Source organism: Budorcas taxicolor, chromosome 5, assembly GCF_023091745.1.
Source record: "Budorcas taxicolor isolate Tak-1 chromosome 5, Takin1.1, whole genome shotgun sequence".
NCBI classification, from domain to species: domain Eukaryota; kingdom Metazoa; phylum Chordata; class Mammalia; order Artiodactyla; family Bovidae; genus Budorcas; species Budorcas taxicolor.
This window is the reverse complement of record NC_068914.1, coordinates 109,403,658-109,547,360: the sequence shown is the minus strand read 5'-3', so window position 1 is coordinate 109,547,360 and position 143,703 is coordinate 109,403,658. Positions and strand designations below refer to the sequence as shown.

Here is a 143,703-nt window from a genome sequence, read left to right as displayed (position 1 = left end):
CTCAGTTGTGTCCGACTCTTTGTGACCCTGTGGACTAGCCCGCCATGCTCCTCTCTCCATGGGATTTTTCAGGCAAGAATACTGGAGTGGGCTGCCGTTTCCTACTCTGGGGGATCTTTCTGACCTAGGGATCAAACCTGCATCCGTTGCATCTCCTCCATTGGCAGGCAGATTCTTTATCACTGTGCCACCTCGGAAGCCCCTTTCTGTCTAAAGGCAGAATATAAGTTTCCTTTGTTGAAGAGAGTTCTAGATTCTTAGCCCAAAGATGACACCAGAGGAATCTGCAAACAAGCCTCACCCCACTCACTTCCCCTAATATGATACATTTCCACAGTTTCCTGCCCTTGGAAGCCTACAAACATGTTCCTTTGTCCTGTCATTTCTGTACAAACTTATTGTTTCTTTGTTAAGATGCTGTATACACCCAAGTCCTAGCTCTCCCTTCGTTACTCATACTTGAGTTTCTCCCACGCATTTATGAGATGTATATATCAATAAACTTCTTATTATCTACCTTTAAGATGTATAATAAATGTTTTGCTTCTCCCCTGGATTTGATTCTTTCTGTCAAAGGAAGTCATTCTGTCTCAAAGTAAGGATCTCAGTGGGCTGTCCTTTTGAGGATGAAGTCATTCTTCCGTGATGACCATCATTTACTGACAGGCAGTGTTGTTCTGATCTAAACAAACCTCATACCAAAGCTCAAGTATCATCCTCTTTGTGTGGATGAGGAAACTAAAATTTAAGGCCATTAAGTTATTGAATAGAAGTGCAGAATTTGAATTCAGGTTTATCTGACTCAAAACACTGTAACCCTAACCATTGTGAGGAACTGCCTCACCATTCTAATTCCCCAAACTCCAGAATTACAGAAGGAAACCCTTAAGATATACACAATTATCTTATTTTTAAACTTCTGTATGGATATACTTATGCATTTTGAAAAATTTACAAAACGTATAATAACAACATAAACAATTGAGAAGCATTCATAATTCCCTGGCAATAAGTCAACTTTCTCAATTTCCTAGCTTCTATTTTGTTCTTTTAAATAGGAATAGTTAAAATCAAACTGTAGTTACAAGTGTGTAGTTTGATTATTTTTATGTATGAAACATCTGTTCCATGTTGTTACATTCTTTGAGTTACCAGTTTTACTTGGTGTTTATCCACTGAATTAATGAGCTATAGTTTATTTCATGCCCCAAATTGTTAAATACTGGGGGCAGTGAAATAAACTATGCTCATCCAGATAGCATTTAAATGACATTCAAATGACATTCTACAAACATTTCAGGTTTCTGCTTTTCTATTCACTTTAGGTAAATTTCCATGCATGGGATTGCTCTGTCAAAGGACAATACAAACATTTTAAAAATCCATGTTAACATTCTAAATTACTTGAAACTATAGTAACAATTTCATTGCTTTAATAACCTATTGTAGTTTCATCATATACCACCTCCATCTCTGTATTTTTTTTTTAACATTTATTTATTTGGCTGCAGCAGGTCATAGTTGTGGCATGAGGGATCCAGTTCCCTGACCAGGGATCAAACCCAGGCCCCCTGTGTTAGGAACATAGAGTCTTAGCCACTGGACCACCTGGGACATCCTGGGGGCTGGTTATTTCTTGCTCACCCTTTCTTTGGTCCCACAACCCTGGTCTCTAATGCTTAAATTCCTTACTTAGAAGGTAGTTGAAAGCCTAAAATTTCAGTGGCACTTACTCAGGGTAGATGCCCCTGACCAAATACAGTCCCAGAGCTAGGCCCACACCTCTGGATTTCTATTCTTTTTGGAGGTCTTGTCCCAGTAACTCCTTATTCTTTGGTTAAATCTGATGCTTTTAAGGTGGTTTTATATTTCCTCAGATTTTTCAGTTGTCTGAATTTCCTAGTCCAGCGTTTTTATAAGCAGCAGTTGAGGCATTGCATTAGGTCCTTGTCTCTTTTTTTTTTTTTCTTTGCAAAAGCAGCTTTTTAGAATTCACAGTTCAATATCTTGGTCATTTGTCATTACGCAGCTCTTTAATTATCAGAAAAGAGAGTACAAAAATTAGCATTGCTAATTCCATCTCCCTCAACATTCTTTACTTAATCTCTATGTTTTTATTCACAGGCAAGCTGGAAGCAAGATTGCTAGGAGAAATGTCAATAACCTCAGATATGCAGATGACACCACCTTTATGGCAGAGAGCGAAGAACTAAAGAGCCTCTTGATGAAAGTGAAAGAAGAGAGTAAAAAAGTTGTCTTAAAACTCAACATTCAGAAAACTAAGATTATGGCATCTGGTCCCATCACTTCATGGCAAATAGATGGGGAGACAGTGGAAACAGTGGCAGACTTTATTTTGGGGGGCTCCAAAATCACTGCAGATGGTGACTGCAGCCTTGAAATTCAAAGATGCTTGCTCCTTGGAAGAAAAGCTATGACCAACCTAGAAGTGAAGTGAAGTGAAGTGAAGTCGCTCAGTCGTGTCCGACTCTTTTGCGACCCCATGGACTGTAGCCTACCAGTCTCCTCCATCCATGGGATTCTTCTGGCAAGAATACTGGAGTGGGTTACCATTTCCTTCTCCAGGGGATCTTCCCGACCCAGGGAATGAACCCAGGTCTTCCAAATTGGAGGCAGACATTTTAACCTCTGAGCCACCAGGGAAGCCAGCAGAGACATTACTTTTCCAACAAAGATCCATCTAGTCATAGCTATGGTTTTTCCAGTGGTCATGTATGAATGTGAGAGTTGGACTGTAAAGAAAGCTGAGTGCTGAAGAATTGATGCTTTTGAACCGTGGTGTTGGAGAAGACTCCTGAGAGTCCCTTGGACAGCAAGGAAATCCAACCAGTCCATCCTAAAGGAGATCAGTCCTGGGTGTTCATTGGAAGGACTGATGCTAAAGCTAAAACTCCAGTACTTTGGCCACCTGATGCGAAGAACTGACTCATTTGAAAAGACCCTGATGCTGGGAAAGATTGGAGGCAGGAGAAGGGGATGACAGAGGATGAGATGGTTGGATGGCATCACCAACTCGACAGACATGAGTTTGAGTAAACTCTGGGAGGGTGGCCTGGTGTGCTGCAGTCCATGGGGTTGCAAAGAGTTGGACACGACAGAGTGACTGAACTGAAGTGAACTGAACTGAACTGAAAAGCCTCAATTATTTCTCTCTTCTAAAAGCTGCAGTGTCCCCGCTCCATGAATACGGACTGAACTTACTGACTTCTGAAGATGACGGTATGGAAAGATTAATAAGGTATCTTTACAGAGAGAAATCTTAACATGACCTTGATTAGATTATCAAAGTTAACATCACCAGTAGTAAACTGATGTTCTATATTCTACAGATTAATACGTGTGTTCATGCTCAGTCACTTAGTTTCGTGTGATTCTTTGCAACCCTTTGGACTGCTGCCAGGCTCCTTTGTCCATGGGATTTGTTTTGGCAAGAATACTGGAGTGTGTTACCATTTCCTCCTCCAATGGATCTTCCTGACCCAGGGATCTGAACACAGGTCTCCTGCGTCTCTTGCATTGCAAGTGGATTCTTTATCTGCTGAGCCATCAGGGAAGCCCCACAGATTGATATAATAACAAAATATTCTATATATTGATATAATAAGATATCCTGATGTGATGAGAAAGTGTTTCACCTCTGTGGTATTTTCCCCAAAGCCTATTACCTCCTCCCAGCTTCATCGAATCATGAGAAAACAAGACAAACCCTAATTGAAGGCCACTCTATAAAATACCTGATTGCTACTTTGAAAAGTGTCAAAGTCATGAAAAACAAGGAAAGACTGAGAAACTGTCACAGACTAGAGGAAAAGGAAACATGATATCTAAACGTAATACGGTATCCCACATTGGATCCTGGAACAGAAAAAAGACAGTGAAAAAACTAGTGAAATCAGAATCAAGCCTATAGTTTAGTTGATGGTAATATGCCAATGTTAATTTCTTAGTTTTGATAAATGTACCATGGTGCATGTTAATATTAGGAAAAACTGGGTCAAGGGTATGTGGGAATTCTCTGTGCTATCTTTGCAACTTTTCTATAGAGCTGCAATTAGTCCAAAATATTTTTTGAAGTTGCAGACTTCCCTGGTGGTACAGTGGATAAGAATCCATCTGCCAAGGCAGGGAACATGGGTTCTATCCCTGGTCTTGGAAGATTTCACATGCCACAGGGCAACTAAGTCCATGTGCCACAACTACTGAACCCACACTCTAGAGCCTGTGATCCACAACTGCTGAGTCCATACGCCTTGAGCCTGTGCTCGGCAACAAAAGCCGCAAGAGTGAGAAGCCCTGGCAATTAGAGTAGTCCGCCCTCGCTGCAACGAGAGAAGGCCTGCACGCAACAAGGTGTGTGCCAGAGCAAAGACCAGAACAACTGAAAATAAATTTTTTTCAGAGTTGCAGTAAAATGTTTACCAAAATTCAAGAAGACTTTGTATTTAAAATATCACACTTCATTAGTCACCTTTGGGCAATCATGTTACTTTTCTCAATTGTATTGCAGAAGCAGAGAATATACAGTATGCCTTAGATGTTCACCTAGAGTGAAGGAGTCCTCTAAAAAGAACTGGTACAAATGAATTTATTGGCAAAACAGAAACAAACTCCCAGATTTAGAGAATGAATTTCTTGTTGCCAGGGGGGAAGAGTGCTGGGGAGGGATAGTTAGGGAGTTTGGGATGGACATGTACCCATTGCTACATTTAAAATGGATAACCAACAAGGTCCTGCTGCATAGCTCAGGGGATTCTGTGCAATGTCACGTGGCAGTCTGGATGGGAGGAGAGTTTGGGGAAGAATGGATACATACATGTGTATGGCTGAGTCTCTTGAAACTATCACAACATTGTTAATCAGTGATACTCCAATATAAAATTAAACGTTTAAAAAAAAAACAGAATGAAAGATTCCTGCTTCTTTTCTGTTGTCTGGTGTTTGTTGGGAAGAAGTTCCTTAGGCAGGAACTTTATTTCCTAGTTCTTGCAGATGGAGGTGGTGAGTCACTTCCTGGTGAAAGAATGGGTATGCCTCTTTCACTTTCTTTGCCTGTTCGCTGGCTGGATACCAGTGCCCATGGTGACCTTGGAAGTCACTTGTATGAACAGAGACTGCCAACCTGGATCCCTGAACAGCTCTGTGAGGCAAAGAACTCCATCCAAACGCCAGTGCCCAACCATTCAGAAACACTGGCTTGGGTCTACATAAATGAGAAACTAAAGCCTTTGAGATTTCTGGGTTTATCTGTTACAGCAGCTCACATCTCTCAATGTATGTGTGTGTGCATGCTCAGTCGTGTTTGATTCTGTGACTCCATGGACTGTAGCCCACCAGGCTCCTCTGTCCATGGGATTCTCCTGGCAAGAATGCTAGAGTGGGTTGCCATTTCCTTCTCCAGCAGATGTTCCCAACCCAGGTATCGAACCCACATCTCTTGCATTGACAAGCAGGATCATTAGCACTTGTGCCACCTGGGAAGCCCACTTTTCAATATATAGGTATAAGTTGACTCTCCCACCTTCTTTAACTCACCTGAACTATTCACATGGTATCTCTAGATTCCCAGAGAAAGTCAGGCAGAGGTTAACAAACATTGCTATGGACAACAAACATAGGAGAGCTAAAGTGAGTAAAAGATGATTATAATTCAATACATTCAAAATCAAATCAAAATAGTATATTTTTCAATGAATGGGAGGGCCTCAGGGATCATCCCACCCAAGAGAATGTCACCACCCTTCTCCTTCCAAGAGTCTCTGAAACAGTCAAGGAAATTTATCTGAACAAAAGGTGGTGGTTGTTCAGTCTCTAAGCGGTGTCCAGCTTATTGTGACCCCATGGACTGCAGCACACCAGGCTTCCCTGTCCTTCACTGTCTCCCAGAGTTTGCTCAAACTCATGTCCATCGAGTGGGTGATGTCGCCCAACCATCTCATCCTCTGCCACCCCCTTATCGTCCTGCCCTTAATCTTTCCCAGTATCAAGATCTTTGCCAATGAGTCAGTTCTTCACATCACGTGGCCAAATTATTAGAGCTTCAGCTTTAGCAACAGTTCTTCCAGTGAATATTCAGGGTTGATTTCCTATAGGATTGGCTGATTTGATCTTCTTGCTATTCAAGGGACTCTCAAAATTCTTCTCCAGCATCACAATTCAAAAGCATCAATTTTTCAGTGCTCAGCCTTCTTTATGGTTCAACTCATATTCATACTAATGTCTACCATCTCTTTAAGAAGCACTGTATATAACTTCCAATGTCCCTTTTATGATACAGAAGAACTCAAAATATGCTCTCAGAGGTAGGGGCTAAGTAGAATCTCTCTCTTATATTCCTGCTCTAGAAAAGAGACATTTTCATAATGGGGATGTTACCACTGGGGTTATCACCATTTGAGTGATCCACACTATGTGTGTGTGTGTGTGCGTGCATGTGTGTGTGTGTGTGTTTATTATGGCAGGGATCCCTGAACTGTGAATAGATTCTGAGCCCTGTTCCCAGGTTTGGAGAGAAGTCACCTCTGTACACAAAGGCAGGAAATGTTACACAGTGAGCCAGATTTTTCTGGTGCCTAAGCTTACTCACTTTTATCAATACACAATTAACCTTTGAAGATATATTGTTCGTTTTATTTAAATTGTTCTTCTGGAAAACATTCTTTTATATATTCTCCTAGAATAGCTAGAAAGGGTATTCTTTCTGCTTTGTTCACTGCTCTGCTCCCAGGTTTGGAACAGTGCTTTGACAGAGGTGCTTAATAAATACTTGCTGAATCCATTCATCTCACAATGATCTTCTTCAGGAAGTCTTCCCTCTGTGCTGTTCGTCTGCATCTGGAAGCAGCTGGGCTACTTCTATTATATACTTCATGATGTAACATCTCAGTCTACCCACTAGACTCAAAATTCTGTGGGCAGAAATGAAACCTCCCTATATTTGTATCTCCAGCACTAGGTTTGGGGCTGGTCTCAGCCTGTATCAATAACCAATGTGGCTGGACCATCCTGTGTGGTTATTTTGAGTACAAGATGCCCTTTAGCAATAGCCATCAGGAAATTTTGAAAAGATAAGGGGTTATTACTTATAAGACCTGGAAATCATAGAGCACACCTGTGAAGTCAGAGAGAGAAGTCAGAATACCTGTAAAGTCAGCACACCTGTGAAGTCAGAAGCACATCTGTGACAGAGAGAGAGAGGGCACAAATGAGCCTGGGTTCTGCTTTTATTGGGGTGGGACAGATTCCTGCAATTTTAATAAATATTTTGGAATAATTTTTGATTATGGAAAAGTTGCAAAGATAGCACGGAGTAGGAATTTAAATCAAGGGAAGAGAAAAAACACAAATAGTCCACATGGTCAGTTATTGAAGTCAATCAAGATTTCTAAAACAAAGAAACATGGCTCTTTATCTAGTGTGTGGCTGGTAATATGCTTATCTGAGATGGTGATCCTTGGATGATGCCTTGGTGACCAAATCTTAAGTAAGGGGACTTCCCTGGCAGTCCAGTAGTTAAGACTCTGCACTTCCACTGTAGGGGCATGGGTTCAACTCCTGATTGGGGAATGAAGATCCTGCATGCTGAGTGGCAATAGGCAAAAAAAAAAAAAAAAAAAAGAGTCAAGCTCTTGCATCACAAAAAGGAAAAAAAAATGATCAGGGCTTACAATACATATCAGTACAAAATAAATGATTAATAAATGTGTTTGAAAAAATGTGTACCAGTGAATGTTTGGTACTAGTTTAATACTGTTACCAAGAGAACCTGGTCTTTATACAGTTGTACATACCATCAGGACATTAACAACTCCTAAGAGACACTGCTTCTATAAGCCTCTTATCCTCATCCATCAGAAGGCAGACAGAATGAAAACCACAATCACAGAAAACTAGTCAAACTGATCACATGGACCACAGCCTTGTTGAACTCAATGAAACTATAAACCATGCCATGTAGGGCCACCCAAGATGGTTGGGTCATGGTGGAGGGTTCTAACAAAACGTGGTCCACTGGAGAAGGGAATGGTAAACCACTTCAGTATTCTTGCCCTGAGAACACCAGGAACAGTATGAAAAGGCAAAAAGATATGACACTGAAAGATGAACTCCCAAGGTTGGTAGGTGTCCAATATGCTCCTAGAAAAGAGTGGAGAAATAACTCCAGAAAGAATGAAGAGATGGAGCCAAAGTGAAAACAATGCCCAGTTGTGGATGTGATTGGTGATGGAAGAAAAGTTTGATGCTGTAAAGAACACTATTGCATAGGAACCTGGAATGTTAGGTCCACGAATCAAGGTAAATCAGAAGTGATCAAACAGGAGATGGTAAGAGTGAACATTACCATTTTAGGAATCAGTGAACTAAAATAGACTGGACTGGGTGAATTTAATTCAGATGACCATTTTATCTACTGCTGTGGGCAAAAATACCTTAGAAGAAACGGAGTAGTCCTCATAGCCAACAAAAGAGTCTGAAATGCAGTACTTGGGTGCAGTCTCAAAAATGACAGAACGATCTCTATTCGTTTCCACGGCAAGCCATTCAATATCACAGTAACCCAAATCTATGCCCCAACCAGTAATGCTGAAGAAGCTGAAGTTGAACAGCTCTATGAAGACCTACAAGACCTTCTAGAACTAACACCCCAAAAAAGATGTCCTTTTCATCATAGGGGACTAGAGTAGAAAAGTAGGAAGTCAAGAGATAGGAGTAACAGGCAAATTTGGCCTTGGAGTACAAAATAAAGCAGGGAAAAGGCTACAGAGTTTTGCCAAGAGAACACACGGTCATAGCAAACACCCTTTCAACAACACAAGAGAAGACAGACTCAGCAGACTCACACATGGACATCACCAGATGGTCAATTCCGAAATCAGATTGATTATATTCTTTGCAGCCAAAGATGGAGAAGCTCTATACAGCCAGCAAAAACAAGACAGGGAGCTGACTGTGGATCAGATCATGAGCTCCTTATTGCCAAATTCAGACTTAAATTGACGAAAGTAGGGAAAACCATGAGACCATTCAAGTATGACCTAATTCAAATCCCTTACAATTATACAGTGAAAGTGACAAACAGATTCAAGGGATTAGGTCTGATATACGGAGTACCTGAAGAGCTATGGACAGAGGTTTGTGAGGCTGTACAGGAGGCAGTGCTCCAGGCCATTCCCAAGAAAAAGAAATGCAAAAAGGCAAAATGGCTGTCTGAGGAGGCCTTACAAATAGCTGAAAACAGAAGAGAAGCGAAAGCAAAGGAGAAAGGGAAAGATACACCCATTTGAATGCAGAGTTCCAAAGAATAACAGGGAAAGATAAGAAAGCTTTCCTCAGTGATCAATGCAAATAAATAAAGGAAAACAATAGAATAGGAAAGACTAGAGATCTCTTCAAGAAAATTAGAGCTACCAAGGGAACATTTCATGCAAACATGGGCACAATAAAGGACAGAAATGGTATGGACCTAACAGAAGCAGACGATATTAAGATGAGGTGGCAAGAATACACAGAAGAACTATACAAAAAAGATCTTCATGACCCAGATAATCACAATGCTGTGACCACTCACCCAGAGCCAGACATCCTGGAATGTGAAGTCAAAGGGCCATGGGAAGCATGACTACGAACAAAGCTAGAGGAGATGATGGATTTCCAGTTGAGCTATTTCAAATACTAAAAGATAATGCTGTGAAAGTGCTGCACTCAGTATGCCAGCAAATTTGGAAAACTCAGCAGTGGCCACAGGACTGGTAAGGGTCAGTATTCATTCCAATCCCTAAGAAAGGCAATGCCAAAGAATGCTCAAACTACCGCACAATTGCACTCATCTCACACGCTAGTAAAGTAATGCTCAAAATTCTCCAAGCCAGGCTTCAACAGTACGTGAGCCATGAACTTCCAGATGTTCAAGCTGGTTTTAGAAAAGGCAGAGGAACCAGAGATCAAATTGCCAACATCCGCTGGATTATGGAAAAGGCAAGAGAGTTCCAGAAAAACATCTATTTCTGCTTTATTTATTATGCCAGCCTTTGACTGTGTGGATCACAACAAACTGTGGAAAATTCTTCAGGAGATGGGACTACCAGAGCACCTGACCTGCCTCTTGAGAAATCTGTATGCAGGTCAGGAAGCAACAGTTAGAACTGGACATGGAACAACAGACTGGTTCCAAATACGAAAAGGAGTACATCAAGGCTGTATATTGTCACCCTGCTTATTTAACCTATATACAGAGTACATCATGCGAAATGCCAGGTTGGATGAAGCACATTCTGGAATCAAGACTGCCGGGAGAAATATCAATAACCTCAGATATGCAGATAATACCACCCTTATTGCAGAAAGCGAAGAAGAATTTGAAAGCCTCTTGAGGAAAGTGAAAGAAGAGTGTGAAAAAGTAGGCTTAAAACTCAACATTCAAAAAAGGAAGATCATGGTATCCAGTCCCATCACTTCATGGCAAACAAATGGGGAATCAGTGCAAACAGTGACAGACTTTTATTTTCTTGGGCTCTAAAATCACTGCAGGTGATGACTGCAGCCTTGAAATTCAAAGACACTTGTTCCTTGAAAGACAGCATATGACTAACCTAGTCAGCATATTAAAAAGTAGAGACATTACTTTGCCAACAAAGGTCCGTCTAGTCAAAGCTATGGTTTTTCCAGTGGTCATGTATGAATGTGAGAGTTGGACTGTAAAGAAAGCTGAGTGCCGAAGAATTGATGCTTTTGAACTGTGGTGTTGGAGAAGACTCTTGAGAGTCCCTTGGACAGCAAGGAGATCCAACCAGTCCATCCTAAATGAGATCAGTCCTGGGTGTTCATTGGAAGGACTGATGTTGAAGCTAAAACTGCAATACTCTGGCCACCTGATGCGAAGAACTGACTCCTTGGAAAAGACCCTTATGCTGGGAAAGATTAAAGGCCGGAGGAGAATGGGATGACAGAGGATGAGATGGTTGGATAGCATCAGTGACTCAATGGACACGAGTCTGAGTAAGCGCCGGTAGTTGGTGATGGACAGGGAGGCCTGGTGTGCTGCAGTCCATGGGTCGCAAAGAGTTGGACACGACTGAGTGACTGAACTGAACTGAAGAGGTACTACTGTCCCCATATCACTAAATGCAGAGATGGGAAAGTCTCAGTAAAGGTTTAGAAATTCTGGTTACTCAAAGAGAGAGAAGCCAGAGCCCTTTGTGGGAGTGATATCTGCTCATTACAAGTTACGACAGGTTTGGGCAGTGGAACCAGAAACTTCTTCAGTTTCATCATACTTCCTAACAGGTATTTTTAGGCTCCCAGAGACACAGAAGAAAGAAAGCATTTGAGAAATTTGGGGATTTCCGTTACAACAAAGAGAGTGAGAATTTCTTAAAAATTTTAAGAGTCTGCTTTTTTTTTTTTTTCTCCTTCCCCTTATGAATAGTTTCTAAATTAACTTACAAATATAGGAACTCATATCATCTGACTTTCTCAAGTTAGCTAGTCTTAAATATATACTTCAATAGTCCTATATAGATTTTTTTAGGAGGTGTAGTTTATGCTTTAGTTGTCATAATCTATGAAAAACTAAGGTATATGCTCATGTTTACTATGATCTCATGAATTTATTCTTGTACATAGTAAAAATATTACAGGAAAGGGGGGGAAAGATTTTGTCAAAGCTGTTCTGCTTTTGATAGTCTCATATGAATTGGGCAAGATTTGAAAATGGCTAGGATAATAGAAGAATACTAGGACAGCAAACAGTTGTGTGCCTCCCACTCATCTGGAAAAAAATATATAATTTCTCTTTTTTTGGCTATACCATGTGGCTTTTGGGATCTTAGTTCCCTGACCTGGGATTGAACCTTGGCCCACAGCAGTGAAAAGTACCAAGTCCAAACAACTGGACTGCCAGGAAATTCCCCCAAAGTAGTTTTTTGAAGAAGACAGTCCTTTAACAATTATTTTACCTACTAAGCTGGTAAAGATTCCACCTGCAATATGGAAGACCTGAGTTTGATCCCTGGGTTGGGAAAATCCCATGGAGAAGGGAAAGGCTACCCACTCCAGTATTCTGGCCTGGAGAATTCCATGGACCATATAGTCCATGGGGTAGCAAATAGTCGGACACGTCTGAGCGACTTTCGTTCACTCACTCAATGTCTTATTAAAGAACCAGTCACTCAAGATTTGTGGTTAATTCATTCAATAAACATTGATTGAAGATGTGCAAGTTGTCAGACATGCTTTGAGATTAACGATACATATAGTGAACTCTCAGTGCCTGAAATTAATGATTTGGTGTTCAAATAAACTGGTTTTGCTTAAGGGGAAGAAAAGTGGTCCTGTGTGACTGGAACACATGAAGATAAGGCTGGGAGATCCTGGGATGACACTGTGAAGGGATTTGCATCAACATGGTAAAGTGATTAAATATGACATGGAAAAAAACTTTAAGAAAAAGGAGAAAGTTCATGAGTAGCACGGTTTATTCTTTGTGGTGAAACTCCTGCAGGCCTTAGGTGAATGGACTCCAGATAGTAGTGGGGATTAAAGACAGGTTGGTCCTTTTAAGAAATGCTAGCCAGAAGAACTATACTAGAAAGATCTTAATGACCCAGATAACCATCCTGGTGTGGTCTCTCATCTAGAGCCAGAAATCCTGGAATGTGATGTCAAGTGGGCCTTAGTAAGCATTACTTCAAACAAAGCTAGAAGAGGTGGCAAAATTCTACCTGAGCTATTTAAAAGCCTAAAAGATGGTGCTGTTAAAGTGCAGCACTCAATATGTCAGCAAATTTGGAAAACTCAGTAGTGGCCACAGGACTGGAAGGTCAGTTTTCATTCCAATCCCTAAGAAAGGCAATGCCAAAAAATGTTCGAACTACTACACAATTGCACTCATTTCACATACTAGCCAAGTGAAAGTGAAGTCGCGTCCAACCCTTTGTGACCGCATGGACTGTAGCCTACCAGGCTCCTCCCTCCATGGGATTCTCCAGGCAAGAGTACTGGAGTGGGTTGCCATTTCCTTCTCCAGGGGATCTTCCTGACCCAGGGACCGAACCTGGGTCTCCCGAATTCCAGGCAGACGCTTTAACCTCTGAGCCACCAGGGAAGCCCACATACTAGCAAGGTTATGCTCAAAATCCTTCAAGCTAGGCTTCAGCAGCATGTGAACTGAGAACTTCCAGATATACAAGCTAGGTTTCAAAATGACAGAGAAACTAGAGATCAAATTGCCAACATTCATTGGATCAGGGATAAAGTAAGAAAGCTCCAGAAAAACAGTTACTTCTGCTTCACTGACTACGCTAAAGCCATTGACTGTGTGGATCACAACAAACTTGTGGAAAATTCTTAGAGATGGGAGTACCAGATCACCTTACCTATCTTCTGAGAAACCCGTATACAGGTCAAGAAGCAATTGCTAGAAACAGACATGGAATAATGGGCTAGTTCCAAATTGGGAAAGGGTATGTCAAGGCTTATCTGATAGCTCAGTTAGTAAAGAATCTGCCTGCAATGCAGGAGACCCCGGTTCAATTCCTGGGTCAGGAAGATCCACTGGAGAAGGGATAGGCAACCCACTCCAGTGTTCTTGGGCTTCCTTTGTGGCTCAGCTGGTAAGGAATCTGCCTGCAATGTGGGAGACCTGGGTTTGATCCCTGGGTTGGGAAGACCCCCTGGAGAAGGGAAAGGCTACCACTCCAGTATTCTGGCCTAGAGAATTCCATGGACTGTATAGTCCAAGGGGTTGCAAATAGTCAGACAGGACTGAGCAACCTTCACTGTATAATAAATCCTGCTTATTTAACCTCTATGGAGAATGGTGCACTATAATGCCAGCAAATTTGGAAAACTTAGAAGTGGCCACAGGACTGGAAAAGGTCAGTTTTCATTCCAATCCCTAAGAAAGGCAATGAAAAAGAATGCTCAAACTCTGCACAGTTGCACTCAGCTCACACATTAGTAAAGTAATGCTCAGAATTCTCCAAGCCAGGCTTCAACGGTACGTGAGCCATGAACTTCCAGATGTTTAAGCTGGTTTTAGAAAAGGCAGAGGAACCAGAGATCAAATTGCCAACGTCTGTTAGATCATCAGAACAGAGAATCAGAAAAACTTCTACTCTGCCTTATTGACTATGCCAAAGCCTTTGACTGTGTGGATCACAACAAACTGTGGAAAATTCTTCAGGAAATGGGACTACCAGGCCACCTAACCTGCCTCAGGAAGCAACAGTTAGAACTGGACATGGAACAACAGACTGGTTCCAAATTGGGAAAGGAGTACATCAAGGCTGTATATTGTCACCCTGCTTATTTAACTTATATACAGAGTAGATCATGCGAAATGCCAGGTTGGATGAAGCACATTCTGGAATCAAGACTGCCGGGAGAAATATCAATAACCTCAGATATGCAGATGATACCACCCTTCTGGCAGAAAGCGAAGAAGAATTTAAAAGCCTCTTGAGGAAAGTGAAAGAAGAGTGTGAAAAAGTTGGCTTAAAGCTCAACATTCAAAAAAGGAAGATCATGGTATCCAGTCCCATCACTTCATGGCAAACAAATGGGGAATCAGTGCAAACAGTGACAGACTTTATTTTCTTGGGCTCTAAAATCACTGCAGGTGATGACTGCAGCCTTGAAATTCAAAGATGCTTCCTCCTTGAAAGAAAAGCTATGACCAACCTAGACAGCATATTAAAAAGTAGAGACATTACTTTGCCAACAAAGGTCCATTTAGTCAAAGCTATGGTATTTCCAGTAGTCATGTATGGATGTGAGAGTTGGACTGTAAAGAAAGCTGAGCATTGAAGAATTGATGCTTTTGAACTGCGGTGTTGGAGAAGACTCTTGAGAGTCCCTTGGACAGCAAGGAGATCCAACCAGCCCATCCTAAAGGAAATCGGTCTTGAATATTCATTGGAAGAACTGATGCTGAAGCTGAAACTCCAATACTTTGGCCACCTGATGTGAACAGCTGACTCACTGGAAAAGACCCTGATGCTGGGAATGATTGAAGGCGGGAGGAGAATGGGATGACAGAGGATGAAATGGTTGGATAGCATCAGTGACTCAATGGACATGAGTCTGAGTAAGCGCCGGTAGTTGGTGATGGACAGGGAGGCCTGGTGTGCTGCAGTCCATGGGGTCACAAAGAGTCAGGCACGACTGGGCGACTGAACTAAACTGAACTGGTGCAGAGTACAGCATGCAAAATGCCAGGCTGGATGAAGCACAAGCTGAAATCCAGGTTGCTAGGAGAAATATCAACAATTTCAGACTAGCTGATACCACTTTAATGGCAAAAAGTGAAGAGGAACTAAAGAGCCTCTTGATGAAGGTGGAAGAGGAGAGTGAAAAAGCTGGCTTGAAACTTAAAATTTGAAAAACTAAGATCATGGCATCCAATCCCATCACTTCATGGCAAATAGATGGGGAAAAAGCAGAAGCAGTGATAGATGTCATTTTCTTGGGCTCCAAAATCACTGCAGATGGTAACTGCAGCCATGAAATTAAAAGAAGCTTGCTCATTGAAAGGAAAACTATGACAAACCTAGACAGCATATTGAAAAACAGAGACATTACTTTGCCAACAAAGGTCCATATAGTCAAAGCTATAGTTTTCTAGTAGTCATGTATGGATGTGAGAGTTGGACCATAAAGAAGGCTGAGCACTGAAGAATTGATGCTTTTGAACTGTGGTGCTGAAGTAGACTCTTGAAAGTCTTTTGGACTACAAGGAGATCAAACCAGTCACTCCTAAAAGAAATCAACCCTTAAAATTCATTGGAAGGACTCTTGCTGAAGCTGAAGCTCCAAGACTTTAGTCAGCTGATGTGAAGAGCTGATTCATTGGAAAATACCCTGATGCTGGGAAAGATTGAAGGCAAAAGGAGAAGAGGGCAGTAGAAGATAAGATGGTTAGATAGCATCATTGACAAAGGACATGAATTTGAGCAAACTCCAGGAGATAGTGCAGGACAGAGGGGCCTGGTATGCTACAGTCCATGGGGTGACAGAATTGGACACGACCTAGTGACTGAAAAACAACCTAAGGTAGTGGATTTTAGATGGAGAAAAAGATTTGGTGGCCAATTGAATGAATGAAATAAGAAGAAAGAACTGAAGATGAAAAGGAGTTCATTTCCTGCTTAAGAGGCTCAGGGCCTATGAATCATGAATTGAGCCAGGAAACAGCAGTATAATTTTGAGTTTGGTTTTAGATACAACAGTTTAATGATTAGTTTAATATGCTCTAGGAGGATTTCCCTGGTGGTTCCGTGGTTAAGAATCCACCTGCCAATGCAAGAAACATGGGTTCCATCCCTGGTTCAGGAACTAAGATCCCACATACCTTGGGGCAACTAAGCCCAAGTGCTACAACTACTGAAGCCCTCCTGCCCTAGAGCCTGTGCCCCACATCAAGAGAAGCCATCGCAATCAGAAGCCCATGCGTTGCAATGAAGAGCAGCTGTAGCTAGAGAAAGCCTACGTGCAGCGATGAGGACGCTGCACAGCCAAAATAAAATTAAAAAAAACCTTTTTTTAAGATGCTTCTGGGAAACCTAGGCCTTCTAGGTAGGTAGTTGGAAACTGACTTAGGTGACATCAGTGCACTGAGGGGGGCGGGGGGGGGGGGGGGGGGGGTGGTGCAGGAGCTCACTATTGAAATAGATGAGGTCACCAAGGGAGTAAATGACCCTGTGACACCAAGCACAAGAAGAAAAAAGATTGATTTGGGCAGATAAACTGTCAATGAACATTCATCTCTATGAGAGAAATTTCAGAAGTGTGGTACAAACGGAAGTTTGAACTGAAAGTAGTAGGTTTATATTTCAGATTCCCAGATGACAGAGAGAGAGAAGGACATGAATACAGAATGGAAAGATGTTCACATTGATGGGTTAGGACAGAATTCAGTCTTAGGGAGAATTTGAAGACTAATTAGCAGAGGAAGTAAGTGATGAAACAAGGTGTTGGTGGAGGAGGAGGAAATGAATAGGAGCAAAAATGTATTTCATTTCCAGAAATTTTTTGAGTTTCTCGGTTTCAGTCATGTAATTTCTGAGCCTGTGCTTAGATTGGGCCTACTGAAACCACACACCTCATCTCAGATGGGACTGGATCTCAGCCAAACCTCAGACTGGGACTTGAACCCAAGACTGGGAGTCCTCACCACTGGACTGCCAGGGAATTCCCATGAACCCATCGTCTTTTAATTAAAATCTCACATATAGTCTCAGGAGCTAATGAAGCTTAGGTTCTTCATGTCTCAAAGAGCAGAGTGATAAGTAAGAAGTAGATTTATTGAGAGCGATACACATTCCATAGACAATGTGGGTCATTTCAGAAGCTGAGAGGCCCTCAAGTATGGGTGGTTAGGTTTTATGGGCTGAGTAATTTAATAGGCTAGCGAATGGGAGGATTATTCCAACTATTTGGGGGAATAGGTGGGGATTTCCAGGAAATTAGAAATTCACTGCTCATTTTTTGGCCTTTTATGGTTAAGAATTGGACACAACTGAGCAAGTGAACTAAACTAAACTGATGTTTGGACTGTCTTGGGATCTGTGGGCACGGCATTTAGTATACACTAATGCATTACCCACTCCAATGTTCTTGCCTGGAGAATCCCAGGGACGGGGGAGCCTGGTGGGCTGCTGTCTATGGGGTCGCACAGAGTCGGACACAACTGAAGTGACTTCGCAGCAGCAGCAATGCATTACAGTGAGCATATAATGGGGTTCCTAGGTGAGAAGACTCTTGAGAGTCCCTTGGACTGCAAGGAGATCCAACCAGTCCATTCTGAAGGAGATCAGCCCTGGTGTTCTTTGGAAGGAATGATGCTGAAGCTGAAATTCCAGTACTTTGGCCACCTCATGTGAAGAATTGACTCATTGGAAAAGACTCTGATGCTGGGAGGGATGGGGGGAAGGAGGAAGAGGGGATGACAGAGGATGAGATGGCTGGATGGCATCACCGACTCGATGGGCGTGAGTTTGAGTGAACTCAGGAGATGGTGATGGACAGGGAGGCCTGGCGTGCTGCCATTCATGGGGTCGCAAAGAGTTGGACATCACTGAGTGACTGAAATGAACTGAACTGAGGTGGCGCTGGTGGTAAAGAAAGAAAGAGAGAAAGTGAAGTCGCTCAGTCATGTCCGACTCTTTGCAACCCCATGGACTGTAGCCTACCAGGTTCCTCCATCCATGGGATTTTCCAGGCAAGAGTACTGGAGTGGGTTGCCATTAGAATCTGCCTGCCAATTCAGGAGATGGAAAAGATACGCAGGTTCGATCCCTGGCTCAGGAAGGTTGGAGAGAGCATGGCAGCCCACTCCAGTATTGTTGCCTGGAGAATATCATGGACAGAAGAGCCTGTTGGGCTACAGTCCATCGGGTTGCAAAGAGTTGGACAGTGACTGAAGTGACTTAGCATGCACAGGCATATAAGGAGGCTCAAAGTCTGCTGGAATTAGAATCTGCCACCATCTTGGGCTATAGTGGTTCTAACCAGTTTTCGTGTGTCCCTTGAAGGAGGAAACAGACAGCTCGACTCCATCTTAGGCCAGGCTGCGAACATTAGGCTGCACACATGGTCACCCTCCCCAATGGACTCTGAACTTTGTGCCCGGTGTCTATAGCAATGGCATACCAATGGAAAACCAGACCCCCCTGGATAAAAGAGCCTCAGGACTTGTACTTGGACTCTCTGTTGCCTAAAAGAATATGCTAATTATCTCTGTAACAGAACAAAGTGGTAAATTCCATTATGTTTATCTGGATATGACCATAGGCCTATTGATAAATATCCACTGTTTATCTAGGCTTATGACACATGAATCATGGGTTAATTTTGATTGTATCTCTCTTTTACCTTGTCCAGACTAGTTTCAAGGAATTTATTGAGGTGGGTTTGAGCAAGTACACTTAGGGTATATAAGGTTTTCACAAAATCTGGTCAGGGTCCTTGGCTAAGAGGAGACTCTGCCTTGGGCCTGCCGGTGTAATAAACTGCACTCCACGATCTTCATTGTCCTGAGTGAGTTTGTTTTCCCGGAATGCATGGCTACAACATTTGGTGCATTGGCTGGGAAACTCCTCACTTTGAGGAAACAAGTCCCACTTGGGACTACTCTGAGGCCTTGTGGCTTGAATCTTCCAGACAGGGGGCGGTGCCTCACCCTTCTGGAAGAATTCTGCTTCTCAATGCCCAGACCTTTCACGTTAGCAGGTAGTGGAGAGCAACAGGGGAACTGAGCACTCAGGTGAGAAGGAACCCACCCGGCAGGGTGGAAGAGGGGGCCTGATCAACCCCCTGGGAAGGACTAGAAGGGGCACGGCCCCACAGGACCCTGGAATAGGCAGGCAGCAGCGATTGCTTGGTACACAGGTTGACGAATATATTAGGGTTTAGGAAGGAAATTTGTGAAGGTCATTTAGGAGGTGTGTCCACGCCATTTTGGGAAAATTATTACCAAGCAATTGCCAGGGGATTTTTAGGATTAGAAACTTGGTCCTTGTGTGCTTGTATTCCACCCTCCCCCAGGAGGTGCCCTATCTGCTGTGAAACCCCCAATCCCTCAAACTAATTAGGGTAGAAAGAAAAAACAAAAAAGTATATCAGTGAGTACAAATTGGCCTTTCCAGGAGAAGCCTGGGATGTGGGGTATCTAATTCATCTGTGTTTTTATCCTCATCCAATTAAGCCTGCCAGGACAAGAAAGACATCTAAAACATCAACAAGAAGGAAATCTTACAGGATCCAAAGGGGGAAGAACTTCCCCCGCCACCGTACTGAATGGTGATCCCACCAACCAATGCTCCTGTGGTGCTAAGAGCTTCCCCACAGGGAACTGACCAGAGGCCAGTAAGCCTCCCAGAGCCTCCACTTTCACCAGTCCTCCCAACAGCCCCACAGGTTGTAGAGCTGCCATTCTGGCAAGCTCTGACCTTAGTTGAAGGGGCAACAGGCTACAACCCACCGGATTCAACCACTGCTGACGTCATGTGCCCCAAGCTCTCACCTCCATTCTCAGTAAGTACTACCATACAAGGGGAGGGAGACATTGGAATCAAGCAGAGACTGCACTCTGCCAGAGAGTTGGAGGGAAAGGCACCACTATAGATGCCTCTTAGAGAAGTCCAACAACCTCCGATGCAAGGGGAGGACGGTGATTACCATCAAGCTCCTATAGCTTATTATTACCAGCCTTTCTCATCAACTGACATACCAAATTGGCAAAAGCATATCCCCGTTCCTCAGAAGAGCCACGAGGTATGACTAGACTGATGGAAACCATCTCTCGCACCCATCGGCCAACATGGGATGATGTCATGCAATTATTGACATCTCTCTTTAGTACTGAGGAGAGGCCCACCTTCTGGGAGGGCACTACGATTTATTTACTCTCTCTCAATACCTGACATCCCCTCTCCCCACCCCACCCCCACCCCCCCTCCCTCCACAAGATGAGTGGAGGTTGCTTGAGCCTCTGAAGGAAAAACCAGGTGGGCAGAAAGAACTTGAAAGGGAGCTAACTCAATTATTCCCCAAGATCTGGGCAGAAAACAACCTCCCCCCCCCGCCCCCGCTGCCCCCACCCCGGGCTGGCTAAACATCAAGCCCCAGTGATAATAGAACTCAAGCCAGGCACCATTCTGATAAGAAAATGCCAATAACCGCTACCGATAGAGGCCTGGGTTGGCATACTACCCCACATCAATAGATTGAAACAACCGGGCATTCTAGTAGAGTGCCAGTCAGCTTGGAATATGCTGATCCTGCCAGTCAAAAAGGAAGAAGAACAGGACTGTAGACCTGTTCAAGATCTCAGGCTAGTCAACCAGGCTACTGTGACTTTACACCCCACTGTTCCAAATCCCTACACCTTACTTAGTCTCCTCCTGCCGAGAACTAAAGTTTATACTCGCCTAGATCTCAAGGACGCCTTCTTCTGTGTACACCTCACCCCAGTGTCACAAACAATTTTTGCCATTGAATGGGAAGACCCAGTTGAGGGCACCAAACAACAGCTCACCTGGACTCGTCTCCCACAAGGGTTTAAGAATTCCCCAGCCATCTTTGCAGAAGCCTTGGCTTCTGCCCTGGACTCATTCCATTCAGAAAAGTATGGATGTTGGCTCCTACAATCCATAGATGACCTGCTGCTGGCTGCCGAGACCAAGGACAAATGCTGGAAGGGATGAAAGCACTGCTCCAGCTGCTGATGGAAGCAGGTTACCGGGTGTCAAAGAAGAAGGCACAGATCTGCAAGGAGGAGGTAAGTTATCTGGGGTTTCTTTTGAAGAAGGGCACAAGGTTATTAAGTCAGTCCAGAAAAGAGGTGATCCTGACAATCCCAACACCTAAGGCTTGTCAGCAGGTCCAGGAGTTTTGGGGAGTTACTGCGTTTGGCAGAATTTGGATTCCAGGATATTCCCAATGTCCCAGCCTTTATATGAACGCCTGACAGGGCCTGAGGAAAATCCACTAAATTGGACTGAAAAACAACGAAAAGCTTTTGATGAACTAAGGTTGGCAATTATATCAGCCCCCATTTTAGGGCTGCCAGACCTTGCCAAGCCATGTACTCTATATGTAATTGAAAAGGACAAAAGAGCAATGGGAGTGTTAATTCAGACTGTGGGTACGCGGGACAGACCTGTAGCCTATCTCTAAAGGTGGCTTGGCAATTTCGCCACCAGGCGGCCCGGATGCCTGCAAGCAATTGCTGCAGTTGCCCTACTAGTACGAGAAGCAACCAAATTGACTTTAGGCCAAGATCTGGTCGTAAGAGTCTCACATGAGGTCAACACATTCTTATGAGGAAATCCCCACAAATGGCTATCAAACTCCCAGATTATTCACTATCAAGGGCTGTTACGTGAAAACCCTAACCTCCAGTATTGAGCCTTGCCAGACTTTAAACCAGCCACACTCCTTCGCCACATCCAAGGAATGGTGGCTGTGTGGGCGCAGGAGGGCCGAGAGGAGCTACTCCACGTTCAAGGTCAGGAGGGACGGCTTTGAGGAGATACCCCTTGTCCAAGGTAAGGAGCATCTGCTGCGCTTTGCTGGAGCAGCCGTGAAGAGATATCCCATGCCCAAGGTAACAGAAACCCAGGTAAGATGGTAGGTGTTGCGAGAGGCATGAGAGCACAGACACACAAACCATAATCACAGAAAACTAGTCAATCTAATCACACTAGGACCACAGCCTTGTCTAACTCAGTGAAACTAAGGCATGCTCGTGGGGCCACCCAAGATGGGTGGGTCATGGTGGAGAGGTCAACAGAGTGTGGTTCACTGGAGATGGGAATGGCAAACCACTTCACTATTCTTGCCTTGAGAACCCCATGAACAGTATGAAAAGCCAAAATGATAGGATACCAAAAGAGGAACTCCCAGGTCGGTAGGTGCCCAATATGCTACTGGAGATCAGTGGAGAAATAACTCCAGAAAGAATGAAGGGATGGAGCCAAGGCAAGAACAATACCCAGTTGTGGATGTGACTGGTGATAGAAGCAAGATCCGATGCTGTAAGAGCAATATTGCATAGGAACCTGGAATGTCAGGTCCATGAATCAAGGCAAATTGGCAGTGGTCAAACAAGAGATGGCAGAAGTGAATGTCAACATTCTAGGAATCAGCGAACTAAAATGGACTGGAATGGGTGAATTTAACTCAGATGACCATTATACCTACTACTGTGGGCAGGATCCATTAGAAGAAATGAAGTAGCCATCAAGGTCAACAAAAGAGTCCGAAATGCAGTACTTGAATGCAATCTCAAAAACGACAGAATGATCTCTGTTCGTTTCCAAGGCAAACCATTCAATATCACAGTTATCCAAGTCTATGCCCCAACCAGTAAAACTGAAGAGGCTGAAGTTGAACAGTTCTATGAAGACCTAAAAGACCTTTTAAAACTAACACCCCCAAAAGATGTCCTTTTCATTATAGGGGACTGAAATGCAAAAGTAGGAAGTCAAGAAACACCTAGTTCAGTTCAGTTCAGTCACTCAGTCGTGTCCGACTCTTTGCGACCCCATGAATCGCAGCACGCCAGGCCTCCCTGTCCATAACCAACTCCTGGAGTTCACTCAGAGTCACGTCCATTGAGTCCGTCATGCCATCCAGCCATCTCGTCCTCGGTCGTCCCCTACTCCTCCTGCCCCCAATCCCTCCCAGCATCAGAGTCTTTTCCAATGAGTCAACTCTTCACATGAGGTGGCCTAAGTACTGGAGTTTCAGCTTGGCATCATTCCTTCCAAAGAAATCCCAGGGCTGATCTCCTTCGGAATGGACTGGTTGGATCTCCTTGCAGTCCAAGGGACTCTCAAGAGTCTTCTCCAACACCACAGTTCAAAAGCATCAATTCTTCGGCGCTCAGCCTTCTTCACAGTCCAACTCTCACATCCATACATGAGTACTGGAAAAACCATAGCCTTGACTAGACGGACCTTAGTCGGCAAAGTAATGTCTCTGCTTTTGAATATGCTGTCTAGGTTGCTCATAACTTTCCTTCCAAGGAGTAAGCGTCTTTTAATTTCATGGCTGCAGTCACCATTCACAGTGATTTTGGAGCCGAAAAAAAAAAATTCTGACACTGTTTCCACTGTTAACCCATCTATTTCTCACGAAGTGATGGGACCAGATGCCATGATCTTCGTTTTCTGAATGTTGAGCTTTAAGCCAACTTTTTCGCTCTCCTCTTTCACTTTCATCAAGAGGCTCTTTAGCTCCTCTTCACTTTCTGCCATAAGGGTGGTGTCATCTGCATATCTGAGGTTATTGATATTTCTCCCGGCAATCTTGATTCCAGCTTGTGTTTCTTCCAGTCCAGAGTTTCTCATGATGTACTCTGCATATAAGTTAAATAAGCAGGGTGACAATATACAGCCTTGACGTACTCCTGTTCCAATTTGGAACCAGTCTGTTGTTCCATGTCCAGTTCTAACTGTTGCTTCCTGGCCTGCATACAGATTTCTCAAGAGGCAGGTTAGGTGGTCTGGTATTCCCATCTCTTTCAGAATTTTCCACAGTTTATTGTGATCCACACAGTCAAAAGCTTTGGTATAGTCAATAAAGCAGAAATAGATGTTTTTCTGGAACTCTCTTGCTTTTTCCATGATCCAGCAGATGTTGGCAATTTGATCTCTGGTTCCTCCGCCTTTTCTAAAACCAGCTTGAACATCAGGGAGTTCACGGTTTGTGTATTGCTGAAGCCTGGCTTGGAGAATTTTGAGCATTACTTTACTAGCATGTGAGATGAGTGCAATTGTGCAGTAGTTTGAGCATTCTTTGGCATTGCCTTTCTTAGGGATTCGAATGAATACTGACCCTTTCCAGTCCTGTGGCCACTGCTGAGTTTTCCAAATTTGCTGGCATATTGAGTGCAGCACTTTCACAGCATCATCTTTCAGGATTTGAAACAGCTCAACTGGAATTCCATTACCTCCACTAGCTTTGTTCATAGTGATGCTTTCTGAGGCCCACTTGACTTCACATTCCAAGATTTCTGGCTCTAGATTAGTGATCACATCATCATGATTATCTTGGTTGTGAAGATCTTTTTTGTACAGTTCTTCTGTGTATTCTTGCCACCTCTTCTTGATATCTTCTGCTTCTGTTAGGTCCATACCATTTCTGTCCTTTATCGAGCCCATCTTTGCATGAAATGTTCCCTTGGTATCTCTAATTTTCTTGAAGAGATGTCTAGTCTTTCCCATTCTGTTCTTTTCCTCTATTTCTTTGCATTGATTACTGAGGAAGGCTTTCTTTTCTCTTCTTGCTATTGTCTGAAATTCTGCATTCAGATGCTTATATCTTGCCTTTCCTCCTTTCCTTTTCACCTCTCTTCTTTTCACAGCTATTTGTAAGGCCTCCCCAGACAGCCATTTTGCTTCTTTGCATTTCTTTTCCATGGGGATGGTCTTGATCCCTGTCTCCTGTACAATGTCACAAACCTCATTCCATAGTTCATCAGGCACTCTATCTATCAGATCTAGGCCCTTAAATCTATTTCTCACGTCCACTGCATAATCATAAGGGATTTGATTTAGGTAATACTTAAATGGTCTAGTGGTTTTCCCTACTTTCTTCAATCTGAGTCTGAATTTGGTAATAAGTTCAGGATCTGAGCCACAGTCAGCTCCTGGTCTTGTTTTTGTTGACTATATAGAGCTTCTCCATCTTTGGCTGCAAAGAATATAATCAATCAGATTTCGGTGTTGACCATCTGGTGATGTCCATGCGTAGAGTCTTCTCTTGTGTTGTTGGAAGAGGGTGTTTGCTATGACCAGTGCATTTTCTTGGCAAAACTCTATTAGTCTTTGCCCTGCTTCATTCCGCATTCCAAGGCCAAATTTGCCTGTTACTCCAGGTGTTTCTTGACTTTCTACTTTTGCATTCCAGTCCCCTATAATGAAAAGGACATCTTTTGGGGGTGTTAGTTCCAAAAGGTCTTGTAGGTTTTCATAAAACCGTTCAACTTCAGTTTCTTCAGTGTTACTGGTTGGGACATCAAGTTGCATAACTGTGATATTGAATGGTTTGCCTTGAAGACGAACAGAGATCATTCTGTGGTTTTTGAGATTGCATCCAAGTACTGCATTTTGGACTCTTTTGTTGACCTTGATGGCTACTCCGTTTCTTCTGAGGGATTCCTGCCCACAAGAGTAGATATAATGGTCATCTGAGTTAAATTCACCCATTCCAGTCCATTTTAGTTCACTGATTCCTAGAATGTCGACGTTCACCCTTGCCATCTCTTGTTTGACCACTGCCAATTTGCCTTGATTCATGGACCTGACATTCCAGGTTCCTATGCAATATTGCTCTTTATAGCATCAGATCTTGCTTCTATCACCAGGCACATCCACAACTGGGTATTGTTTTTGCTTTGGCTCCATCCCTTCATTCTTTCTGGAGTTATTTCTCCACTGATCTTCAGTAGCATTTTTGGCACCTAATGACCTGGGGAGTTCCTGTTTCAGTATCCTATCATTTTGGCTTTTCATACTGTTCATGGGGTTCTCAAGGCAAGAATACTGAAGTGTCTTGCCATTCCCATCTCCAGTGGACCACATTCTGTCAGACCTCTCCACCATGACCTGCCCATCTTGGGTTGCCCCGCAGGCATGGCTTGGTTTCATTGAGTTAGACAAGGCTGTGGTTCTAGTGTGATTAGATTGCCTAGTTTTCTGTGAGTATGGTTTCAGTGTGTCTGCCCTCTGATGCCCTCTGGCAACACCTACCATCTTACTTGGGTTTCTCTTACCTTGGGCATGGGATATCTCTTCAAGGCTGCTCCAGCAAAGCACAGCCGCTGCTCATTACGTTGGACCAGGGGTATCTCCTTACCGCCACTGTTCCTGACTTTCAACGTGGGATAGCTCCTCTAGGCCCTTCTGTGCCTGCGCAGCCACCGCTCCTCGGGTTGCTTCTCCCCGCCGTTGGCCCTGGGCTCGAGCGTGGGTGGTTCCTCCCAGCCGCCGCCCCTGACCTCTGCCGCAGGGTAGCTCCTCTCGTCTGCCACTCCTGACCTCAGACGCAAGGTAGCTCCTCTCGGCTGTTCCTGCATCATCGCAGCCTGGCACTCCAGGCCTCTGCCCCTGATCTCGGACTTGGGGTAGCTCCTCTCAGCCGCGCTTAGTGTGCCGGCTCGCATGCGCCTGCGCTTAGTGCGCAACAGGCAAATTTGGCCTTGGAATACGGAATGAAGCAGGGCAGAGGCTAATAGAGTTTTGCCAGAAAATGCACTGGTCATAGCAAACACCCACTTCCAGCAACACAAGAGAAGACTCTACTCATGGACATCACCAGATCGTCAACACCAAAATCAGACTGATTATATTCTTTGCAGCCAAAGATGGAGAAGCTCTATACAGTCAGCAAAAAAAACAATGGGTGTTGACTGTGGCTCAGATCCTGAACTCCTTATTACCAAATTCAGACTCAGATTGAAGAAAGTAGGGAAAACCACTAGACCATTCAAGTATGACCTAAATCAAATCCCTTATGATTATACAGTGGACGTGAGAAATAGATTTAAGGGACTAGATCTGATCAATAGAGTGCCTGATGAACTATGGAATGAGGTTTGTGACACTGTACAGGAGACAGGGATCAAGACCATCCCCATGGAAAAGAAATGCAAAGAAGCAAAATGGCTGTCTGGGGAGGCCTTACAAATAGCTGTGAAAAGAAGAGAGGTGAAAAGGAAAGGAGGAAAGGCAAGATATAAGCATCTGAATGCAGAATTTCAGACAATAGCAAGAAGAGAAAAGAAAGCCTTCCTCAGTAATCAATGCAAAGAAATAGAGGAAAAGAACAGAATGGGAAAGACTAGACATCTCTTCAAGAAAATTAGAGATACCAAGGGAACATTTCATGCAAAGATGGGCTCGATAAAGGACAGAAATGGTATGGACCTAACAGAAGCAGAAGATATCAAGAAGAGGTGGAAAGAATACACAGAAGAACTGTACAGAAAAGAGTTCACGACCAAGATAATCACGATGGTGTGATCACACACCTAGAGCCAGACATCCTGGAATGTGAAGTCAAGTGGGCCTTAGAAAGCATCACTATGAACAAAACTAGTGGAGGGGATGGATTTCCCATTGAGCTGTTTCAAATCCTGGAAGATGATGCTGTGAAAGTGCTGCACTCAATATGCCAGCAAGTTTGGAAAACTCAGCAGTGGCCACAGGACTGGATAAGGTCAGTTTTCATTCCAATCCCTAAGAAAGGCAACGCCAAAGAATGCTCAAACTACTGCACAATTGCACTCATCTCACATGCTAGTAAAGTAATGCTCAAAATTCTCCAAGCCAGGCTTCAGCAATATGTGAACTGAACTTCCAGATGTTCAAGCTGGTTTTAGAAAGAGCATAGGAACCAGAGATCAAATTGCCAACATCCACTGGATCATCAAAAAAGCAAGAGAGTTCCACAAAACATCTATTTCTGCTTTATTGACTATGCCAAAGCCTTTGACTGTGTGGATCACAATAAACTGTGAAAAATTCTGAAAGAGATGGGAATACCAGACCATCTGACCTGCCTCTTGAGAGGCCAGTATGCACGTCAGGAAGCAACAGTTAGAACTGGACATGGAACAACAGACTGGTTCCAAATCGGAAAAGGAGTACATCAAGGCTGTATATTGTCACCCTGCTATTTAACTTATATGCAGAGTACATCATGAGAAACGCTTGGCTTGAAGAACCACAACCTGGAATCAAGATTACCAGGAGAAATATCAATAACCTCAGATATGCAGATGACACCACCCTTATGGTAGAAAGTGAAGAGGAGCTAAAAAGCCTCTTGATGAAAGTGAAAGAGGAGAGTGAAAAAGTTGGCTTTAAAACTCAACATTCAGAAAATGAAGATCATGGCATCTGGTCTCATCATTTCTTGAGAAATAGATGGGTTAACAGTGGAAACAGTGTCAGACTTTATTTTTTTGGCCTTCAAAATCACTGCAGATGGTGACTGCAGCCATGAAATTAAAAGACACTTACTCCTTGGAAGGAAATTTATGACCAACCTAGATAGCATATTCAAAAGCAGAGATATTACTTTGCCAACAAAGGTCCGTCTAGTCAAGGCTATGGTTTTTCCAGTGGTCATGATGGATGTGAGAGTTGGACTGTGATGAAGGCTGAGCACCGAAGACCTGATGCTTTTGAACTGTGGTGTTGGAGAAGACTCTTGAGAGTCCCTTGGACTGTAAGGGATCCAACCAGTCCATTCTGAAGGAGATCAGCCCTGGGTGTTCTTTGGAAGGACTGATGCTAAAGCTTAAACTCCAATATTTTGGCCACCTCATGCGAAGAGTTGACTCATTGGAAAAGACTCTGATGCTGGGAGGGATTGGGGGCAGGAGGAGAAGGGGACGACAGAGGATCAGATTGGTGGATGGCATCACTGACTCGATGGACGTGAGTCTGAGTGAACTCCAGGAGTTGGTTATGGACAGGGAGGCCTGGCGTGCTGCGATTCATGGGGTCGCAAAGAGTCAGACGCGACTGAGCGACTGAACTGAACTGAACTGACACTCTTTCCTGTTGGCGAGGGTGGACTTTCTCATGACTGTGGGGAAGTCTTGGAAGACATCCACACTAGCAGACCCAGCCTCCGAGAGCAACTGATTCCAGACCCTGATTCGGTCCTATATACTGATGGCGCTAGCCTGATAAAACAAGGACAGTGGCTGTCGGGTTATGATATAGTCACAGAAAAGACTGTCATCGAAGCTGGCTCCTTGCCACAACACTGGTCTGCTCAACCAGCTACGTTATGGGCCTTGATTCGAACACTCCAGCTGTCAAAAGACAAGAGAGTAAACATCTTCACCGACTCCAGGTATGCTTTTGCCACACTACATGTACACGGGCTCTGTATAAGGAAAGAGGCCTCTTGACAGCTGGTGGAAAAGATATCAAAAATAAGGAAGAAATTCTGACCCTATTAGATGCTGTCTGGGAACCAGAAAAGGTTGTAGTCATACACTGCCGAGGACATCAAAAAGAGGATACCCCCCAGGTTCGGGGAAACAGACTGGCAGAAAAGACTGCTAAACAAGAAGCTGAGGGCATGGGGATAACATGTGAGGCCCCTATTAAAGCGCTCGTATTGGCGGAACTGCCTGAGCTAGCATTGGACTCTCCAAAATACACTGAAGCCCCAAACCAACTAGCCAAAGAGGAAGGGGCTATTAAGACTGAAAAGGGATGGTGGGAATTGCCAAGTGACAAATTATTGGTACCAGAGGAGCTGGCACCCACTCTGGTAACCAAGCAACCCATTTACGCTATGATAAACTGGAAGAGCTAATTTGAAAATATTTTTTGGTTCCCTGCCTCTCTTCGCTATGCAGTACAGAATCTCAGAACTGCACTGCCTGCTTACAGGTCAATGCTGCCTCTTGGCACAGACAGAAACCTCCAAGGATTCAACTAAAAGGCACGCTGCCCTTTGAACACCTGGAAGCGGACTTCACTGAAATGAAACCTTACCAACACTACTGTTACCTGCTGGTCATGGTATGTACGTTCTTGGGATGGGTAGAAACATTTCCTACCTGGACTGAAAGGGCATCAGAAGTAGCCTGGTGCTTGCTTAGGGAGATAGTCCCCAGGTTTGGATTTCCTACCAGCATTGGATCGGACAATGGCCCGGCTTTCAGAGCTGATTTAGTACAACAAGTAAGTAAAACTTTAAACATCAAATGGAAACTACACACTGCATAGAGACCCCAGAGTTCTGGGATGGTGGAATGGACCAACCGGACACTTAAAGAGACACTCTCCAAGTGGATCATAGAGACTGACTGCTCCTGGGTGGACTTGCTTCTGATGGCTCTACTCAGACTCAGGATGACCCCATGGTCCCATGACTACTCTCCATATGAAATTGTATATGGGAGACCCCCTCCCATAATAAAACAGATGTCAACAAATTTGCCTCAGGTAAGCGGGAATGGGATTTCACGGCAGATGGAGCAGTTAGGTAATTAGTCAGGTAACTAAGTTTGTACAAGAAAGAGTGCCATTCCCCTTGGGGGAACAGATTCATGAGTTTACACCTGGTGACCAAGTATGGGTCAAAGATTGGAAACATGATTCACTAGCCCCTTGGTGGAAGGGTCCTTATACAGTTATTCTAACTGCCCCTACTGCAGTTAAAGTTGCAAGTATTGCCTCTTGGATCCATCATATGAGGGTGAAGAGAGCATACCATGCAGAACCAGAAAACGCTGAGTGGACTATGCAGAGGGACCCCACTGACCCTTGAGAGACTAAGACCATCCTTAAGAAGAAGAAAGAAAAGAAGATCCCAGACGAGCCCCTTCAGGATGAAGTCGCACAATCAACTCCTGCTGCTTGGCCTCATCAACATGAGTTTGAATTTAATTTCCGTTTCAACTCAGGACAATGTTTTCATCTCATGGGCACATTCCTACGCAGACTTCCACAACACTTCCAACTGCTGGGTATGTAGGGCTGCGCCTCTGTCGGTGATGGATGAACTTCCTTGGTGGGTGTCACCGCTCTGCCAAGGAGATTTTACACCACTTTGCTCTTTTCTGGGACGACAAAAAGAGACTTTCCTCTCTCTTGTCAATCATAACCTCTCCTTGCTCTCTTGGTGTAAGCTACAGCTACAGTCAATAGACTCGGGTCATAGGGTTACATTTGGTATAAATGCCAGTGTAACAAAAGCCTAGCCTACAACAAGCCCCAGTAAATCTACCTTATTTACATGCTAGGTGGACAAGATCCGTGTTTCAATGGTATGAGTATATTGCTGCCTTATTCGTACCCTCTATAGGGACAACAGATATCATGATTAAAGTAGAGGCCTTGACTAATTTCACAAAACAGGCCCTCCTAGGTAGAACAAAAGCCATCCAAGCCTTAAATGAAGAGCAAATCCAAATGAGAAAAGTGATAATTCAGAATAGAATGGCTTTGGACATACTCACACCTGGCTGCTCAAGGAGGGACCTGTGCTATAATTAAGGTTGAATGTTGTGCATACATTCCTGCCTTATCTGGCAATGTATCGACTGCTTTAGATGACATGAAAAACCAGGTAAAAGCAATGTCAAATGAAAACATTCCTTTCTGGACTTCAGTCCTATCGTGGGTGAAAGGCGATTGGGGGAACACTATATTTACCATTGTTACAGTTGCCTTGATAGTTCTGCTTTGTGGACCCTGAATTTTACAATGTATTATGAACTTTGTAACCCGAAGGTTGATGTCATTCTCCCAAACTGGTGGTCAGAGAGCCAGGGTGCAATATATCCCTATGAATGATGCTCATAATATGAGTTAAGAGCATCAAGAGGGGGAATGAAGGAGGAAACAGACAGCACTGGACTCCATCTTAGGCCAGGCTGCGAACATTAGGCTGCCACATGCATCATCACCCTCCCAATGGACTCTGAACTTTGTGCCCAGTGTCTATAGAAATGCCGTACCAATGGAAAACCAGACCCCCCGGATAAAAGAGCCTCAGGACTTTTACTTGGACTCTCTGTTGCCTAAAAGAATAGGCTAATTATTTCTGTAACAGAACAAAGTCGTAAATTCCATTATGTTTATCTGGATGTTATATGACCATGCTGCTGCTAAGTCGCTTCAGTGGTGTCTGACTCTGTGCGACCCCATAGACGGCAGCCCACCAGGCTCCCCCATCCCTGGGATTCTCCAGGCAAGAACACTGGAGTGGGTTGCCATTTCCTTCTCCAATGCATGAAAGTGAAAAGTGATAGTGAAGTCGCTCGGTCACGTCCAACTCTTAGCGACCCCATGGACTGCAGCCTACCAGGCTCCTCCATCCATGGGATTTTCCAGACTAGTTTCAAGGAATTTGGGGAGGTGGGTTTGAGCAAGTACACTTAGGGTATATGAGGTTTTCACAAAAACTGGCCGGGGTCCTTGGCTAAGAGGAGACTCTGCTTTGGGCCCACTGGTGTAGTAAACTGCACTCCACTATTGGAAACAGTGTCAAACTTTATTTTGAGGGGCTCCAAAATCACTGCAGATGGTGACTGCAGCCATGAAATTAAAAGACGCTTACTCCTTGAAAGGAAAGTTATGACCAACTTAGACAGCATATTCAAAAGCAGAGATACTACTTTGCCAACAAAGGTCTGTCTAGTCAAGGTTATGGTTTTTCCAGTGGTCATATATGGATGCGAGAGTTGGACTGTGAAGAAAGCTGAGTGCCAAAGAATTGATGCTTTTGAACTGTGGTGCTGGAGAAGACTCTTGAGAGTCCCTTGGACTGCAAGGAGATCCAACCAGTCCATTCTAAAGGAGATCAGCCCTGGGTGTTCTTTAGAAGGACTGATGCTAAAGCTGAAACTCCAATACTCTGGCCACCTCATGCGAAGAGTTGACTCATTGGAAAAGACTCTGATGCTGGGAGGGATTGGGGGCAGGAGGAGAAGGGACGACAGAGGATGAGATGGCTGGATGGCATCACTGACTTGATGGACGTGAGTTTGAGTGAACTCTGGGAGTTGGTGATGGACAGGGAGGCCTGGCGTGCTGTGATTCATGGGGTCACAAAGAGTTGGACACGACTGAGCGACTGAACTGAACTGAACTGATCTGCATTGATTGTCCTTCTGAGTGAGTTTGTCTCCTGGAATGTGTGGCTACAACATCCTCAACAGCTATGTCATTCTTTTAAAGATTGTATCTTCGCATACACACACACACACACACACACACACACACACCTCATTTCAATATTATCCTGGGGTTCTTTCTGTTGCCCAAGGCAAGCCCCATGCCCAGTGAGGCCAAAGGAACTGAAACATTGGGAGTTTGGAGTAAAGAAAGGTTTGCTGCAGGGTCATGCAACAAAAACCTCAAACTCTTGGTTTTGGGGGAGAAGTGTTCATAGGTACAGTTTGAGGTTAGGGCTCCTGGGTGATTTATTTCTGATTGGATGGTGGTAACAGAGCTGTGGCTCCAGGGATCTTGTGCTCAGCCTAAAGTTACCATCCTCCACCTGAGTGGAGATTTTAGTTCTTCAGAAGAGCTCAAAGATATTATTATATATATCCCTTCAGGGGGAAACCAGACCTGCCCCAAGTCTTCACCATTCTTTCTGGACTGCTCCTCCTTTGCTCCTGCATTCCCTCACTTTGCTGATTAGTAACTGCTGTTTGAATCTGCCCTTTAGTAGTCAGAGAAGGTCTGCTGCTGCTACTGCTGCTGCTGCTGCTGCTAAGTCACCTCAGTCGTGTCGGACTCTGTGTGACCCCATAGACAGCAGCCCACCAGGGTCCCCCGTCCCTGGGATTCTCCAGGCAAGAACACTGGAGAGGGTTGCCATTTCCTTCTCCAATTCATGAAAGTGAAAAGTGAGAGTGAAGTCGCTCAGTCGTGTCTGACTCTTCGTGACCCCATGGACTGCAGCCCACCAGGCTCCTCCGTCCATGGGATTTTCCAGGCAAGAGTACTGGAGTGGGTGCCATTGCCTTCTCCCAGAGAAGGTCTAGGCGGCCTAAACCTTTTTTCCTAAGAACTACAACAAAGAAAAGAAACAAGGGACATAGAAAGGATTTGTATCCTGCTTGGTTTCATCATCATTTCCAAATTGAAGGTTTCAATTGTTCTTAGTCTATAAGGTTAAACTGGTTAATATTTTTAAAGTACTTGAAACAGTGTCAGGGTTATAGTCAGATGCATAAGAAATACTACTTTATTGTTATAATAATAATTATCAGTATTTTGTTATAATTTTATTATACTGGGGCTTCCCTGGTAACTCATTGGTAAAGAATCTGCCTCCCAATGCAGGAGACATGGGTTTAATCCCTGGATTGGGAAGATCCCTTGGAAAAGGAAATGGCAGCCACTCCAGTATTCTTGCCTGGGAAATCTCATGGACAGAGGAGCCTGGTAGGCTACATAGTCCATGGAGTTGCAAAAGAGTCGGACACAACTTAACAGCTAAACAACAATAAGTTATTATTACTAGCTTTGTTATTATCAGTACTGATAGCAGATAGGTTAGGGAGTCCCCAGAGAAAGAGAACCAAGTGTTGACTAAAAAAGATGCACAACATGAGAGTTACAAGTTAAAGCTTTTGGGGGTGCAAAATGAGGACTACAGCCCAGGAGACAGCACCTCAGACAGCTCAGAGAAACTGTTCCAAAGAGCTAGTGGGGGAAGGTCAATATGTATGATTTTGGTGAAAAGGGAGTTCAAGGTAATCAAGCCCTTATTTTATAAAAGGTTTTCTGCAATCACAAGGAGCGGATGTCACCATGAAAGGATTTAGTGCTTTTCTAGATAAGGGGAGATGAAAGACTTGGATATGAAATCAGCTCCTGAAAATATCTAACTATGGATCACAGAAAAAGCAAGAGAATTCTAGAAAAACATCTATTTCTGCTTTATTGACTATGCCAAAGCCTTTGACTGTGTGGATCACAATAAACTGTGGAAAATTCTGAAAGAGATGGGAATACCAGACCACCTGACCTGCCTCTTGAGAAATCTATATGCAGGCCAGGAAGCAACAGTTAGAACTGGACATGGAACAACAGACTGGTTCCAAATAGGAAAAGGAGTACATCAAGGCTGTAGATTGTCACCCTGCTTATTTAACTTATATGCAGAGTACATCGTGAGAAACTCTGGACTGGAAGAAACACAAGCTGGAATCAAGATTGCTGGGAGAAATATCAATAATCTCAGATATGCAGATGACACCACCCTCATGGCAGAAAGTGAAGAGGAGCTAAAAAGCCTCATGATGAAAGTGAAAGAGGAGAGTGAAAAAGTTGGCTTAAAGCTCAACATTCAGAAAACGAAGATCATGGCATCCAGTCCCATCACTTCTTGAGAAATAGATGGGTTAACAGTGGAAACAGTGTCAGACTTTATTTTGGGGGGCTCCAAAATCACTGCAGATGGTGACTGCAGCCATGAAATTAAAAGACGCTTCCTCCTTGGAAGAAAAGTTATGACCAACCTAGACAGCATATTCAAAAGCAGAGACATTACTTTGCCGACTAAGGTCCGTCTAGTCAAGGCTATGGTTTTTCCTGTGGTCATGTATGGATGTGAGAGTTGGACTGTGAAGAAGGCTGAGCACCGAAGAATTGATGCTTTTGAACTGTGGTGCTGGAGAAGACTCTTGAGAGTCCCTTGGACTGCAAGGAGATCCAACCAGTCCATTCTAAAGGAGATCAGCCCTGGGTGTTCTTTGGAAGGACTGATGCTAAAGCTGAAACTCCAGTACTTAGGCCACCTCATGCGAAGAGTTGACTCATTGGAAAAGACTCTGATGCTGGGAGGGATTGGGGGCAGGAGGAGAAGGGATGACAGAGGATGCGATGGCTGGATGGCATCACGGACTCGATGGATGTGAGTCTGAGTGAACTCCAGGAGATGGTGATGGACAGGGAGGCCTGGCATGCTGCAATTCATGGGGTTGCAAAGAGTTGGACACGACTGAGCGACTGAACTGATTACTGATCACTGATATAAAAACCTATTCCACCAGTTTGCCTGGAGGACAGAATGCCTCACTCTCCACTCTGAACTTCCTTCAGAGCATGTCAAAGGTCAAGAGCTGCAACAGCACAGGATTCAGTCTCTGCAGAGGCAGACAGCAAATGCTATTAGAAAGTGCTGATTTGCAACTGAGACAGGAATGGCTTTCTTGACATAAGAGAAGCCATTTCAGCCTAAGCCATATTTTTAAAAATTTAGTTTAGGCTCTGCTGAGGCTTCATCAGGACTTCCTAGGTGGTGGATCTTCATTGCTGAATGCAGGTTTTCTCTGGTTGCAGTGCATGGGCTTCTAATGGCAGTGGTTTCTCTTGTGGAGTATTGGCTCTAGGGTTCAGGCTTCAGTAGTTGTGGTGCCTGGGCTTAGTTGTCCTGGGGTGTATGGAATCTTCCCAGACCAGGGATGGATCCTATGTCCCCTGAATTGGCAGGCGGAGTCTTAACCACTGGACCACCAGGGAAGTCCTAAATGTAATTTAATGGTGAAGTGTTTAGGGATGATGTACACTGATCTCTGCAACTTATTTTAAAATCCAAAAAAATGGGTTAATGAATGGAAATTGGCGTAACTGTTTGAATAGATATGTGAAAAAAGCAAGTAAGGCAATATGTTAATAGTATTGTAGAATTTTAGGAACTAGATGAGAAGGTGGAGGATATATATTGTACTTTCAACAAGAAAAGCTTCAACTTAAAAAAAAAATAATTAAAATCTGAAAAAACAATCGTCTGGAAAAATATGCATCCTGTTGTTAACAACAGTTACCCCTTGAAATTGGAAACAGGGCTTTGGAGGGAAGGAAGTCTTTAACTTCTTACCTTATTCAGTTATTGTTTTTATTTTTATGAGCATGAATTGTTTTGGAACAATAAATTTAAAGGTCAATTTGTGGGAATTTCCTGATAGAATAATAAACATCTAAAAAATAGATAAGTCAAAAATGAAGGTCAATATGCAAAACATAAAAACAAAAAAGTAAGATGAAACATTCACAGAGAAAAGAAACTGTACCAGAGCTATAGGAGATTTTGTCTTCTTTGACCTACTAAAAACATAATACTTTTATAATAAGAAAACCAAATTGAGATTTACCTAAAAACAAAAAGATATTAAAATTCATAGAAATAGGGACTTCCCCGGTGGTCTGGTCTAGTGGTTCAGAATCTTTAGAATTCATCTTTCAAGATGGTAACGATGACCATATATGCAAAGACAGCAAAAGAGACACAGACGTAAACAAGAGACTGTCGGACTCTGTGGGAGAAGGCGAGGGTGGGATGATTTGAGAGAATAGCATTGAAACACGCATATTACCGTATGTGAAATAGATCGCCAGTCCGGGTTCAATGCATGAGACAGGGCCAGTGCACTGGGATGACTCTGAGGGATGGCATAGGGAGGGAGGTGGGAGAGGGGTTCAGGATGGGGGACACATGTACACCCATGGCTGAGTCATGTGAACGTATGGCAAAAAACACTACAATACTGTAAAGTAAGTAGCCTCCAATTAAAATAAATTAATTCATTTAAAAGAAAAAGAGTTCATCTTTCAGTGAAGGGGATATGGGTTCAATCCCTGCTCGGAAGCCAAGATCCTGCATGCTACTGTCAACTACAAATCGGCACTTACCAAGAGCATTGCCAATGACTGAACAATGGTGTTTGCCATCTGCCTCTATGGAGATAGAACCCCACGCAGCTATAACTGTTGACCTTCAACAACCCCTGTGGGAGCTCAGGGAGGAGTGAGGCACTCTGTGCTCCAGGGAATCTTGTGAGACAGGTCTTTAGGTAGTTGGATGTTTTTAGGAACAGATTTTATGATCTCAATCCTTGCATCTCCTCATATCTAGTTCAGTTCAGTTCATTCGCTCAGTCCGAATCTTTGCAACCCCATGGACTGCAGCACACACCCCTGCAGCACACCAGTCTTCCCTGTCCATCACCAACTCCCGGAACTTGCCCAAACTCTTGTCCCTCAAGTTCATGATGCCATCCAACCATCTCATCCTCTATATCCCCTTTTCTTCCTGCCTTTAACCTTTACCGGCATCAGAGTCTTTTCTAATGAGTCAGTTCTTTGCATCAGGTAGACAGATTTTGGAGCTTCAGCTTCAGCATCAGTCTTTCCAGTGAATACCCAGGATTGAGTTCCTTAGGATTGATTGGTTGGATCTCCTTGCAGTCCAAGGGACTCTCAAGAGTCTTCTCCAACACCGCAGTTCAAAAGCATCAATTCTTCAGTGCTCAGCCTTCTTTATGGTCCAACTCTCACATACACACATGACTACTAGAAAAACTATACCTTTGACTATATGCACCTTTGTTGGCAAGGTAATGTCTCTGCTTTTTAATATGCTATCTAGGTTTGTCATAACTTTTCTTCCAAGAAGCAAGCATCTTTTAATTTCATGGCTGCAGTCACCATCTGCAGTGATTTTATAATCAGATTGATTATATTCTTTGCAGCCAAAGATGGAGAAGCTCTATACAGTCAGCAAAAACAAGACCAGGAGCTGACTATGGCTCATATCATGAACTCCTTATTGCCAAATTCAGGCTTAAATTGAAGAAAGTAGGGAAAACCATGAGACCATTCAGGTATGACCTAAATCAAATCCCTTACGATTACACAGTGGAAGTGACAAGTAGATTCAAAGGATTAGGTCTGATAGACAGAGTGCCTGAAGAACTATGAAGGGAGGTTCGTGACATTGTACAGGAGGTGGTGATCAAACCAACCCCCTTAAAAAAAGTAATGCAAAAAGGCAAAATGGATTGTATGAGAAGGCCATACAAATAGCTGAGAAAAGAAGTGAAGTGAAAGGCAAAGGAGAAAAGGAAAGATATATCCATCTAAATGCAGAATTCCAAAGAACTGACTTGATTAATGATTAAGAAAATGCAGAAACAAAGGAAAAGCAGTTGAGCAAGAAAAGCAAGAATACTGGAGTGCAGACTTCCCTGGTGGTCAAGTGGCTATGACTCTTCACTCCCAATGCAGGAGGCCTGGGTTCGATCCCTGGTCAGGGAACTAAATCCCATAAGCCACAAGATCCCACATTTCGAGACAAAGACCTGGTGCATCCAAACAGAAAAAAAAAGGGAATACTAGAGTGGGTTGCCATTTCCTCCTCCAGGGCATCTTCCCAACCCAGGAATTGAACCCACATCTCCTGTGGGCCATTCGGGAAGCCTGAGCCTCAGTATACTCTCACTGTAAGACATCAGCAAGCTAAAGTGACACACCCACCAGGGCCCTGACAGTTCTGAGGCCGAGTGAAAAGGAAAGCATTAGTCGCTCAGTTGTGTCTGACTTTGTTGTTGTTGTTGTGTTAGTCACTCAGTCTTGTCCAACCCTTGGCAACCCCATGAGCTGTAGCCCTTCAGGCTCCTTTGTCCATGGAATTCTCCAGGCAACAAAGAAACCATTTACCACAGATTGAGACTTGATCCCACGTGCTGGGACTCAAACCCACCCAAGACCCTGCTTGGAACTTGAACCCACATGGCCGGTACTCAGACCCAGCCTGAACTCACAGTACCTGGTTTCAGGACCTAATGAAGCTCAGGTTCTTAATGTCTCATCGCAGAAAGAATTCTGTGAGAGACAAAGTGATAGGTAAGAAGTGGATTTATTCAGATACAGAGAGAAGTACACTCCACAGAGAAAGTGTGGGCTATCACAGAAGATGAATGTGGCCCTGAAGTTTGGCATGGTTGGTTTTTATAGGCTGGGTAATTTCATATGCTAAGAAGTGGGAGGATTATTCCAACTATTTTGGGGACTTGAACCCATGTGGCTGGGACAGAGGATGAGATGGTTGGATGGCATTATCAACTCAATGGACATGAGTTTGGGCAAGCTTTGGGAACTGGTGATGGACAGGGAAGCCTGGCATGCTGCAGTCTATGGGGTCGCAAAGAGTTGGACATGACTGAGCAACTGAACTGAACTGATTTTTGGGAAGGGGTAGATATTTCCAGAATTTATAGCATCACTTACTCTATGGACGTGAGTCTGAGTGAACTCTGGGAGTTGGTGATGGACAGGGAGGGCTGCTGTGATTCATGGGGTCGCAAAGAGTTGGACACGACTGAGCAACTGAAATGAACCCACTCCCTGTTCTTAACAATCCCTTGGAAGTCTCCTGGCACCTCTGGGTGTGTCATTCCACTTGCTGATCAAGGATCAAGGTGTACTCTCCCATCTTGGTCCCATTCTTGGTTTATGTTGTGTCCTTGGGCTATGTCATTCTTTCAAAAGTTGTGCCCTACCCCTTTCCCTCCTGTTATAAGAATATTGGAGTGGGTAGCCATTTCCTTCTCCAGGGGATCATCCTGAACCAGGGATAGAACCCAGGTCTCTTGCATTGTAGGCTGATTCTTTCTTGTCTGAGCCACAAGGCTTTCCCTGAGGGCAACTATCACAGATCAAAAAGTGGGTGGTGGCCCAATTCCTGGAAATCTCTGCCTCTTCCCTGAAATAGTTGGAATAATCCTCCATTTATTAGGCTTCCGTAGTGGCTCAGACAGTAAAGCGTCTGCCTACAATGTGGGAGACCCGGGTTCGATCCCTGGATTGGGAAGATCCTCTGGAGAAGGAAATGGCAACCCACTCCAGTACTCTTGCCTGGAAAATCCCATGGACGGAGGAGCCTGGTAGGCTATAATCTATGGGGTCACAAAGAGTCAGACGCAACTGAGTAACTTCACCTCACCTCCATTTATTAGCCTATGAAATTATCCAGCCCATAAAAACTAACCATGGGACTTCCCTGGTGGTCCAGTGGTTAAGACTCTGAGCTCCCAATGGAGGGGGCATGGGTTTGATCCTTGGTTAGGGAACTAAGATCCCACATGATGCATGTCCAATAAATAAATAAAACATTAAAAAAAACCCTAACCATACCAGGGCTTCCCTAAAGGCTCTGTGTCAGTGCAGGAGACACGGGTTCAAACCCTCACCTGGGAAGCTCCCACATGCCAAGAGGTCACTAAGCCCGCACATTACAGCTGAAGCCCACACTACAGAGCCTGTTCTCTACAGAGAAGCCACTGCAGTGAGAAGCCCGAGCACTGCAACGAGGGAGAAACCCCATTCGCCACCACTAGAGAAAGCCTGCGTGCAGCAAGGATGACCCAGTGCAGCCAAAAATAAAATAAAATAATAAAATTATTGGAAAAAAAAAACTAACCACACCATATTTGGCACCACTCTCGATGTCTAAGATGGCTCACACTCTATGAGTGTGTTTCTCTAAATAAATACACTTCTTACTTGTCACTTTGTGATGAAATGTCAAGACCCTGAGCTTGGACTTCCCTAGTGGTTCAGTGGATAAGAATCTGCCCGCCAGCGAGGGGACTCAGGTTCAATCCCTGGTCTGGCAAGATTCCACAAGCCTTGGAACAACTAAGCCCATGTGCCACAACTACTGAGCCCACTTGCTGCAACTACTGAAGCCCTGGAAATTAGAGCCTGTGTTCCACAAGGGAGGCCACCACGATGAAAAGCCACAACCAACAGTCCCAACTTTCCGCAGCTATAGAAAAGTCAGCACAGCCAATACATAAATAAATATTTTAAAAAGGAAAAAAAAGAGAGAGAGAACCCAAACTTCAGTAAGTACTGAAGCCTGGTGTGTGATCTCAGTTAAAAGACCATGGGTTTTGCCTGGGTTTGTGTCCCAATCTGAGATGCATGGTTTCGGTTCCTCCTGAAAGGCTATAGATAAATAGATATACAGATATACAGAACAAGCTGACGCATATCCTGGAGTTGTTTTATCAACACCAGGACCCTCCTTGAATAGGAACTGCTAACCAGACTTGCTGGAACCAGAAAGTTGAGGATTGAGGTTCCAGGAATATTCTCTTGTTACCTCACTATCACAGCTTCCCAGGTGGCGCTGGTGGTAAAGAATCCACCTGCCAGTGCAGGACATGGAAGAGATGCAAGTTTGATCCCTGGGTTGGGAAGATCCCCGGGAATAGGAAATGGCAACCCACTCCAGTATTCTTGCCTGGAAAATTCTATGGACAGAGGAGCCTGGCAAGCTACAGCCTATGGGGTTGCAAAGTGTCAGACATGACTGAGTACATGGAATAAGTACGTAACATGTGGTCTCCACCTCCTTGCCACCAACAATTCGAAGAATGTCCACAAGCTGATCACACACCCTGCAACCTTCATCCTAGTGTTGCCTTTAAAAACCATTGCCAACAGGGAGTACCTGGTCTCCTTGCCTGATGTCCTGCAAAGTAATAGTCTATAGTTTCCTTCACTACAACCCAGAGTCAGTAGATTGGCTTTGGGCATATTGGGTGAGTGAAACTGAGTTCTGTTCAGTAACAAAATGGGTGAAGTGTTTGTTCTCAAAATCTGTAATTTGGACAAAGGATTTAGGCAAGTTTTAGGCCCATGTCTGAATCATTCATCTATGTTTTTTATGCTGCTGCTTCTGCTAAGTCACTTCAGTTGTGTCCGACTCTGTGCGACCCCATAGACGGCAGCCCACCAGGCTCCCCCGTCCCTAGGATTCTCCAGGCAAGAACACTGGAGTGGGTTGCCATTTCCTTCTCCAATGCATGAAAGTGAAAAGTGAGAGTGAAGTTGCTCAGTCGTGTCTGACTCTTAGCGACCCCATGGACTGCAGCCCACCAGGCTCCTCCATCCATGGGATTTTCCAGGCAAGAGTACTGGAGTGGGGTGCCATTGCCTTCTCTTTTTATAAACATTTTCTGAACGCCTACTCTAACAGAAACCTGATGGGCATGAAGAAGGTTTGAAGGCATATAGAGAGTAGAAGTGAAATTGAAAGTGTTAGTCACTCAGTTGTGTTTGACTCTTTGAGACCCCATGGACTGCAGCCTGCCAGGCTCCTTTGTCCATGGAATTTTCCAAGCAAGAATACTTGAGTGGGTAGCCATGCCCTTGTTGAGGGGATCTTCCAGACCCATGGATAGAACCCGGGACTCCTGTGTTGCAGGCAGTAGACCCTGCCCCTCTCAACCCCCCAAAAAGGTACTGTCTTGTTCAAAAGACAAACACACATGTGAGAATTACAATAAAATCATGATACACTATTGAGTAACATAAAACCATGGAATCTCACATTTATGCAAGATCTTAACCATTGTTTGATTCAACCTCATGAGGTGGCTAATGTCAAATCAGGAACAGAGAATTTGCAAGCAGAAGAGATCGCTGACTGAGGGTCAGAGTGATTTCTGAGGTTCCAGCCCTGGAGATGATGAGAACAGCGGTACCATTGATAGAGGCACAGAAGGTAAAACAGGGAGGTGATGCGGGCGCTACGATGACACCTCTTCTAGACATTGCATGTGAAGGAACAACAGGATGTTATGTTGACTATTCTCCGTTTGCTCCCAGATTCATTTCCATATCTTTTGCTGACCCCATAAATGTCTTTCTTCCCCCAGACTCTTGTAGCTTCTGCCTGACTAGCTGCGTCTGTTCTGATAGTATCTGCATCTCTAGCCCATGACTGCAGCTCTTTTGGGCAGGTCCCCCTTCGCAGCTTCACTTCTCACCAGATTCTGAGAACACCATTTCCTTGAAGATGTTGTTAAACACCTCCTTTCTTCTTAGATATTTCCTTAGAGATATTATAATATTATAATATGCTATGGAAAAAAACGGAAAAGGAGAAGAGCAGAGGGCAGAGATCTAGTCTATGTGATCTGGACCACATAGAGAGGACAGGAGAATACCACCCAAAAAAGGAAGTTATCAAAGACATTTGAAGGGAATTCCTTGGTGGTCCAGCGTTTAGGACTCTGGTTCAATCCCTGGTTGGGGAACTAGGATCTCACAAATCTGTAGCACTTGGCAAAGGAAAAAAAAATACTTCAGAAGTATCAAGGAAGTATTCTGTTACGAACATCAAAGTAAGACAACATTTCAAGAAGGAGGTTATTTGGGAATTCCCTGGTGGTTCAGGCATTAGGACTCGTTGCTTACACTGTCATGGGCCCATGTTAGATCCCTGGCTAGGAAACTAAGATCTCACATGGTACAGCCGAAGAAGGGGGTTATTGAAGATATTACCAAATGGTGCAGAAAGGTTAAGGTGAAGACGAATAAGAAAACACTTCTGAATGTGTCAAGATTCATTATTTCAGTGATGTTTTATTGTTTCAGAGGGCAGTTTTAATAGCAGCAAGGATAGAAATCAGGTTGTCAAAGGTTAAAAAGAGAATCCACTTTAAGAATTGGTAAGGGGGACTTCCCTGGTGGTCCAGTGGTTAGGAATCTGCCTGCCTATGCAGGGGACATAGGTTTGATCCCCGCTCCAGAAAGATCCCACATGCCTCAGGGCATTTAGGCCCATGTGGCACAAGCACTGAGCCCACACTTTCGGGACTGACAAGGGAAGCCACTGCAATGAGAAGTCTGCACACCACAACTAGAGAGTAGCTCCCACTCGCCACAGCTAAAGAGAGTCCAAGCATAGCAATGAAGACGCAGCACAGCCAAATATAAATGAATAAATGAAAGTGAAATTTTAAAAAGAATTGGCAAGGGATTTGAATTGACATTTCATCAAAGAAGATGTACAAATAACTAACAAAGATCTGAGACGATGCTAACATCGTTAGTCATTAGGGAAATGCAAAGTACCAATCAAAAGTGTACCAAGTGACCATAATTAAAACAAGAGACCATGCGGAGTGTTGGAGAGAGTGAAAGAAAACTGGAACCCTCTTGCATAGCTCCCAGGAAAGGAAAACTCGTATGCCCATTTTGGAAAATGGTTTGGGACTCTTTTCAAATGTCAACGTAAACTTACCACGTAAGTCAGCAAGCCCATGCCTTTATATTTACCCAAGAGAAGTGAAAACATAAGTCCACCTGAAGACATGTATGTGCGTTGTTCATAGCAGCGTTGCAAATAATTAGATGCAATCCTAAAAACAAAGCAAAACAAATAATTAGACCCAATCCAGAAATGATTCGAATGTCCATGCATGCACGTGTGCTGTCATTTCAGTCGTGTCTGACTCTTTGGAACCCTGGGGACTCTAACCCACCAGGCTCCTCTGTCTATGGGATTCTCCAGGCAAGACTACTGGAGTCAGTTGCCATTGCCTCCAGCAGGTGATCTTTCCGACCCAAGGATCAAACCTGAATCTCTTTTGTCTCCTGCATTTTCAGGGGGTTTCTTTACCACTAGCACCACCTGGGAAGCCCTTCAAATGTTCAGTGAATGGATGAACAAAACATGGTCCTGGAATACAATTGAATACTATTCAGAATTGCAAACAAGTCCAAGATAACTTTTTTTTTTTTTTTGCTGCTCTGCGTGGCTTGCAGAATCTTAGTTCCCCGATCAGGCAGTTTCCTGCACCCTCTCATTGAAAGTTCAGGAGTCCTAACTGCTGGATCACCAGGGAATCCCCAAGAGAATTTTAGAGTAATGAAACTATTACAAATGTTAATTCTGGATTACCATAATGGTTGAACAACTCATAAATTTACTTAAATAATTGTTGGCCTAAAATGGCTCAATTTTATGGTATGTAAATTATCCTTCTATAAAGCTCCTGTGGTCATGTATGGATGTGAGAGTTGGACTGTGAAGAAGGCTGAGCACCGAAAAATTCATGCTTTTGAACTGTGGTGTTGGAGAAGACTCTTGAGAGTCCCTTGGACTGTAAGGAGATCCAACCAATCCATTCTGAAGGAGATTAGCCCTGGGATTTCTTTGGAAGGAATGATGCTAAAGCTGAAACTCCAGTACTTTGGCCCCCTCATGCGAAGAGTTGACTCATTGGAAAAGACTCTGATGCTGGGAGGGGTTGGGGGCAGGAGGAGAAGGGGACGACCGAGGATGAGATGGGTGGATGGCATCACTGACTCGATGGACGTGAGTCTGAATGAACTCCGGGAGCTGGTGATGGACAGGGAGGCCTTGCCTGCTGCGATTCATGGGGTCGCAAAGAGTCGGACACGACTGAGTGACTAAACTGAACTAAAAGCTGTTTTTTTGAAAAATAATGTTAACTAGATAATATTCTAGGAAATCGAGGCAAAAGAATTAGGGCAATAAATGGATACAGAAACCAAAACATTGTTCCATGATTGCTCAACAGACACTGGCTTTGACTCATAACTTTTTTAAAAAATGTGACCATTCTTATCTTTTTAAATTAAACATTTTATTTATTTATTTATTTGGGGGGCACACCGCATGGCTTGTGGGGTCTTAATTCCCCCATCAGGGATTGAACCCAAACCTCAGCAATGAAAGAGTGGGGTCTTAACCACTGGGCCCCCAAGGAATTCCCAAGACCTATAACTGTTTATTTAATATTATTAGAGAGAAATTTGTCTTAATATAAAATACTGTTTCATTTTTTAAAAAAGGAATATTCATAGCTTATCCAGAAGAACTCAGAATTAATTAGCAGCAAATCTGCACATAGTGAAGTGAAAATAAAGCCAAGAAGAATAACTTAACTATCCAATTTAGATCAGTATGAGGTGGGATGGGAGACATGAACAAAACTAGCCCTATCTCATCTCAATTGATTACCCAAAGAGGATATCAGCTTAGGGAGGAATAGAACTGTCTACATCGCAAGGGAGGGAACTCAGAATGTAGCTTTTAGATTTTTTTTTTTTTGGTCACAGGAGGCATGTGGAATTTTAGTTCCCCAACCAGGGATCAAACCAATGCCCTTTGTATTGGAAGAACATAGTTTTAACCACTGGACCACCAAGGAAGTCCTAGAAATTTGTTTTGTTTTGTTATACATACAGTTTACAGTGAAGCGATAGAGCAAAACCTGCAGCTAGTTTGTACTTGATGATAGAAAAGAAAGACAAAAGAAAATGGATTTTCTTTTTCATGAGTTTCCCTCTATTCACACATAATGCTAATCATTATTAACTCGTTTCCTTTGTACCCTCTTGGGAGTCTTACCATAGTTATCTCCTAACCCTCTTGGCCTGAAATGTCAGAGGCAACAGTCATATTGCCTTCTACTGTGACATTTACATTTTTTACTTATTTTTTATTTTTTAAATATTTATTTAATTGGCTATTTTTTTATTTTTTAAATATTTATTTATTTATCAGGTCATAGTTGTGGCGTGTAGGCTTAGTTGCCCTGCGGCATGTGGGATCTTAACTCCCTGATCAGGGATCAAAACTTCATCCCCTGCATTGGAAGGTGGATTCTTTTTTTTTTTTTGGTGGATAATTACTTTTTAGTAATAAGTGGATTTATTTAGAGAGGAACACACTCCACAGAGGGCTTCGATGGTAGCTCAGCTGGTTAAGAATCTTCCTGCAATGCAGGAGACCCTGATTTGCTTCCTGGGTCAGGAAGATTCCCTGGAGGAGGACATGGCAACCCATCCCAGTATTCTTGCCTGGAGAATCTCCATGGAAAGAGGAGCCTGGCCGGCTACAGTCCATGGCGTTGCAAAGAGTTGGGCATGACTGAGTAACTAAGCACACACACACACACTCCACAGGAAGAGTATGGCCATCGCAGGCGAGAGTGGCTGGAAGGTGAATTCTTAACCACTGGACCACCAGGGAAGTCCAACATTTGCACTTTAGATAAACTGTCAGTAACTCTGAAATTTGGTGCCCATAATTTGGCATCACTTGGATTTATACTGTTCCTTAACATTGGTTATAGTGACTATAATGAATTTAGAACCTTGCCAAAGCTTTGTAGCAAACTCTCAGAGTACTCCTGACAGTATTCTTAAAGACAGGCTGTGCATGATAGAAAATTCTTCCTATTTAATTATGCATGTAACATGCAATAAGTTAGATAATCAGGGTTTACAGATTATCAAATACATACATTGAGTGCCCATTACTTTGGCTGTGTGGAGGAAAAAACCAGAAAACAATCCAAAAAAAAAAAAAAATTGTGGAGATCAGGAAGTTCCAAAGACGTGGGAATCAGGAAATGGACACAACTTTCAAACAGAAGGGTAGGATTAAATTTTGTAAATAGATTCTGCAAAGTATATCATGGTGGGCTTGATAATGATCTTGTGAAATTGTTGGAACCTCTAGTTAAATGGATGGCTCATGAGAACTTAAATGGGGGAGTGTAGGAGCCAGGATACAGAGAGAAAGAGAAAGAAGAAGGGTAATACATACTATTTTGGAACAAATCTGAAACTCACAAAAATTGACCATGTACTAGGCAACAAAGGAAGTGCCTATGAATTCCAGGATGTCAACATCATATAGAATACATTCTTTTGCTTTGGTCAAATTATTATTTGTAGACTAAAGAATCTATTCATTGATTTAAACAGAAAAGGATTCAGCTGGTTCATCCATGAACAATCAGGAGGACTGAACAAAAAGAGACTTTAAGCTAAATTTGCAAGGAAATGCTCCCCAACTCTGAGCTGAACTGAGCTCCAAGGGAGTTGTGGATTCTGATTCTGCCACGGTGGGCCAGGGAAGAGCAGATCAGGACGTCTCCTACAGAGTCAAGAAGCCACTTCCAGCAATGCTGGCTTCAGAACCACATCACATCTCCACATGTCTCATTAGAAAAAAAGCGGGGTGCCCTTTCCCCAGCTTCTTATTCCATGTCACTGCCAGATTAAAATGTTCTGTGAATTCACCTGACTAAGAGAATCTAAACTACACCCAGAACCCTAGTTTCAGGGATGTGCTGGTTGTCAGTTGGTGCCTCTCAGCTCCAAATTCATCCGCTCAGAACCATCTCTGCGTTAATGGACTTGAACTAAGCATTTCTCTTTCGTAGTGAGTGTGATCCTAAACCTTGCCAGTAGAGGGCGGTGGAGGTCTATTGCAGGGAGGAAGGAGGCGCTTCCTGAGTCCTGCGTGTGATTTTCGCTGTTTTCGTCCACGTCCTGCGTGGTGGGTTAGTGTACCAGTGTGTGGAGATACAGTGCTGCTCTGCCCCAGCCATGCACGCCCAGAGAACCCAGGTTACCACCTTAGCCTCAGTCTGGAACCGAGCCCCAAGTCTCAGTGAACGTGGGATGCAGTAAAATTAGTACTTGAAGCTTATAGTTTTGGGATAGTAATGAAAAACAATAAACACTAAAAATAAAAATTGATCTAAGTATTACATTTGAGAAACTAGCTGAAGAAGCAACGATGAAGGGAATTCCTTGGTGGTCCAGGAGTTAGCACTCTGTGCTTCCACTGCTGAGGTCCCTGGGCAGAGAACTAAAATGCCCCACTGGTGTATCCTGAAGGAAAAAAAAAAGAGCAAGGTAGTAAATTAAGAGAATAAGAGGAAAGGAAATTGCAAAGATAAAGGCACAAATCAATGAAATATAAGACCACACAAAAATAGAGAGAATGAGCCAAAGCATAAGGGAAAAAAATATTTAGCAAAAAGTTGAGACAGTACAAAGTAACATACAAAATGACACAAACAAAGAGTAAATAACAATAAACATGACAGCGATTTAGAGACCTAGCTGCTGCTGCTGCTAAGTCGCTTCAGTCGTGTCCGGCTCTGTGCAACCCCATAGACGGCAGCCCACCAGGCTCCCCTGTCCCTGGGATTCTCCAGGCAAGAACGCTGGAGTGGGTTGCCATTTCCTTCTCCAATGCATGAAAGTGAAAAGTGAAAGTGAAGTCGCTCAGTCGTGTCCAACTCTTTGTGACCCTTCTGCATTGCAGACAGATTCTTTACCGTCTGAGCCACATAGGGAATGCTAAGGGTAGGGATATAGTTATGAATAAGATAGGCCAGTCTCTTGCCTTTATGATGTCTATATTGCAGAGATGTGTCTGTGTGTGTGTGTGTGTGTGTGTGTGTGCTAGTCACTGTCATGTCCGACCCTTTGCGACCCTGTAGCCCACCAGGCTCCTTTGTCCATGGGATTTTCTAGGCAAGAATACTAGAGTGGGTTGCCATTCTTTTCTCCAGGGGATCTTCCCAATGCAGGGATTGAATCCACGTCTCCTGCATTGCAGGCAGATTCTTTACCACCCGAGCCACCAGGGAAGCTCCACTTATGTGACAACTATGTGTATTTGTTTATATATACATTATATATTTGCATTCACAAAAAAATAAGCAGTGGGCCATGTTATGTTTTGGCTCTTGGAATTCTATCAGAAGCAATGAAATTTCTTAATAATTTGCTTTAGTTATTATTTTGCAAAAATAAATAAAAGCTGTCTTGGCTTTCTTTTTTAGAAAAAAAATGGAAGGCATGAGGTCACTTACAATAGACTTGTGTTTTATGAGCGCACAATGTTTATCTTGAAAGGAAGAAGCAGGGGACAAAATTAAAGTATGTTTTCTGACAACAAGCAAGCTTTTCAAGCCTAAAGCTGAAAAGTACAAGTATTTCATAATGTTAACATTTTTATCTTTTTACCTTGAGTAAAGCAAGGACTAAGCTAAATATAGACATATCAGGAGTTATTTCAACTTTGCTTAAATCAGCTAGTTAAAGCTCTCTGTTTAGGGTCATTTTCTTATCAAGCTCAAAGTATGCCTTCCAAGTACACCATATCCATATTCGAGGTTTATATTTTGCAAGCCCAGGGCAAGAGCCTCTTCATTGTGTAGGATTGTTTACTTTGGTTGTTCATTTTTCATCAAGACTGAGCAAAAGGTGACTCAGAGATAGATGGTGTTTAGGTGCCCAACACTTAAAGCATTCTTGTCTCCTAAGTTTCAAACTCATTGAGAATATGGTGTAAGATACAGACAGATAGAGATGGATCATTGGCTTTAGCGCTGATACAGTTAATTGAAGAATGTTGTTCACCTCTTCGAACCAGAGAGCAGCTAATATTTTCTCTCTGAATGAAACACACTTTCTAGGCCCAGGCCCAGGCTGGGCCCTAGGTGCTCCTATGGTTGGCAGATAGTGGATGAGAATTGTCTCGGCAGACAAGCTCAATTTCTTGCAACCTCACCAGTCAGGTATCTCCCTCCTCTCCTGAGATGAGGGGTGGAAAGAGACACCAGGGGTGTTAATAAAATGTTGAAAGAGAAAACTGTGTGTCCTGATAGGAAATATTGTTGTTGCAAACCCCTTGAGACTTAAGTCCTCTGGTTTTATCCAGTCAACCCTAAAGGAAATCAACCCTGAATATTTATTGGAAGGACTGATGCTGAAGTTGAAGCTCCAATACTTTGGCCACCTGATGCAAAGAGCTGACTCATTGGAAGAGACCCGGATGCTGGGAAAGATTGAAGGCAGGAGGAGAAGGGGACAACAGAGGATGAGATGGTTGCACAGCATCAGTGGACATGAGTTTGAGCAAACTGCGTAAGGTGGTGAAGGACAGGGAAACCTGGCGTGCTGCATTCCATGGGGGTGAAAAGAACTGGACACGACTGAGCGACTGAACAGCAGTAACACTGTCCACAGGCTTCCCAGGTGGCTCAGTGGTGAAGAATCAGCCTGGCAATGCATGAGCCACAGGAGACTCGGGTTCAACTTCTGGGTCGGGAAGATCCCCTGGAGTAGGAAATGGCAACCTACTCCAGTATTCTTGCCTGGGAAATACCAGGGACAGAGGAGCGTGGTGGGTTACAGTCTGTGGGGTTGCAAGGAGTCAGACACGACTGAGCATGCACGCACGGATAATCTCCACACCCCCTCTTCTACCTGAAGGCCCTCTTAAAAATCATCTGGGGCCAAAGTAGAAATAACTGACCTCGTTTGTATGGGTTCCCATCCAATGTATGGCACAACATCTGCTGTAACAACGTTTTTTTTTTTCCTTAAATAGTATTTAGTGGTTTCTGTGTATATCTTCCCAACTAGACTCTCTCTGGGAACAGTGGCCAGATCTAGTTCATTTCCGACTGTTTTTTTGGCCCTGCCTGAACAACAACAACACGGGGGCCTGGGAGATCTTAGTTTTCCGACCAGGGACGTAGACCTAGGCCACTGCAGTGGAAGGGAGGAGTCCTAATCACTGGACAGCCAGGGAATTCCCTCTAGTTCATTTTTGAATACCTGACACCAAGCACCCTGCCAGACACTGGACACTAAATACATATTTAATAAATAGGTGAATGAATGGATTTCATTTTTAGCACATTTAGTGGTGTTGGAGAAGGCTCTTGAGAGTCCCTTGGACTGCAAGGAGATCCAACCAGTCCATCCTAAAGGAGATCTGTCCTAGGTGTTCATTGGAAAGACTGATGTTGAAGCTGACACTCCAATACTTTGGCCACCTCATGTGAAGAGGTGACTCATTGGAAAAGACCCTGATGCTGGGAAAGATTGAGGGCAGGAGGAGAAGGGGACGACAGAGAATGAGATGGTTGGATGGCATCACCAACTCGATGGACATGGGTTTGGGTGGACTCCGGGAGTTGGTGATGGACAGGGAGGCCTGGCGTGCTGTGGTTCATGGGGTCACAGAGTCGGACACAACTGAGCGACTGAACTGAACTAAGTCCTCCAAATTCCTCTTTCAACAATATGGTTAGATAGCGGGAGGGGAAAAGAGATCTATAACAGCGTCTCCTCCTAGCGTTGTGAAAAACCATGATTTGCCAATCATTGTAAATGCAGGAAGGGTTTTGTGCATAAAAACACTGGTGCCAGTGCAGCACTGTCTGGGGCACGGCCTCCTTACAGAGGCCTGTCCTGTCCAGTCACCGGCACAACTCAGTTTCAAGGATCCCTGCCAGGCCAGAAGAGCGCACCGCGCACGCGCAGTCACGGGCGCTCGCGCTTGTCCTCCGCCCCTCCGCCCTCCAGGTGGCGCTGCCGGCCCGTTCGCCGCCGCCGCCGTCGCCGTCTCTAGCCCTGCTAGACTGGGGCGGCGCCGGCTGCCTTGGGGGCCGCGCGACCGCCTTCGCCGCTAGGAGGGCGTGGGTTCCTGGCTCCCGGAAGCGGCGGCCGCGGCGTGGAGCCGAGCGGGCGTCGGTCCCCGGAGCGGCAATGCGCGGCGGCCGGAGGCTGTGACCTGAGCGCGGCGGCCCTCCGGGGGCCGCGGAATGGCGGCTCTTTGAGGCGGCAGCGGCGGCGTCTCCGACTCCCCGGGCGCGGCGCGGCGTGGCGGCGGCCGGGGTGATGCTGCTCAAGCTCTTGCAGAGACAGACCTATACCTGCCTGTCCCACAGGTATGGGCTCTACGTCTGTTTCGTGGGCGTCGTTGTCACCATCGTCTCCGCCTTCCAGTTCGGAGAGGTGAGTAGCGGTGCGGGAGCCCTTGCCAGGGCTCCCTGGACTGGCAAGACCGCGCGGTGTCCCGGCCCCGGCGCGCTGCACTCTTGCCTCCCCATCCTCCTTACAGACAGAGATGAGCCCAGCGCCTGCCCTTCCCTCGGGGGCGCCGCCAACTCAGACAGCTCCTCTCCGGGCTGCGGCTTCAGCATTTGGGGTCCAGATCTCGCCTCCCGACGGCTTGGGAGATCCGCGCTCCTTCTGCGGAATCCTTTTCCCTCCAGGTGCCTTCAGCAGGGTCCCCGAGTCATTTGACTTTCTCCCTAAGGCCTTGTTCTGCACGCAGCCCCCCTCCCGGGACCCAGAGTTCCTAAATTTCACCGAATTCTCAGTCCTTGCCCCTCCTGCGGCTTCCTCCTCTAGTGTCTCCCTGATAACCTTTTCCCTTTACAGAGGCGCTTTATATTCTTAATCCCGTTTCTTCCCGGATGTCAAGACTTTGTCCAAGAGGGGTGTTTTCTTGGCCCGTGAGTTTGCTATGGGCAGAGTGTACTGGCCCCATATTTAAAGGACTTACATGTGAAAGGTTTTTTTTTTTTTTTTCCTTACATTTTTGCTCTCTTATTAGAGGCTGTACTGGTAGGTGTACATACAGTGGTGTGGGAGCGCCCCTGACAGCTCCTGCTCTTCTGTATAATGAGATAGCTGAGGCTAGGGCCCCTTCATGTGACCGTGACGCCCTTAACCATCTTGGACTCCAGCACCCGATCTCTTGGGAACCAGCACAAGCCTTCAGGTCATGGGATATGCTAATAACTTAGATTCCGGATCACACTAGCCCAGCCTTTCCTAATCTGCTCATAGTTGATAATGCTTAGAGTAACTCAGGATGACTGTAAACCCCAGAGGGTCCAAGCAACAGGTTTGGCAGATGGAAACACCCAGGTTTAATAGCTTTTGTGCCCCTCTGGATATGGACTTTAAACATTTTCTTGAGTGAAACAGCCCTTTGGTTGAGGTTGCATAGTTATTTCACAAGTGACCATCCAATATGGTATTTTTCGTTGTAAACAAATGTGTAGGAGACTAGGAGTAGGTGAGAACTGAAAGTGTACCTGGATGTGATTTTAGAGAACACCTCATTTTAAAATGTGGCCGTAGCAACTGGAAGAAAGTTGTGTTTTCAGGTTGTTATAAATCCATCTCTTTGTTTTAATATGTATATGTATTTTTGGGGGTGAGTGGGTGGGTAAGAGGTTGCAAAACGTTATAAAATGAACAGAGTGCTGTTCAGAAATCCCACATTATACGTTTGCTGTGTACACAGAATATATATACATTTCCAGCATGAAGTCTGGACTCATGATGGATTCTGGGCTCCATAAGAGAGGGTGCTGTCTTTAACCACTGTGACCAGGCGCTGTGTCAGGTGATGCCAGAGTATACAGTCTAAATATTTGTCTGATGAATGAATAAATTGTATGGGACAGTTTGCAGGTTTCCAGTTTTAGTAGTTCTTGGTCTAGGGGCTGATGAAAATAAGTCTTATTAAGTAAGGGTTGAGAAAGCGACGCAGACCTCTAAGTGTGAAATATGTACTTAATATTATACCACCTGCTGTTCCTGTTTTGTTTCATGTATTACACTTTAATACAGTGATGATATGTGTACCTGGTTATGTCCTATTGCTGATAGAAGACTTGTAAGGCGAGTGCAGAGAAAAAGAGAGTGAGTCGGGCAGTCAGGCAAGAAAAGGACATTTATTAGCAGGAAAAGAGAGGGTGACTGGCTCTTAAGGAGAACCAGCATTCTCCCTTTCTGACAGAGTCCTTATACCCCACCAATGAAAAAGTCTCTGAGGGATGGTCACGTAGCCGGAGGTCTGGAATCTGGTGGTCTTGCAGCTTTGAGAAGATAAGCGCCAGTGAGATAACGGGATGCCATTTGGGCAGTTTGGTTAGTCCCACAGATCACTGTGATTTTATCCTTTGTTTGCAAGGTCGACATAAAGAGCCATCTTATCAATGAGACCCCATGTAGGCCCTATCATTCCAGCCTTTTGATTTAGGATAAGGGCTGAAGGTCAGTCATCTGTAACTGCTTCCTGCGGGACAGGGGCTTCCTGGGGGTAAGGTAAGAAAAGGCTGGAATGCGGGTCAAGGGGATTTCTGTGGGGTCGTAGTTCGTGGATAGTTGGTGAAGGGTTGTAAGTGGTCCTGAAGAAATTTTGAAAAAAGACGCATTAAACATGGGCTGAAAGTTAGAATAAGGGTAAGTAGGAGAGGGCCTAGAAAAGGTAGGACCCAGGGCATCCAATTCCGATTGCTTACCCAGTTTTCCCATGAATTACTGAAGTGTTGGCGTATTCTCGAGGCCCTGTTTGTCAGATTTCTTGCTGCTTCCTTTACAATGCCTGATTTATTGGTGGAGAAACAGCAGGCTTCCTCCAAAAATAGGCATAGTGAGTGAAGTCACTCAGTTGTGTCTGACTCTTTGTGACCCCATGGACTATAGCCTACTAGGCTCCTCTGTCCATGGGATTTTCCAGGCATTAGTACTGGAGTGGATTGCCATTTTCTTCTCCAGAGGATCTTCCCGATTCAGGGATCGAACCCAGGTCTCCCACATTGTAGACAGACGCTTTACCGTCTGAGCCTCCAGGGAAGTCCAAAAATAGGCACAGGCCTCGTTTTTCTGCTGTGAGGAGGTCTAATCCTCTTCTGTTTTGGAGGACCATGGCTACCAGGGAATCTAGCTGGTTCTGGATAGTGATAAGGCTGTTAGCTATTTCTTCTAGGCTGTCAGTGAGGTCTTTAGAAAGGTTTTGATAGTAATTAAAAGAGGTTGTGTGTCCTGTGGTCCCTGTCCCAATCCCAGTGGCTATTCCTAAACCAGTTAATAGAGGAATGAGTTGAATTGCCCGTCTGGGTCAGTTATGAGTTAGTGGGATAGGAAGGGTCTGATTGTTAGGAGCAATAGAAATATCTGGGGCCAGATATACCAGGGTGCATGTTCCTATCCAGTTAGTGGGAAGACATAAGTAGTGGTTCGACATAAGAAAAATATCCCAGGAGTAAGAAGACAACAGCTGAAATCAATAGCAAAAAGGAGTCTTTCTGGGAAATTGTTAGTAGTCTCCGAAACTGACAGTGAACTCACCAGTGTAGCCCCTACAAGAGGAGTATTTACACCAGATGCAGAAGGGAGTCTCCCTGAGAAAGTAAGCAAATGTCTGCAGTTCCTGAGACTTGATAGACAGATCAGCCTGAAGGGAAGGAGAGATGTGAAGTATGATTATAGAGGTGTGGCAGTATAGTTCCTAGTTGGGGGTAAGAATTGTTCATAGAGTTTTGTCTGGAAAAACAGAAAGGAGCCTGTTATAGACGAATGTCAGAAGTGGTGGGTGTTAAGGAGCAGTAACCAGGCTAGATCAGAGGGTGGACTTGAATTTTGAGAGAAGGTCTCTCCCAAGAATAGGAGTAGGGCATTTTTGGAGTATGAGAAAAGAATGGGAAAATGGGTTATCTTGAAGTGTGCAAGGTAGAGGCTCGGTTATTTGTGGTGTAGATATTAAACCATCAACCCCCGTAAAAGAGACCTGAGAGACCTTGGTTTTTCCGGAATAGGCAGGCATAGGAGACTAAGTGGACCCCGTGTCAATGAGAAAGGAGATCGGCTTACCTGCCACTGTTTACAAGTTACCCTGGGCTCCGTAGAGGTGATGAGAGTCGGGGCCTGGGGCCCTTCAGTCTAAAGTGGAGAGTCCGAGAAGGCTGGGCAGAGCTGGGTCAGAGGACTCCTGCTCAGAACCAGGAGGGGATGTCTGGATCCCTGGAGGGGGATTTGGGCAGTCGACCTTCCAATGTCCCTTTATGCCACAGCTGGGACATGGACCTGGAGGGGGCCTTGGCTTTAGGAATGAGCGGGCCCAGTGGCCTTCTTTGCCACATTTGAAGCAGGGCCCAGGTGGCTTCCTTTCTTTGTTGGTTGATGGAGGCTTGGAGCCATATAGGGCAGTGGCTAAAAGGTGATATTTGGCCTGATCTCGTTGGGGCTTCTCTAGCTTTGCCTGTTCTTCCCGATTATTGAACATCTTAAAGGCTAAATTTAAAAGGTCTTGTTGAGGGGTTTGAGGGCCTTCTGCCTTTTTTAGTTTCTTTCAGATATCTGGGGATGACTGGGAGATAAAATGGGTGTTAAGGACAGTGGTGCCCCTTGCTGAAGTGGGGTCTAATTTTGTATATTTTTGTAGCACGTCCATTAACCTGGCTAGAAATTGTGCTGGGTTTTCATCTAGCCCTTGAGTTACTTCCTGGAGCTGATCAAAGGTGATGGCTTTATGCCCTGCCTTTTGAAGGCACACAATGAGGCAAGCAACTGTGTGATTACGGGCTGCTTGTCCAGGTCTCCCTGCCTGACAGTCCCGGTTGGGATCTTCTGGGGGGACAGATGTCACCCCTACAGGCCTAGTGTCACCTGTCCTGTGTATCTCATCAGCATGCCTCTGAGAGGCTTGCCATACTCTTCTGGGAGAGGAGTGGAGGGAAGTATGATGCAAATATCATGCCAGGTTAAGTCATAAGACTGGGTAGGATGCTTGAATTCTTTTAGATAATTATCTGGGCCTAAGGAGAAGGAGCCAAGACACTTTTCAATCTGAGATAGGTTGGTGATCTGAGATAGGTTGGTGAGGGAGAATGGGACGTGAACCCGAACAAAGCTTTCTGCTCCAGCTACTTCCCGTTAAGGGAAGGGGGGGGGGGGGGGTGCGCGGCAAGGGAAGGAGCGGGGTCCTGCGGTGAAGTTTCCTATTTTAAAGTTGTTCAGACTGGGTAGTGGGAGGGGATCTAGGGAGGTCGGGGTAAAGTCTTGGGACCCTCAGGGTAGAGGGTGAGGCTGAGGTCTCCTCAGGCCCAGGCTGGGTAGTGAGGTTGGCAGCTGTGGCTTCAGAAAGAGGGAAGGAGGAGGGGAAGTAAGGTGGAGGTTGTGGAACTGGATCTGGAGCGGCTGCAAGGGGATTGGGAGTGATAGGGGCTGGGCTGTGGTCGGAAGGGTTGAAGGAAGAAAAAGAAAAGTCTGAACAGGGATCGGGAGACATTGTATTAGGACACCAGAGTGGTCTAGGTGTATTTGAGAAGCAGGACAGAATTCACAGAGAGAGGGTCGAGAACGAAGAGCAAAGCAAGACTGAACATAAGGGATTTCTAACCACTTGCCATTGCAGCAGCAGAAGTTACCGAGGTCCCATAGAGTATTACAATCAAGAGTTCCGTTTCTGGCCATTGGGACCTGTTATCAAATCTGTATTCCGGCCAAACAGTGTTAGAATAGTAAATAAGTCTTTTTGGTCTTGTCTCCCCTTGGAAGCCCGAAGCTTTTAGGTTTCGGAGTAGGCATCCTAGAGGAGTAGATTTTGAGGGCTGGGATTGAGAATTTCCCATTGCGGCCGAATAGGGAGGTTAGACAAGGGCAAGAGAAAGCAAGGAGAAAGGTCGGAGAGAAAAGGCGTCCGCCTTCTCAGGACTTTTCTCAGAGAGTAATAATAGTCTGCTTTGAAATGGGCGTCCCCTATTTCAAAGTCAGATGGGGTGCAAGGCCGAGGGCACGAGGGCTGTGGGGATCCTCCAGCCTAGCGCTGGGGCTTGGAAAAGAGGCGAGAGAGAGGATCCAAGGGAATGGGATTTCACTCACCCTTGTAACCAATGGATGAAATGTGGGCCGGTGTGTGTATGTCAGTCCAGCAAGGCAAGTGGAGAGTCTCAGTTTCTCGGCAAGGTCCAAGGGAGGGGACCACCCAGTTGCAGTGGATCTTCCCTCCTGGGTTCCGGCACCAGAATGTAAGGTGAGTGCAGAGAATCAGAGAGCAAGCCGAGCAGTCAGGTAAGAAAAGGAAATTTATTAGCAGGAAAAGAGAGGGTGACTGGCTCTTAAGGACAACCAGTGTTCTCCCTTTCTGACAGAGTCCTTCTTATACCCCACCAATGAAAAAGTCTCTGAAGGGATGGTCACATATCCAGAGGTCTGGAATCTGGTGGTCTTGCAGCTTTGAGAAGATAAGCGCCAGTGAGATAACAGGATGCCATTTGGGCAATTTGGTCAGTCTCACAGATCATCTTTTTTTGACTGTTAGTTCTAAAACGTCTTGTAAGTCTTCATAGAACCGATCAACTTCAGCTTCTTCAGCGTTACTGGTCGGGGCATAGACTTGGATTACCATGATATTGAATGGTTTGCCTTGGAAATGAACAGAGATCATTCTGTCGTTTTTGAGATTGCATCCAAGTACTGCATTTTGGACTCTTGTTGACTATGATGGCTACACCTGAACTGAACTGAACACAGATCATTGTGACTTTATTCTTTGTTTGCAAGGTCGACATAGCTAGCCATCTTATCAATGAGACCCCATATGGGCCCTATCAAGATTATTTTGGCCTGAGTACTTTTAAGTTTTAAATTTTGTGTGTTCCACACCTGGTTATTTATTTACCAAAAGAAAGTCTAGAAATGGCCACAGATCTTAAAGTTTGGAACTCTTAAGCTTGTGTCTATAGTTTCTCAAATAGCCTGTGCTATCCCTTGCATGATCTTCAAAAGGATACTTAACCTTTCCAATCTTCAGCTTCCTCATCTTTAAAAAGTAGGCAGAATTACTTTCTTCATAGAGTTCATGCATGCGTGCTAGGTTGCTTCAGCCGTGTCTGACTGTTTGTGACCCCATGAACTGTAGCCTGCCAGGCTCCTCTGTCCACGGGATTCTCCAGGCATGAAAACTGCCTGGAGTGGGTTCCCATGCCCTCTTCCAGGGATCTTCCTGACCCGAGGATCAAACCCCTGTCTCTTCCTTCTCCTGCATTGGCAGGCAGGTCAGGTTCTTTACCACTAGCGCCACCTGGGAATAGTGAGGATCAAATAAGTCATGTCTGCAAAAGACCTTTCAGTTCCTGGCACATGACAGGCTCTCATTAAGTGGTAGAACTACAGCTGCTGTTTTTATTGTCACCAACTATCTTAGGCCCTTAGTACTTAATTTGAAACAGATCTTTGAAGTAGAATACACTCATAATACAGTTAATGGTGGTGGTGGTTTAGTCTCTCAGTCGTGACTCTGTGACCCCTTGGACTGTAGCCCACCAGGCTCCTCTGTCCATAGGATTTCCCAAGCAAGGGGAGTGGTGTTGGTTACCATTTCCTTCTGCAGGAGATAGTCCCAACCTAGGGATCAAAACCACCTCTCCTGCTTGGCAGATTCTTTACCACTGAGCCACCTAGAAAGCCAGTACAGTTAATATTACCAACTTAATAATGAAACTCCAGTACTCTGGCCACCTCATGCGAAGAGCTGACTCATTGGAAAAGACTCTGATGCTGGGAGGGATTGGGGGCAGGAGGAGAAGGGGACGACAGAGGATGAGATGGCTGGATGGCATCACCGACTCGATGGACATGAGTCCAGTGTTCTTGCCTGGAGAATCCTAGGGACGGGGGACCCTGGTGGGCTGCCGTCTCTGGGGTCGCACAGAGACGGGCACGACTGAAGCGACTCAGCAGCAGCAGGGGGCATGTGGGATCTTAGTTCCCCGGCCAGGGATCAAACCTGTGCCTCCTGCAGCGAAAGTGCAGAGTCTTAACCACTGGACCACCGGGGAAGTCCCTGTGTAGACTTTAACACTTGCTTTTGAAGTAAAAGATGTTATTTCAGGGTCATCATTATTATTTAGTACATTTTATATGCAAATCCACAATCCCATACCTGAAAATTCTGCTGAATTACCTCAGTATCTTTTAGAATGAAACGTGTGAGTATTCACAGTCAGTGAGGAAAATAAAGACTATAAATAACTTCAAGTCAGTTTAGGTCAGGTTTTGCCACCAAATGAGGTCAGGTCAGGTTTTGCTGCCAAATAAAGATCTACAGTGTTGAGAGCTTTTTGGATTTTCAGATTGTGAATCAAGGGTTGTAGATCACCTCTGGGTATGTGAGTATCAGTGTGCATGCATGTGTATGTAATATATCACTTCCTTTACGTGTCTGAGGAAGTGATATACTCCTGAGTATGGAAACAAAGAAGCATCTGAAAATGAACTTCAATGAGCAAGTCAGACAAGTTCAGATAGAATCTGCCCGTGTGGGGCAATAACTTTTCCCTGGCCTCTCTCCTTCTCTTTTGCTCACCTGCCTTCTTATCATTTTGAATTAGTTTGATACTGTTGAGTGAAAAAGAAGACTGAAAACGGGGTCCAACTCCAGTTTCTTATACTGGCTTAGTTTCAAGAAAGAAATTAGTTATGTTTGTATTTGATTAGCTCCCTCATTAAACAGATGCATTTTGATTGTGTTCTTTGCCAAAGGCAAGAAGTAGGTGAAGTTATAGGAACCTGGCCTGAGAACTGGGAGGCAGCCTCTGGCCTGCTTCTAAGCTCCGCCATAAACCGACCCTCAGTGATACTGCTTTGTGTAGATTCCTTTTGGGGGTGGAGAAGACTTTCGTTATTAAAAACGGTTTAAAATTTCTAGACTGGATTTCTGACACCCGCATTTTTTCTTGAATGTTCTGTGAATTTACATTTATTGGATGTTTCACATGGGGAAGCATGAATTATAATGTAATGGAGTTTGTGCTACAGAAAAAATTCCAGTGGCTGCATTGAGCCTTTTTTTTGGCCATGCCACAAGGGTTGCAGGATCTTAGTTCCCTGACCAGGGATTGAATCTGTGCTTGGCAGCGAAACAGAATCCTAACACTGGATGGCCAAGGAATTCCCATACTGAGCCTCTTTAAATGGTATCTTTTGGAGGGGGGGTGTGGTTTGGAAGAGATACATACTCTTGCTGTCAGAGCAGAGACCTTGTCATTTTTCCCTGCTGTATTCTTAGCACCTCAAATGTGCTCGGTTCCCAGTAGGTGCCAAATAAATGCTTGATGGGTGAATGAATGAATTGAGGTGACCTTAACCAACATCTCTTGAAGCTCATTTCCAGTAAAGGTAAGTTTTCTATTCTGATGCAGCTAGTCTGTACTTGCCTGATTCTCAGACATGATTGATCAAGTTGTACCCTACATGGTGGAAGATACTGTCAGATATGAAGAATTTTGTACAGCTCATCCTTGGCCATCTTTGTCAGGTTGAGATGAGGCCATGATACACCTATGAGTAACAATACAAGAGAGCAGGTAATTGAAGGCCTGAGTAGGTACACAACAATGGCTTAGAAAATCAGAGAAGGGGAAGAGAATTAGGGGTCGAAACATTCTAGGGGAAGTTGAGACTGTTACAAGGAGGTGGGAGCCTTTTCTTCTTGAATTATTAGGGGTTTAAAATTGTCACTGGTATTAGGCAGCAGCACTTGGTTGCAAGTGAGAGAATCCCACCTCAGACCTGGGTTAGGAAAAAATTATAAAAAAAAAATTTTTATGATTGAAAAATATAGGGTGAAACTTCTGGCAGGATCAGATCGAGGTGCTCGAATGTTATCATCAGCACTCTTTGTTCCTGCTCTGCAGGGTTTAGTGAGTCTAGTTCTGACAGGCCTTCCCCGTATGGGAGCCAAGGTTGCTGGCAGCAACTCCAGCAGCTAGTCTTCCAATTTAGTAACCTTCCTCATCAGTGCCAGCTAGACCCAGGACGGCCTGCCTAGCCGGGGAATGTGTCCGTTTGTGCCCTTGTTAACCACCTGGATCGTCTCTGGAGCTCCGGTTATAGGTGGGACTGTCAGCTTCAACTAAACCAGGTGAAGTGAGAGGGGCTCCCCAGAGGGAAATTAGAAGGCTGCTGTCAAAAAAGGGCCAGAGCAGCTGATGTCCTAGACTGGCTGAGACAAAGCCCATGCCCTTTCCCTGGCCTTAACATGGACACATTGACCCTGTGAATGTGAGGGCCTTTAGCCCTTGACCTTGTTCTGGAAGATGTGAAAGTGGGTTGTTTCCGTTTTTCATTTTTAATGTCATGTTGTTAAATTACCATGTTTTTCGTTTTTAATATCATGTTGTTATTATCTGTGAAACTTGTATTCTTGGGTGGGCATATTAATGGAGTTTTGTTAAACACAGTGCAAGTGTGCCCTCATAATCTTGTAGTAACGATTCAATATATATTTTTAATGGGCAATAGTTGTATTCAACTTGATTTACTCTTGAGGTCTAAATAGTGTTGACCTTATTAATGAAATTAAGTAGGAAATTAAGAGAGAAAAACTTAACCCAACCTTTTTGCAGCATCTGTCACCCCCTGCATATAGAAATGCTTACTCCCTCTTTCTTCAAGAAGACCACCCCCCTCCACCCCGCCTCACGCCCCGCCTCCCGTTCTCCTCCACTCTCTTTCTCAGGCTTTAATGCTGGGTCCCCCCAGGCTTTGCTCCTTGGCTGCCTTCTCTTGGGCGGGGTTGTCATGTTTCAGACCCCCACCTGATGCTTGAGACTCTGTTACCAAGTTCAGGCTTGCTCTGCTCACCACACGATAGGCCAGTGAATCTGAGAGACAAGCTGTTGAGGCAAGGAATACGACTTAATTTGGAAAGCCGGCCGACTGAGAAGATGGCAGACGCAAAATAACTATCTTGTTGCGGTCTGGTTGCGGGTTCTCTCACGCAGCCGGAGAGAGAGAAGCAATGGGGAACTGAAGTCAAAAGGCAGAATAGAGAGGGAGAGGCAGCGAGGAAGTGAAGTGGAAAGGGTCTTCAGTCTTGCAAAACATCTCAAGGAAGGGCCAGGCTATGGAAAGGGATGTGTTAATCTCTTCTTTTTTTGTGGCCATTCACAGGTGGGTGGGGTCAGATTTATCTCTTTATGAGTTGAACAAAGGCACTTTAACAGCCAGGCCTAGGGGCAGGGTCCTTTGAGACAGGCCTTTATGATTATAATAACAGCAGCAACTAAAAGCAAGTCAAAGAAACACTTTCCAACATGGAGTCAGAGTTGGCTTTTTCTGCAGCAGCTCCATCTCAAGTGCCTTTGCTACCAGGCCTGGCTGCATGCTTCCAGGAAGAACTTGCTCCAAGACCTCAACAAACCTTTCCAGGAATTGACCTCAGTTGGATCATAGAGCCACCCCTAACAGATACCTTGGAAGAAGGAAGAGATTGCTTTTTGACCCATCTGATTCCTCCTGTGAAGTGGGGGCCCATCTCCTGAAGATCTGTGATGAGAAGGTGGAATTCCACTGGGAAAGAATAGTTCTGTGTCGCTGGGGGCTCCTGACTGTGACTGTCGTGTTGGTGAGCACAGCCAGTGGGTATCTTTACCGCCCACTTGCCCTTTGCTGTAGGGTTAGCTCTGCCCCTGCCCCTGGATGAGACCTCTGGTGGGCCTAACTCAGCCTGCTGTTCTCTCACTCTTAAGTAAGAAAAAGTCCTGTGGTTGCTTCAGGTGACAAAACATAGTGTTAGGTCAGCATTAAAAGCCTGCAGTCACATGTCCAGACAGACCTTTGAGCCTGTTGAAGCTTCTTGCCTCCCTGGCCCAGGCCTGCTCCAGGTAGAAAGCCAATGACTGAAGAAGGCAGTTTGGCCATGGTGGGTTGTTTCTCTCTTTCTGTCCAGGAACCTGTTTCTGGGTTAGAGGACTGGGATGAAGGACAGGAAATGAGGGCTGGAAAGCCCTTCCTAAACAGGTGGTGTTGCTTTGGGATTTGCTGGTGTCAAAGCTCATTCTCTTCCAAGTGCTTTCAAAGGTGTACTTTAGAGACCCCACCCTGAGCACGGTCACTTGCTTTTATTCTGCTGAGAGCTAATGTCCTTTTCTTTGGGCTCGTTGCTTGCTCCTTCCTCAGCCCCAGGAGTCTGGCAACACTGTGGCCTTATCTCAGAGTCTGCTGCTTTAGTGGACCGCAGATCTGGTCTAAAGTGACCCTCCGCAGTACTCTCTTGTACACGGCTCATGTCTCTTGCACAAGAGACCTTCATCCTTTGTAAGAGAGGAAAGATACCTTTTTCCTCTCCTTTCCTCAGTTCTCAGTCCTGTAACAAAAGGCAGATCAGCAAGAGAAAGCATACACATTTATTTTAGGTAAGGTTTACATGACACTGCAGCCTTCATAAGGAAATGAAGACTGAAGAAGCAGTTAAACCCGACTGATGTAATGCTAGGTTTGATGAAGAGTAGAGAGTAGCGGCAGTGAAGGCAATGGCACCCCACTCCAGTACTCTCGCCTGGAAAATCCCATGGATGGAGGAGCCTGCTAGGCTGCAGTCTGTGGGGTCACTAAGAGTCGGATACGACCGAGTGACCTCACTTTCACTTTTCAGTTTCATGCATTGGAGAAGGAAATGGCAACCCACTCCAGTGTTCTTGCCTTGAGAATCCCAGGGATGGGGGAGCCTGGTGGGCTGCCGTCTATGGGGTCGCACAGAGTCGGACGTGACTGACGTGACTTAGCAGCAGCAGCAGCAGCAGAGAGTAGTGGGAAGATGCAATTGGACAAAAAAGGGTATGAGCTCTGAGACATGTGGACTGTTACTCAGATTCCTTGCAGCATCCGTCTGTCTTTGGAGATAAGAGTTTCTCCTTCCTGTGTAGAGAGGGTCTCTCTCAAGGAAAGTTTTATGATCTGCTTCAGGGGAAGGTCATAAAATCCTTTTTATCTGCTGTTTCTCAGCTTCCTTCAGCTTGAAGTACTCAGTTAGCCAAGGTGCCATACTTTGAGGTAGCCCTTTCTGATCTCTGAAGGGGTTTCCCTGATAGCTCAGTTGGTAAAGAATCTGCCTGCAATGCGGGAAACCTGGGTTCGATCCCTGGGTTGGGAAGATGCCCTGGAGAAGGGAAAGGCTACCCACTCCAGTATTGTGGCCTGGAGAATTCCATGGACTGTATGGTCTGTGGGGTCGCACTGAGTCGGACACGACTGAGCAGCTTTCACTTTCTGATCTCAGATGTGAGGCAAATGTTGCAGCCACACAGCTGCATGAACTGGAGGTGGCCACCTTTGGTGATCCTAATTGAGCCTATGGGAAAGAGGTTTCTATGCCTGTTCGTTAGATGAGGTGGAGCAGGATTAACAGAATGCCAGCAGCTTCTGAAAGCTGTCCTCTGAACCTTGCTGCCGTGATTTGGATGACTTTTCAACCACCTCCTTAGGAAACTTTAAATCTTGGTCCTGCACATCACTTGGGAATATGGTATCTGGTATTCTGGTGCCTTAGAAGAAACATGTTTAGATGTACAACTTCTTAGTGTGAGTACCAATTGACTGAACTTGCCCAGGAGATGAAACTTATTTGCCGTCTCTGCACTCAGCATTCTGGACTCAAAGATGTTATCTTTTCTTATTTTGGAATCCCTGTGCCCCAGCAAAGCACTTAAATCATTTAGTTAGGAAGATTTCTGTTGTAGCACAGTGCCAGGCCCCTGGGCATAGAGCAATGAACAAAGCCCCCAGGTTCCTGCAGACAAGGAGTTTATATCCTGGTTGTGCAGTAAGACATTAAATGCGATTTATTTACAATTGTGAAAAATGCTAGAAGGGGAGAGTGTTGTGAGAGAGACCCTCAGGAGAACCTACCCTGTAGTGGCTGGGTCAGGAGAGGCTTTCTTGATGTCACTGGAGCTCAGAAGGGTCAGAATTACAGAGGCAGGGGACCGAGGCGAGCAAGTCTGCTCTAGGCCATTGGTTCTCAGCTGGGAGTGATGTTGCTGCCTCACCCTGACCCTCTGAGGCATTTGGCAAAGTCTGGAGGTATTTTGGGTTGTCCTGACCAGGACATTTAGCAAGTAGGGGCTAGAGATGTTGCTAACGCTCTACAATGCACAGGGCAGCCTCCCCCAACCCTCCCCCCACCCCAAGAAGAGATGGTCCAGCCCCAAACATTGGTTGTGCCCCGCCTTGGAAACAGCACAAAGGTCTTGAAGGTAGCGAAGGCCCATGAAGCTGGAGAGCAAGAGGAAGTGTGATCTAGGTTGGTGCAGTGGATGGTGCCCTATTGCCAGCCCGTGGTAGATACCATTCAAGGTTACTTACTGTGCACTGGCATCTAAGGAGTGGAGGCCAGGGATGCTGCCTGGGATCCTGCCCAGCATCCTGTAATGGACAGGACAACCCCCACAGCAAAGAGTTGTCAGGCCCTAAATGTCATAGTGTCGAAGCTGGGAGAGCCTGAGTTAGAGGGAACAAGAATGGCTGCAGGGCAGTCAGTCAGGGGCCTTGGACTAGGCTGGTGGAGGGCAGACAGAGAGGAATGGACAGATTTGAGAGATTTGGGAGGCAGAATCATCTGGCCTTTATGTTTCATTATGTGCCAGACACTCCACTGGTATCTTGGGATACAACTAAGCAAGACAGACAAGTTCATTTGTCCTCCCACACCCTAACTATAGGTACTCGGTGAATATTGGTTGGATGAATATTTACAAGTATTTATTTTTGCTCGCTGATTGTGATGGAGCCTGTGAGGAAAGGTGGTTTAAAAGTGATGCCTCAAGTATACGAGGCATCTTGCATAGGGCCTGGTGCAGGGTGCTCAGTCAATGCTAATTAAATGCCAAGTGCCACATCCTAGCGCGGTTGTTCCCTTGACTACAGTGCTCTCGGTAAGACGGCAGGGGACCTACCTTCTGAGCTGACGTCCAAGGTCACACTGAAGAGTATATTAATCTCTTCTTAGAGACAGAGTAGAGAAGTTCAAGTGATCTCTTTACCCGAGTATGCTTTATAGTGGGTGATATGGAACCAAAGGGGGCAAGTGCCGTATTAGTCTAATACAGCCTGCACTTTACAGTAACAGATGGTATTCTAGTTCCTTATGAAATGTAACAAACAAGTGTAGCTGTGATCGGTTAGGTATGTTCATAATATATCTTTTTAAGTCCTTGCCATCTTTAGATGACTTCAGTCTCGCGATCCACATGCAGTATCTTTAGCAGGTGATTAGTCAGCCTGTGTGTGATTCATACATACACTAAATGAAGCAAGGGAAAAAAATGATCTTTCAGAAATGTTACATCTAAGTCACCCCTGGGCTGGGGGAGGGTGTGATTCTGTGATCAGACAAAACGAATTCTGTGATCGGACTAAAAACTGTGTTGCGCCCTTTAAAATTGCTTCCTAAAATTGTTTCTTCTTTTAGGTTTTAGTTTATCCCCCCTTCATTACCTCTTTCCATTAACTTCATTTCTGTTTCTTGACTAATTCTAAATTGGATAAAGTTTCGTTACCAAATTTTCCTGAGTCCATTCACTCAGCAGAGATCAGTGGAGGTACTCACCCTGGGCTCGGTACTGTACTGCCTAAAGGCACAAAGATGGTTACTTTTATTTTTTGCTGTTGAGGAACTAACTGTCCAGTCAGGCCAAACAAACAAACTTAAGATGCATTGTGATAAATTTAAGTCGAAGAGCTAGGTCTGGGTGTCAGGGGAAGTTTTTCATCTGAGCTTGATTGTGAAGGAGATGGCTGAGGGAAGAAAGGGGAGCCCCCTTGCTACTCCCCAGTCCCCTTGTAAGTGAAGGAAGCCCTGGGTGTAAAGGTGTGGGGTGAGATGTAACTCTCACCTTCTAGAACAGAAGTGGTTCTTGTGGTGACCCAAGGACGAAAGAGCAGATAAAACCAAGGAGGGTCTTGGAATGCAGGAATGGAAAAACCAGACCCTTATCATCCTTCCCTCCCCCATGTGGTAATTACTAATGGATTTCAGGTTCTCCTGAGCAGTGTAACCTGTCTTCCCTCCTACCCCATAGGGAGAAGATATTTGCCTTACTCTTCCACCCCCCACCTAGTATATGTGCCTCATCCAATCAGCAAATGACCCGCAAGACCCCTATCCTGCTCCTTGTACCTGGGTATAAAAGTGGACTAAGGACCCCTGTTCAACGTCAGTTCTTGCTTGAGCTGGCCCACTGTTCTAACAGCATCTCCCACTCTAATAAACTTTATTTCCCTCCTCTTCTGTCTCATGTCTGGAAATTCTTTTCCAACCTGCTCCTGGACCATGACAGTTCTGAAGGGCCGTGGAGTGTACCCAGGAGTGATGCTGGAGGGGCAGGCGGTGGCTGGTTTAGGACTTGCCTATAGAGTGACTCCAAAGAATTTGGATTCCTCCTGAAGAAAATGGAGACCATTCAAACGGTTTTAAGCAAGAGAGCCATGAGTCAGATCTGTGTTTAGAACGGTTGTTCTGGGGTAACACGGATGGTGAATTGCAGGCAGGCCGAGAGCTGGGAGCTGGAAACTGTGGGGTGTAATAGGGATCCCGGAGATCCTGCCACACTGGGTGTGCTGGGTGTGGTGCGCAGAGTCAGCGGGCTTTGCATGTTGACTTTGAAAATTATTTATTTATTTCTGGCCGCACTGGGTCTTTGTTGCTGCACACAAACTCTTCTCTAGTTGAGGTGAGCGGGGGCTACTCCATTGCGGTGCACGGGCTTCTTGTTGCGGTGGCTTCTCTTATTGAGGAGCACAGGCTCTAGGGCCAGCAGGCTCTGGTGTTTGTGGCACACAGGCTCAGTTGCCCCAAGGCATGTGGGATTGAACCTCTGTCCCCTGTGTTGGCAGGTGGATTATCAACCACCGGACCAAGAGGGAGATCCCAGTCCCTGGCTTAAAATGAAAATTATTCCTTCTCTGGGATGTGCAGATCGGAGGGGAGTTGGCTCCTCTGGGTTGGGTTTGGTTGGCTCTGCTGCACGTATCTTTCATCCTCCTGGGACCAGCGGGCCAGCCTGGGCACGTTCTTCTCAGGGCAGTGGGAAAGCACAAAAACAAGGCAGATACTCCCAAACCTACCTGGGGTTGAGATGCAGAATGGGGCATTCCCCGTCTTTTGTTCCTTGAACACATCAGATTTGTGTCCCTCTTAGAGCTTGGCACTGTTGTCAGCCTGTGGAGCTCTGTCCACAGACCGCCCGTTCCGCATGTCTCAGCTCAGGAACTCTTCCTGGATGGGCCTTCCCCACCACCCAGCCTAGAGCAGCCTCTTTTCCTAGGTCACTGCTGTTTATAGTCCCATGTTCTTCTTTTTTAAAATAGTACTTAGTTCCAGCCTGAAAATGTTTATGTGTGTATTTAATATCTCATCTCCCTCTCACCCCTCTTTAGTATGTAAGCTCTGTGGGAGTGGGGTTTCTGTCTTATTCACCACTGTATCCTCACTCCCTGGAATAGAGCCTGGCACTAAGAGGTGGAATGCAGAGAGATTCTTTTTTCCTAGTATCTAAACATGGAAAGGTCCCCTGAGTGATCAGTGTCAAAAGTGAACCTTAATGGAAAATATATACGTTTAGTTGATATTAGTTGATATGTAATATATTAGGGTTCCTCAGAGAAATGAACCCAGTAGGATGTATGTATATATGTATGTGCATGCTCGTGGGCATGTGTGTGTGTGTATGGAAATAGACTTATTATATGGAATTGACTCACAGGATTGTGGAGGCTGACAGCTCTGCAGGATCTGCATTAGCAAAACTGGAGACCCAGGAGAGCCAGGGATGTAGCTCCAGCCCAAGTCCAAAAGACCCAAGAACCAGAGAAGCCAGTGGTGTAGTTCCTACCTGAAAGCTGGCTGCACAGAGACCCAGGGAGAGCTGATGTTTCACTTCAAGTTCGAAGGCAGGAAGACTGTGTTATGGCTCAGTGCTCTCAGATCAGAGGATATTCTCTCATACTCAGCTTTTTCGTTCTATTTAGGCCATCAACTGATTAGATGAGGTTCATCTACATTAGGAAGGAGGGCAAGCTGCTTTACTAGTCTAATTTCACCTGGAAATACCCTAGTTGAAGAAGTTTCCTTCTATTCCTAATTTGCTGAGGTTTTTATTTATTTTAAATAAAAAATGGGTTTTGAATTTTGTCAAATACTCTTCCTATATCTATTGATAGGATCATAAGATTTTTCTTCTTTTGCCTATGAATATGATGGATTACGTTAATTGGTTTTCAGATGTTGAACCAGCATTCAAAAACATGTATCCAGAATAAATCCCACTTGGTTATATTATATGATTCTTTTTCTGCATTGTTAGATTTTATTTCATAACAGATTTTCACATCTATATTCTTGAAAGTTATCAGTTTGTAGTTTTCCTTATAGAATGAGTTAGAAGGTATTCACTCTGGTTCTGTTTTTCTGGAAGAAATTGTAGAGAATTGGTGTCATTTTTTCCTTGAATGTTTGGTAGAATTCACCAGTGAACCCATCTGGGCCTGTTGCTTTCTGATTTGGAATGTTATTACTTATTGATTCAAATTATTTAATAAATAGAGGCTATTCAGATTATATATTTCTCCTTGTTTGAGCTTTGGTAGATTGTATCTTTTAAGTATTTGGTCCATTTCATCTAAGTTATCAAATCTGTGATCATAGAATTGTTCATAATGTTGCTTTATTACTCCTTTGGGAGGAGTATTGTAGTGATTTCCAAAATCGTGCGGTAAAATACGAACAACAAAATTTGTGTTTTAATGACTTTTAAAATTATTTATTTGGCTGCACGGGGTCTTAGTTGTAGTAGATCTAGTTCCCTGAGCAGGGATCACACAAGCTACCTGTATTGGGAGTCTGGAGTCTTAGCCGCTGAACCACGAGGGAAGTCCTATTTTAATAATTTTTAAGTGTATCAACAGCTCCATGGCATTAATTACATTTACTTTGTGAGTAATTGTTACCACTGTCTGTTTGCAAAAGGTATCCCTCACCCCAAACAGAAACTTGGTAGTAAGTAGTAACTCTGTATTCTCCCCTTGGGCCCTGGTAACTGTTAGTCACCTCCTGTCTTTATGGATTTGCCTATTCTGGACATTTCATATAATGGATATTTCATGCAGTATCTGTCTTTTTTTGTTTTGGAGTTTTTGCTTGTTTTTCAGTGTTTCTGAGGGGATGAGAGATTGGAGTTGCCACTCTGCTATTTTGCTGAGGTTCTGTTCCAGGATGATAGTTTTGGTTGTTTTTTTTCGCATAATATTTTATCAAACATTTTACCATTTAACTGGTCTGTATGTTTCATAATGGAAGACCTTTTGTTTTGGTTGTTGCTGTGTGTCAGAATTTGGAATGATGCCACATAATATCCGCTCATTGACTGAATTAAGTTACTAATTTTTAGCAGTTTAAAACCTGCATAATTTTTAATAGCTTTGTAATATTTGTGTGACTGTACCTTAATTTACTTACCCAATTACCTATTTAATTTAATTTTTAAAACTATTTTCAGGTTTTATTTATACAAGTAATAGTGATTATCATTTTTATACAGCAGTCTTTGGGTACACCTATGTTTTTTTCCCTGGCATGTATTTCTAGAAGTGGAATTAGCCAGAACAAAAGATACAAGCATTTCTTGGTCCTTTGAATCATATTGCTAATTGCCCCTCAGGAAAGGGTTTTTTAAAATGACTTTACAGCTATTTAAATTCTTGACTAATTTATGACTTCTCTGCAAAGCAAACTCATAAAAAGAGAACTCTGCTTGTAGTACTTTGTAGTTATTAGAATAGATGAATTTATATCAGCTCACTTGATTTTTTTATAACAACACCTTTTGGGATAAGGGATTATTGTTTTAATTTTACATTCGAAACTTACAGGGCTATAAGTGTCTTGTCTAAAATCACAAAACTGGGGGCTGAGGTCCAGGCCTCCTTTTGTGACCAGAACTTAATCTTTAAGGAATGAATAGCTGCAATGCTGTCCAAGAGAACTTTGTGCCCTGTGGAAATAGTCAGTAATTGTGAGCTGTCCAGTACAGTAGCCACTGACTACCTGTGGCTGGTGGGCACTTGAAGTATGTCTAGTGTGACTAATGTGCTGAGTTTTAAATTCAACTTAGTCTTAACTTAAATATCTGTGCGTGGCCAGTGGGGATACCATTTTTTGGACAGTGCAGGTCTAAACTCCTAGGTAGAGTAACTGTTTGCCAGGACATGCTAGCAGGGCACTGGGTTTAAAGTCCCCCCTGTACAATTCTGTGATCCTGTAACCTCTGAACTATAAGACAAGTGGGCCTGCATATACGTCCCCAGGAAGTTGGTTTGAATACTCCTGAAACCATCTTTGGTATGGTTCCCCCCCCCCCCCCCTTTTACTTTTATTCAAGTGCGGTTGAAGAGATTATTTTTTGCCGTTTAGATAAAACTTTTTATGATAAAGTGTACTGTCAAAGGTTTAACGTTCTTAATTCTGTGTTTTATTTACTTTTTAAATAGTGGATCTTCTTATTTAATTTATTTGACTGTGTCCGGGCTTTGTTGTGGCATGCAGGATCTTCCTGCAGCACCTGGACTCTATTTGAGGTGCACGGGCTAAGTTCCATGGTATATGGGATCTTAGTTCTCCAACCAGGGATCAAACCCACGTCCCCTGCATTCCAGGAAGGATTCTTAACCATTGGACCACCTAGGACACACAAAGACTTAATTCTGTGTTTTAATACAAGTTCCTTTATTATTTTGTCTCCTTTCCCCTCAGTGGCAGCCCTTTCTCTTTGCTTCTTTTTTTTTTTTTTTTTTTGTTCTTAGTTCCCTGACCAGGGAGTTGAACCCAGCCCCTTGGCAGTGAAAGCTAAGTCCTGACCACTGGACCACCAGGGAGTTCCCTCTCTTTGCTCCTTTAGTCCCTTAAAAATCTCAGCCTTCTCTCCCAGGAAAAGGAGAGAGATTTTGTTAAGCTATTATGTTGAACCCTGTCCTTGATTATTCCTTTTCTCCAACAGTAATCTATTTTCACCTGTGTTCATTTAAAAGCTGAACAGTAAATATTCATAAATCATTTCATGCAAGTCAATGATTAATCCTTAACAGGATGTCTGCTCCCTGAGAACAGAGCCCTGGTTCCCATTTTGTGCCTTTTAAAATAATCAACAAATGTGTGTTGTGTGTCTAATTATGTGAAGAATTCACAAAAGGGAGAAGTGGTCTAGGAAAGTATCTTTGAATTTAATTAATGTTTGAGTAAATAGTGGTCATGCATCTTGGGTTTGGATCATTTCCAGTATGTGAAAAAGGGAAACTACTCCAGTTATTAAAACCACTCCAGTTATTTTAATAACCATTCAGTGCCTATTATGAAATGGGTTAATCTCTTGTTTTAGCCATTTTGTGTTGAGAAATGAGATGAATTGACTGTGTCCTCCCAAAATCTACAAGCTGAAACTTTATTCCCAGTGTGATGGTATTAGGAGGTGAGGACTTTGGTGATTAAGTCATGAGGGTGGAGCCCCTATGTGTGGGATTAGTGCCCTTTTAAAACAAACCCCAGAGAGCTCCCTTGCCCCTTCCAACATGTGAGGTGACAGAGCATGAAGACGGCCATCTGTGGACCAGGAAGCAGGCCCTCACCAAACAACAATCTGCCAGCACCTTAACCTTGGTCTTCCCAGTCTCCAGAACCGTGAGAAATTGTTGTTGCTTATGAGCCACCCAGTCTGTAGTATTCTGTCAGAGAAGCTCTAATGGACTGAGGCAGGAAAATGAGCATGTTTCATCAAATGTGATTAGAAAACGCTGCTGGGTGATGAGCAGATTTGACTTTCTGATTGGTATCAAAGGAGAAGGTGGATTAGTGAAAAAAAAAAAAAGAATATCTCTTAGGTTATCTTGGCCTCTCATTTAGCGCCTCTTAATGCAAAGTATATTTGGTTCTCAGAAACTGTGAAGAGCTTGTAATTTAGGAATATTATAAACTTCTGATGTGATTATCAGTGTATGAAAATCTCTGTCAGTTACTTAGAGTTCTTGCTGCTTGAGATTGGAGAGTCTCAGCATCTTGAGTTTTATAAGATCGGATGTCACATTTCTACACTTCAAATGCTGAGGAGGGGACACGTGTTTTAATGGAGAGAGTTTTGCACCCTTGTGTGCTGTCCTCTCTGTACTTCCAGCCTTTAGCTTTTACCTTGACTCTTTGGGACTGGATCTGAAAGCAGGAAGTTCCGATGGGAAACCATGGAGCGGTAAGCTGTTCTAAGGTGTTTTGCCTTATAAAACTAGTAGCCATAATCACTCATTCTAGAAAGGTTTATTGATTTTGTGCCAGGCACTGTGCAGGGTTGTGGGACTAAAAACAAGAGAGAGATCCAGTTCCAGCATTTGAGTTGCTCGCAGAGGTGTAGACAGACATTTAAACAAGTGAACAGCTTATACTGTATGTGGCATGTAAACGCTGTCTCTAAGAGACCTGCAAGCAGTTGGCAGGGGTATTGTACAGCTCTGTTGGATTTGCATGTTTCATCAAAACAGTCTTGTGGACTAGGTGCTGTTGATATCCTCATTCTACAGAAGAAACAGTTGAAAATGGAGAAGTGCCCTGGATTTTATTATTAAATGCCAGATTTAAACTCATGTCTTCTGATTGTAAATCTTAGGATCCTTGCACTGTATACCAGTTCCCTTCTTAATAATTACTTTCCTCCTCCCCTTTAAAAAAAAAAAAAGTTTATTTTTATGTATTTATTTGGGTGCACTGAGCCTTAGTTGCTGCATTTGGGATCTTTAATCATGGCATGTGGGATCTAGTTCCCTTGACCAGGGATCGAACCAGTTCCTCTGTATTGGGAGCTCAGAGTCTCAGCCACTGGACCACCGGGGAAGTCCCCCTTCTTCCTTTCCTTAACTGGGAACCCCCCAAAGGATAACAGAGCTTGCACTTCATTCTCTGTGATCCTACCGCACACGTGCATTCAGTCCTCTTCCGGGGCCATCAAAGTCATCAGCCAAAGTGTGCACCAGTTTTAAAACTGAAGGAAATTTTACCAACTGAAAGTTTTAGCATTTGTGGGCAAAAACCAGCTAAAGGACTATTAGACATTCTACAAATGTTAAGGAGAAACACAACTTTTATTATGTGACTTGTGGTTGTTTATAAACATGCTAGGGAAACAGTTTTAGGCCATTGGGTTAGGGATGGTAAACATACCAGTTTCAACTGGTTAAATGACCACATTCATGAATGTGTATTTGACAAAGCTGGCTCTGTGTAAATAAGCATCGGTGGGGCAGCCAGGTGACAGCTCGCAACGCTGAGAGAGCCTGGGCCAAGCTAAATGGGAACATGGGCTACAGACTTGGGTTGATTAAATCTCAGCACCACCGCACACACTGCTGCTTGGCCTGGAGCGTCTCTTTGGGTCATCATAGTCCCTGCCTCACAGTTGGTACCTTGTTCCAGGGATTCGAGAGGGAGGGCGTGCTGGCACGACAGAGCTTGTGAGTGTGTGTGTGTGTGTGTGTGCCCTTTCTCCTCTGCGGTCAGCACACAGACTCACCTTGGCTGCCATTTTGTAAAACTAACCAGCAATTGATCTTGAATACCTTGGATGCCTTGATTATTAAAATGGAGTCTTAAAAGTGAAAAACATTTTGAATTAGTAGAATAAACTACCTTTAGATGATTTTTAGATAAATTATTAATAATACATTGTTTATGTGTTATCTCAGAGCTCATGTAGTATTTCAGAGCTCATGCAGTATTTTAATAAATAGCATTTTAGTTTATTGTGTCTTAAATTTTTACCAATGAACTACCGTTAGTAACAGAGAAACATACTCTGAGAAGAATAATGTAGGGGTGTGTGTGTGTCTGTGTGGAATAGCTCAAAATGGCAAGTAGAACATTTTTTGAAGGTCAGTGTTGTATCTTATATTTTTATCACATGAGTTTCCCATAAAATTTTTGCATTACTACCAATATAATGCTTCAAATGTCTTGCCATTATAAAAATGTTGTTCAGGAAGTTATGCTTGCTTACCCTTGTTTTCTAGCAAAATAGATGGCCTTTCATATCTATGTGCCTGTCATTGGTTTGGTGCTGTTTGATATCAAAGGTGGAACCCATATCTCCTCCTTAGGGAATTGCAAGTCCAGGTGGACAGGCCAGTTGTCCACTGGGCATAGCACGCTCCCTATACCTTTTATTGGCCCACATCATGGGAGAATCCCCATCCTGCTCTAGCAGCACAGTGGATTGATGAAATAGATTGAGTACTTAGTTCCCAGTTAAGGAAGTTGAGGCCCACACATTTGTAGTTTACCCAGCATTTCACAGCTCCCAAGCCAGAGAGCAGGGAGGTTCTCTTAGGAGTCTCCCAAGTTCTCAGATCCAGCCTTCTCTTACGTCACTTCTGCAGTAGCTAGGTAATATTTACTAAGAAGAAAATGGTATATAATGTACTGGAAATGAGTTTATAGTTAACAGAATTGTAAGTCATTTTCTACCCTCAAGCAGTTTGGCCTGTCAAGATGCTAACATGGGATGAAAGGCAAATAGCAATAAAAAAGCTAAATGACGCAAGGCCAGAGGTTTTACAAGGCAGTGGGCAACCGATTTCCAAATAAGTGATAGAGCTAGAAGTTATTCAGAGTTCTGAGAAGGAAGCATTCAGATTGGGCTAAGAATATGGAAAGGCTTTGTGCCACAACAGAGGATTGATTTTACAGTAGTCAGTGCTTCTCTTACCTATTTGTCTTTTGTTTACTGCTAATAATTGCTGAAAACTATCTAATTCCACGTGTAAGCCTTTTTTTTGTTTGTTTTTGGCTTCCTTGTTGTTTGGAAGGTGTTCATATTTTTACAGTTTACCCTAGAGCAAACAATTTTATAATTGCACAAATTTCTACTCTTGATAGTATTAAGAAAATAATTTGACACTAACCCTTAGATGAATTTTATTTGATTTACAAGTTTCCTTTTTCCATTCCTCATAGAGCATAATACTCATTGATCTAAAAAAGTTTGGAAAAATTTTCATAATAACGTTTAGCTGACAGGAATAGCAGAAAGGGAAATGGTTATGATGGAAGAGAATCAAGTTCAAATGTTGATGGACTTAGGACCAAGGACAGAAGACCCAGAGAGGAGGTGAGGACAGGAAGAGCCAGTGTCCTTAAGAAGCTGACATGTGGGCATAGGAGGACACTGTGATAGCCACACAGTTGGGTCCCTCCTTAAGTCTAGACTTTTAGGAACGGCAGGGATTTCGAAGACAGTTTGATCAGGTCCCCTTCATTATATAGATGAAGGAATAGCCAAAAAGGCTAAATAACTTGCTCAGAGTCACTCATGTGCTTCCCAGGGCATGCTAGTGGTAAAAAAACCCTGCCTGCCAATGCAGGAGATGAAAGAGTCACAGGCTTGATCCCTGGGTTGGGAAGATCCCCTGGAGGAGGGCATGGCAGCCCATTCCAGTCTTCTTTGCCTAGAGAGCCCCATGGACAGAGGAGCCTGGGGTGCTATGGTTCCTAGGGTTGCAAAGAGTTGGACGCGACTGAAGCAACTTAGCACACATGCATGCAAAGGTCACTCAAAGTGACAGAGCTGGGATGAAAACCCGCATCCCAAAAAATAAGCCAGCATTCCTTCCATCTCCCCCAAGGTCTAAGAGTGGAGAACTCTGCACTAGAAGAGTGTTCCTAAATGTGTTAGAGAAGGACCCTTCGCTGTTGCTGTTCTTTCCAACACACTAGAGTGGTTTGGAGATGGTGAGATTAGTTTATCTGATGAAGGAAGGCACGTTGTGTTCACATCAGCACATTGGCATTGCCCAGGCATTGGTGAAGCTCGTGCTCTCCGCTGTTTTCTCCCCACCTTCGGTAGCCCTACTAACTGAGGACAATTATATTGAGCTTTATTTTTTCGTGGCTTATTTTACAAGAAAAATAGATAATACTGGTTGTCCTTTTGCAAGCTACATAGGAATATTGATGGAGAATCGCTTCCTTTTGAGCTCATAAGCTGATACAGATACATACAATTGTATTACTGAGTATAGATACGTAGTCTGTTATATATTTAGCAAAGCAGATGGCATTTCTTAGCTATGTGCCCATCATTGGTTCGGTGCTGTTCAGTATCAAAGGTAGAGCCCATTTCTCCTCCTCTGGGAATCAGCAAGTCCATGTGGACAGGCCGGTTGTATGCACTTCCAACCTCAAGTATACCATGCCTAAAGTGGGACTCCCGAATCCCACCAGCTCTCATGCCCTCTGTACTTCATACCTCTATACTTGCTCCTCCCATGTCATAAGTGGCCCTAGTCTGTGTTCAATTACTCATTCTAGAAACGCTGAAAACCTAGCGATCGCCTTGATTCTCTTCTCCTTCACTCCCCTCTCCCTCTACCGTTCCTTGTTTCCCAGATGAACAGTGACAGACTTCCGTTTATCCTTTAAGACTCTGCTAACGTTGCTTCTTCAGGGCCGTCTTTCCCAGTGTCTTCCTGGAAAGAGTCAGGTGCTCCTTCAGTGCAGCTGTAGCCTGCAATAGAATTCTTTATTAAAAATAATCAACTGTAGTTCCTTGAACTCAGGTAGCTTAGCTTAATTCTCTTTATAAATATGGTACCAGGCACATTAGACCGAACACCCTTTAAAATTAGTTGTTTTATTTATTTTTTGATTTTTTATTCTTCTAAAAAATTTTTTTTGGCTGTGCTGTGCAGCATTCAGAATGCTAGTTCCCACATCTGGGGTTGAACCTATGCTCCCTGCGGTGGCAATGCGGAGCCTTGACTGCTAGACTGCCAGGGAAGTCTCTAAAATCAGTTGCTTTTTAAATCAGTGCTTTGAGTGGGAGAGTTATTAATTTGTGGTGTTTATGAAACATCCCAGTGAAGTGAGGTTGTAAAGGTAGGCAGAGGCCAGGTCTTGAAAAGTCTGAATGCCACGAAAAGAAGCTAGTAGCAGTTGCAGCTCATTTAGGTCCACAGGGTCTTCAGTGTAGCCAGCTGTTGTCATGTGACTGCATTCTGGCCAATTAAAATGGAAGGGGTAGGGGCAGCTTCTGAAAGTCTCCTTAAAAGAGGGGCTTGTCTTCCCTCGCTCTCCTCTTCTGTTGGCTGCAGTGAAGTCTAAGTGACTGGGGCTTCCACAGTCATCTTAGTGTATCAGGGCCACATCCTAGGGTTGGTAGAGCAGGACCCCAGAAGAAGCCTTGGCAAGAACGAAGGCCTTCCCGGAAGAGAAGCAGAATGAAAGGGCACGTTAAAAGGTCAGATAGATGGGATTGAGCTGGCACAGGAGACTGAGAAGGAGCCACCAGAATGATGAGTGGAAAACCAAGAAAGTGGTTCAAGAAGGAGGCACGGGGTGATGCTGCCAGCGGAGTAAAATCGCAAGCAGGAGATTGTCACTGGGTTTGAGAGTGTGGAAGCCTTGGTAGGGCCAGTGAAGTGGCGAGAGCGGAAGTGGGGTTGGGGTGGCTAGAGGGTGGGTAGGATATCTTTCTGAAGATCAGTTCAGTTCAGTCGCTCAGTTGTGTCCGACTCTTTGCGACCCCATGAATTGCAGCACGCCAAGCCTCCCTGTCCATCACCAACTCCTGCAGTTCACTCAGACTCGCGTCCATTGAGTCCGTAATGCCATCCAGCCATCTCTTCCTCTGTCGTCCTCTGCTCCTCCTGCCCCCAATCCCTCCCAGCATCAGAGTCTTTTCCAATGAGTCAACTCTTCGCATGAGGTGGCCAAAGTATTGGAGTTTCAGCTTTAGCATCATTCCTTCCAAAGAAATCCCAGGGCTGATCTCCTTTAGAATGGACTGGTTGGATCTCCTTGCAGTCCAAGGGACTCTCAAGAGTCTTCTCCAACACCACAGTTCAAAAGCATCAATTCTTCAGCGCTCAGCCTTCTTCACAGTCCAACTCTCACATCCATACATGAGTACTGGAGAAACCACAGCCTTGAGTAGACGGACCTTAGTCGGCAAAGTAATGTCTCTGCTTTTGAATATGCTATCTAGGTTGCTCATAACTTTTCTTTCAAGGAGTAAGCATCTTTTAATTTCATGGCTGCAGTCACCATCTGGAGTGATTTTGGGGAGCCAAAAAAATAAAGTCTGACAGTGTTTCCACTGTTTCTCCATCTATTTCCCATGAAGTGATGGGACCAGATGCCATGATCTTCGTTTTCTGAATGTTGAGCTTTAAGCCAACTTTTTCACTCTCCTCTTTTACTTTCATCAAGAGGCTTTGTAGTTCCTCTTCACTTTCTGCCATAAGGGTGGTGTCATCTGCATATCTGAAGTTATTGATATTTCTCCTGGCAATCTTGATTCCAGCCTGTGCCTCTTCCAGTCCAGCATTTCTCATGATGCACTCTGCATATAAGTTAAATAAGCAGAGTGACAATATACAGCCTTGATGTACTCCTTTTCATATTTGGAACCAGTCTGTTGCTCCATGTCCAGTTCTAACTGTTGCTTCCTGGCCTGCATACAGATTTCTCAAGAGGCAGGTCAGGTGGTCTGGTATTCCCATCTCTTTCAGAATTTTTCACAGTTTATTGTGATTCACACAGTCAAAGGCTTTGGCATAGTCAATAAAGCAGAAATAGATGTTTTTCTGGAACTCTCTTGCTTTATCCATGATCCAGCGGATGTTGGCAGTTTGATCTCTGGTTCCTCTGCCTTTTCTAAAACCAGCTTGAACATCAGGGAGTTCATGGTTTACTTACTGCTGAAACCTGGCTTGGAGAATTTTGAGCATTACTTTGCTAGCATGTGAGATGAGTGCAATTGTGCGGTAGTTTGAGCATTCTTTGGCATTGCCTTTCTTTGGGATTGGAATGAAAACTGCCCTTTTCCAGTCCTGTGGCCACTGCTGAGTTTTCCAAACTTGCTGGCATATTGAGTGCAGCACTTTCACAGCATCATCTTCCAAGATTTGAAATAGTTCAACTGGAATTCCATCACCTCCACTAGCTTTGTTCATAGTGATGCTTTCTAAGGCCCACTTGACTTCACATTCCAGGATGTCTGGCTCTAGATGAGTGATCACACCATCATGATTATCCGGGTTGTAAAGATCTTTTTTGTACAGTTCTTTTGTGTATTCTTGCCATCTCTTCTTAATATCTTCTGCTTCTGTTAGGTCCATACCATTTCTGTCCTTTATCGAGCCCATCTTTGCATGAAATGTTCCCTTGGTATCTCTATTTTTCTTGAAGAGATCTGAAGATAGCTGCCCTTAAAGAGACAGAAAGTTCAGAGTAGCATGACTAAGATGGAGGGGGTGGGAGGGGAGGGAACATTTCCCTGAGATGCTGGAATATGCTGATATGCTAATAGGAATAGTCCTATTGAAAGGGAAAGAGAAAGGAGGCAAGGTCTTGAGCAGATGAGTTGATGAGATCCAGACAGAGATTGGGTGTTTGCAAGGAAGGGGGACACTTTCTCTGTGGTAAAGGGAGTGAAGAAGAAACTGGGGCATGTGTGTAGGTAGGTTTATAGATTTGGGGTGCACACATGAGGGAGCTCTTATCTAAAGCTTTCCATCTTCTCCTGAAATGTTGAGCAAGGTCAGCCGAATCCTCCACAGGTTGTGAGGGCACCACCCCCCGTATCTTGTCCATCTCTTCTGTTGTAACTCGTGTTCTGTGCTGTGAAAAGTTCCCTGTGTTTTGGATGGATCATGTAGCTGCCTTGAAGTCCTCCAGTGCCCCCGTTTCCCATGGCAGTTCCCCTTCAGGGCCCGGCTCCCTTCCCAGCCCCATCTCTCTTTAGGTACTGCCTGTGCTCCAGCCAAAGCCACCAGAACAGTTGCCCTCAGACAACCCCCATTGCTGCCTCTCAACCTTTGAACATGCCCTCCTGGCACTGACCTTTTCTCCCTACCTGGTGAACTTGTTCTCCAAGACCCAGTCCTCATATCACAATGCACTAAATCCGTTTGACTCTCCTCCCCCTTCCACAGGCCAGAAGCTGTAGCTTTTATTTACATAATTATATAACTATCCTTTTGAATATTTTTTTTAGTTTTATTTTTTGGCCTTTCCACACGGTATGTGGGCTCTTAGTCCCCCAGCCAGGAATCGAACCCATGGACCCCCTGCATTGGAAGCACAGTCTTAGCCACTGGACCACCAGGGCAGTCCCTAACTATCCTTGTATCATTCATTTGGATGGAGCACAGTATAGGGCAGGCACTGAGTGAATGGATGAATTTTGATTGCTTTACCTGTTTCTTTCACAATTCTTTATTTAAAAAATTTTATTGAAATATAGTTGATTTACAATGTTAATTTCTTTTGTACAGCAAAGTAATTCAGTTATACATATGTATACATATACATTCTTCTTCTAAAAATTCTTTTCCGTTTTGGTTTATCATAGATATTGACTATAGTTCCCTGTACTATACAGTAAAACTTTGTTGTTTACCTGTTCTATTTATATCCTCTAACCCTAATTCCCACTCCATCTCTCTCCCACCCTCTCCCTGGTATATATATAAAACTGTATTTTTCTTAATCCATGCATCTGTTAATGGATATTAGGTTGTTTCCAGTCTTGGCTATCGTAAATAGTGCTGTTGTGAACATAACTGTGCATGTATATTTTTGAATTATATTTTTGTCTGGATATGTGCCCAGGAGTGGGATTGCTGGATCATATGGCAGTTCTATTTTTAGTTTTTTGAGGAACCTCCTTGTTTTTTGAGGAATCTACTCTTTTCCATAGTGGCTGCACCAACTTACATTCCCACCAGCAGTGTAGGAGGGTTCACCTTTCTCCACACTCTCCCAAGCATTTATTTGTAGACTTCTTAATGATGGCCATTCTGACTGTGTGAGCTGGTATCTCATTGTAGTTTTAATTTGCATTTTTCTAATAATTAGCAGCGTTGAACATCTTTTCATTTGCCTGTCGGCCATCTGTATGTCTTCTTTGGAGGAATGTCTATTTAGTTCTGCCTATTTTTCAACTGGATTGTTTGTTTTTTGTTGTTGAGTTGCATGAACTGTTTATATATTTTGGCAATTAAACCCTTGTTGGTCACATCATTGTAGATACTTTCTCCCTGTCCATAGGTTATCTTTTTATTTTGTTTATGGTTTTCTTTGCTATGCAGAAACTTGTAAGTTTGATTAGGTCCCAATTGTTTATTTTTACTTTTATTTCTATTGCCTTGGGAGTCCTTTAGCAATCCTTAATGAAATTAAGATGAAATGAAAGTTATATACTCTCAATATTTGATGCAGAGTAAACATTGTTTCTTTTTCTTTCTTTCCCTAGGTGGTTCTGGAATGGAGCCGGGATCAATACCATGTTTTGTTTGATTCCTACAGAGACAACATTGCTGGGAAGTCCTTTCAGAATCGGTGAGAAGAGACCACTTTTGGAGAGTAGCTTATTTGGGCTCAAATGATAAGTTGTGAAATCACCCATGCTTTATATGGAACAGTTGAAGGGGTCTTTCCAAGTTGTAGATAGGATTTAGCTTGTCACACGTGAAGGAACTTTGTAATCCATCCTTACATTTCTAGGGATGACAAATTTGATTCTCAAAGAGCAATCCTGCCTTGCTGAGTATTGGGTACTTTAAGTTACATGAGCTCACTCTGTCCTTGACCCAGTTCTGTGAGATAAAGATAATTCCATCCCTCTAGGATGAGAAAGCCAGATGGCTACTCTGTAGCCAGTTCCAAGCCCCAGCCAGTGTTTTGCTGGTCACTGTGTTAATAACCAGGGCCTCTGTTGTGGCATCCACCAGGACCTTCACACGCCCCTGTGGTCACCACACCTTGCTGCCTCGCTATGGGGAGGAGCAAAGAACCTCACACGTGGGGTCTTTTTCTCATTAAGGCCAAGCTTGGTGCAGCCACTCCTGAATGCTGCCTTCACCCTTCCTCTTCCTTGGAGATTTTTTCCTGCCTGAGGAGGCAGACCTCAGGGTGCAAGCAATCTTTTCCAACATCCTCCTTCCCTTCTTGCAGCTAAAATGAATCACACAGGCTCTTTTCCTGTTTTGCCTGTAAAACTGTTACATTGTTTTATATCATAAAAGCAATATATGTCTGTGGTTGAAAACAGTTCAAGCAGTACAGAAAAGTTAAAAAGTAAAGCCTGTTTCTGTCTCATTCTGACCCAGAGCAACCATGGCAAATGAATTTTTGTTTTGGATTCTTCTAGTGTCTGTCCTTTTAACCTAAAAAAACAGAACAGAAAACAGATTGTGTCCTTTTTGACTTACTTTATGCAGTATCTGTTGACTCCTTTCCATTGTAATGGTACAAGGATAGTCACTGTAGGGCAGTGGTGGAGCAGGCGGTGACCAAAAACAAACATGGGGTAGCCAATAAAGCTAGTTAACCTCTTAGAAAACAATTATCTAACTATCAAAGACTGTAATCAGAAATTTCCCTGGATCCTGACTGTTTATTTTCCTTGGAGAATAGACTCCATGAGTCCTCCTCTTTACCTTCACTGAACCAGAAAACCTAGTAAAAGTATAACTAGTAATTGCTGTTGATTGGTGCACCTCGAACATTTTCTGGGAGTGCCTCTAGACTACATCAGCAATTTACATGAAGCTCTTGTTTCTGTTTAGAATTACTGCTTGGCGCCTCCATCCACTTGTTATGAGCACCTATGTGGTTCCTGTCAAATAAGTAGTTTTTTTAAAAAGCTATGCCAATTAATCTTAGATGTATGCACTGTTATAGTCCTGAACATCCAGCGAGGAAGGGCTGTGGGATTCCTTGAGTTCACTTAAAGCTTTACTCTTTAGTCCTTAAAGCATCCCGTGTATGAATGGCATCCCTGAATTTGCTTCTTCAATTAAGGTTGAATCTTTGAGCCCTACTCTGTTTTAGATGCTGAGATCTGACTCTCTACTGTAAAGCATTTTGCAGTTACATAGGGGAGATAGCTTATAAACAAGTACCTGAGGAAGTAGGGAAACTCTAGATCTTTCTCTTAGGAGCTCTTAAAACAGCAGTTTCCAAAGACCCAGGGGGTGGGGGGCAGTGGGGGAGGAGGACAGTGGAGCCAAAGCTACTTTTATGACAACACTGAGGTGTTATTTGCCTTTTTTATTGCGTTGACATTTGCACTCATCCTGTGAAAGCCATGGTGGGTAAAATTGCAACACCATTACAACATATCTGCAGGAGTCAGAAAAATGCTGAGTTTGCTTAAGAGTGTTCCTGAAATGTCAATCTGATCATATCTTGACCCTGTGAGTACACATTTTCTTAATGTTGTGTGTGATGCAACGGAAAGCACACTTCAAGCACCACATGGTTACTGTCTTGAGGAAAAGCCCTCATGCAGTTGTTTTGAGTTGCAACCTGAACTTGGTTTATTTCATGGATCACCATTGTTATTACTTGAAAGGACAGATGACACTGTCAGTACTCCGGCTTGGTTATATTTGGCAGGTATTTTCTTTGCCGTGAACAAAGCAATCCTGTGTTTGAAGGGAAAGAAACAAAGTCATTATTGCCAATGATAAAATTTGAGCTTTCAAGTGAAAATCAGAATTTAAGAAAACTTGTTTCCACCCCTGTGAGCCTAACATTTCACAATATTATATAAAGACTTCTTTGATTAGATTTGCAGCATTATCCAAGAAAATCACATTTGTTAATATAATGTAAGAAAATATGTCCCCATCTGGCTGAGTTGCGTAACTCAGTAAGCTTTTGTTTTCCAGATATCAATGTATTGATGTTGTAGAATTTTACACAGATAAAAAAGCCATTCAGTGTGCAAGAAAGACCAATGGATTTTAATGTAAAAGCACTAAAAGTTCATTAATATGGTTTCAGATTATACATTGCAGCTGATTTTTAAGAAACTACCACATACTTTGGTGTGGTATCAAATAATATCCACCACTATTTGAAAAGGCTATTAAAATACCCCTTCCCTTTCTAACTGCGTATCTGTAAGCCTGAGTTTTCTTCAACCCAAACAACATCTGGGAACAGATTGAATACTAAAGATGGAGAAACTTCCTTGCTTCTCCTAAGTCATTAAAGAGATGTGGAGAAATGTAAAGCAATGCCTCTCAATGAATTTTTGCCTTGTTTTTTGAAAAATACTACTGTTTTCATTTAAAACAGCATGTGAAGGGATTTACTGTTGTTTTAAAATGAATTAATATATTTTGAATGTCTGACTAACTTTTGAAAGTGGCAAGTGTGGGTATTTGCAACCTATAAACAACCTTTGGGGCTCCTTAAGAATTTTTAGGAGTGTAAAGTGTCTGGACCCTAAAAAGTTTGAAAATCACTCGTTAACATAGCAGTTCTCAAGCTTCAGTGTGCAGCAGAATTCTACAGAGGGCTTGACAAAATGGACTTTCTCCCCACCTCCAGAATTTATGCATCTGTGTGTCTCAGGGGTATAGAGAATTTTCACGTCTTAAAAAGTTCACTGGTGATACTGAAACTGCTGGTTTGGTGACCACACTATGAGAGCTGTTGCAGTAACGGATTCGTAATGAGACATCATTTTCCTGCTTCTCCAGTTTTTATTTTAAGACAACGCTGATTGTCCTAAGCAAAGCTCAAAATGGCTCATTTTTTACCCCGGCATTTGTGAGTACTCAGCCTACTCTGTCTGATGCTGCGCTGCATGGTGGTTGTGCCTCTCAGCCTTGACAGAGTCTCAAAACTTTTAGAAGGAAAATTAGCTCATGCAATCTAGGCACTGAGGTCAGCTCTCTTAATCATGTTTTCTTTCTAAAGAGTATGTGTGTGTTCTCTATTTATTCTTATAATTTTGTTGTTGTTCAGTTACTAACTCTCTGTGACCCCCAAGGACTGTAGCCCACGATGCTCCTCTGTCCGTGGGATTTCCCAGGCAAGAATACTGGAGTAGGTTGCCATTTCCTTCTCCAGGGGATCTTCCTGACCCAGGGCTCAAACCTGAGTCTCCTGTATTGCAGGCGGATTCTCTACTGCTGAGGAACTAGGGAAGCCCCTCCTAATTTAAGGTTGCATTAAAATGTAGTTTGATTTTTATGCAGGGATATTTCAAAATTACCTAATTTTGATGATGACAAGAAAAGGTAATATTTCATGGATGTTGATGGTTGGATAGCTCACCAATTCAGGGAACATGAACTTGGGCAAACTCTGGCAGATAGTGAGGGACAGGGAGGCCTAGTGTGCTGCAGTCCATGGAATTGCAAAGAGTCAGACATGATTTAGCGACTGAAGAAAAACACCCTAACATCATATGTTCTAGTACATTTTAAAATAGCCATAATTTTTATAGGAAGTTTTCAGTGTTTTGCTAGTGTTTCTGCATGTCTTCTTAATGTTGTCCCTGAATGAAAAAAAAAATCCCATTCTGTATCCCAGTATCAAGTGAATATATAAATTATGTACTGCTACTAATTGTGAGGTATTAAAGTAGGGGCTCAGTTTTGTCATCTCTAAAATGCAGATATTAGATTAAGTGTAAAATCTCTTCCAGCTTTGGTTCTCAGATGCTATTTATGTTCTAAGTTTTCTTCTCTGCTTTATTAAATGTAGAACCAAGGGACTATTAAGTGCCTTCATATTCCTTTAAACTAAAGTGATTAAAATAAGAGTGGTATCACTGTCACCACGGGTTTGGTTCTGAATCATAGATCACTTACTTAGTCTTCAGCTCTAAGATAAAGGCTTCCTTTTCATCTGGAGACTAAGATAGTGGTCTGTGGTTAGAATGAAAGCCTCAGACTCACTGTGACCATGTCTAAGAAGTAGAAAAACAACTGACTCACTGGCCAGGGGCAGATCACAGGATCTTCTTAGGGTTGTCAGTTTAACACCAGAGAGTTAGGTTGATCATGTAATACAGTCTTACTAGAAGAGCCAGGACATAAATGCATTATATATTTAATGTTGCTTTCCTTGGTTGAGCTTATAGAGATAATCTCTTGACTATTAAAACAACCTTTAATAGCAGATAGTTACTTGTACAGCAAAACTTTGGAATGTGCATATTTCCCCTTCCTTTTTAAAAGCCTTTCTAAAATATGTCACTTAAGTGGGATTTTTGTTGTTGTTAATTTTTTGTATCTACGTAGACCACCTGTGACCTAACTTACATGTGGGTAATGTGAAGCATTTTTTTTTAATAGAAGAGACAACTGTTTATGTTGAGGGAATGAACTGATAGTTATTTAGACAATAAGTACATATTAAACCCCACTGTGTCTCAGGCACTATTCCTAGGCACATAGTGTTGAACAGGAGGAACTCATTGACCTCACACAGAAGTGATATTTTAGTGGGGGAGGCTTTTATTTATTTATTTATTTATTTATTTTAATTAAAAAAATGTGAACTGTAATCTACATATAAGTCAGTAGTTATCAAAGTGAGTTTCTGGACCAGCAGCATTGGCATTACCTGGGAACTTGTTAGGAATGCAGTTTCTGGGGCCCCCAATCCAGACCTAGTCAATGAGAGACTCTGTAGATGGAGCCTGGCCACCTGTCCAGCAAGCCCTATAGGTGCTTCTGATGTCTGCTGACATTCGAAACCAACCATATAGAAACATGCAGAAGAAAATCAAGAGAAGGTAGTGTTTGCATATCATGACAGTAGGGAGAGAGAGCCTGAGAGTGAATGGGAGAGAGGGGAAGGAATTAGTGAAGATGGGCACAGAGCACATGAGACCATTTCTGCCTTAGAGCTGCTCAGTGAGAAAAATAGCACAGCCGGTATGCTGAGGACTCCTTAGAGAATGGAGTGCAGTGGAAGTTGCCTGTTAAACGTACCTTTTCTCTGTGAGAGGAGAGGGGAGAGGGCATTTGGGGAATGAGGAAGTAGTTAAAAGAAGCAGGAAAGAAAGGATATTCTAAGCAGAGGAAGTGTGTTCAAAGGCACAGAGGCCTGCAAGCTCTCACCCTGTTTGGGTAAGGGCATATAGCTGGCACGTCTAGAGCATGAGGTATGGGTTATGAAGGAGTTTAGATTTCATTCTGCAGGCAGATGCACCTTGATGGGAGGACTCGTAGATGTTCACCTGTCACTTGTGCCTGAGTCTGAGGTGATTGATTCCACATTTTTCCCCACGAAACTCTGGGTCCCCTGGTACCTTTCTGACTCTAGTCTCTTCTTAGATTCTTCCCTTTGCTCCTGTTTGTCTCTGTCACACTGGCCTCTCATTCTTTAACCATGCCACATAAGCAGCTGCCTCAGGGCATTTGCACAGGGCATTTCCCTTCTCTGGGCTCTACCTGCCCAGTTGCCCACATGGCAGCTTCCTCACTTCCTTTACCTCTTTGCTGAAATGCCAACATTTCCAGTAAGGCCATCTCTGATCTCCCTATTTAAAACTGACTCCCTCCCACCACACACAAGACCTAGACACACTGTATATCCCCCTTTTCTGCTCCATAGCATTGAACATCATCTGACTTCATTTATTTGGTTTATTGCCTGTCTTCACCTTTCTAGAATGTAGGCTTCGTGAAGGCATGCATTTCAGTCTGTGCTGAGTCCCCAGCACTTAGAACAGTGCCTGGCATGGCATATACTCGCACTCGGGAAATAGTTATTCAATCAGTGGATAAATGCTTCTTTCATCCAGTCATCTCATCTTCTTTTAAGCTAGAAGTGATTATCACTGTATTTTCTTCCTTCCGTAATTTGAATGATTTATCCCCCAAACTGCATTATTTCCCCCTGAGATTATTAACCTGTAGCCAAAACAAAGATTGTTAAGCGTTTAGTGTTTGGAGCCCTTTGTGCGCTGGGGCCCCGATCCTGTGCCTGACCTGTGAGGAAGACAAAAAGGAAGGTAAGCTTGGGTCCTTGGCCTAAAAATAAAACAACTCCCCTCACACCCCCTAAAAAAATAACCCTGAAAGTGTAGTGTTCTTGGAAAAGATCAAACCTGAAACAGAATCATCCAAAATATGTCTTATGTTACTATGAGCTCTGTAGTGTAGTTCCAGAGCAGGCTCTGAAAGATGGGTAGGATCTTGGTAAGCTGATGAAGGAAAGGAGGAAAAAACTTTTAGCAGGGATTAAATCTGAAATGGAGCTTAGACAGGACAGTCAGGAATTAAAAGCCTGCCTGACATCTGGGCTTCCCTGGTGGCTCAGATGGTAAAGAATCCGCCTGCAATGTGGGAGACCTGGGTTTGATCCCTGGGTTGGGAAGATCCCCTGGAGAAGGGAACAGCTACCCATTCCAGTATTCTGGCCTGGAGAATTCCATGGACAGAGGAGCCTGGCAGGCTACAGTCCCTGGGGTCGCAAAGAGCTGGACATGACTGAGTGACTTTCACTTCACTGACTCCTTAGGTCAGGGGTATGATACATAGTAAGGGGGAAATCGAGCAGGTTTGGGAAGGTCTTCTATGCTAGTGTCTCAAGTAAGTCTTCAAGCTCTTATCTGCCAGGCACAAATCCTAGTCCGCAGGGTACTTTAGGGAACAAAGCAGGTGCGATTCCTGCTGCCCTGGAGCTTACTTTCTAGGGGAGGCACACATGAATTACCAGTCTATGTAACGTGTCAATTATTTAATATGTTAGGAGACTACTGCTATAAAAAAGAAAAAAAAGAGTCCAGCAAACAAGATTGGGAGGGGCCCGGCTTGGTGGCAACAGAGAATGGGAAATCTGTAGCATTAAATGGGTTAGGTTCTTCGTTGTGGAAAGTGAAAGTTGCTCAGTTGTGTCCGACTCTTTTCGACCCCATGGCTTGTACAGTCCATGGAATTCTCCAGGCCAGAATCCCGGAGTGGGTAGCCTTTCCCTTCTCCAGGGCATCTTCCCAACCCAGGAATCGAACCCAGGTCTCCTGCATTGCAGGCAGATTCTTTACCAGCTGAGCCACAAGAGAAGCCCCGACATTGTGGACTGCTGGCTGACTTTTTGGGGGTCATTTTGTTTACGCTTCTAATTTCTTTTCTGTGTTTGGTTGCGTTTGTATCCCAGCTTCCTCATTTGCTAAACTGAGAATATAGCAGTTTGACCATCCAAGACCTCCTCTACAGTCTTGAAATGGAAAGGACAGCAGCCTCTTTACAGGGTGGTTGTGATGATCAGATGATGCAGAACTACATCAAGCGTCTAGCAGAACGCAGCTCACAGAGAAGGTCCTCAGTAGATTTCACTGCCCCAGCCCCAGTTTCAGAACATGCAAGTCTGTGATATGCACCGTGGTTGGATTTCCTTTTTGTTGATGTTCTTCCATAACCTCTGAGCTTAATCCCTGTATGCTCTTCTTATTCCCGACTCTATTGGAAAAATGCATATAAGCCAGAGGACTTATGGGTTTCCCTAGGCTCTGTCTGCCCATGCCGATCGACGTGGTTTACACCTGGGTGAATGGCACAGATCTTGAACTGCTGAAAGAGCTGCAGCAAGTCAGAGAACAGATGGAGGAGGAGCAGAAAGCAATGAGGTAAAACTGATTGGATTGTTAGAGAACAAAACACAGCACCGCACGTTCTATAGTTATAAGTAACAGTACATTTCAGAAGGTAAGATGATGCTCACCTTGCTGTTCAAACAAGAATCTGCATCTCAAGTTCATGCCGTTAGAGGATTCTGGCAGTCATGCATCCGACCCTTGTTTCTTGGTGCCCAAGAGGACTTGGTCACTTTGGCGAGATCCTGGCCTCACCCTGCCAGGTGGCCACTGTCTCATGAACGTGGTGCTCTAGGTGTCTGAGGGCCTAAAGGTGGAGGAGCCACCACCCAAAGGAGCCCTGGTCTTCCCCCTCATTTAGCCTGAGTCCCAGGCGTGATAGTTTCATGAAGTAAGGTTTTGTTATGCAAGACAGCTAGATTAGTCCCTTGAAAATAAAACAGACCTGCAGATATAACTTTTTTTTTTGACACCTTTACTGTTTGATAAAGGTAGTAAAAAGTATATTTTTTACCCTTTTTAATATCAAACAGTACACTATGGAATTAGAAACCTGGGTAGTTGTTTTAATGGAATTTTGATTATTTTATTGACTTTATCTGGGAAAAGTACAGTGGGTTTCTGGAGAACCTTCTGAACCAGAGGTGTGGCTGATGTAATTTCCCCTTTGATTCCTCAGGAGTATTTACTGGGAGTTCCCCTATTCATTTCTTTGTAAATGCTATGGGTGCACCCCAGTTGCAGGTCTTTGGCCCTGTTATACTGCAACCCATTTGTCTGTCTCTCTCTCTGTTCTCTCTGTGCATGAAAATGACTTTGATAGCCTCATACCAGTTTTACTAGTAAAATGCAAAAGCTTATATTTTAAGTAAATTTTCCTGGTTACTATGGATGGGACATGATAATATTTGTTGATCGTATCTTATTAAAATGTAGAATTTATTATGCATAAATATACACAGTACAGTACTTCTTAACCTACTGGTTGGTCCTTGTGGAGTAACCAGGAAAATCAACGTTGTTAAGTTCCCTCATATTCTCATGTAAGGCTAACACTTGTCCATGCGTGTGTGATGAAATCTGTTTCCTTTCACTAGAGAAATCCTTGGGAAGAACACAACAGAACCAACCAAGAAGAGGTAAGCATTTTGATGTTCCTCTCAGGAGTGAAAATCAAAGGAGTGAAGTGAAATGTCCGGGCTTTCCTCCCTTGCTTTTGTTGGCCGCACAGTATTTTTTGCTTGCTCTGTTGCTCCTGTTCAGTCACTCTTCTGCAGTCACTCTTCCCTAAATTAAGTGCACACGTCAGATGAGAACACAAAGGCAGAGCTGACTGAGAGCTCTGATTATTCTTGATCGTTTCTAGATGCATTAGGTAACATTTCTCTTGTTTGCCCTTTCTATTCATCTGTCTTGATGTGCTATTCTCTTGGTCCATTCAAATCTAACTTAAACCTAGTGTTTTCATTTATAGAATCTATGCCCATTGTTTAATTATGTGTTCAATGTATATTTCCTTATCTTTAAAAGCCAACATAATCATATGTCTTATATCTAAGGATTTGGGAAGGAGATTTAACCCAATGACAAGAATTAGATTATTTCTCTTCATTGGAATTGTACCTGACACTAAATAGGCCCTTAACACAAGACTGTCTCATGAACAAGCGGAAATCTGGTAACTGCCATTTGCCCACTGAACCATCAGACTTAAAATAGAAGAGTTATTCATAGAAGTGATCCAGAAGTGCCTTCTGAATCATCTCTTAATGTTAATTATGCATATTTATTTATAAATATCTATTGCTAATACTGTTATTTTTAAATGACTTTTAAATTAAAGCTGTGATGCAACATTACAGAAAGGTCAAGAGGAAAGAAAAGAACAAGTTCACATAATTCTGTGGCCCTCACTCCACAATTATGATCATTTTCTTATTTCGTTTTCATGCACATTTTTATAGTAAACAATTTCTAATCTGTACAGTTTTCTATTTTTTGTTTAATGTAATCATACATATTTCTGTTACCTTACTACTTTTTACTTATCCATTTTAATAGTTATATAATATTCCATCAGTTCAGTTCAGTTCAGTCGCTCAGTCGTGTCTGACTCTTTGCTATCCCATGAATTGCAGCACGCCAGGCCTCCCTATCTATCACCAACTCCTGGAGTTCACTCAGACTCACGTCTATCGAGTCGGTGATGCCATCCAGCCATCTCATCCTCTGTCGTCCCCTTTTCCTTCTGCCCACAATCTCTCCCAGCATCAGTGTTTTCCAATGAGTCAGCTCTTCGCATGAGGTGGCCAAAGTACTAGAGTTTTAGCTTTAGCATCAGTCCTTCCAAAGAAATCCCAGGACTCATGTCCTGTAGAATGGACTGGTTGGATCTCCTTGCAGTCCAAGGGACTCTCAAGAGTCTTCTCCAACACCACAGTTCAAAAGCATCAGTTCTTTGGCTCTCAGCTTTCTTCACAGTCCAACTCTCACATCCATACATGACTACTGGAAAAACCATAGCCTTGACTAGATGGACCTTAGTTGGCAAAGTAATGTCTCTGCTTTTGAATATGCTATCTAGTAAGTAAGCAAGTAAGTAAGTGAAGTCGCTCAGTCGTGTCTGACTGTTTGCAACCCCGTGGACTGTAGCCTACCATGCTTCTCCGTCCATGGGATTCTCCAGGCAAGAATACTGGAGTGGGTTACCATTTCCTTCTCCAGGGGATCTTTCCGACCCAGGGATTGAACCCGGGTCTCCCGCATTGGAGGCAGATGCTTTAACCTCTGAGCCACCAGGGAAGACGAATATGCCATCTAGGTTGGTCATAACTTTCCTTCCAAGGAGTAAGCGTCTTTTAATTTCATGGCTGCAGTCACCATCTGCAGTGATGTTGGAGCCCAGAAAAATAAAGTCTGACACTGTTTCCACTGTTTCCCCATCTATTTCCCATGAAGTGATGGGACCAGATGCCATGATCTTCGTTTTCTGAATGTTGAGCTTTAAGCCAACTTTTCCCTCTCCTCTTTCACTTTCATCAAGAGGCTTTTTAGGTCTTCTTCACTTTCTGCCATAAGGGTGGTGTCATCTGCATATCTGAAGTTACTGATATTTTTCCCGGCAATCTTGATGCCAGCTTGTGCTTCTTCCAGCCCAGCGTTTCTCGTGATGTATTCTGCATAGAAGTTAAATAAGCAGGGTGACAGTATACAGCCTTGACGTACTCCTTTTCGTATTTGGAACCAGTCTGTTGTTCCATGTCTAGTTCTAACTGTTGCTTCCTGACCTGCATATAGGTTTCTCAAGAGGCAGGTCAGGTGGTCTGGTATTCCCATCTCTTTCAGAATTCTCCACAGTTTATTGTGATCCACACAGTCAAAGGCTTTGGCATAGTCAATAAAGCAGAAATAGATGTTTTTCTGGAACTCTCTTGCTTTTTCCATGATCCATTGGATGTTGGCAATTTGATCTCTGGTTCCTCTGCCTTTTCTAAAACCAGCTTGAACATCTGGAAGTTCATGGTTCACGTATTGCTGAAGCCTGGCTTGGAGAATTTTGAGCATTACTTTAGTAGCATGTGAGATAAAGTATACTATAATTTGCTAAATGTTAGGAATTACTGTATTTTCATTATTGATGCTATATGTGGGTCTGTGGCATTTTCTGTGTGGGCGTTTGTTTGCTTTTCCTGTTTTTGTTTCTCTTCTACTTGAACTACATTCTTGAACGTAAACTACTTAGGAAGAAGCATGTGTGTGTTTTCATGGGTCTGATGGAAGTATTGGGCGTGTGTGTGTTAGTTGCTCAGTCTTGTCTGACTCTTTGTGACCCTGTGGACTGTAGCCCGCTGGGCTGCTCTGTCCATGGAGTTCTCCAGGCAAGAACACTGGAGTGGGTTGCCGTTCCCTTCTCCAGGGTATCTTTCTGACCCAGGGATCAAAGCTAGGTCTCCTGCATTGCAGGCAGATTCTTTACTATCTGAGCCACCAGGGAAGCCCACAGGTGTACATAATATATGTGTATGTATTAGCAAATTGCTTTTGCAAAGAGGAAATGAGGAATTCATCTGGAGGGACACTGCAGAGTTTGACAAGGGAAGGGATGCTACACTTGGATGAACGTTGCCTCGGGTGCTAATTTAATAAGCTAAAGGCCATCGTTTTCTTTGCATTTCTTTGACCACTGATGAAGTTGCACAATTTCATGTATTGTTTATTAACTGGCCATAGCTCCTACCTTCTGAATTCTCTGTGTCCATTGACTGTTATTCTAGGTATTTCTTATGTTTAGGCAGGAATATTCCATGTAAATTCATCACACCTTGTCACATTTGCTTTTGTTTGCATTGTGTCCTGTTATAGTCAGTGTACTCAATTGTATTCCAGTTGGAATTGGTAAACTGTATCTGATAAGATGACATTGTTAACCAGAATTTATCTACTTCTTATGTAATAATGGGCTTTACTGGAGTTACAGATAATGTTGAAAACAATAATAATGAAATGCTTAACTTCTTGTACACCTTTTGAGTTAGTAAATTTGGGGGCAGTCTTATTTTATTAATAGGAGTTTGAAAGCTCTATCTTTTGAGTTGTACTTGTTTAATAATTTTCTACCATACTTGCTAACTTACTAAATTTTTATATTCTTGAAATAGAATTCCTTGTTTATTGAGCATTTATGATTTTTAAATAAAACACAGAAGAAACATCTGTAAAATTTAGTAGGAACCAGTGGGCTTCTCAGTGTTGTTTACCTTTTTCAAGTACGTAGTTGTGAGTATGTTCCTGTCTTTCCAGTGAGAAGCCTCTGGAGTGTTTGCTGACGCACTGCATTAAGGTGCCAATGCTTGTCCTGGACCCAGCCCTGCCCACCAACATCACACTGAAGGACCTGCCGTCTCTTTATCCTTCTTTTCATTCTGCCAGTGACGTATTCAACGTTGCAAAACCAAAAAACCCTTCCACTAACGTCTCAGTTGTTGTTTTCGACACTACCAAGAACGGTAAGATCTTCTTGTGGGTATTTTAAAGTCTTGATATCATTGGATGCTGGGATAACAAAAGTTTGAATGGAACAGAATTGATTAAGTTTTTTAAAAATGCCTGATAAACTAAAAATATAACAAGGGAAGCAGAAGAGCTGCCACTGTATTTCAGAAAGGGGTTATATATATTTCATTCTATGTAACACACATGCCAGCCTGAATGCTGAGGTCAGGTCCTGAAACCTGAAACTCACGTTTACTGTATTCTCTTGGCTCTGAGTTATTCTGGAGGCTTTTTTTTTTTTTTTAAGGATATAATTCCTCAGCGAGCTTGTCTTCTGCAGCTTGTACTGACCATGCTTGAAGCATTCTTGCTGAATGTTCTGAAACATCTGGTTATGCCGTTGATTTGGCCAGATAATACCACTAAATTTGTAATTCTTGACATAAAACCTGCACCCACATCCTTAGAGATCCCGTCCTCCCCTCTGGCCACTGAGCTGCTGAGCCCCACGCCTGTGTCTCTTTTAGTAATCCTTCCTCTTGTCTCTTATCCTTCCTCAGTACTGAGCTACTCTCCCTGGAACCTCTGTTTTCACTTGTATAAGATGAAAGCTGTCTCATTCCCTTTACAGTTCTGTTCTCAAGTTCTCATTCTTTAAAGGTTGTACCTCCCAGCTTAAATCTTTGGAACTGCCTTTGACCTGTTCTTACTCTAATCAGTAATCAGCCGCATCCTATTGAGCTGCTTTTTTTTGCAAGACTCTTATCTTTCATACTTAATCAGATTTCCTCTAATTTCTTCACTCAGTTCCAGTAATAGAGTCCTGTCTGCTCTGTCTACCCCGAAAGTTCTTCTCAGATCTGTCCAGCACGTAACTAATAAAATCAGTGTTTTCCATACTATTTACAGTTGCTCTCTCTTTGGAAAGAATAATAGTAGTATGTATTTGTTTTTTACATGGATACAAACCCTCTTGCTGGTGCTACAGATTGAGGTTTGATTGCCTTGGTCCTGCCCGTCATCCCTTGCTTCCCAGCCCTCCTTGCATCTCCTCGCAACTGTCAAGCATCTTCACACACAGATATGGGGTTGCCTGTCCTATTCTTCTTCCTCTCCCAGCCTATCTCCTGTTCTTCGTGTGTGTGTGTGTGTGTGTGTGTGTGTTTGGCTGTGCCACATGGCTTGTGGGATCTTAGTTCGCTGACCAGGGATCGAACCCTGGCCCTCGGCACTGAAAGCACAGAGTCCTAACCATTGGACCACCAGGGAATTCCCGCCATCTACAGTTCTTTCCAGCCCCATGAGGATCCTGCACTAGTACATTCACAATGATTTTATTTTTCTGTATCCCTGTAGTACTTGTAATCTAACTCACAACTTAGTTTTTGGCTGCTTAGGAGTTTATGGCGTTCTCATCTAATTTCTTCAGAGCAGAAACCTCCTCACCAGTTTGTGTACTGAACAGTGTCTAACATAGTGCTCATTTCCTGGGACTTATTATTTGTGATTTGAAAGGTCCAAGTGCAGACATCTCCCCCTTCACAGTATCAACCTGTTTCTGAACGATTTTGTATAGAAACTTGTTTTTTTAAATTTATGCTACATTTTTAAATATATAGGGAAAGTAAAAGGATAATTTTTGACAAATTTAACAAGTTACCTGATTTATTGTTTGGCTGAGTTTAGCTTTCAGTTCAGTTCAGTTATGTCCAACTCTTTGTGACCCCATGGACTGTAGCACCCCAGGCTTCCCTGTCCATCACCAACTCTCAGAGCATACTCAAACTCATGTCCATTGAGTCAGTGATGCCATCCAACCATCTCATCCTCTGTCGGCCCCTTCTCCTCCTGCCTTCAGTCTTTCCCAGCATCAGGGTCTTTTCCAATGAGTCAGTTCTTCACATCAGGTGGCCAGAGTATTGGAGTTTCAGCTTCAGCATCAGTCCTTCCAATGAATATTCAAGACTGATTTCCTTTAGGATAGACTTGTTGGATCTCCTTGCAGTCCAAGGGACTCTCAAGAGTCTTCTCCAATACTGCAGTTCAAAAGCATCAATTCTTCAGCACACAGATTTTTTTATAGTCCAACTCTCACATCCATACATGCCTACTGGAAAAACCATAGCTTTGACTAGACGGACCTTTGTTGGCAAAGTAATGTTGCTGCTTTTCAATATGCTGTCTAGGTTGATCATGGCTTTCCTTCCAGTGAACAAGCGTCTTTTAATTTCATGGCTGCAGTCACCACCTGCAGTGATTTTGGAGCCCAAAAAATAGTCTCTCACTGTTTCTGTTTTTTCCCCATTTGTTTGCCATGAAATGATTGGACTGGATGCCATAATCTTAGTTTTCCTAATATTGAGTTTTAAGCCAACTTTTTCACTCTCCTCTTTCACTTTCATCAAAAGGCTCTTTAGTTCTTTGCTTTGTGCCATAAGGGTGGTGTCATCTGCATATCTGAGGTTATCAATATTTCTCCTAGCAATCTTGATTCTAGCTTGTGCTTCATCCAGCCCGGCATTTCTCATGATGTACTCTGCATATAAGTTAAATAAGCAGGGTGACGGTTTGCAGCCTTGATGTACTCCTTTCCCAATTTGGAACTGGTCTGTTGTTCCATATCCAGTTCTAACTGTTGCTTCTTGACCCGCATACAGATTTCTCAGAAGGCAGGTCAGGTGATCTGGTATTCCCATCTCTTTAAGAATTTTCCACAGTCTGTTGTGATCCACACAGTTTTTTGGAGTAGTCAATAAAGCAGAAGTAGATGTTTTTTTGTACCTTGCTTGCTTTTTCAGTGATCCAGTGGATATTGGCAATTTACTCTTATAACATTTCACCAGAAGAGAACAAGGAATGATATTATGTTAGCAATTATAACTCAGTTATAAAGTCTATGGAGAGAATCTTGGGTTTTCTTCTACTCATTTTATGACATGTCAAAGATGTAAAAGATTGTAAAGTTTGGGGTTTCTCTGACAGTCCAGTGGTTAAGACTCCACACTTCCAATGCAGGGGGTATGGGTTTGATCACTGGTCAGGGAACAGATCCCATATGTGGCCAAAAAAAAGGGTTGTAATGTGTGATATAGGCAAGATTCATAGTAAGTAGTAGTTTCTTAAACACTGGTTTTTAATTTCCACTTGGGTTTTTATTTGACTGTCTTGCTTATCACATTGACTCATTTAGTAAATATTTGTTGAGCCACTGCTCTGACTTGGTGGTTGTTTTAGGGAAACAGCAGAAGAAAAAAGGGCACATTCCTGCCTTCATGTAGCTTCCATTTTTAGTAGGCCACAAACTCACTCCTTTATCATGCTTAAGTATCTAGATCACGGATGGCAGAATTGTTCCGTAAAGGACCAGGTAGTAAATAGTTTAGGCTTTGTGAGCTAAGAGGCAAAATGCCAGATATCATGTAGGTATTTGTATAAACATTTGGCTGTTTAAAAATGTTAACATTGTTTTTAGATTGGGGCCATGCTGAATCCAATAATGGCTAGATTTTGGACCATGGACTGCCAAACCCTGATCTAGATTAAGAAATTTTAGCCATGTTTGGCATTTTAAAGATAATCTCATTTAACCTCTTTCCAGTGAATCATTGAGATCTGTTGGGTTTTGTTTTTTTTTTCCCTTTGAAATGTGTCATTTCTGCCCTCTCCCGCTCACCCTACCACTTCTGTTGTGTCCTTGACTGCCGATTGGACAGGACTTCAGCAGGCATACAGTCCAGCCCTGCAGCCAAGACCCGCATCTCCTCAGCAAAATGGGTTTTCCAGTCAAGCTTATCTCCTTTGATGTTTAGGAAATGAATTTCCTCCTGTGACAATTGATTCTGCCTCTGGGCTACATTGATTTTTATGAGGAACTACAAAGTGCTTCCTTATAGCTTTCTCATACCGGTTCAGCTTGTACCCTTGGGGTCCTATGGAGCTAATCCTGTCCTGTGTAACATTTCTTCTTCTTCCTTTAGCTGTCTCTTAGGTACTTGACTGCACCCTAGTTTGCTCCTCACAGAATGAAGCAAACTTAGTTTCTATTACCTTTAAAGTGTTTCAGCTGGAGTTGAACACTATTCCAGTGTGGTTCAGTCTTCAAAGAGATCGGGACTATTTCTTCACTGTTTATCAAGTGCATACTATATGCCAGATGCAGAAGTGAACAGATGGACAGAAATCTCTGCCCTCATCAAATTTACCTCTTGGCACAGGGATCAGACAACTGATGCAGCGTACAGGTTAAACCCTATAGTTTGAGGATGAATGCTGTAGAGACAAATAGGACAGGGGAAATTGGAGGGGGGAGGGCAGATTCCCTGAGAAGGTGATTTTTGATGAAAATTTGAAGGAGGTGAGAGAGCCTGCCACATGAGTATGTGGGCAAGCAGTGCTTCTCCATATATTCCCTACATGCAAGGAAAGTGGAATAGCCAGTGGAAAGCCCCTGAGGCAGGAGTCTGTCTGTCATGTTCAAAGAAGAGCAGGGAGGCCAGTGAGGCTAGGATAGAGTGAACAAGGAGGAGAGAGCAAGAGATGAGCCCAGAGAAGTAACAGGCACCAAATGGTACATGTTAGCCATGACAGGCTTTTGCTTTTAAATCAGAGTGTGTTGAGGAATCAATCATTGAAGGGTTTTGTGATCTGACTTATGTTCCAGAAGAATCAGTCTGGCTGCTATAGTGGGAATAGACTGAGGAGGGGCAAAGGTTATAATACTTGAGGTAAGAAGGAAAGGGGCTTGGATCAGTGTGGTGGTGAGAAGTGGTTAGATTCAGGACATTTTGAAGGTCAACTCAATAGGGTTTCCTGATGGGTTGGTGTTGGGGAATATCACCCTTCTTATTCTAAGCCCTCTCCTGCTTAGAAGCACAACGTTAGGAGGAAATTCAGTATGGCCTTAGCATTACTGACTCATCCTGAACTCACTGTCGAGTAAAATTCCTCTAAGTCTTTTTAAAAAACTTACATTTACTAACTCTAACTAGTTACTAACTAACCACTACCTATTTTATTTATTTATTTTTTAATTTTGGTTTTTATTTAAAGATTCCTTTTAATTTATACTTGGTTTTGCTTTGTTGCCCAGTTAAAGATCTTACCTTTATTTGTAGGAGACTTTATTTTGCTAGATTTGACTGATAGTTCTAAACAGTCAAGGACTTTGGGGAACCCTTGGTCTGTTACCCAGGGTAATAGCTTCTCTGTGCCCACACATTTCACAAGCATCACTTCTGTATCTTCCAAAACCTTGATGGCTTGTTGAACAAGACAGAACCTATAGCAGACCTCCAAAACCCCTCTCTGGGTTGACTGTAACTTTTATAATTTTATACTGTCTGGTCAGAATTGGTTATAACCTGCCTAACTTGAGATCTAGTCTCTTTTAGACCCATAAAGATGACATGAGGTGTTGTTTAGCTGCCTTCCTGAGATTATGAACAAATACATATTGTGCAGCTCTTCTGATTGTCTGATTGACCAGCATTGTTGTTCAGTTGCTAAGTCATGTTTGACTATTTGTGACCCTATGGACTGCAGCACTCCAGGCTTCCCTGTCCGTTATCAACTCCTGGAGCTTGCTCAAACTTATGTCCATTGAGTCGGTGATGCCATCCAACTGTCTCATCCTCTGTCGCCCTCTACTCGTCCTGCCTTCGATCTTTCCCAGCATCAGGGTCTTTTCCAGTGAGTCGGCTCTTTGCATCAGGTGGCCAAAGTATTAGAGCTTCAGCTTCAGTATGAGTCCTTCCAGTGAATATTCAGGGTTGATTTCTTTTAGGATTGACTGGTTTTTATCTCCTTGCAGTCCAAGGGACTCTCAAGAGTCTTCTCCAGCACCACAATTTGAAAGCATCAATTCTGTGGTGGTCAGCCTTTTTTATGATTCAATACTCACATCCATACATGACTATTGGAAAAACCATAGCTTTGACTATATGGACCTTTGTCAGCAAAGTGATATCTCTACTTTTTAATACGCTGTCTAGATTTGTTATAGCTTTCCTTCCAAAGAGCAAGCATCTTTTAATTTCATGGCTGTAGTCACCATCCACAGTGATTTTGGAGCCCATGAAAATAAAATCTGTCACTGTTTCCACTCTTCCTCCGTGTGTTTGCCATGAAATGATCTACCAGTATAGAATCCACCTTATCAACGGGGAGAGACAGATGCGTACAGAGTGAGGTGTGTATCTGCTAAATTTATCCATAATGAACTCATGTTGTTAGCGCTCAGTGCTTCCATTAAAGATAAACAGTATCTTGTGAATATTCCTATTCCTGTTCTCCAGTACTCACCAACTATATTTTTATGGTACATTTGAGACTCTTGCCCAGGGTTGACATCCATCTTGCAGGCTATAATCTGTAGACCCTGCTTTCTGTGTCTGTTTTGAGAATGAGAATTCCAGCCTTCTGGTCTCTCCTGCTTTCCGCGATCTCCAGATGTCAGCAGGCGTGCTGACTACATTTGTCGCCGTCACTTGACACCTGTCTCCTGGTAGGCATGCATCATCACTTTCCTTGCTTGTGCATGCTTAGTTGCTCAGTCATGTATGACTCTTGGCGACCCCATGGACTGTAACCTGCTAGGCTCCTCTGTCCAGGGGATTTCTGAGGCAAGAATACTGGAATGGGTTGCCATTTCCTATTCCAGGGGATTGTCCCAATCCAGGGATTGAACCCAGGTCTCCTGTGTTAGCAGGAGGATTCTTTACCACTGCACCACCTGGGAAGCCTATCACCCTCTCTCCTGCTGCTGCTGCTGCTAAGTCGCTTCAGTCGTGTCCGACTCTGTGTGACCCCATAGATGGCAGCCCCCCCAGGCTCCCCCGTCCCTGGGATTCTCCAGGCAAGAACACTGGAGTGGGTTGCCATTTCCTTCTCCAATGCATGACAGTGAAAAGTGAAAGTGAAGTCGCTCAGTCATGTCCGACTCTTAGCGACCCCATGGACTGCAGCCCACCAGGCTCCTCTGTCCATGGGATTTTCCAAGCAGGAGTACTGGAGTGGGTACCATTGCCTTCTCCTATCACCCTCCCTCAGTTCAGTTCAGTTGCTCAGTCATGTCCAACTCTCTTCGACCCCATGAACCGCAGCACACCAGGCCTTCCTGTCCATCACCAACTCCTGGAGTTCACTCAGACTCACGTCCATCGAGTCAGTGATGCCATCCAGCCATCTCATCCTCTGTTGTCCCCTTCTCCTCCTGCCCACAATCCCTCCCAGCATCAGAGTCTTTTCCAGTGAGTCAACTCTTCTCATGAGGTGGCCAAAGTACTGGAGTTTCACCTTCAGCATCATTCCTTCCAAAGAAATCCCAGGGCTGATCTCCTTCAGAATGGACTGGTTGGATCTCCTTGCAGTCCAAGGGACTCTCAAGAGTCTTCTCCAACACCACAGTTCAAAAGCATCAATTCTTCAGTGCTCAGCTTTCTTCACAGTCCAACTCTTACATCCGTACACGACCACTGGAAAAACCATAGCCTTGACTAAGACGGACCTTTGTTGGCAAAGTAATGTCTCCGCTTTTCAACATGCTGTCTAGGTTGGTCATAACCTTCCTTCCAAGGAGTAAGCGTCTTTTAATTTCATGGCTGCAGTCACCATCTGCAATGATTTTGGAGCCCCCAAAAATAAAGTCTGACAGTGTTTCCACTGTTTCTCCATCTGTTTCCCATGAAGTGATGGGACTGGATGCCATGATCTTCGTTTTCTGAGTGTTGAGCTTTAAGCCAACTTTTTCCCTCTCCACTTTCACTTTCATCAAGAGGCTTTTTAGTTCCTCTTCACTTTCTGCCATACCCTACCCCCAAGTTAATCTGCTCTAATCACATTACCTGATGAGTCCCAGGAGTTCACTGTGACTCGGGGAATCCCCAGGACCTACAGTGGCTCCCACTGTCCATCTATCAATAAATGCCACTGGCCTGGCTTTCAAGGGCCCCTTCTGGTTGCCCTCTTTTCCTCGTACCCACCACTCCCAAATGTTTTACTCTGGTCAAACAATTTTATTTCTTAAATGCGACTTGTTGATGTTTGATGTTTGGTCCTACCTCTCTGATTCCTGTCAATCTTTCATTTCTGTTTCCTCTGCACACAGGAGCTTCTCCTTCAGTACTGCAGAATTACAGTGGGTTACAGTAGTTCCCCTTTTGTTAGATGGGTTAATTTTGTCTCCCCCAACTACCTTTTCTTTGAGACCATGTATTATACTGGTTTCAGTTCAGTTCAGTCGCTCAGTCGTGTCCGACTCTTTGCAACCCCATGGACTGCAGCTTCCCTGTCCATCACCAACTCCCAGAGCCTACTCAAACTCATGTCCATTAAGTTAGTGATGCCTTCCCTTTCTCCTCCTGCCCTCAACCTTTCCCAGCATCAGGGCTTTTCAAATGAGTCAGCTCTTCACATCAGGTGTCCAAAGTACTGGAGTTTCAGCTTCAGCATCAGTCCTTCCAATGAATATTCAGGACTGATTTCCTTTAGGATGGACTGGTTGGATCTCCTTACAGTCCAAGGGACTCTCAAGAGTCTTCACCACTACAGTTCAAAAGCATCGATTCTTCGGCGATCAACTTTCTTTATGGTCCAGCTCCCACATCCATCCATGACCACTGGAAAATTTGACAGCTCTCAAAATGCCTTGTACAGTGTCCTGCCAGACATCATGGTTACATATTCATTAAAATCATGCTTGTTTATTGTATTTTTTGTTGTAGTTGAAGATGCCCAGGCTGGAATGTTTAAAGGAAACAGCAGACAGACAGTTTGGAGGGGCTATTTGGTATGTTACTTCAAATTAGCTGTATTTTTGCAATCCATTAGAATAAAAGTGTGAGAAATAAAGCTGTTTTACTTAGAGAGGCTTTTTAATGTCTACTTTTCCTCTAAGCCTAGCTTTCCAGTACTAGTATTGATTTAAATAATCATACCATTCTTGTTTTGAAGTGTGTGTGATGCAATAATAGATCTTTCCTAGTTTTCTCAGCTGTAAGTTTTCACCAGCCATATGATCTGGAAAGTGAGCTGTGTTTTTCCTGTTCTTATTTTAGACAACAGATAAGGAAGTCCCTGGGCTAGTGCTAATGCAAGATTTGGCTTTCCTGAGTGGATTTCCACCGACATTCAAGGAAACAAATCAACTAAAAGCAAAACTGCCAGAAAATCTTTCTTCTAAAATAAAACTGGTAAGAGCTTAGAAAATAGAGCAATTCGTACAGCACATGCCTCTTCTTGGCAGCCCCTTCCGTTATATTAATAATACAGCTGACAACAAGAAGCAGAGAGGGGGGCTTCCCTAGTGGTCCAGTGGTTAGGACTCTGTGCTTTCACTGTTGAGGGTCCAGGTTCAATCCCTGCTTGGGGAACTAAGACTCGATAAACTGAGTGGCGTGGCCAAAAAATAAATCAAAAAACCCAAATGAAGCAAAGAGATTCTCCATTCTGTCACATGTGCTGTCACGAAGACAGCTTTTTATTTGTAGAAGGAAGATTCTGGGTTTTTTCACTCTCAATTTTACTCTTAATTACAGATGTTAGGAGTCTGACTTGGATTGTAGGTTTCCCGGGCAGAATAAGGATTCATTTGTTTAACAAAGGCGCGTCTGTGTGGGTCAGGTGCTGTTACAGCTGCTGAGAATGTAGCAGCGGACAGAAGTCCCGGTGGCAGTGTGAGCGTGGAAGGAGGGGTTGGGGGAGACTCAGCACGTGTTTGTAGGTACACACAGGCCCCAACCCGTGGACTTACGTAGCGCTTCCACTCACATAGGGGAATGCTGCAGATACTCGGGAATTTGATAATGGGAGCCCTTCATTCCTTAATAGCTAGCTGAGCCACAAACATACATAGTATTTATACATGTTAACTCTTCACACTTGAACAGCGAGCCCATCTGTTAGAATTGACTTTGGAGGCTGTGACATGTGTTAACCTTTCTTGTCCTTGGAGTCATGTGTCTGATTGATGTAGGGCACAGGTTGTGTGGGTGTACCGTCCTTTCGACCTTCTGTCAGGACGCCTGCTGTTCTGTCAGCGGTAGCCTGGGTTGTACAGTATGAATGCTTCCTCCTTCAGGATGGAGGGCATACAGGTCTTGGTTCAGAATTTGCTAGGCTCCACTCTTCCTGATTTTACAAAGAAATGTTCTCTAACTTCTGCCACTGTTTTTAGCTTCTTGCTTCTTCCCTCTGTCTCCTGTTGATGTCATTTAACAATGGGGAGGTGGAGGTAGCGGCGGGGAGAGCTGTGACTAGGGGGTTCTTGAGTTTACATCTGGACCGTGTTTTCTATCTTCCTGTCCAAGTTCCCTTTCTTTCCTTTCCCCTTAAGTGTTTCACTGTTGTAAGATACTTTGTATTACCTTTGTAAATACCTTGGTAATATGAATGACATTTCTGTCTTTTCTTCATATTACCCCCCATAATTTTCTTTCTGGTACCTGGAAATACGGTAATGCCCAGCCCAACAGGGGTTGAATTATTTCTTAATCTGTAGTTTTTTCTTAAAATAAATCATTATATTCCTCCTTCCCCTGAATTATTTTTAGTATGGATTTGGGCAGATAAAACCATAGATCAGCATTTATTCGGCTTCTTGGCTTCCTAGCTATTAGTTGTACAGGTGTAGACTTAGTGTCTGTACTTTTGACCAGCAAATCTGCTGCTGGGTGGGCATGGCCTGCCAAAAGATCCAAGTTGTGGTCACCTCTTTGGTAGGCTAGTTTGGGGCAGTGAGGAGTGGTGAGTGCCAGGAGAGGCAGGGAGGAGCAGGACTTGAACTAGGCAGTAGAACCCCAGGCTCTGTCCACGGGGACGCCCCCTCCTCCGCCAGTCACCCGGCTGGAGGTTGACCTGGAGTCCCCAGACCTGTTGTTGTGGAGGCTGGCACCTCCTGGGGGATCCAGCCAGGTAGTCACAGTATTTATTGCAGCTCATTGTCACAGTGCCAGCACCTATGATTGGCTTCAGGAATAAGGGCTTCTGATTTTTGGAGGCTCAAGAGAAAATGAGAAAGAGGAAGCACAGAAAGATGGTGGTGTCAGCATTCAAGCCTGGTTCTCCAAGGCACTGTCTTTCCTTGGGTCCTACTTCCTGGTTCTATTACGGGCACCCTGAGAATGAAGTTTCCAACCACTGGGTTCCCAGTTTAGCATTGATTAAACACCTGCTATGTGCCAGGGACTGCCAAGGATAACCAAGTGAAACCAGCCCAGCCACTGCTGCCAGAGCCCAACAAGACATTCAGGTTCCACAAGGGCCTTGGCAGTGGTGCCAGTGATGAGAATGGTTCCAGAACCATCTGAGAAACCCTCAGCCTGACCCAGTGACTTATTAGCTCCTGGAGGACATGGGAGGAAAAATGAAAGGGGAAGTGGATATGAACCAGTGGAGATGGACATAGTGACATTAACCACACTCAGAGCTTCATGGGAGAAGTAAGATTTGGGGAAGGAAACTGAAAGCTCAGTTTAGGGTAATACACTGGAGGTGCTCTGTGGCACGTGGGAGGAAGGGCTGCGACGTTGGTTCCTGTTCAGGACCTGAACGGCTGAACCACTGTGCCTTCCCAGGACCCTCCAGGTGGCTTTTGCTAAGGCTCATGACCTCCAAAGCCACTTAGGGTTCAGGTCTGTCCCAGAGACCCTGGGTGGGCTGCAAGCATCTCAGGACAGGTACTGCCTGCCCATCTTAAACCCTAGTGATCATCTCTGGGCCTGGCATTTAGGGGGCCTTGTTGAGAGAATGAGCTGGAAGCAAGACTCTGACACCCGCCATATACAGTGTCCTGGGATGTAAAGGGAACCGTTTTAGTGGAGTCATTATTCAAAGGAGTCTTAGTTTATTGATATCATGATTTTATACATCCAACAACTTGGCCTTCATTATCTTGTTTAGTGAAAAACAAGGTAAGATTCCCTTCTTACCCCCATCAGGGGAAGTGGGAGTTAGTTGAAAATGGTTTTGTTTGCAAAGTGATAGATTCAAATTCATGATGACTCTTCTGTGGACTATAATCTTACAAATCAAGCAGTCTTCTCTATTGAAAACTTTCTAGTTTGAGATACCGGGTTGGCCAAAAATTTTGTTTGGGTTTCTCTATAACATCTTAGGGCTTCCCTGGTGGGCTCAGATGGTAAAGAATCTTTCTGCCTGCAGTGAGGGAGACCCAGGTTTGACTCCTGGGTGGGGAAGATCCCCAGGAGAAGGGAATGGCTACCCATTCCAGTATTCTTGCCTGAAGAATCCTATCATCTTAACAGAAAAATCCAAATGAACTTTTTACCCAGTATCTTGAGATGTGAGTCATTTTGTGATCTGATTAATTACCCTCTAATTTGCTGTAGAATTTTTTTTTTTTAATGTGATGGACACAGAATTCAACTTTTGAGAAATCAGGTTATGGTCTTTTTAAAGGCTGCAGTCCATGGGGTCGCTAAGAGTCGGACATGACTGAGCGACTTTACTTTCACTTTTCACTTTCATGCGTTGGAGAAGGAAATGGCAACCCACTCCAGTGTTCTTGCCTGGAGAATCCCAGGGACGGGGGAGCCTGGTGGGTTGCCGTCTATGGGGTCGCACAGAGTCAGCCACGACTGAAGCGACTTAGCAGCAGCAGCAGCATATATCCATGGTCTTTATTTTCAGCTTCCTCTAAATCATTTTCTTTTTGGACGTTTTCATTCATGGTGAATTTTTAATTTGTTTTTTTGGGTTTTGTTTTTGTTCACTTCAACATATGTTAGAACAGGCAGAAGATCTTCCCCAAGCTGTCAAGCGCGTTCTCACATTTGGTTGAATTAAGTGATGCTGGTTGCTGAGTGGGTGTGCAGAAATGGAGGACATGCACTTGTCCTCAGGCTGTTTTGAAGGCAATATATATGTATATGTAGTGGTCAAGTAGCAAAACAGAATAGTATGAGGTTAGCTATCAAGGATGAGCTGGCATTTTAGAGACAAGAAAGAAAGATCTGCATGGATCAGAGACAAGTTTCCAAAGGGAAGGAGGCTACATGGGATCCTCGAAGGCTGATCAGTTATTGATAATTTGTTTCTGCGGAAGGACAGTGTGGGCAAGGTGGGAACAGCATACTGTCTGACTTGGACTCTGACCCCTCAAACCTCTGTTCAAGGCATGACACGTTCAAGGTCATAGTAAATTGTATTAATATTTGTACTAATGCCCCTTTACCAGTGATTTCCCTGAAGCCATCTTGTGTACCTTTTAACGCATACACAATTTTGTTTGTTTTGCAAACAAAACCATTTTCAGGCACCCTTTATTTTGGTTCTGTTCCTCATGTGAGCATTTTGGTAGATTAAACATAGGCACCTCTGAAACTGATACAAGTTTTAGAAAACCACCAGGACATATTAAGACCTCGTTGCTTGAGTTCTGAAATTACTAAAAAGAGCTAATTTGTTTTTCAGTTGCATTAGCTGGCACATTTTTTTCCCTAACTTCACACTACCATCTAAAGGTGTATCGGTCACATCATTCTAGATAATGTTATTGTAACAAACATCCTGAAGTCCCAGTGGCTTAAAAAATAGCAAAACTTCATTTCTCAGTCATGTTACATGTCTGGCTATGGGTCTGCAGGGGGTGGGTGTAGAACCTGTTCTGTCTTGTAATTTAAAGAATTAAGACTGACTTGTAATTTAAAGTAAGAAGTTATATATGGAACCAGTTGACCCACAGATTCCCAAGCTAAGAACTCCAGCCTGAGGCACTCACCACACTGCGGTTTCCTAACCACCTCCTGTCTCTTCCCTGAAGAGTAATTAAGGCGTCTGGGATTAGGGTGCCATCTAGCGGCTAACACGGGATCCTTTCCACCACTCAAGACAGTTGACAGAAAATTTTTTTCGTACATAAAATGTTCCTTTAAGCTCTTTAGTTTTCATCTCTTTTCCAATTTTCCATCTCTTAGACAAATCCCTGTGAAATTTCAAAGTAGTTTTCTAGAATAAAAGCAGCTTGAGTAGAAGAGATTAATAAAAGGTACTTTCACTTTCATAATTAAGCTTCCCTTGTGGCTCAGCTGATAAAGAATCCACCTGCAATGCAGGAGACCTGGGTTCGATCCCTGGGTTGGGAAGATCCCCTGGAGAAGGGAAAGGCTACCCACACCAGTATTCTGACCTGGAGAATTCCATGGACTATATATAGTCCATGGGGTCACAAGGAGTTGGACAGGACTGAGCGACTTTCACTTTCCCAGTAAATTTAAAATTAAATTAGGATATTAAAGTATGACATTTATATATCCTAGAATAGTGATTTTTGCACTCCAGAACCCTCCAGGTTCTGTTAGTGTCTCTGTGGGAGAGGAGTCTAGGGGAGGACAGGGAGACTGTTAGGTAATTGGAACAGACAGAGGAGGCTTGCCCTGCATGGCCTGCCTCCCATCCCTCTCCTACAGAGTGAGGCAGAACAGTGACAGCGGTAGGAACAGGTCTGCGGTGAGTGCTTTGTGTTTACCAGATACTGTTAGGTAAGAGAAATTGATCAGTAAAGAGGACAGCACACACACACACACACACACACACACACACACACACACACACACACACACAATTTGCAGTGAGAGTTAGTGCCTACATAATATAAAGGGGAAGAGATATAAATGAAATTCTAACTCTGACCTCTACTTTTGGCCTACATAAACTCAGAAAACTTTGCAGAAGGACCTAAATATAGTCATGTAGCATATGCAAAAGCTTTTTCTGTTTTGTTTTTGATTTATTTTTTTAAACTTGTCTGCACCTTAGTTGTGGCACCTGAGATCTAGTTCCTTGACCAGGGATCCAACCTGGGCCCCTGCATTGGGAGCGTAGAGTCTTAGCCACTGGACCACCAGCGAAGTCCCTTGCTTTTACAAATTAAGAAGGCTTAAAATTAAGAAAGAAATTGACCCTATTAGGAAAGCCAGTTCACCAGTAGGGTGTTGCTGTCCTAGATGAGTGGTTTTCAACCCTCTCCCTGCTTTTTCAGTTCTGAAAGCCTCTCTTCACAGGAAATTGTATGATACAGAATTAAAGCAACAACAACAAAAACTTATCAAGGGTGGTGTGGACTCTGGTCTAGGTAGGAAGTGTGCTTGTAAAATGTGTTGATGTGTGTGATGTTCCCTCTTGGACTTATGGTTGCTTTGAAAACACTGCCCCTCAAGGTGGTTTTCCTGTGCAAGCACTTCAGGCAGCCCTGCCAGGACTAGGTGTGGGCCCGAGCGCCGCGAGACACCTGCCAACACAGTTTCCGCGCCATCGCCTGGAGGGACTGTCCCCAGGGTAGGCAGATGGGTGGCGTTCTAGACCAGAGGCCACAGCCTGGTGGCCAGATGTGTTTTGTTTGTATGCATGACACTCCAAACTCTATGAGCCACCGATGAAAACTGGGAGGTTTCATGTGGTACTAGGGATTCCGGCCTCTCCAGAGATCTGGCTGCCTTTGTCCCTGTTGAGTAATGGTTGCATTTGCAGATGGGGCCTGAGATGTCCCATTTGCCACAGCCCCCAGCTCTCTCTCGTTTCTAAATAGCTGGTCTGTTGCATTCATTTGGGAAATGTGTCTGGCCCGTGTAGGTTTTCTCTCCACGATACTGGCTTGCTGTTTCTGATATGTATATGGAACTTTTCATCTTTTACATATATGTAATATATATTTACGGAGAAGGCACTGGCGACCCACTCCAGGACTCTTGCCTGGAAAATCCCATGGATGGAGGAGCCTGGTAGGCTGCAGTCCACGGGGTCTAGAAGAGTTGGACACAACTGAGCGACTTCAGACACGACTGAGCAAATTCCCTTTCACTTTTCACTTTCATGCTTTGGAGAAGGAAATCATAACCCACTCCAGCGTTCTTGCCTGGAGAATCCCAGGGACGGTGGCGCCTGGTGGGCTGCCGTTTATGGGGTCGCACAGAGTCGGAGACGACTGAAGCGACTTAGTAGCAGCAGCGATATATATTTAACGGGTACAATAAACAGCACATAGTATAGTTGTACACAATATGTCGTATATATAACATGTTATTTATATTTAAGATCAAGGATCAACTGGGAATTTAAAGATGTCTTCTTTGTTGTTCAGTTTTCCCACATGTAACTCTCCTATTATTTTATAGTTGCAGTTGTATTCAGAGGCCAGTGTAGCACTTCTAAAGTTGAATAATCCCAAAGATTTCCAAGAACTGAATAAGCAGACGAAGAAGAATATGACCATCAATGGAAAGGAACTGACCATAAGTCCTGCATATTTATTATGGGATCTGAGTGCCATCAGCCAGGTAAGGAAGGCAGAGATTCTTTAAGAACCCAAACTGAGGGTTTTGATTATTAAAAGATTTCTAAGTCATTGTATTAGAAGAGGGCTTCCCAGGTGGCTCATGGTAAAGAATCCGCCTACCAATGCAGGAGATGTGGGTTAGATCCCTGAGTTGGGAAGATCCCCTGGAGGAGGAAATGAACAACCCACTCCAGTATTCTTACCTGGAGAATTCCATGGACAGAGCAGCCTGGTGGGCTACAGTCCATGGGGTTGCGGAGAGCTGGACGTGAGTGAGCACACACGCACCTGTTAGAAGGAAGAGGACTTGCAGAGCAGTGACTTGATTCCCAGTCACTGCCGTTGGTTAATACTAATTGAAATGACCCACATTCAGAGCCAAGAACCTTTTCTTTAAAAAGGTGTGTGAAAGAAATGCTGTTTTTGTGTTGTTGTTTTAAATATGCTGAGTGTTTTCCTTTTTTTTTTTTTTAAGTTTAAAAGCTGGGTGCAGTCTTTGAAAGTTTGCTGGAGTTCCCTGAGCACAGAGGGGACAGTCAGGAGGGGCAGTGTGACTTAGGGGTATTTTCTATTTTTCTGTGCCCCATGCTTTCCTCAGTCTAAGCAAGATGAAGATGTTTCTGCCAGCCGTTTTGAAGATAATGAAGAGCTGCGGTACTCGCTGCGATCTATCGAGAGGCACGCACCGTGGGTTCGGAACATTTTCATTGTCACCAACGGGCAGATTCCATCCTGGCTGAACCTCGATAATCCCCGAGTGACAATAGTCACACACCAGGTGGAGACTTGCCATGTGTCACAAGGCTGCAGTTTCCTGTTCCATCTTCTCCTTTCCTTTGTCTGGTCCCTCATTTCATCCCCCGACTCTCTCCTCCACTTCCACCGTCCTTTAATCCTTCCGTTCACCTCCCTCCCTAATTTCTCTCCAAAAACAAAATAAAACTCCCTTCTCATTCCCCTTCTTCTGTCTTGTTTTGTGTCTGTTAAAAGGATGTTTTTCGAAATCTGAGCCACTTACCCACCTTCAGTTCACCTGCTATTGAAAGTCACATCCATCGCATCGAAGGGCTGTCCCAGAAGTTCATTTACCTGAATGATGATGTCATGTTCGGGAAGGATGTCTGGCCAGATGATTTCTACAGTCATTCCAAAGGTCAGAAGGTGAGTAGCTAAGAGGTGCCTGGTCTAGAAGTGGAAAGGTTGTTGCTGAATCACGACGCCGGGATTCTTGGCCGCAGAGGAGAAGAATTCAATCCGGGGCCAGAGACGAGGCTTGATCACTCAGAGCTTTTGTGTAATAAAAGTTTTATTAAAGTATGAAGGAGATAGAGAAAGCTTCTGACATAGGCATCAGAAGGGGGCAGAAAGAGTACCCCCTTGCTAGTCTTCAGCTGGATGTTGTATAGTCACTAGCAGTCTGTTAATGAAAGAAAGGAATGTCTTAAAATTCAGAATGGCACCTCACCCATAAGATGCATTTTGGGATAATCTTGGCACCAGATGGTTTATCCTGGGCCATAAAATGATTAATTTGAATCTTGAAAAAGGGCAGATCACCACACAAATAGTTTCATATACATAGATTAGAGGAACAATATCTGAGTATAACATACTGGTTTGTCAAGTAGGTTCTGAGCCAAAAGGCGGACAAACCGACTGGAAGACAGAGTTTGGGGTAAATGCATAGTACATTAGCATAGCTTAAGATAAACATTTCCATAAGAAAAAGGCATTGGTTATCTCTAGGTTTGAGAATAGTTAACTTGAGGTGAAACCAGGTGTTATGGCAACACAGAATTTTAAGAGAAACCTCCTTTTAAATTTGTATAGAGAAGGAAAAAATATCGCTAGTTTGTTTCCTCCTGCCGCTTAAGAGAGATAAAAATGTCTGACACTTGCAGGCTATTTCCTCCGTTTGGAGACCCCTGGCCTTCCTGCCTGTTACCCTCTCAGAGTCACTTAGAAGTTGTAGATGGGACATAGGGAAATCGGTGTATATATCATATTCAAATTTGTCCAAATGAGCAGTTTTGAGTGCTGAGCTCAGGAGGGGTAACGATCAGGGAGTAAGAAAAGTTCCTGTGGCAGGAACTTTGCTTCCTTATGTTCTCAACACCCAAACCCACCCTGTGTGTTTTCTGCTACTGCAACAGCGGAAAAAGCAAAATCACTGGGAAACTATTGTGCTCACCACGTCAGCAAAACACCCAAGACAAATTTAGCTCAACATAGTGCTTTAAAGGGGGAAGGCAATGGCACCCCACTGCAGTACTCTTGCCTGGAAAATCCCATGGACGGAGGAGCCTGGTAGGCTGCAGTCCATGGGGTCGCTAAGAGTCGGACATGACTGAGCGACTTCCCTTTCACTTTTCACTTTCATGCACTGGAGAAGGCAATGGCAACCCACTCCAGTGTTCTTGCCTGGAGAATCCCAGGGACGGGGGATCCTGGTGGGCTGCCATCTATGGGGTTGCACAGAGTCAGACACGATTGAAGCAACTTAGCAGCAGCAGCAGCAGTGCTTTAAAGACATGGATGAAGTGTCACAAGGCAGCCAGTGTCACTCTGGCTTTGAGGGGCAGGATGGAAAAACTGGGCCTGAGCACAGATGTTCCAGGTGTCAGCTGTGTAGGCATTGTCATCCTGGGAGTGAGATGAGCTTGGAAGAGCAAGTAAGAGTTAACCAGATGAAGAAAGCCCTTCCAAGTAGCTGGACCGTGCAAAGATATAGAGATTTTAAAAGTTTTCAAAAATGTTAGGAAGCACCCATATAGCAGGTCAGGGCTTCCCAGGTGACACAGTGGTTAAAAAAAAAACCCTGCCTGCCAATGCAGGAGACACAAGAGATGAGAGTTTGATCCCTGGCTTGGGAAGACCCCCTGGGGTAGGAAGTGGCACCCCACTGCAGTACTCTTGCCTGGAAAATCCCATGGGCGGAGGAGCCTGGTGGGCTACAGTCCATGCGGCTGCAGAGAGTCTGACACGACTGAGCAGCTGAGCACACACCACGCATGCAGCCTGTCAGTTGTTTTTGAGAGCAGAGCTGTTCACAGCTCAGGAGGCTTCGCTGATTAATTCATAGCGACCTCACGTGTGGAGGTGAGGACGTTGAGAGGTCATCCGCCCCCCTTTTCAGCCTTGTGATGAGACGGTACATGAATCCACTCAGGAGTTGACAACAGCATCACAGAGAAGCGGTGACTTCTTGCGCACTTTCCACCTGCACGCTTTTGTACTTGGACTTAAGTCTGGCGTGTTGCTGCTTTATTTACCAATAGATTATTTATAAGACCATTTGTGAGACTAAAGCGGTAAGCTGAGTCCTTGTCTGCTGTCCTCCAGTAACAGAAAAGAGTGATTGTGCCTGCTGAGACCTGTCAGCTGGGCGGGACCAAGAAGCCACCACAGGATGGCCCTTTCTACAGGCTCCATTTGTGTTATTTTTCTTTTAAAGGAATCCTAGCTTAAGAATAATAAGTGTCAGAAGTCAGAAACCATTTTATTTTCTCTCTGGCTTTATCCTAGGTGTATTTGACATGGCCTGTGCCCAACTGTGCTGAGGGCTGCCCAGGATCCTGGATCAAAGACGGGTATTGTGACAAGGCTTGTAATAATTCGGCCTGTGATTGGGACGGTGGTGACTGCTCTGGTGAGGATGTGTTCAGGTGTAACTTGTCTATACTGTTGGAATTTTTTTTCATTAGTCATCATTCTTGGACCCATGACCTAGTTTATTCATGTTTTCATTGTTGGGGGCATTTTCCCATGTTGACCCTGCACTTGCAAATGCCCTTTATTATTCAAAAATATGAAAATCAGTTCTACCCTTAAATATGTGAGCACAGGAGCAAGAATCACTCACTCTCACTGGTTTTTGTAGGAGTTCATGGCCAGTGACTGTCAGCAGATTGCTCCAGGTCAGTGAACGACTAAAGAGACGTGGAAGAAATAAACGATCTCATCTCCTTAGCACCTCTTCTTCCTGTCTTGTACACTTATATTTGGACTTGTCGAGGAAATAAGTTTTTACATTTATTTATTGCCTTTCAGTCTATAAAGCATTTAAACTTAGAAAGCATCCTCCATTATCCACTTAAATTTCTCAGCCGCCAGAGGAAAAGAGAGTAGGTGTAGATACTGTCATCTCCCTAGTCCACGTGAGGAAGCAGGTGTGGAAAAGGGAAGAGTGTTGGAAGAAACAAGGCTTTGTGTTTCAGTCAGATCTTTCAGAGGCACTTTTGAAAAATACACTCTGCTGCAGGCAGAGAATGCAGCCGTGCCGGAGGGCCTGTGCAGCCCGGAGAGCTCGGCCTCTCGTAGAGCAGTACTACTCTGGCAGGGGGTTGGCGCCTGCATTGGGACGTGCTCTTGTCAGTCCTCACAGAGTCACAGGCTCAGAATCATCTGCTTCTCCGGACACATCTGCACGTGTCCTCGGGAGCACATCCACCTGTGCTGGCAGGTTGCACAGCTCTAAGTGCCAAGGCCTGGTCATCACACATCCAAATTCACTGTCAGGTGATGCCCCCTTTTCAGGTTGTCTTTTTAAGCTACGTAAAATCTTCTATTGAAGAACAGGGTGAACCTTTCCTGGTAGAAATTCATGCATCAGTCTTGATTGAGAACTAGGAGCTGTTTTTTTTTCCCCGAGATTGTAAGCACCACAGGATTCTCTCCTCCTCCTCCTCCTCCTCCTCCAGGTAACAGTGGTGCCAGCCGCTATATTGCAGGAGCTGGGGGCACCGGAAGTATCGGAGTCGGACAGCCCTGGCATTTCGGTGCTGGAATGACCGGCGTCTCTTACTGTAATCAAGGATGTGCAAATTCCTGGTTGGCCGATAAGTTCTGTGACCAAGCCTGCAATGTCTTATCCTGTGGGTTCGATGCTGGCGACTGTGGGCAAGGTATATTTACTGCCATGAAAACATATTTAGAGTAAGGGGATAACAATCCTTGACAAATAGAGGGGATTTGGATCACTTTTCTTATTTAATTATTCTCTAGGTAGCCCTTTCCCAGCCTGAAATCCAAACGAATTGTGAGTTACAAGAGAAGGACACAGATCTTTAGAAAGCCACAGACACTGAAGCTGCATCTATTCCTGTTATTGCTCTAGTCTGCTTTTTTTCTTAAACTAAGCAGATTTATCTTAGTTGAAAATATACAGTGAAAGTTTAATTGGGGAACAATAAAAAGAGACCAGTGGTTGATTAAATAAGCATGGTAGAATATTGGATCTTGTTGCTGGATTATTAATGAAGGTCCTTTTGGTCAGAAAGTTTTTTTTTTATAGAAGTTGACCATTGGAATTTGCTGTCCAGAATTGTGTCTTACCTTGGTAGTGAACCAGCCCCAGCATTCCATGTCAACGATAGTGATAGCTTCAGAAAGTACAAAAGAGCCCTAGACCAATAGCTTTTGTGATAGAATTTCTGATTATTTTAAAGTCCACTTAAAGTCACTCTTAGAAAGTGAAAACTAAAACCCTAAGAATTAAAGGAAAAGGGGGGAAATGTGTAGTTTTTTTTAAAAGTCATGTTTGTGTTTTTTCCTCTAGATCATTTTCATGAATTGTATAAAGTAACTCTTCTCCCAAACCAGACTCACTATGTTATTCCAAAAGGTGAATGCCTGCCTTATTTCAGCTTTGCAGAAATAGCCAAAAAGGGGATCGAAGGTGCGTATAGTGACAACCCAATTATCCGACATGCTTCTATCGCCAATAAGTGGAAGACCATCCACCTCCTAATGCACAGTGGAATGAACGCGACCACAATACATTTTAATCTCACACTTCAAGGTAAAAATGATGAGGAGTTCAAAATCCAGATAGTAGTAGAGGTTGACACGAGGGAGGAGCCCAAACGGAATTCTACGACCCAGAAGGCTTACCAAAGTTTGATGAGCTCCACAACACTTCATCCAGAGGTGGAAATCTTGTTTGAGGACATCCCCGAAGAAAAACGCTTCCCTAAGGTCAAGAGACATGATGTGAACACAACAAGAAGATTCCAAGTGGAGGTGGAAATTCCACAGGTCAATATTTCACTCCTTCCAAAAGAGACCCAGTTGAGCCTTAATAACTTGGATTTGCAACTAGAACGTGGAGACATCACCATGAAAGGATACAACCTGTCCAAGTCAGCCTTGCTGAGGTCCTTTCTGATGAACCCACAAAATGGAAAGTTAACAGTAAATCACCCTCTAACGACAGAGCAAAGAAATGGCGGTTTGGAGGCCCCATTGGCAAAACAGGTTCACAAAAGCAACTTAGGAACATCTGAAAGCCTCCAGGGGTCATCGCCTTTTCCAGCAGTGACAATGACAGTGAACAACCATTCCCAGAGCCAGATTCCACCCCTGGGAGCAAGATTCAGGGCAATAACCGAGACTCCAAAAGCAGGAGACAGAAACGTGTCAAGAGAAAAGCTCTCATCTCTGACTTTGCCACTGGAAAGCAAGGACACGCAGGAAAAGGTAATCACAGGGAAAGAACAAGAGAGAAAAAGAGAGGAAAATGCCAACAGTTACCCTGGTGGCAATGAAGTAGTACCTGGAAGAAAACTGCAGCACTACACAGACAGTTACCTGGGCTTTTTGCCATGGGAGAAGAAAAAGTATTTCCAAGATCTGCTTGATGTAAGTTACATGCACCCTTATTCCTTCCCATGCTCAGGAAAAAAGTAACCTTGTGAGTGGTGGTGATAAAGTAATAGCTACTGTTTATTCAGAACTTCCCTGTGCCCGCCACTGAACTCAGCACATGTGGCTAAGTTGCTTCAGTTGTGTCCAACTCTTTGTGACCCCACGGACAGTAGCCAGCCAGACTCCTCTGTCCATGGGCTTCTCAGGCAAGAATTTTCCTCAGGCAAGAATACTGGAGTGGGTTGCCATTTCCTCCTCCAGGAATCTTCCCAGTAATTCTAACAATAAAAGTACCTTGTAAGGGTCTCGGCTATTCTCCCCATTTTGCAGTTTCAGAAGCAGCCTTTGTGAGTGAGTAAGAGATCAGCCAGGGGCATACCCTGAGTTCCTAGCAGAGAGCTGTGATGGTATCTTATCTTCACTTGGCATGTTATTTCAAAAACTGCTTTTGCATACCTTGTGCAGTCAGGTCGCGTACTTTTCCAATAACGGAAAGCCTGAGACACAGACAAATTCATTAGCTTTCCCTATGTCACAACAGCAGAGGAGTGTGAGCTGATCCTCAGAGTTGGAGCTGTCCCTCCTTGACCACAGCCTTCACGGTGCCCGGGGGTCCTTTGTGCATCTCAGGAGCGCCATCCCTCTGCTAACACCCAGGAGCTCAGGATGGTTAGTAGGGTCAGTGCTTTTAGAGACTCAAAGAGCAAGCTGGGAGGCCAGAACTGCAGCCGAGTGATAAGGATCCATTGAGGTGTGGAACCTTTGAACAGTGGGGAGTAGTCAACAGACTGAGGTAAAAACCTTGTGGTCTAGGTTGGGTCATGAATAGAGCACAGCCTGAGCAGACGTTAGGCTGCAGGAGGGTGGTGAAGGGAATGCAGTTTCATTCCTTTCATTGACTCCAGGGTGTTTTTTTGTCCCTGACACGGTAGCATTTACTAGTGGTTGAGTCCTCACCACCACCACCCTCCTTTTTTCTGAATTGCAACACTATAAACTTGTGGTAAAAATTGAAGCAATGCAAAAAAAAAAAAAAAAAAAAAGGCAATAAAAAAGGAAAAGGTCTCCTCCTCCTCCCTTCCTTAATCTTGAGACAGTCACTATGAATATGTAGCTTGGTGGGTATTCTTCAACTATTTTCCTATAGATATATAAACTATATAGTTTGTTTTGGAGCAGTGAAGTTATACATACATTGCACTGCAGTCACCTTTGATGTGGTAGTATGTGGGCAAACCGCCATTGTTTTTTTAACAGCTGTAAGTTGTTTCCAGTGTTTTGCAATTACAGATACCTAATGTTGCAGTAAATATTCTTGTACATATGTCATACTCTTGGGGAAGCTTTATTTCTATAGGTAGAATTGCTGGGTTAAAGGGTCTAATGTGTATAAAATACGTCCTTTTATGTTGTACCCCTTCCTCCTTTGACAAGCAGTGTGCAAGCCTGCTTGTTTTTCCACAGACTAACCAACAGCAGCTAATATCAATCTATATTTTCATCAGTTTGAGAAGGAAAAATATTTCATCTTCTGTAAAGTGTGTTCAGGTTCTTTGCCAATATTCTTTGCCCATTCATTTTCACCTCTTAGTGGTTTTGACAGGGCTCTTTACATTTCATAATATTAACACTGTTATATGGTGAAACCAATTTTGTATTCTAGCCTGTGTCTTCAAAACTCAAGTCCTTGCTGCTTTGATTTCACCAGTAGAAATAACTTCATATTGAAAGCACTCTCAAATGGACTATAAATCGATTTTCTAAATGTTGCATTGAAATGGGCTGTGAAATCTCACGGTCAGTTACTAGTCCCTGAAGAAAACCCCGTGAACAACTGTTGTCTGCAGTATTTTCACTGAACTCGACCAGGTGAGCCCTGGTCTTAGGATGCAGAAGGAGACCTGTTTAGTGCTCATTTCATTTTCCCCACACGACAGTGACTAGTTATTGCCATGCTACCTGAAGTAGTACCCCCGTCTCTTGTTAACACAGGACACTTGTGCAGTAAATGTAACGCTGTGCTGGGTGGAATTCTCCTTTCAGGAAGAAGAGTCACTGAAGACACAACTGGCCTACTTTACTGACAGCAAGCACACTGGGAGGCAGCTAAAAGACACATTCGCCGATTCCCTCCGATACGTGAACAAAATTCTAAACAGCAAGTTTGGATTCACATCTCGGAAAGTCCCTGCACACATGCCTCACATGATCGACCGAATCGTGATGCAGGAACTGCAAGACATGTAAGTCTCGCTTATGTCTGAATTTTCTGCTTGTGCTCAGAGCCAGGGCAGCTTGAAGTTCACATCCTCGCCATGCTGCGTCTATGGCTCTGACACGTGATGACTAGTGTGTTGAAAGTATTATCTCAGCAGGAGGGAAGTAAGATTCTGATGCCACAAGTGTCGGGTACCATACATATCGTAAGTATCCAGATCTCACAGTGTGTTACATTTGGACAGGTTCCCTGAAGAATTTGACAAGACGTCATTTCACAAAGTGCGCCACTCCGAGGACATGCAGTTTGCCTTCTCTTATTTTTATTATCTCATGAGTGCAGTTCAGCCGCTGAACATATCTCAAGTTTTTGATGAAGTTGACACAGACCAATCTGGTATCCTGTCTGACAGAGAAATCCGCACGCTGGCCACCAGAATTCACGACTTGCCTTTAAGTTTGCAGGTATTGTAATTTTATCCCCCCGCCCCCAAATTTTGTGACATTTTAAATGAAACTTTTAAGTCTGATACTTTCTCTTTGCCCTGCATACTTCAGTGTAATGCAAGTACAAGTAAACAAGGGTGTTCACAACTAGTCCCTTTTTAATGCCAGGATTAAAATCAGTTTTGAAGTTTGTGTTTCATAGGATGACTTTTTTTAAGACTTTTGTTAGGGATTGCTATGGTATTGTGTGGAGAAGAGGCAGACCATAACTGCATAGAAGATTCTCGTGACAGGTTCATTCAGGGGCTTCAGATGGGGCTGAGTGGAGCCCTCAGCCAGACCTGTGGCGCTGCAGAATCCCCTCTGCCTTGGCATCCTCTGGTCCCAGGAGTGGGACACTCAGGAATAATGGGCACCAAGAAGATTCCAGCTGTAGCACACCCATCTGGTGATCCCCTGGCTCACTTGGTATCAGTGGGGCCTCCCGGTCCTGTACACTCCACTTTGAGGCAAAGATGAGTTGTTTGTATTGTCTCAGTCTGCTCTTTTTAGAATCTTACAGTCAAACTCTCTTTGAAGGTAGCACTTACACTTTGGTGACTTTAACATATTTTTAAAACCTATTTTTGCTTTGTTAGGATTTAACAGGTCTGGAACACATGTTAATAAATTGTTCGAAAATGCTTCCTGCTAATATCACTCAGCTAAACAACATCCCGCCAACTCAGGAAGCGTACTATGATCCGAATCTGGTGAGTGATGTGGGTTCATTTAGGTAAAACAGAGAGTCCATCCTTATTGGGTGTTAGTATCATTTCTGTACAGCACTTCAAAAACTAGACACTTGCTCTATGTTTATAGGTCTCTGGTAGAAATCAGTAGCACCAATAATCTAGAATAATTTATATTTTTCTTTGGAATATCTTTTTTTCTCCCTAATGGATGTTAAGCTAATATTGAGATTAGTTGCTTATATTCTATAAGCAGACAACCTTTTGCTAAGGGTGGCAGAAGGTAACCCTGGAATATACTCATTGCTCAGTAGAGCAATCCAGTTAAACATTAACCAAGGAAATAGGCTTCCCTGATAGCTCAATTGGTAAAGAATCTGCCTGCAATGCAGGAGACCCTGGTTTGATTCCTAGGTCAGGAGGATCCCCTAGAGAAGAAAAAAGCTACCTACTCCAATATTCTGGCCTACTCATCAAATTGAACCCCATCTTCCCTCAAAGCTAAGTTGCTTTGATGATGGAACTTTCTGGATCTTACAAGTAGGGGCAGTAGATGATCTGCACACAAATGTATTAGAGTGCCACTTGGCTGAAATGGTTGGAAGACTTTGTTGATTGTAAGATGCGTCACAGTTTCAAAGAAATGAAAATGTAAAAAAAAAACATGTGCATTTAGAATTGATGGAACAAGGATATAATACAGCCATTTATGTGGTGCTTACAGTTAATTTTACTCATACATATATATATATATATACACACACACGGAAAAAAATGTTTACAAAATAGGTGGTGGGTTAAATCGTAGGTAGTTTTCTTTTAAAATCATATAGTCTTTTGTATCTGGCTTTTTTTTTTTTTTTTTTACTGGTAGTTCTTAATATCTTTTTTCACACTGCTACTGCTGCTGCTAAGTCACTTCAGTCATGTCCGGACTCTATGTGACCCCATAGATGGCAGCCCCCCAGGCTCCCCCATCCCTAGGATTCTCCAGGCAAGAACACTGGAGTGAGTTGCCATTTCCTTCTCCAGTGCATGAAAGTGAAAAGTAAAAGTGAAGTCGCTCAGTCGTGTCTGACTCTTTGCAACCCAATGGACTGCACCCCACCAGGCTCTTCCATCCATGGGATTTTCCAGGCAAGAGTACTGGAGTGGGGTGCCATTGTATTTTCATATTTTCTGTAATGAATAGATAACTTTCATAATCAAAATGTTTTTTCAAACCTAAGTAAGTAAAGTCACTCAGTCGTGTCCGACTTTTTGTGACCCCGTGGACTGCAGCCCACCAGGCTCCTCAGTCCGTGGGATTCTTCAGGCAAGAATACTGGAGTGGGTTGCCATTTCCTTCTCCAGGGGATCTTCCCGACCCAGGGATCAAACCCGGGTCTCCCGCACTGGAGGCAGACGCTTTAACCTCTGAGCCACCAGGGAAACCTAAGTAATTATTATTTAATTTTAAAAATTTTATTTGGCCATATAGCATGCAGGATCTTAGTTCCCCAACCAGGCATTGAACCTGTGTCCCCTGTGTTGGGAGCATGAGAATCTTAACCACTGGACCACCAGGGAAGTCCAAAATAACATGTGTTTTTAAAAATTGACCACCTTGCGAATGTTCAATCCCTATAATTATCTGGAGACAAGATGTTTGTAAATGAATGTAGAGAAGAGTAATGTAATCACTCTTCTAATCAGTTACAAGTAACTCTAGTAATCAGTTACAAGTCTGATTTCTGAAAGAAGGCAGTCATTCGTTTAGCACTCACTGCACACAGCAGGGATGGTGTTTCTCACTCGTGTTCTCAGGGCCCGGGAAAGCCCACCCATGAGGAGACATGTGAGGGGCACCTTGACAGCTGTTGGAATATGCAGACAAGCTATACGTATTGCTGGTTATGTGTTGGTCAGTCCAGCATATGACACGGGTTGGTGTATAGATATGTGTCACCGAAAGCCAGCTCTCTAAATATTCTAAACTGAAATCAATAAAACTGAGATAAGGTGTAAGACCTGGTGTTAGCCTAAGGGAGTTTGCTGTAGTGGGGTAAACAGGCAAGAATCAGCAGCCAGAGTCTGAGGCTAGCTCTGGCTGTGGGCCCTCGGGAGGCCTGGCTGATAACAGATCAGCAGCTTGTCTCGTGAGGCGCAGCAGCTTCTCTGGTATGTTAGGCCCACACAGTGAAAAGTGCTCTATAAAACCCAGACTGTTACACACGTTAGTAGTTCTTTACAAGTGTGTTCTTAAAGATTAAAAAGGCACATCTGTAATCATTGTAGGTGTTTTCCCTGCCTCCTGAGAGAACAGAATCACAGTTTAAAAAAAGAAATTAGGTTGTGTAGACTAAAAGACATTCTTTCAAACTGTGATAATTTTTTTCTGTTTTCCCCAAATTTGGAATTACCCCCAACAAAGCTAATATAATCAACTCTGAATGATCTGGATGTCAGTATCCTGGTTTTAAAACACCCTTTATTGTGTGTCAGGATAACTGAAGTTCTCTCAAAGATCTGGGTACACCCTTTTCCCAGGAGGGGACAGTGAGCCATGAGTTCCAGGCTGTCCTGATTTGTCCCTTCTGGTATCTTCTTGGTGGGCAATCCCAGAGCATTGATGAGAGGAGGAAGTGTGCTGGGCTCCTAAACCATGTCCCCTCAGCCTCTCCCCCGGACCAGGCCTCTCTGGTCTTCACTGTCCTCAGGACCACATTGAGATTGTGTTGACAGGTTGCCTTAGAGGCCACTGAAGTCACCCCAGGTCTAGCCTGCTTTGGCACTCACTCCAAACTTGTCTTTTCACTTTTCTTTCTTTCCTTCTCTATAAACTTTGGCTTCCTAGTAAGACTGTACAATTGCCAGTCCCCTGAACTTACATAGAACTTACAGAAGCATATTTTTTTTTAAGGAAGATGATCCATGCAGTTATTCATCTTCCCTTTTATAGGCACGATGAAAGGTTATTGAGGGATTTTAGCGTGTTGGGTTTTTTAATTTTTTTAAAGAAATACATACATCTTCATTTACTAGCAGAGTATTTTATTATTTTACCAAATAATCTGGCATAAGGTTTACAATCAGCAAATACCCTTTGAAAGGTAAGAATTAGGTAGGGGCTGCTTTGCTCACAGTTACAAGTCAGTCTTGAGGCTCATGCAAATAAGCTCTTTAGAGTACAAGCACTAGTAATAGTGGCAGCATTAGTTGACATTACTTGAATGAACTCTTAGCCAGATGTTGACTTCATTTCTGTAATTACCTGTGATTACACACAGGATAAAGTATTTTCTAATTAGACTATAAGAATGATAGCTTAGCCTATGAGTATCATTATAGACCAGTCCATTACAGTTTGTTAGAAATTTATTTTCTTTCTGAAAAAATTAAAATTTTATTTAAAAAATAGACAATTAGTGTGTGGGCCATAGTATGCCAATTTGATTTTTTTTTTTAATATTGCATTAAAATACTCATCTTGATCACTGATTCATCTTGGTTTATCTTTTCATGCCCCCTTAAAACTTGCACTTTAGATGAATGCTTCCCTTGCCTCACCCCAGGCTTTGCCCTGATGTAATGTCTGTGTTTTCTCACAGCCACCAGTCACTAAAAGTCTAGTAACCAACTGTAAACCAGTAACTGATAAAATCCACAAAGCATATAAGGACAAAAACAAATACAGGTAAGTACTGTATACATTTTCTCTTTAAGAATAATGATGAGTGTGGTATTTTCATAATTTTACTGTAGTTTATCTATTAAACATCCTTTAAAATTTATATGTGATTGTTCTCCATAGTAATATGGAAAGATTAAGTCATCCTGAGAATGTTGGTTCTTTAAAGTTTTATAAAACTTTCTTATTGAAATTTTGTTTTACATATTCATATACATATTTATACTCATTATGTTTTGATAATTAGGTTTGAAATCATGGGAGAAGAAGAAATTGCTTTTAAGATGATTCGTACCAATGTTTCTCATGTAGTTGGCCAGCTGGATGATATAAGAAAAAACCCCAGGTACTGTTTTGTTTTGAATTTAGAACATTTTAGGTTCACAGCACAATTGAACAGAATGGAGAGAATTTCCATAACTTTGAAAATATCTTTAATCATGCAAGTAAACATGAAAAAAAAAGTCAGTAGTACTAGAGAGAAAGGAGTGCCTTAGTTTTCTTTGGAGCAGATGGAAACCTCTAATGGTGGGGGTAATGTCTGAATTAAGAGATAGGAGTTGTGAGTTGAGATTGGCCCCCCCATGCACGGGGATTGGCATGGATATCTCTGAGTCCAGCAACATGACTGTTCAGCGAGGCTGAAGGTTAACTGCGTTGTGGGGGAGGTGAGGCAACATGACTGGGACTCTTAGAAATTTCTATTTTTCTATTTCTTTTATAGTTAAAAAGAAATATTTCTGTAACAGAAAATAGATTTCTATTTTTAGAAATAGGGGCTTCCAGAGAAATTGTTGTGATTAGACCTGTCTTTGCAATTCAAAGGAAAGTTCAAATTAGCTTCTGAGGAAAAAGGAATGCTACCATAGTTGTGAAAATTAATCCAGCAAACTGCAGTCATTCTTTGGGGAATGAATGAAGTGTTCAGCTTTACATAGCCCTGAAAATTTCCACCCTCACCTCCAACAATTGTCCTAGTTTGATAAAATTGGTTAAAATCTGCATTTTGAGTTTTGAATTTCAATGGGAAATAGAAGTAGTTTCTTGAGAAAAGACCATTGGTACGTGAAGTTGAATGTTTTCATCTGAGTCTTTTAAATGCTTTTGGAAGTTTTCAGTTGCACCTCATTTACATTACGATTTTAATTTTACATGATCAGAAGTGTAAAATTTTCAGGCATTTTAAAGCCAGGGAATTTTTCCTTAAAATTTCATTCTCGTTTCTTTTGCGGCAGGGGGGAGGTGTAGAATTTTAAGAATAATGAAAATGTTTAACATTTACATAGTACATTCATAAAATATTTTATTTCCTACAAAATAACATTTCCCACAAGCTAAGAAAACAATAAGTCATAATAATTAAGAACCACCCAGTTTGCAGCTTTTTGTATATGCTCTTCCCTCTGTTCAGAATGCCCTGCTCTCATTTTTTAAAAACTAAGAGCCAGTTTTGATACTTGCTTTTTGCTTCCCCCATCCTGTTAATGTGCTCACTCAGTCATAGGTTATCTGTAGTAAAACCAAGTGAGAACTTAGTGTTTTTAGTTGTACCCTATACTTTCATGTCCTGTGCTAGTTTAAAAGTCACTGGGTGAGAAAATTTCACAGACATCTTCATGTAACTTAAAGGGTTCGGGTTTTGCTAAGAAGATCCAAGTCAAGGCAGGCTTTTCCAGCATTGTCTACTAGGCTCAGATCCCTCCCATGGACCTGAGCAGATTTTATCATTTTTAGCTCTTCTGTTTTACTTTCCTGAGGCTCACTTTAAAGTCAGGAGTGGAAAACTTGCTTTCTGACTGACTGGTGTTAAGGACAGGTTTATCGCATTAACAGGGAATCTGGGATAGGCAGTCGTACCTGGGCTCTGCTGCCCTCCTTATGTCGCTCATCCAGGGTGGAGGCAGGCCTGCGCCACAGTTCTTATGTCCCTGCAGACACAGCCATGTTCTGAGGTGGCAGGGGACTATCCCTCCCTGTGTATCATGTGTTGTACGCGCCCCCCCCCCCCCCCCCCATTTCCACACCAGTGTCTGTGACGAGGGGACTCACACTAGTCAGAAGCTGACTCTGGGTCAGGTGAGGTTGCCTCCCTTTGAGTCAGTTCACGGGGAGGAATACTGAGCAAAGTGCAAGCTCTCTTGGGAAACAGAAAGGAGTGTGTGCTGGGTGCCCCACATGGTCTGCTTTGGTTACCCTGTAGCCACACATTCTCTTTGTCTCACACCCATACTTTTCTTCTTTACATTTTCCCAACTGTTGGAAAAATTCTGAAGATACAGAAAGACTGAAAACAATAGTACAATAAACTCAGACTCTTAAATGTTTAGTGTTTTGTTATGTCTGATCTCTCACTTCATCTCTCTATACAGACTCACACACACATAGGTTTGGTTTTTCTTTTGTTTGCTGGACCATTTGAAAATTAGTTGCAGACAGCGACACGCTAATTTACCCTCATTATCATAGCATAGGTCTTCTAAACAAAGTCATTCTTGTTTATACCATAGGACTGTTCACACATATCCAAAAACCTTAACACCAACTAAATAATACCATCAAACAGATGGTCTATACTCAAATTTCCCGAGTTGCCTCCAAAGGCCCTTTTTAGCTGTTCATTGTTTTTAGTCTAGGAAACAGTCAGGGCTCCTGCACTGTATCTGATGGACATAACTCGTTAATATCCTTTAATCGAAAGCATTCCCCAAGTTTAAAGAAGAGATAGGGCCATGAACTTTCACTTACTCATCCCTCATCTTCAGTAAGAAGCAACTAGTTGATTTTGTTTCATCTGAACACACCCACTCCTTCACTACTACTTCCCTGTTATTTTAAAGTAAATTTCAGTCACTGTATCCTTTTTTTTTTTGTAAAATTTTCAGTATATATCTCTAAAGGATTTTTTGAAAATAACCATAATACCATTATTTATTCCTTAACATGATAACCTATCTGGCCTCTGTACACATTTTTCCCCCATTGTCTTTTATAAGCATTTATGTTTTTAACTTTGTTGGCTTGAAATGGTATCAAGTGCATTCATTACAATTATGTCTGTAGGTTCCCCCATCTCTCTCTCTCTCTTTTTCTTTAATCCGTATACATTTTTGCACATGCATTGGTATAGAGCTGTCTGCCAATGCAGGAAACGTAAGAGACATGGGTTTGATCCCTGGGCCAGGAAGATCCCCTGGAGGAAGGCATGGCAACCCACTCTAATATTCTTGCCTGGAGAATCCCATGGACAAAAGAGCCTGGCAGGCTGCAGTCCATGGGGTCACAGAGTCCAACACAACTGAAGCAACTTAAAATGCACGCACATGAGGAAATCATATTACATATTCTGTAGATTTCCTGAACCTTGGACATTTCTGATTGTCTCCCCGTTATCTAATGTGTTCCTGTGTCTTCTGTATTTCCTGTTGGTGGCAGGATCTGAGGACTTTATTATACTTGATAAAATTGTAAAAACAAAATTTAAACATAATTCAAAAGTGGTGTTATCTCTACCGACTATTTTAATGGGCCGGTACTTATTACTGGCTCAACTTATTGACTTTTGCCTGGAAGGAACTTGAAACAAGTTGGGAAGCACCACTGTAATCTACTTTTTGCTAGAACTCATCATACAGCCTAGTTGGAGACATGTCAATATTAAGAAGTCATCAACCTCATAAAATCTGTAGCTATAAGGAACCATCTCTATCTCAGCTATTTACATGACGGTTCTTAGTAATGTAACTCTGTCAGTTCAGAGAACTCAGTTGTAGGCACTTACTAGTTTTTTCCCTGGATGTTAACAGAATGCTTCAGTCAGTTAACACTAAACTGGGCATGTGCCAACCCCAAACAGCAATTAAAATAATGTACTCCTATAGCTAGAAGGCATATTCAAAATTATCTCTCATCCCTAGTTCTTCTGGTTTTACAGGAGAGAAATATCTAAGGAGAAATTTTACAGACTGTTATTCCCCAGAGAATCATAGTCAGTAAATGCCACAACTTGGGATATAAGTCCATTTAAAACATATTCCAAATCCACACTTCTTGTTTTGTTAGGTAAGGATCATCCTCATAAGAACCAATAACAACCCTGGGTCTCTGTTGTCTCCAGGAAGTTTGTCTGTCTGAATGACAACATTGACCACAACCATAAAGATGCCCAGACAGTGAAGGCTGTTCTCAGGGACTTCTACGAATCCATGTTCCCCATCCCATCCCAGTTTGAGCTGCCAAGGGAGTATCGAAACCGTTTCCTTCATATGCATGAGCTGCAGGAATGGTAAGTGTCCATGTTTCATATACACGTATGTTTTTCTTTTTTAGAGTGATGAAGTTTCTTTACGGTGTTATTTTCTCTAATTTCTTTGTAAAAAGACATGTATAGTTTTTATTGATCTAACTGGCCCAGTACATCTGCTGAGCCTTATTCGTCATCATTGCCATCAGAGTGGCTTCCCTGTTTCTTGAGTACCTGCTGTACAGCCAACACTGTGCTGGGCAGTATATTTACTCTGTACAATGAAAAGTGTTACTCTGACTGCCACAGATGAGATGAGAGTTACAGGAATAGAAGTGAGTGATTTTCTCTCTGAGCTGGTTGTTGATCCTCTTAATGTAGGAAACACAGGAGGAAGAACAGTACAGGGGAGGGTACCATTTTGAATATGTGGCTTGGGTTGGAGACACCCCCTACCAGACAGCTGTGAATGACTCTGGAATTCTCCCCTTTCTCAGCAGAGGCTGTTAGCATATCTTATAAGCCTTATGTTAAGCATTTATTTAATCTTCATAAAAAATTATTATTTCCAAATTACAGACGAGAAACCTGCCATACTTCCCCACGCCCCCCCAACCCCATCCTACCTAAATCCTTACTATCCTCTCACCAAGTCTGATTCCATCCTCATTCCAGCCTCTCTTATGTTGCTTGTTTTCTTCCATCCTCGCTGCCCTCATCCAGCCCTCATTCTTTCCTTTGCCTGGACTAACTGGACTGCCTGCCTCTGGTCACCTGCTTGTGACCTTCAAACAGCCACCCCGATTGTGACATGTGTGCACACACACATACGCTATATATCATCCCCCTTCCCATTAGAGCATTGTGTCCAACCCACAGTGTGTGGTTTTCCAGAACTGCACTCCACACCCACCTGCTCTTTCTTGGCTGCGCATCGCTGTGTCCGCCAGGCCAGACTGGACTCGGCTCTGCAGGGCCTGGGTTGCCATTCTGCTCATGCTCCTCCGCTTTCTCAGCCACAGGCTTTCCTGCCCCACTTCAAGGCTGAAATGAAGCGTCACCATCTGTTTGATGCACTCCTCATTTCACTGTTTCTCTGCAAGACTGCTTTTGATAATAGGTATTTTGGTCCGCCTTGTGTGGTGGCTGGTTATCTGCACATCAGCACCTCCCCAGGTTCACACGTGCTTTAGAGCAGGGACCTCTCCTCATCACTTGTCTATCCACAGGAAGTGTTCACTGGGTGACTGCATGAATAAATGTGCTGTGCTTAGTCGCTCAGTCGGGTCCGATTCTTTGTGACCCCATGGACTGCAGCCCACCAGGCCCCTCTGTCCATGGGGATTCTCCAGGCAAGAATACTGGAGTGGATTGCCGTGCCCTCCTCCAGGGGATCTTCCCAACCCAGGGATTGAACCCAGGTCTTCCGCACTGCAGGCAGATTCTTTACCGACTGAACCACCAGGGAAGCCCTAATTCAATATGACAGTCAAATTGCACACACTCTACCATCAGTTTGAATAGCAGACATGAAGATCTTAGCTCCAAAAACTTCTTTTAGGGTCAAGAAAGAGCAGTTCTAAGCTCAATTCCTATGAGACTTGAGACATGGCCCCAAATTCTGCTTGCAGCTGCAAGGTGATGCTTCCACTAAGAGCTGAAGTGCAAGGGCTTCACTTGAGCTCTGTTAGAGGCATTTTAACAGTCCAGCAGTGTTGAGGGCGGAGGCTAGGTGCTCAAGCCACTGTGTGGTGGTGACCAGCCTTGCCAAGCTGGCCGGAACTATTACTGATTCAGATATTTACTAGAACAATGAAAAATCTGAACTCACATGAGAAATGTATAATTATGTTAACGTTTTAGAATTGCCTTCAGACATTGTTTTTGTGTTCCACAACATTGTTTTTGTTAAGCTAGTATAGTTTGCTAAACTAGTAAATACTACATAGTTAGTTTTACTAGTTAATGATAGTAAAACCCTACACAGAACTACATATTTGCTTTCTTTTTTCTCTGAATAGGCGGGCGTATCGAGACAAGTTGAAGTTCTGGACTCACTGTGTGCTAGCAACATTGATTATGTTTACTGTATTCTCATTTTTTGCTGAACAGGTAAGTTTTATCAATTTTATGTGGATGTCAATTTCTTGGCATCTAATTTTTTTTTAAAGAAAATGATATAAATTCATAACAAGAAAATGTTTATTCCTCCTATTGGCTTATAGCTCATATGTCAAATATTTCTTAATATTCAGGCAGCAGTCATAACTGCCTTTTTAAAATCTATCTTCTAAACCTATTACCAATATTCTTTGTTCGTGGAGTTCAGTAAATAGAGCTTTTCAGTTTTAGCCTGAGGTCTACAAGTCAAACTATTTAAAACCCCCCCAAAAAACACTCACAATCTGCATCTGATACTAATTTTTTATGGGTCTCCAATTTTCTTTCTTTTAATCTTTCTAAAAGAGACCACAGTGTCTTTATCTGCAGGCCTCCCCCAGTTCTGGCGATGCTGCCTGGCTTGTGCGCCAGGCCATCCTCTCCCATTTATGTTTCTTCTTTGAATTGCTGGCAGTTCTTCCCCAGGCTGGCGAGCACACAGCCTCCTTCACGGGACAGTCCGGAAGTAAGAGGGTGATTTGTGAGGTCAAAAGAGGAATAAGAGAATCCTCTTCAGGCCACAGCAGATGGAAATTCTCAGAAAGAAGAAAAAGGATTCAAGGAAGGGGGAATAGTGTCGGGCTGACCTGACCTGTGCTGGGCAGGTGAACCCACCTCAGCCTCCTTCCTGGTGATGCTGGAGTGAGGCTTATCTGGCAGTCACGGTGGGATGTTTTCACTGAGTTAACTTACACTGAGGAGGCAGCAGCGGCCTGAGAACTGAGAGCTTTAGGATAAACACTCCCAGGCTTCCTGCTGTGGATGGAAGGAAACTCGGGAAAGAAAGGTCTGGCAGGCAAGCAGTTTCACCTTTGTCCACCTCCCAGGGAATAGAAACGTCACTCTTGATTCTGTTGCCATTGTTCTTGGCAAGTAAAAATCTTAGGAAGAAATCTTATGCTGTGCCTGCTTTTAGAACAGAGTCCAGTGAGGAGCCTGTGGGTCAGCTGTGTGCTGGCTGAAAGGAGCAGCTGGAGGCCATGGGAGGAACAAGAGGGTCTTTGCTTACTGTTGTTTATACCAGCAGGAGGAGGGGGAAAGGAAGAATAAATCCCCTCTCCTCCCTGGCACCTTCTTTACCAGCTTGAATCAAATTCCTTACCTTCTACCATACTCACAAACAAGCCAAGGCTGCCCCTTCCTCTGCCCGGGAATCCAGCTCGTCCAGAACACTGTAGTCCATGTAGGCACCACCCAGCTCTCACCTCAAGATGGAGGATTAGAAATTGAAAACATAAAGAACACATTTTTCTCATTGAAACTTTCTTCTAACAGTGGTCAGGTTTTCTATTTCAGATGTATCTTGGATAAACTGTTTCTGTTAGAAGTATTTATTCCAAGTTCTAATCTACTAAGTCATAGATGAACTTTTGCATTACAGCCTATTCATAAACTTGAAAATACAAGTAATGCCCAATGACTGTTGATATGGTTACTAAGTACAGGAAAACAATGGTGATAGAATTCTTTAAAAAAAAAAATTAAAATTCTAGCTTACACATGTTCAGTTCAGTCACTCAGTCGTGTCTGACTCTTTGCGACCCCATGAATTGCAGCACGCCAGGCCTCCCTGTCCATCACCAACTCATGAAATTCACTCAAACTCATGTCCATCGAGTCAGTGATGCCATCCAGCCATCTCATCCTCTGTTGTCCCCTTCTCCTCCTGCCCCCAATCCCTCCCAGCATCAGAATCTTTTCCAATGAGTCAGCTCTTCGCATGAGGTGGCCAAAGTATTGGAGTTTTAGCTTTAGTGTCCTTCCAGAGAACACCCAGGCCTGATCTCCTTTAGAATGGACTGGTTGGATCTCTTTGCAGTCCAAGGGACTCTCAAGAGTCTTCTCCAACACCACAGTTCAGAAGCATCAATTCTTCGGCGCTTAGCTTTCTTCACAGTCCACCTCTTACATCCATACATGACTACTGGAAAAACCATAGCCTTGATTAGATGGACCTTTGTTGGAAAAGTCATATCTCTGCTTTTGAATATGCTATCTAAGTTGCTCATAACTTTTCTTCCAATGAGTAAGTGTCTTTTAATTTCATGGCTGCAATCCCCATCTGCAGTGATTTTGGAGCCCCCCCAAAATGAAGTCTGACACTGTTTCCACTGTTTCCCCATCTATTTCCCATGAAGTGATAACACGTGTAGAGTGATAACAAGAGAGAGTATCTTGATGGGTGAAGAAGAGTCAGTGTCCTTCAGTGGAAAGACTTGACAGACATCTTGAAAATAAATACATGTGGTAATTGTTATATAAAAATATGTAGTTTTTATAGGTCTTAAAGAAAAAGAAACTTGGGAAAAAATAATTTGAACCATATAAAAAGCCATTAGTTTTGTTTTGAGGGGAGGAATGATGGAGCCTTGTTTGCCGTCTGTTCTTTATGTATAGGGCTAGGGAAAAGATAAAGGTCATATGACCCTCAGCAAGAAAGTTAAAGTTTGTCAACCTGGAGAATTACAATTTATCTTCTGTCTTTCATCTTTTAGTTAATTGCACTTAAGCGGAAGATATTTCCCAGGAGGAGGATACACAAAGAAGCGAGTCCTGATCGAATCAGGGTATAAAAGATCTCCATCAGAAAATCTACCTCAGCATTCACTGAGCATTTGAAAACTTGGCATCAGAGATGTCTTCACGATGTGATGCTCAGCCAGCTTAGCCTGCAGAAGGGAAAACACCCAGTACAGTACTTCTGGCGTGAACATAGCCTGCTGACCAGGAACTGCTTAACCCACACAGAGAAGACTTGCGTGTTGAGCAGCTCTGGTTTTATTTCTAAAACATTTGCTCATGGACCTGTCTGTCATTGAAATGAAGTGGCTCATGGATGAGAGACAGAGGTTGCTATGGGAACTGAGCAGCTAAATGAGATGCCTAAGCCTCCTTGAGTGCTGTTGCTAAGAGTCCCCAGTCTTTTGCATTCCAAAGCTTTTTGCTGTGGTTTTACCTTTTTTTTTTTTTTTTTGGGGGGGGGGGGTGTTTCTTTTTTTCCATCTCTCATTTTTAAAGTAGCTACTAAGTTAACTAAGTTATTCTTCCTTTTAAAAACAATGAATTAGGATGTGTAACATGTTTTTATAGATATTATTTAAATAATGCAGCAGTAACACATCCTATTGACAATATCTAAATTACAAGTTTTATTAACATTGAAGACTATGTGATCGTAACCTACTTGCCATGACTTACGAACTCAATGGCAGACATCTGATATTTGTGCTTGTTTTCTTCAGCCCCTAAGAATACTGTGATTTTATGTGGAGACCTGATTACAAAGGGCTAGAGTTAAGTAGCAGAGCTACTTCCTAGATGTAATTATGTTTTGAAAATGTACATATTGAAAAAGAAGTGCCTCATTTTAGAAATGAGTAGTGCTAATGGTACTGGCACATAACAGTGGTGTATTTTTTAAAATACTCATCAGTATATTCCAGTAGCTGTCTCTCAATCAGCTTCATGTAATGCAGGGTCAGGAAACTTTTTCTTTAAAATGCCACAGAGAGTAAATATTTGCTGGCCACATGGGTCTGTGTTGCATATTCTTTGTTTAGTTTAGCTTTTGTTTTAATAATCTTTTTAAAATGTCAAAACCATGTCTTACTTGCAGCTGTACAAAAACAGGCCATAGGCCATGATACAGAATTAGTATTCTTATGTGTAAGTAACCCTTGATGTTCAGCCGTGTTTTATGTCATTGTACTGTGGATTTATGAAGACCAGATTCCATGGGTCCTTTTTGAACTCTTGACAGGTATTGTAGATCATGATCTTAACAGTATTCTTTCAAAATGGCATACACATTTTGTAAAAAGAACGTGTAAATAACTTTGTGTTTGTGCTGTAAGAGTTAACGTATTTCAAAAACTGAAGTCTCATAAAAACTTAAATTTTATCTGATGCTTTAATTTTTAATCTTTGAGGATTGAGTTTATCTAGATTCAGCAATCATCTGAGTGCTTATATGGCATGTCAGGGGCTTCCCAGGTGGCTCAGTAATAAAGAATCCGCCTGCAATGCAGGAGACACAGGTTTGATTCCTGGGTGGAAAGAACCCCTGGAGAAGAAAATGGCAACTCACTCCAGTATTCTTGCCTGGAAAATCGCAGGGTCAGAGGAGCCTGGTGGGCTGTAGTCCATCAAGTTAGAGAAGAGTTGGACATGACTTAGCGACTAAACATTAAGTGGAAGTTACGTTTCCATGACTGAAATTAAGTGGAAAATAGTGTAAGGACAGGTTGATAGTATTACTACCTGGAAAATGTCATTATATGAGGGAAAGTAAGTTCTAAATAGGATTTATATGGTAAAAATTTAGGGATTATCTGGGTATCATTCTTAAAGTGAATAATACTAGAAGAGTTCAAGAAATGAACATTTGGGTGTGCTGGAGATTTCTGGTTAGGTGAACATAATCTTTTTTTTTTTTTTTAATTTCTTTTATTTATTTATTTATTTTTTAATTTTAAAATCTTTAATTCTTACATGTGTTCCCAAACATGAACCCCCCTCCCACCTCCCTCCCCATAGCATCTCTCTGGGTCATCCCCATGCACCAGCCCCAAGCATGCTGTATCCTGCGTCAGACATAGACTGGTGATTCAATTCTTACATGATAGTATACATTGGTTAGGTGAACATAATCTACACTTTATTTGGAGCTTAATAGATAATGAGATGGATAACAGAATTACAATATAGAGTCATTTATCTAATGATTCAGTAGAATCAGTAGAACAAAGGAACCTCGAAGTCATGGGCAGTCACGTGTCTTCAAGAATTTTAACAAGAAAGGAAAACCACAGGGCAGTCTACCTCATAAGAATTCCAAATGAAACATTAGAAAATGCAGGTTGGCCAACACTTGAAAATCGGTGTAATTCACATCAGTAGGACCAAAAAAGGAAACTGCATGATAATCTTTTTTTTTAAGAAAGCACAGTAAAGCAGTTATCCTCCAATTAAAAATTTAAAAAAAATAAAGCATGGTCCATTGAGACTAAGAAATAATTGAGAGTCTAGGATAATAACTTCCCCACTTATCAATAGTTTTCAACATTTTTGCCAATTTGTTTGCTCTACTATTTTTCTTCATCAGTATATTTTAAAGTAAATCCTAGACTTCCTATAGACAAGAAGACAGGGGAGGTGAAGGGCTTCTTATCAGTCTAATTGCTCCTCTTTCCCATTTGCCTTGATAACAGCTCTGTTTACTGAACACATTTTATGTGATAAATGCACAAATCTAACAAGTTGCTTAAGGAAAAGAAGGGTACAGGAGACATACCCTGAAGAACCATGGCTCAGCACTGCCCATCCCTGCCCTTCTCTGCATGTCAGCATTTCTCCCCACGGTGGAGAAGTGGCAGTTCCTGGCCCCAATCTCCCCGAGAGGCAGGAAGCTTCCTCTCTGACTCAGGTAGTGAAAACCCTGGTGGAGATGAGTTACTGTGATTGGCTTACTCTAGGTTCTGTCCACACATCTGGGGCCAGAATATGCAGACTTTTACCAAAAGGAGGGGAGGGGTGTTGGGCTAATAAAAACACACCACTCCAGCTTCATGGAACAGAGATTGGGTACATGTGAACAACCAGGTTTCTAGATTATTGAGTCAAGTTGAAGGCAAACTGCCATATTTGAAAGCAAGAATACAGTGGACCTTTTTTATTTTTTCATTATTGAAAAGATTCAAAGAAATGTATGGAAAGCATCAATACAGAATACAGTAGCTGTCATGAAATAAGTGATCCAAAATGCTTCACAATTAGTCTCAAGTTCTTGATCTTCCTGCTGCCTTTTACTCCCCTGCCCTGGCCACACACATCTCATTTTCCAAAACATGTCGTGCACTTTTATGCCTCTGTTCCCTTATAGATGCTGTTCTTAGAGTTTTACCCATGCTTGTGCTCTCCTTACCTGTTGTACCTCCTTGTACCTCCAGGTTCCCTCACCAATAGCTGATCTACTAAGAAAGTTTCTATAAGACCAGCTATGACTATGACTAAAGGAATAAGGGATATAATGTTTAGACTTTCAAATGACCTTGACAAGACTCTACACTGACTAAATAAGAGGGAGGGGGATCAAGATGGAGTAAGAAGATGTGGAGCTCACCTCCCCCCACAAACGCATGAAAAATACATCTATGTGTGGAACAATTCTCATGGAAAACAGAATTGGCAGAATAATTCCTAGACACTAAGGATGCAAGAAGGATTCCCACGTGGTGGGGTGGAACAAAAAAGAAAGCTTCGGGTAGAGACCTGTTTTCCTGGGATGGAACTCACAAAGAAGGGGAGGGGTGATCACAAGGGCAGACACATGCCCTGCCTGGGGAGTGAGTGGGTCAAGCCACAAGCTAGGCATCTCATGCAGAGGAGAGAAGTAAACTAGACTCCACTCCTGAGAAGTACAAGGGCACTGGCGTGTCCCCAGATCCAGTGGTGTCTACCCTAATGGTTGCTGTCTCACCGTGCTCCCCAGTCTGAGCTGAATGACCATCCTAGCCTCTCTCACTCCACACCACCAGTTGGTACTGGGCCTAGGGCAGCCAGATCCTGGGCAAAGATCTAGGATGCAGAAGTGGTCTAGGGATTATGATATGGGCCAGGTAGGCGGAGGCCACGGGCATTTACTCCAGCTTCATCATAGATGCAAGCCACACTTCTGACAGTGTCCCAGCTGCTTCAGTTCCCACAACCAGAATACCACAAGCCCCAGCCAAGCGAATGCTCTAGCCCTGCCCATTCCACACCATAACCTTGCTCTAGGTGGGTGACAACCAGAGTCGGGGAGAAGATGTGACCTTGGGCTACTTTTGAGCAGAGCTGCAGGCACCTATACAGGCAGCACATGGGGCCTCTGAGCTATACTCACTTATATCAACTGTACCTTCCTTTGGGGCAAAGACCCCAGTGCAGGGAGAAGGAAAAAACACCCTTAAATGGAGCAGAGCCAGCTCAAGTCTGACCCTCAGGGCATCCACTCCAGTCACTTGGGAACAGACCCCCACCCCTGCCACTGAGCAGAGAGGAAGTCTGTCTCATCTGTGCAGGCTCTAGCTCTGCCAACACCAGCCACACTCCCTATCAAGTAGACAGTACAACATTGAGGAAAGGGGTGGCTGGCATCTATGTCAGATCCAGCCCTCACACCAGACACGGGGCACACGAAGTCTACCCAGGGATGCTCTCAAAGAAAAACATCCCATCAAGACAACAGATAACTGTTTAACCTAAATTCATAAAAATGGAGAAAGGTGAGTAAAATGATAAGGCAGAGGGATTACTCTCAAAAGAGTAAGAGAAAACCCCTGAAAATGCAACAGTGATAATCAGTCTACCACACAATGAATTCAAGATGTTGGTAATAAAAATGCTAACTGAATTAGGAGAATCAATCTAAATACAGATAATTTTAACAAGAAACTGGAAACTTAAAGCTTAATAAAAAACAGATAATTCAATTTCTGGGATAAAAAGCACTCGAAGTAATGACAGACAACTAAATAATGCAGAAGAACACATGAGTGATCTGGAAGACTGAAAAATGGAAATCACCCAATTGAAACAGCCAGCAGAAAGGCACAGATTGAAAAAAAACCCACAGCAACATAAGAGTATAAAATATGATAGTATAAGATATGCCAATATCCACATTATAAGGGACTCCAAAAGGAGAAGAGAGATGGAAATTGAAAATGTATTTGAAGAACTTTTGGTTGAAAAATTCCCAAACCTAAAGAAAGAAACATATTTAGGTACAAAAAGCACAGAGGGTCCCTCAAAAGATGAACTCGAACAGACTGACACCAAGACATACCATAACTTAAATGGCAGAAGTTAAAGAGAATTCTAAAGGCAGCAAGAGAGGAAGAGAGGCATACACAAGGAAAGTCACATAAGGCCATCAGCTGATTATTCTGCAGAAACTCTGAAGGTCAGAAGAGAGTAACAAAACATTCAAAGTCTAAAACGGAAAAATCTGCAACCAAGAATACTCTACCCTGCAAGATTATCATTTAGTATAGATGGAGAGAGAAAGAATTTCTCAGACAGGCAAAAACAAAGTAGTCAGCAATATTGAGCCTACCCTGAAAGAAGTGTTGAAGGGTCTTCTCTGAAAGGGAAAAAATCCTAATAGGAAAGACATATATGTAGTAAGGGTTGAAGATCACTTAAATAAGTCAGTACATAGATTTAAACATTTTTAAAAATCAAAAAGCAACTATAACTACAATAAACTGTAAAGGGATAAGCATGAAGATATAAAATATGATATGAAAAACAAAACATGGAGGAAGGGAATAGAAACTAGATCTTTTATGGACTTCAAGATTATCATAATAAGTGAAGTAAGTCAGAAAGGGAAAGACAAGTACATTATGATATTCACTTATATGTGGGATCTAAAATATGACACAAACGAACCAATCTACAAAACAGAAACAGACTTACACCATATAGAAAAATGAAATGGTTTAAAAACCTAAATGTGAAGCCTGAAACCATAAAACTCCTAAAAAACAACACAGACAACTCCTAAAAGCAATATTGTCTGTGCCTTGTGGCATGCGAGATCTTAGCTCCCTGACCAGGGATCAAACCCTAGCCCCCTGACTTGGAAGCATTGAGCCTTAACCACTGAACCACTGGGGAAGTCTCAGGCAGAACACTCTGACATAAATTTAGCCTTGTTATCTTGGATCAGTCTCCTAAATCAAAAGAAATGAAAGCAAACAAATTTTGAAAGGCCAAGGAAACCATTCAAAACTGAACAGAAGAGAATGTTTGCAAACAATGTGACTGACGAAAGGTCAGCATCCAAAATATACACTACCAAAAAAAATAAACAATCCAATCAAGAAAATGGGAAGATTATGAATAGACATTTTTCCAAGGAAGACATACAGATTACCAAGAGGCACATGAAAAAATGCTCAACATCACTAATTATTAGAGAAATGCAAATCAAAAGCACAATGAGATATCTCCTCATACCTGTCAGAATAGCTATTGAAAAGTCTACAAATAGCAAAATGTTGATTTTTAAGAAAAGGGAGCCCTCATACACTGTTGGTAGGAATGTAAACTGGTGTAGCCCTTATGAAAAACAGTATGAAAGTTCCTCAAAAATCTAAAAATCAAAATACAATTGATCCAGCAATTGCACTCCTCAGTATACACCCAGAAAAAAAATGAAAACACTAATTCAAATAGATATAGGCATCAAAATGTTCATAGCAGCACTGTTTACAATAGTTAAAAAAAAAAATGGAAGCACCCCAAGTGCCCATCAACAGACACCTGGATAAAGAAGATCTGGTGGGCTTCCCCAGTGGCTCAGTGGTAAAGATTCCACCTGCCAGGGCAGGGTTTGATCCCTCGTCCAGGAATATCCCACATGCCAAAAAGCAACTAAGCCCGTGCATCACAACTGCCGAGCCTGTGCTCTAGAGCCGCAAAGCTGCAACTACTGAAGCCAGCGCACGCTACGGCCCGTGTTCTTCAACAACAGAAGCCATCGCAATGAGAAGCCCGAGCACCACAACTAGAGAGAAGCCCCTGCTCTCTGCAGCTGGAGAAAAGCCGGAGCAGCAACGAAGACCCAGCAAAGCCAGAATTAAATAAATATAAAAAAGATGTGGTGTAGGGCATTCCCTGGTGGTTCAGTGGTTGAGACTCAATGCTTTCACTGTCATGGGCCTGGGTTCAATCCTTGGCTGGGGAATTTAGATCCTACAAGCCTAGCAGCATGGCCCCCACCCCTCCAAAAAGATGTGCTCTCAAAAAGAGAATAAATCAGACAGAAAAACAAATACTATATGATATCATTTATACGTGGAATCTAAAAACAAAAACAGAAAACAATGAATGTATATGCAAAACAGAAATTGACTCACAGATACAGAGAACAAACTTGTACCAAAGGGAAGAAGTGAGGGGAAAGGGACATATTAGGGGTATGGGATTAATAGATACAAACTACTATAAATGAAATAGATAAGCAACAAGGATATACTGTATGGCCAGGAAATAACATCTATTATCTTGTAATAACCTATAATG

The 143,703-nt window shown here is 43.4% G+C and overlaps 1 protein-coding gene and 1 non-coding gene across 2 annotated transcripts; one reads left to right on the top strand and one right to left on the bottom strand.

Annotated features, from left to right (window-relative positions):
* Positions 1-53,120: 53,120 nt before the first annotated feature.
* On the top strand, positions 53,121-136,517 carry GNPTAB (N-acetylglucosamine-1-phosphate transferase subunits alpha and beta). Its single transcript, XM_052640730.1, has 21 exons — positions 53,121-53,237; positions 84,146-84,231; positions 92,153-92,272; positions 93,337-93,378; positions 97,040-97,245; positions 105,952-106,016; positions 106,285-106,419; positions 113,359-113,520; positions 114,118-114,297; positions 114,510-114,680; positions 117,045-117,168; positions 118,220-118,423; positions 119,077-120,158; positions 122,208-122,407; positions 122,627-122,846; positions 123,467-123,580; positions 127,150-127,235; positions 127,477-127,575; positions 131,344-131,511; positions 133,491-133,581; positions 136,125-136,517. Exons 1-21 carry the CDS (start codon positions 53,121-53,123, stop codon positions 136,200-136,202), a joined length of 3,750 nt encoding a protein of 1,249 aa, XP_052496690.1. The 3' UTR covers positions 136,203-136,517.
* Positions 60,790-60,862, bottom strand: TRNAE-UUC (transfer RNA glutamic acid (anticodon UUC)). Its single transcript has one exon. It is a non-coding gene; the product is annotated as a tRNA-Glu (tRNA).
* Positions 136,518-143,703: the final 7,186 nt, after the last annotated feature.

Excerpts from the sequence above, each read along its gene's own strand:
- GNPTAB (XM_052640730.1), top strand. The coding sequence starts at position 53,121 with ATGCTGCTCAAGCTCTTGCAGAGACAGACCTATACCTGCCTGTCCCAC. Across the intron at positions 93,379-97,039 it reads ACAGAACCAACCAAGAAGAG|TGAGAAGCCTCTGGAGTGTT; the intron begins GTAAGCATTTTG and ends CTGTCTTTCCAG. Across the intron at positions 113,521-114,117 it reads ATCTGAGTGCCATCAGCCAG|TCTAAGCAAGATGAAGATGT; the intron begins GTAAGGAAGGCA and ends TGCTTTCCTCAG.